General features: G+C 36.2%; 1 long non-coding RNA gene across 1 annotated transcript; it reads right to left on the bottom strand.

Moving 5' to 3' along the window:
- Positions 1-406: 406 nt before the first annotated feature.
- On the bottom strand, positions 407-119,395 carry LOC116787724. Its single transcript, XR_004357407.1, has 3 exons — positions 119,257-119,395; positions 114,057-114,192; positions 407-1,427 (listed from the first exon to the last, which is right to left on the bottom strand). It is a non-coding gene; the product is annotated as an uncharacterized LOC116787724 (long non-coding RNA).
- Positions 119,396-144,179: the final 24,784 nt, after the last annotated feature.

The following is a 144,179-nucleotide window of genomic DNA, read 5'->3' on the forward strand; positions in this document are numbered from 1 at the left end:
TGAAAACCTCGTTTAGGACCTGATCCTGTGAAACACAGAATGAGCCTTGTAAGTGGCTATCCTCTGTTTGTAATTCTCTCACAGTTAAAAGGCTTTGTTTATCACCAAATATACTCAGCATCTTGCAGGGTCAGATATTAATGAACAATGATTGTGGGAAATAAGAATGTCTGATATTAAAATGTCATTAAAACTAGCTTTCTCCATACTTCCTAAACTGTTTTTCTGTGAAATTCAGTCTAAAAACATGAGAAAAATAACTTAGGGTCTTCTGAAGTTAACTCTTATCTATCAAAACTCCACTATTCATTTTCAGTGTCACTATAGATACACATTCAAGATGTTACTATGATTTGTTGCTTCTTCACTGACTGGTTTATTGTCTATATTTTAATTAATGATGGGAATTAAAAGCAACTATAGCAGCACAATACAAAGACAGACTATTAGATGCATCAATCATGCATATTTTATTTCATTAGTATAACCAATTTTCTAATTTGCAAATTTAGATTTGCATACAGAGGATCATATTGAAGAAGAAGAATTGTGAAAGGAAACTTAATTTTGAAAGCTCATCTCATCAATAAATGAGGACTAGGAACCAGACGCAAAGCATTCTTGGTTACAGTATTATTGAAAACAACAAACAAAGAAAAATATTTGTCATCCATAGTTTTGTCATACATAGTTTGTCATACATATTTGTCATACATAGTTTTATAAGATCCGTGAGACTGCATGTATGGTACTATCGATTTAATTAGTACACCCTTATAGAAAAAGAAACATGATAATTAATGGAACATTGCATTTACCAAGACCTCTTTGAAATGCATTTTTATAGTTTCTATTAAATTTTATGTTATTCAGGTTTTAGTCAATAGATGATTCATTAGATGGATACATGCAAGAAGAATGTCTGCATTTTATGGAAAGTGGAATACCAAATAAATAAGTGAATGTACATGTAACTGTTCCATTTTGGTTATAAATTAAATAAATAATCTAGAATCCACTTTTAATAATATTCTCAGTCAAGTGTTAACTAAGTTAACTGTGCCTGCATAGTAGCTAAAAAATACCTAAAGATAGATAAAACAAGGGGGGGGAACATAGTAATTACAGCTGAATATTTAGTATAGTGAAAGCAAATTAGATTTTATCATGATCTTGGATACATATGGCAGATTCACAGGCAAAACCAGTTTGTTGAAAATTTGGTATATCAAATTGAAATTATTTTTGATTTATCATTTAATGTTAAAAAATATTCTAAATATATATATATATTGAGTTTCTTTTCTCATCTTGACTTCAAAAATTTCTGTAGATTCTTCTTTTGTTAATTAGATCATATTTCCATTGAAGTTAGGTTTTCCTTCTCTGCTTCTGTGTTGTCATTTAATCTCAGCCAGGAGCTAAGCCTAGGGATGGGGAGAGAACCAGAAGAGTAAAAGTGAGAAAACTTATGAGTTCAGATAAAGAGAGTTTAAGAGGTAAAACAAAAGCTATACAAATCAGCAAAGCAAGACAAGGAATTAATTCACCACCTCCCGTGGGCAGAAATGTGTTGAGCCATCCCCAAGAAAGCAGGGCTCTATCATGTGTGATAGAGACTTCAGAAAACAAAAGGCCGTAACTCCAAATGTCCTCATCCCACCCCTTTTCAGCTTTTTCCCTGCCACTTTTATTGCTGATTACAACATTATATGGTATGGGATACCCCTCCAGTCAGTTGGGGTCAGCTGCCCTGGCTGTGTCCCCTCCCAATGGCTCGTGCACCCCCAACCTCCTTGCTGGTGGCGTGGGGTGAAGTGTAGAAAAATCACTGACCCTGTGAAAGCACTGCTCAGTAATAGCAAAAACATCCCTGTGGCATCAACACCATTCCCAGCTCAGATCCAAAACAGCCCCATACTAACAACTATTAAGAAAATTATCTCTATCCCAGCCTAATCCAGCACATTCTGCATTGTTTATTTCCTACAAAATATTTTTATTTTTAATTTCTTTTTCGTTTATTATCTATGTATTCTTGGAGTGTGCTGCCTCATATTCTTTCATTGGAGAAGTATGAACTGGTTCTGATTGGTTCTGTGAAGTCACTTGAAGTCTGTTTTTACTTATGAATCAGTGGCTGTTTGTTGCTTATTCATTTGAAGCTGCTTTTGTGGGAGCATTCCACAGACTGTGTCTCTGTTGAAAGACAATCAAGGACCAGCATCCTTTGAAGAGGAGCCTTCCGGCCCAACAACAAATTGGGTGCACTTTTTCACTGATGAGCTCCCTCTGATGGTTTTTTAGTTGACAGCTTTACTCTTGTTCGAGGTAGTAGTTATTCACTAATTTAATGTCAGAAATCTTGCCAGCATCCTTTCCTATTCTGCTTCAGGAAGGATCGGTGTTCTGAAATATAAACAAAAAAGTGTTCCACTTTATCCTTATCTTCCCAGGGCCCCAAGGAGAGAGCTGTCAGTGGGTCTGGGTAAGCTGCCTCAGAGTTACATCCTTCTTTGGAGGTCTGTAGAGCCAGAACAAGTGAGGAAAAACGGTTCCTCTGGAAATCCTTCTCCACAAATCCCTCTGAATGAAGGCAGGGGAAGCAGCAGACTTTGCAGATCCCTGAAAAGTGTTTGTAGCAAAAAGCATACGGCAAGATGCAGAAATGGGGAGATGGTGCTGTTCAGGAAAACTGATTGTATCTGTTCAGACAAGCATGGTAGAGACCATTTCTCATAAGTCACCACAGTGACTATTGTTGAAAAGAGCCAATCACAGCATTTTGTTCAAAATTTTTAGTTTTAGAGTGATAACAGCCCTCCTACTCTTGAGCTTTCCCTCCACATTAAGACAGTAAGCTAATGATTCAAAACTCTTTTGCTTATTCATTTTTACTCATACAATTTACATAACACTTTCTGTCACCTCCTGGGAACACACAAAATACCCCTTTCCTTTATCACAGCTCTTGGTCTTACACAGGATTTAGTACTGTACATTAATAGGGAACTTTTTAATTTTCTTATTCTTCCTCAGTATCTCACTTTTCTGGAAAAAACCATTGAAGATTTTGGCTGTTTATCAGTTTTCCAGGTCAAAAAGGCTAAAACATTTACTCTAAGTAGTTTATTTTAAAAAAAATTTTAGTATTTTAAATCTGTTTCATATGAAAGTTTGTGTTGAAATTTAAATTATGATTAAATATTTTGAAACTATTAGACATTTCCAATTTGCTAGCTATATTTTTTTACACTGAGAATAGATTCGTCTCACATTTGATCTCAGTAAATATGGTTTTTTTTCCTATCTATAGCTAATTTTATGTGTTTTCAAACTCTGTATTTAGAATGAATTCAAGTATTCTTCAAGAATTCTTAGAAAAATAGAAATGGGAAAAATGCTTCACAGACTCTGCAAAGTACTGAAAAATGGAATAAGATTTTAAAAATATTTTCCTCAGCTGAGGGGAAGCCAAGGTAATTCTGATAGCTTCCATTAGCTGTCTTTTACATTATTTTTCTTTTTGATGATTTTGTCTTCACTGTTAACTTCTGTATAAAGGAGTATTTAGAAAAGAAAGGAAAAGTATAAAAAAGTATGTAAAATTTTGGCTTGTCAGTGTGACACATCAGTCTCAGGATGATGTTCTGAAATTCACTTCACTGCTGTGCACAGAGATGTCTGAGCTGAGAAAACACCAAGAAGAAATAACGAGAAAGGTTACAACAATCATGAGAAACTGATAGATAATAATAATGAAACATCTCTATGTTTCCTCTCAGATACATTTCCCAGTGATTGTAAATCTGACTTAGCTAACAAATCTTCATTGAAAAGAAAGACAAAGCAAACAAGAAGTAAAAAGAATATCACTGCAGGCAACAAATTAAGTTTCCTAATTTGTGGGCACAAGTGACCTTGTAATAAAAACAAATGTACTAATGTGAGTTTCCTGGGCAGTTTCATCTATATTTCTGAGTAAGGGAAATTTCTGTGTGTGTTTGTGTGTGTGTTACTAAACAGCATATTTTACATAAAGAAACAATGGAATTTAATAAAAACTTTATAGTTGCTGACATTAATTACAACTAACCAGAAGTATATTAAAGAAAAAAAGATTAAACAAAATAGGTGGCACTATTAGCATTTTCTAATTTTTTAAACTAGGTGAGCAGAAATGTGTGATTCTTTACCTGGGCAAAAACTCGCATCTGGTTAGAACATGATGTTGCCACATACAAGCAGGCTACTCCAAACTCCAATTCATTTCCACCATAACAGATAATAAATAATTGGTAGTAGTAATAATTACAGTAATAAGTATGGGTGATATGACTTTTTAGATAGATTTTGGATTACTATAATATTTTAAAAGACTGAGAGATGGAATGTCACTAAACACAGTAGCTATCTGCAATAGTTTAAATATCTAAAAAAGGGACTGCAATGTTCATGGCCATTTAAATAAACATGGAAAATGACTAAGCTGAGGCTATTGCCTGGCCAGTCAATTTTACAATCACCTGGTGTGTCACCACAGCCATTTGTCTAACTAGACCACCTAGCCTGTCTAGTTGCCATGAGATCTTTAGAGCAGGGGCTACCATTTACAGTTACTATTTTTTTTTACAGTGCAGATAAACCTAAATCACTGATTACTAAACTTGTCAATAGGATGAAACACATTGAAAATCCAACAGAGAATTCAAGTATTATCTCTATTTCAAATTAATAAAATTATTTAATTTAATAAGTTCTATAAATCAACAATAATAAAGAGTTCTAAATATTGTGCTTTTTAAACCCATAGATGTTGTTATAGTAACTGAAGGTGGATATTCTAAACTTTTCCAAGAAAAAGGACCTTCTTAGTAGCAGTAGACAGTAGTTTTTCAGGGTTTCTTATTTGCAGAGTTCTCAGGTCTTTGTAACATAGCTAGGCTAAGGGAGAATTCTAATGTTATCAGCTTTTACTTTTTAAGCCTATTGTTTTTGCCATCTTTCTTGACATCACTATGTCATCTGCAGCTGTGCCGATGCTGACGTGACAATTCCAAATAAATGTACTGTAAACAAAAGAAAGTGGTTTCCTAATAACAGGATCCATGTGAATTCTTTCTGAAGATCTTCCTCCCCCAGTCAAGCTTCCTTCGACATGGCAAGCTGACTGTGAGAGGGAAATCAAAATTAAAGAGATTCAAATACCACTGAAAAAGGAAGATTGAATGGATTAGATGGAATGCAGCAGGGAGGTCAAGCGTTTATATTCACATCACTTCAAGGTACCTAATTCTGAACTCCAAAATAGTAAATTTACAAGACTGCAAGTGAATACCAGACACATTAATATTATCATGATGTATAACAGAAATGTTCAATTGTAAAACAAAAGAGAAGATAAAGATGAGAGAACAAATATTTAATTTTCTGATTTAACCTACCATTTCAAATTTCCTGCTTCTTTACCTGGCCCCATTAACTAATAGTTAAGACTTATTCAAATCAATCCTTTCATGAGTGTACTCATGAACATACTTATAAAGCTATGAAATATGCCTTTTTTACTAATTCATTATTTATTTCAGGTAAGATATTATTATTATTAAGATTATTATTTTTATTATGTTATTTACTGAGCATTTTTAATATTTTCTCATCTCTTAAATGAAAGACGTCTTAGAGATCATTTTTTGTTTTCTGGATTTTGGTCAAGAAGAAATAGATTGCAATAAGTTCTCTGAATATCCATTAATAATAAATTAAAAGCCGTGATTTTAAAATAAGCTTGTTTGGGAAAAAAGGAGTAAGGAATGCAAAGGCTTCTACTTTTCCTATTTTTCCTATGTAAAAAATGTATTAATTTTCCTCATGCAAATGATAGTCACTAAATGTAAGTTCAAAGCAGTAGTTCCTGATGTTTCACATTTTTAAAAATGGAAGATGAACGTTAGGTTTCAAGTCAAATATTTACATGTAAACTTACATGAGTATTTGTTATCATTAAGCACCTCTACAATGATAAGATTATACATGGTTATTTCTCTCTCAAGCCCAATTTGACTGCAGAATCAAGTGTTTAAAATACCAAAATAAAGTCAAAGAGTTTCTACTGTAGTTTGGGTTACATTTACAGGAGAAATCCCATCCTAAAACTTGACAGTGTAGAACTCCACATGTAGTTCAGGTAGGGTTGATCAGCTTCTCCAGACTTGAGAGAATTACCTGATCCAGAATAGTCACACCATCTGCCTCAATGCGTGACCACACAGACACTCACAAACGCCAGGCTAGGTATAGGTAGTGGGAAAAGCTGGAAAATTCATTTGAGGGCTGACAGACAACATGCTCTAGAACTCAGATATCTTTTGCTTAATTTGCTCTGGAGGAATAACCACAGGCTGCTGTTAGACATAATCTTAATAAATGAAATATATTTTAGAGGATTTTTTGTTGAAAAGAATATTATTTTTTTCTGTCTTATTCTTACTAACTGGATTCAGCTACTGGTACAGATTCACTTTTGAGAACTAGATATTGTGTGGATTAAAGAAAGAGACGTTTTTCGTTCTACTTCTTTTCACCACCTCTATTAATGAAATAGAAGCACAGAGTAAAACTTAATTAACTGTTAAAATACACCACATCCGTGAAATTTATTTCCCTGACAATGGGAAACAGTTCTGCAAGGCTTTGAAACATCTTTGGCAAGTTTGGCAAGGCACTGTGCATAATGAACCTGTAATAATGATTATTCTTCATGATTTCCAGTGTTGCAATGTAAGAGACAGCAATGAGAAACATTTGGGAAAAATAAAAAAGGAATCTCACCCAGGTAAGAACTAAGGGTACCTTGAGCAATAGAATCCTGTTAGGCCAAGTGAGAAACATCCATCTACCCTTTTAACCCTTTCCTGTGAAATTTCTTTCACAGAGAGACATATATGACTATTTGGATATTCTCTTTGGGCAATATCTCACTATCATTAGAGAAAGAACTCCAAATCTCCCCTAGATCAGGACCCCGTATGGTGAGAGTGGCGGGTTTGTTCTTCCGCGGTGATCAGGCACAGGGATGCTCAGCAAGAACCTGCACAACATTGATAACAGTTTTCTTCCACCTGTGTTGCCTTTTACATATTTTTCCTTATCCCAGGTCCTTTTCCTTTGCCATTTTCATCCCCACCAAAAAAAGAAAAACCCTCCTGTATTTATTCTTTCTCCATTGAATCTGGGGTTTTTTTCTGACTTTGTAAACTTCTTTGTCATTTATAATATGATAATATCGTAATTTCTACCTTAGTCAGCAAATCTGCTGACTGCTCTTTCTTTCTGTTATCTTCTTTCACTACTACTTTTAACATCTTTTAACAATATTCTTTTGCTACTACTTTTAATATCTTTTAAAAATCTGTGGCCTTATCTTGTTAGCATAGCTACAAGTCAGCATTGACTATCTGAACACACACCGTAAAGAGCAATCTATTTGCAGTCTTCTTGCAAGCAAGCACCACAGCGCCTTTTGTGCCACACTTGTCAAAGAGTGGACTGCAGTTCACTTGGATAGATAGAAGATAAAAATGGTTAGAGGCAGGATTTAGCAGTTTATTTGAGTTGACAGCAGTGCAGAGCCTCCAATACAGTGAAAGAAGGCTGTAATTTCTGGTTGTGTGTATTTATGCTAATCAGGGGATTACTAACTACATTTAACTGATATAAACAACTCCACTCCTTCACTGTAGGGAGTGATAGAAACACTGCCATTCAGGAATTACAGGTAGTAACTTCTTACCACAATGGAAATGAAACTGTTACTAATTTAGGAAATCATGTGACAAAAAGCAAAATTAGGGTGAAGAAAAAAACAACAAAGAAAGCAAAGCAAAGCAAACCAAACCAAACCAAAAAAAGACTGTAGCCCCCCCAGAAAACAACAACCAAACAAACCGAAAAGTATTACTTTATGTGTCCTAAAGTAGATAGTCTTTCTTGTAATCACTTGCTTTTATTTTTCTCATTAAGGCCAGGGCTGAAAAAAGCAATTCAGCCTTTCTATGATTATATGATCCACATTTTTTTTTTTTTTTTACAATTCACATACAAGTTCTTATATATTTTACTAAATATTTTTTAAACTTTTATACTCTTATTTGGAGTTCATAGTGGTGACTGAATTAAGAAGTCTCTCTGAATGAAGACAAATATTTTTAAAAGTTCTGTTACTTCTAGTGTCTTGTCAAAATTCAAATGCTTCTCTTCTTTAGAGAAGAATTGATTTTATCACATCTGATTCAGCCAGCCAAACTACTTGAGCAGCAACTTTCCATCAAATTGTAGGCAAATTTCAATGAAGACACTCGTGATCCAGATAATTTCCTTCTCTGAATAGCTCTAAGTGCCCAGTATGCCCTTATTATTCCACAAGAAAAATGTATTCTAGTGCTACTCAAAGTTATGTTTTGCTCCTTTTCCCAATTTTTTTTTCTGATTATTCAAGAAAAAAATTAAGCAGATAAATGATTGAAAAAATAAATAAAGGTTTCATTGACTCCAATCAGATTTGTTTTATCTTTATCTTTTAATGCATAGTTCAGATAAAAATTAGGATACTTAAACTTTTGTCTTTTATTCATCTGTATTTCAAACCATCCTGCAATTCTCAGCAGGATGAGAATTTTCTACAATCTCTTTAATTTAGTTTTTACTTATTCCCAAAATTCTGTTTATAAACCACAGGAATATATGTTATTTGGAAAAGGAAATGTAGCAGAAGGTATTATAGTTTGCTCAAACATATTTTCGTAATTATGTTCTACATATGTTCTACAACATCAGAGAAGAGTGAGTCTGTGTAGCACAGATGTAGTTTGTCATTTTGTTCATAGGAAGCATTACTTCTCTACGTACTTTGTATAATCATCATATATTATGATGGTATATCTAAATGTTATGATTTCTATAACAAACCCCGACTTCCCCGTAAGAGCAGAAAAAGAGAGGAAGCACTCACTGATGTAGCAACCGCTTGTCTGAAGATGTGCAGGCATATCTGCAAGGATGGACTGAATTCTTTTCAACAGTAATTTCTTCTAAAAGTAAACAGAGACTAAATCAGTCAGGTATTTCATCTCCAGTTTTAATTTTTTTCTCATCTTTTCATGGTTTCATCTTGACCAGTCCATGGCACTATATGGTGAGTAAACCCCAAGGCAGCAGTCATTCTGAACAATGCTGTGAAAAGTTCATTTGTCTTCTTTATGGGTCTTGCATTTGTGAAGAATCACAGCAGAGTTCTGAGAGTTTGCTATTTGACTTGAACACAAAGTTCTTGGCTTACTAAGAAGACAGTAGAACCCAGGGGCATGAAGAAACAAAAAAAAAGATTCTTCCCCGGCCCAACTTTTCAAGTAGCATTGAAAGGCAGCATTGTCTAAGTCTTTTGCCTTCTTAAGAAACTAATGAAATGGTGATATATGTCTGTACATTTACACTTACAGAGGAACTGTTCTCTGCATTTCTGACAGCAACTCTTTCTCTGCTTGTTGTAGCTAGGAGAGCTGCATCTGAAAGAAATTATCATTTTGAGGTTGTTGATAAAGATACTTCTGATATTTTCTTGATAATGGTACTTTATTACTTTATAGTAAAATCATGAAAGCCTGATTCTAGAGGCATATCATTTGCAATTGGTTTCTTTTTTTTTTTACTGATGCTTTAGCTTGTAAAATAGGGTTCAAGGATTTCCATGTAACAAGATAAGAAAAACCTGCCTTAGTTAACAAAGACAGAAGTACTGATGCAGAAAAGACTAAATCACCAGTTTTATCATGTCACCAGAAGCGGGAAGGAAGTCATAAGAAAGAAGATGCGAATCCAAAACACCCATAAGTATCTCAAGGTAGTGGAAAAAGAATTTAGGGAATCTGAAAGAGAAATAAATTGTTTGTCTTTTCTTTCTTCTTATTTTAATTGAATTGTCAATAGTATGTTTGCCAATGGAAGAAAAAAAGGGTAAAAATGAAATCAGGTTTCATATTTTCTCACCAAAATCCTCTGTTTTCATCCTAGATATATTTACAGTTATGCTGTCCTACATGATCTTCATTGCTCTGTTTTGCAATTCATAACAAACTGGTGAAAATATCTTTAGCAAAAGACTGATTTTTGCAAGTAAGGAAACCAGTTATTGCTTTAATTTTAGTGGGTTTTTACCCATGATTGGGTCCATAAAATTTAAGATATAAAAGAAATTTAAAATGTTGATATGTTTATCACATGTAATCACTAACTTAAGGTTAGATTTGTAGTTTTTTTAAAAATAATTTAACTTTATGCACTAGGCACCTTAAGCTCAGCAAAGTGTCAGCCCATAAGATATGATCAGTGTTTTTTCATAACTGGAATAATTTGAATAGTACAACAGAAAAGAGAAAAGTTGAAAATAAAACACAAAAGGTCTTGGAAGACTCCAGGTGAAAGAAAGGAACTGCAGAAAACTATTAAAATGCCTGATAAAGTATCTCTATTAAGGAGTATAAAAAAGAAAGAAATATATACATAAATATGAAGATAAAAATACAGGTACATTGATATGATACAATAATAATAGCGCTGAAAAAAATAACTAATCAACGTAACACTGGAATAATTGTCCTTCATTTTCAGTCCAAAACAAAATCCCTTACAAATGCAATAATTAAAACCAAAAAAAACCCCAAACCAACAAAACCTCTCCAAAATACATTTGTCTGAAAACAAGGAAATGCTGCAATCTTGCCCTTTGTAATCCTTAATAGTTTTCTATACAGATATAACAACACATATATATATATATATGTAACTCACTGAGGAAAAATAACAATTTTATAAATGCATGAAGGTAATTCAGAAAAATAAGTGATAAATGCTCATTCTTCAGAATTTTTGTCTATTCTGAAAAGCTAAATGATTCCTTAGTTTTTTAAACAAAGTATTTTTTTCACTAAAAGAATTTATCATCAGTGAATTAAATTTCACTGCTCATTTTTAAATCTAGATTCAAAACCTGAACATACTTATTCTGGAGACTGAAATTTATACAGTTCTCTTCTCTAGCTGACTCTAGCTGATTTTATCTTTTTTTCCTTAAAGAGTGCTTTAAACAATGTGTAAGAGGTAACTGTGAATGCTTCTGTTTTGCATTAAAATGATTAATCTGGAAATTCTAAGAGTCTCTGAAGGAAAGTCTAACAACAAAGGCTGCATGTCTGATCTCTCTCCAGCTTAGAAAAAAAGGTAAAGTACCAAAACTGTCTTTAAAGGCATTACTACTGGAAAAAAAAAAATATATTTTTCTTGTTAAATACAAAACCCTTGAAAAAATGGAAAAAATATCTTTTATTTTAGGTCAAACTCAGAATTCAAGTTTTTCTGATATGTGTAAGGACCACTGGTTTAGACTCATTCTCTCAAGATCACTAAATAGTATTTTAAATTATATAAAAACTGGTGACTGACATTAGTACATTTCGGCCTGGGGTCTGAGACATTGTGGTGAGATGTTTTAAGTGCTGGGCAACTAGGCAGCAGGGCAATATCCCAGATGAAGGAATATGATGTATTTTAATTTTCATTACCTTATTTTTCCCTAAATTATTGAAAGAAAGATATTTCATTCATTCCATGTGATTCCTTTTAGGATCATTGTTTCTATAAGAATAAAAAAGAAAACCAAAAAAAGTTATGTTAAAATAAAATACTGGGGTTTGTGGTTTTGGTTTTGCGGGGTTTTTTTGTTTGTTTGTTGTTTTTGTTTGTTTGTTTGTTTTCGTTTGTTTGTTTGTTTTCCTACTTCCATGCTCTCTAATCTTGCCTTCAGCAACTGAACTGGAAAATTAATTCTCCTTATGTTCTTTTTTTTATGCATTTTAAATCCTTGCTCCAGCCACTTTGTTTTGCCTCTGTGACATATACTGTGAAGCTTTGAGACCTGTGTTTAAGTGTAAACATAATTGGTGAAAAACATAGGCAAAGAAGGTCTTCAGTATGGTCACTGGACATGTGAATGGAGATATCTTAGAGTATTACTGCTAAGGACAACCTAAACATAGCTTTATCTGCAGGATTTCATGCTATTTCATAGCATTCTTAAGAAAAGAATCATAAGTGTCCCATAATAAGGAGGAAAAAATAGAGACTGTTGTGACCACTGCTATGGGATATGTAATCAGTAGAATTTTGAGTATCAAATGCTTTTCAGGACCTACTACTCCTGTGCTCAGTATGGCTGAGATGTCAGTCAGCTTTCCTCTTAGCAGCCCGTACGGTGCTGTGGTTTAGATTTGTTACCAGAATAGTGTTGGTAACATATCAGTGTTTTGGCTACTGCTGCAAGATGCTTGAAGAGCATTTAAGGCTTTTGCTGTTCTGTGGTCTGTCTCTAGTCCTCACTGGTGGTGGGCAAAATCTTGGGAGGGGGCATAGTCTGAACAGTTGAACCAAACTGACTGAGAAGATAGCCTGCACCATATGACATCGTGCTACGCAATAAAAACTGGAGTTTGATCCTTCAGAAGTAACTGTTGATTGGAGGAAACTAGCAGTGTATCGATTTGCCTGTAGGAGATAGTGAGTGGTTGCCTGTGCATTGCTTATTGGTTTGAATTTTTTTCATTCCTTCTTTTTCCTTCATTTAATAACTCATCTTTTACTTCACACATCAGTTTTCCTGCTCTTCTCATTCTCTTCCCCATCCTGCTGCAGGGTGAGTGAGCAAGTAGATGTGTGAGTCCTTTGTTCCTGGGCAGCACCAATCTATTACAGCTCACAACAGAGAAGCAATATAAGGAGATAAAAATGAGAAAATAGTGAACATTTTTATTATATGTTTCAGATGTAACAATATTTTGGCAATACACCAAACATACTGTAACACTGACATCTGTACACTGTTCAGAGGGAAAAAAAAACCCAACAAAATAAGAGCTATTTCAAGATATCAAGTATAGTTTACAATTCAGAAAATATTGGGAGATGTACTGATTTTGGTTGGGATAGCACTACATTTCTTCATAGCAGCTTGTATGGGGCTGTATTTTGTATTTGTGTTGGAAACAATCTTGATAACACAGGGATGTTTTTGCTATTGCTGAACAACACTTACACAGGGTCAAGGACTTTTCTGCTTCTCACATCCCAGTCCACTAGCGAGGAGGTTGGGGGTGCACATGGAGTTGGGAGGGGATACAGTCAGGACTGCTGACTCCAGCTGACCCAAAGGATATTCCATACCATGCGTCATCATGGTCTGTATATAAAGGTGGGGGAAGAAGGAATGTGGGGACATTTGAAGTGATGGCATTTGTCTTTCCACATAACTGTCATGCATGATGGAGTCCTGCTATCCTGGGGATGGTTGAGCACCTGCCAGCCCATGGGAAGTGGTGAACAAATTCTATGTTTTGCTTTGCTTTCATGTGGCTTTTGCTTTACCTATTAAATTGTCTTTATCTCAACCCACAAGTTTTCTCACTTTTACCCTTCCAATTCTACCCCCCTTTTTATCGGGGAGGAGGTTTAGTGAGTGATTGTGTGGTGCTTAACTGCCCACCAGGATTATTCCATTACTGGAGATTTGACTGAATTTCCTGTATTTCTCTTTATGGCTTGAGGTCAAATTTTTAAAAATACAAATTCATGAATTGAGTCCTGGACACTGAAGTCTGGTAAAAGAAACTCCACCTGCTCATAACTTGTAATACTTTATGGCTGATGAAATAGAATATCCAACCAAATAGTTTAATCATGGAATAATACAATATGGATCTAGTTAATTAGCACAACACAGTGATACAGGAGAGTGGAAGGCTTAGACAAAGTTTTAAAAAGCAAAGCCTTGCCAGTGAGTCTCGAGGTGCAGGAAGGACTCTCTTGCTTTCTAAACTCCTTCTCAGGGAAGGGTTTAGGTGCAGCTGAATCCTATCTTATCCTCAGACTGTGTTAAAAGTTTAAATTTAAAGGAATTATAGAGGTATTAAACCACTCTGTCCCACAGATTTTAATGATGGTAAAATGAGAATATTTATATAAAATGAATATTTATTTTATACAAATGATCAGACAAAAACCTTAATCAAACTATTTACTATGCAACATAAACATTAAAACAATACAAACACTGAAAAGCTACTGGTAGAGTATAATATAGTATAAAGTAGTATAGTGCACTGTAACAAAGCAATTATTGAAGCAGTTATACTAAAGCTAGCAAAAAGAAATAATTATTAAGTAGAGATCTGTTGCAACTCACCCATACCAATGCTCATGGGGAGGTCTCTTTCTCTCAAACTTGAGGAGTAGCCTTGGGGGCGTCCCCAGCCAAGGGAGGAATCTCCACACGGACGCCCCAAGAAGGGTTATGTCGAAGAACCTGACTGCATGAGAGGGGACTGGACTTTTTATAGTATAAAGTGATTGACTGCTAGTCACACATTTACAGGCCAGCTATCAGCTTATACATCAAATCAGACTTCAAAAAGCAGGGTGTGTATTCAAAGTTTGATGAACCAGGATCTTTTTAGCATAGTTAACACCAAGACAACACCCGGGCTCCAGCAGTTGATCTTACATGCTAGTTTGATTAATAGTTTGATTGGATCTTGGGTCTGGTCAGGGTGGGACTATCCCGCCACACAGGGACTTGAGCTAGTCCTAGACAAGATAGATTGGTACTGGTAACACTCTTGGTCTTTTAGGATGGCTAACTAGGAAACTATTAATTAGTCTTCCTGTAAACAGGCACATTGTCACATCTTCATGTAATAGATTTTCTATTATTGCATAAGTAACGTCAAGTGTTAGAAGATCAGTTCTGCAAATCACTGTTTTCTATAATTAAGCTAAAACACGTTATAGTAGACAAGACAGTCAATTTTGATTTTGGTTTATATTTAAACATCAGAGGGTAGAAGAAGAGAAGAAAAATCTTACTAAATTACTTGAAGTGTAGTACAATCCTGTGTAATAACCCCATTGATGCTGTAAAGTACTACCATGTATGAATACATAACTAGACCTGCAGTGAGGCTTTTTACCAGTTTTCTGACAGAAACCCTTCAGATCATTTTGAGGACCATGAAAACACAGTTCGCATATGAATAAACCTTTGAATTCATATTCCTACTAATAATTATATTAAAATTGCCAGCATAAAGAAGACAGAAACATATTCAGAATAATGTTGGGGGGGTTATTGTTTGGGGAGGGTGGTCATAATTAGGGCTGGGAAAAGAATTAATTTTCTGTTTTGAACTTGGAACTTGAAAAATTACATAAAGGTTACTGCAATCTAAAAAAAGAATTAACTGTTTCCATCTATTTTGTTTTGATGAGGAAAGCTTCTCTCTACATACAGAGGTCTGTTTATGCATAGATGTATTTGTAACAAAAGATTAAGGTGCATTTTTTGACTCAAAATAAAGTGTTCAGTATTTTTATAAAGAAAATATAGTGATAGAAATGAAAATGTAAGAATTAACTCTAAGAACAAGAGTCAGAATATAATTTTTTTTACCAAACAATTTACTAATTTGCAGTCTTTTATTTCCACCAATGAAAAAAGAGAAAAATTAATCAAATGAGTTCATGTGAAGCAGGTGCTTTAACCTTAGAATAGCAAGATAATTTTCTTGAGAATGTCTCCTATTTTTACTCTTTATTGTTTTCTACTTTTAATTTTGATGTTTGATCATTGATTAAAGACCAGAGTCCATATCTACTAATTCCTGTGTGAATTTTCTAACCAGAAGGTAAATATCAATATTTTTACAATGCCTCTAAAACTGCAGTCCCATGAACAGTATTGTTGCCCTACCACTGGAGGAATTTCAGCTTTCCTATCTGTGGTCACTTTGATGTCTGAGAGCTCAGTAGTGGAGATCACAGGCTTAGGTACAGAGTTTCTCTGTTAATAAGAATTCTGAAGATGGGCCTATGATATCCTCAGCATGTATACTGATCAATGAGTTGGTGAAAAAAATGTATAACAAAGTTATAAATTCATTTTTTCAAAGCCAGAATTATTCAGATAACAACCTAAATCCAGAAGCAGAGTGGCTAATACTTGTATGAAGCACTTAGGGAAATCTAACTTTCTTAAAGAGTTAAAAAAAGTTCTCAAACACTGAACTGATCAGACAAATTAATTATAGCAGAGAATTAAATCTTTTATTTTTGTTAATAGGGAAATCCTTACAGTTCTATCCAACTAATTGCCCTTCCCTAGAGTTTAGTACCTGTGCTGTAGCTGTTCAAGAGCTCTATTTTGAAGGTAGGATGGCTGCACAGTTTACAGTTCTAAACTTCATACCAGCTCAGGGGTGCATTTGCTGCAGTGAATAGCTTTAATGGGGGAGGAAGGCAATGGGAGTATCACAGGTCACTCATCTCTCCCAAAAACTGCCATAGACCTCTAAATCTCAAACCGTTTATAAGCTATTGACACAAAATTTATTTTTTTAAAAATAAAACTTTCCCTAATAATTTCTTTGTTTTTAAAAAATGGCGATGCACAGGAGAAATGAAGTCTAAAATTATTGATTACTTATTCTATGGACATGGCAAAATATTGTCACAATGGTAAATAGGCTTCCCTTTCTAATACAAAACCTATTTAATCTTTTTACTCTCATTTTATATATTGGTATAAAATCACTTACATTCCTAAATGACTGTTTGAGAATAGTCTTTACCATAGGGCACTGGCTCATCCTGTAGCCAATAAATAGATTTCCCTTATTTTCCTTACACGTATATATGTATTTGTATATATATATATTTATACTTATACTAAGAATATTACTCTCACATTGTCATCTTAAGCGCATTCTTTCAAGACAGTCCATCTGTTTGCATCTTCTATGAGGCCTACTTTAATTAACTATTTACAAAAGTCTTTATATCATTATATTTACTAATCAGCTGCCCAATAAAATCAAGAATCCCTATACATTGATATAATTTTAAACAAAATAGTATTGGTATTCGTGAAAGTCCTCTGAGCAAGAGTTTCATCTGTACGCAGCAACAGCACCAAAAGAATAAGACTGGCATAAAGTCTAATGTTTCTGCCTGGAAGCATTATTGAGGGTCACAGCAGATTCCTTTTTCTAAATACCTAGTGCTCATTATCTTTCCATTGAGGGCTGCCAGTGAAGTTTTAGTACCTTTTTCTGCAACAGGAAATCCTGCCTAGAAGCAACTAAAATAGACCATTTATTCATTTCTCATAGGTCAACAAAAACTCATCAGAAAGTATTGACTGTGAGGCATCACTGAGCTTCGTTAGATTAAGACTGGCAAATTAAAGATGAAAGGCTCTGCACCACAGATGAATTGGGTTTAGTCTTCTTTCATACTGTTTAGTTCGAAAATCATTGACAGCATTATTTTCTGAATGCATGCTTTTCTCCTGGGCTTAAAACTGAGTGAAGGCAGAGACTGGGACCGATTCTGATTCATAATGTAGATATGCAGAGAAATGGCGGAACACAAACTCTATAAGAAGAAGCCTGAAAGTTTGCATAAATGTTTCTCAGCACACGGACTTTGTTTCTGACCTTTGCTCCCGAAAATCATTACAGAGATAGAACATGTCCAGAAATTAGGGCAAGATAATGGGGATCATTTGAGGGCATTATATCATTGAAATAAAATTTGGAATTTAGAAAGAGCACTATAAAGCTCAACATATATTTTAGTATATTTTAAAAAGCCTTTTTCTGCATGGAATGTAACTAAACCGTGTTTAAATTCATGGTAAGTATTGTTCTTTAAAAGATAAATGCCATGTAACTGAGTTCTCCATTATATACCACACACTTCTACGATTTACTATGGTGTTGCTTCATATATTTTGGTTGAGCAGACCTGTTGAAATGGACTTGCAATTGAATACTACATTCTCAATAATTAGTTTTTTTACTTTAAAAATTACATATTTCACTTTTGAATATATTTTTGTTGTGATATAGGGATAGGAAAATGAGTCTAGGAGAAGTGTCATATTAAAATATTTTTTAATTCTATTTTTAATTGATAGTGAAGTTCAAAACTTCAAATTTGACATAATGTTTTATGGTGAGCCATATTATATGTAATGCTGTCATAAAACTTCATAGGAAAATCAAAGCATCTTACAAATTATTTAGTGAAACACAGTTTCCATCTTGATTCAAAAGATTTAAAGTACACCACTGACATGTAATTAGGATTCAAGGTGAAATATTTCTATAAAGAACTTTCTATCTGCAGTTGCACGTATACACAAAACTAACTAATGGAATTAAATTATTCTTAATTATCCATAATTTATCAAAGTTAATATCTTAATAAGAATCACTATTATTATAATTAATTACAATATAGTCATAATATTGAAGTATTACAATATTGCAGTAATCCATTTAAATTATTATAGCTAATGCATTGTTGTATTGGGTGGACATCTCACAAAATTTTTTTGTTTGTATATAAGCATAACAGAAGTTGTTTTGTACTATTATGTTCAGTGTTGAGGAGAATAAAGTAAAAAAAGTTAAATTTTTGTTTTAAAAAATTCTAACTAGATTTATGCACATTTTTGAGATAAGAAATTGCTCTCCCGGGCTAAACTGTATCTTGTTCTCAAAGTGACCTGTAGCAGACTCTTAGGGAAAAGAAAAAAATAAATATGTAAAGATTTCATTATATGTTTTAAGTTTATTATCTCTAAGTTCTTTTAAAATTGGAAAATTTATCTCCAATAAATGGCAAAGAAAATTTACTTTTCCAGTTCAGTCATCACTTTGTGTGTTTAAATTGAATTCTTCTTTTGTGTCTTTGAAGAATCTTAAACTATTTGCTTTATTTAGACATAAAGTACTTCAGATTCAACTAAAGGATGAGACCTCATGCCCTGGAAAAGACAGATAGTAGGGCAACATATTACAACAAAACTACTGCAAATAATTGCAGTCTACAACTAAAGGAAGAATTTAAGTATTTCACAGTGATATATTCTAAAATGCCTGTAATAACTTGACCTAAGAATTATTTTTGATTATTAAGGAATAACTTTTTCTCACTGCAATTAGGTTTAAAATATGCAAATAGAAATTAAAAATGCAAATAAACTATTTCCATATTGGAAAAGTATTCAGATTACTATTGATAAGATTTAATAAAATGATAGTGCAGCATCATTTTATTGAGAGGAAGTTAAAAACTACACAAACCTCAAAGTAGGATATAGCACTAAAAGTAGAAATTATTAGTGTGATAGGACAACTCTGGTATTCTATTTACAAAGACAAGTAAGTGGTTAATGAATATTGCTAAGAATATACTGAAGGTTCAAAATGAGATTTGAGGCCTCGTATCTCCTCCATGAGTAAAGAGAAGAGAAAGGTAAATCACAGAGACACAAAATGTTTTGAAGGACAGGAAAAAAAAAATTTTGCCTCTGACTAATAAGGTTAAAGATATTACTATATTCAGGAAATGTGAAATGTCTGCCTCTTGACATGTTTCCCCACAGACATACCTTGACAGGTGTAAGACAACAAATAACTTTCTGGTTTTGCAGCTGCTGTTCAAAAATTTCCCAGTACACATATTTTGGCAGAAAATTGCTCATTTTCTGTTTTTAAATATGAAGTCATTTTTCTGTTAAGAAGTGACAATTTTTATGTTACTGAAAACAAAATCATTTCCAAATCAAGGCAGAAAGATACCCTCATCTGTGACAAGCATCATTGAAGAAGAATATAAACTAAGAAAGTTGAGGTAGACTGTAAAATTTATATATACCTATACATCAAGTATTATAAATAAACAAAAATTAATATCAGTTCAAATAAATAAAACCACATTTTTTTGAAAATAATGGAGATGGAGTTGATAAGGTCTAAATTCTCATAAAGCAAAATAGAAATATTGGTTTTGAGGTTTTTCACATAAAACACAATTGATTTACCTAAACCTCTTTAAAAGTGATAGATTTTTTAAAAAACGAAGAAACTAAGGGAGAAATACCTGTACTAGAGCGATTGTCAAAACACCTTGCTTTAAGAGGAGCTTCATGAAACTTTGTACTTAATTCTGTGGGAATTGTTCTGACAATAGTTAGCAAAGAGGTTTCTTTGTGACATCAGTGGTGTCAGTTCACAGTTTTCAAGTCTGTGAGCCTTGGTTCTCTGAAGTTGTAAGCGTCATGGAAGTGGTCATTACTTATAGACATGGTGCAGACAAGTTGAAAAAATCTTGAGCTGACTTACATTCTCCTAACTTCAAATTGATCATCTGCTTCGAATATGAAATTAGTGCAGTGTTGGCTCAAACTACTGTTTCTACTTAAGGAAAAAGTAACATATTTTCATGCTTATATTTTTGGCAAGTATTTCATGGATATTAAGACGGTGCAAAGAAATATTTTATTTGCTCAGAATTTAACTAGGTGTAATAACTCTGGTTAGACCACTCAAACCAGAATTTCAAAATATCAAACTGTGATAGTAGAAGTGTTGTACGAACACTGGTGAGATCACACCACAGCTCTGAGACCCCTCATCTGTCTGTTGGCACGGCCCACTGAATAAACAGTCATACAGGGAAGCACTTCAGAAAAATGTGCAAAGATGTGCAAAACCATGCATTGCCGCTTGTGCTACCCTCCTATGCCACATTGATTCTTTCAGTTCTGGATGTTTCACTCGGGTTTGTTGCTCTGTGTAGTTCCCTGTGTTTTGAACTTAATTCAAATGAACTACAGCTTCTACATTTGCAGGAAGTGTTAACCTCTGCATCTGAATTGTCATCAAAAACACAGGTTGTGACTATGAACTTTGCCTCCATGTGGGCTGCAGATGGTGGTGTTTGTGTGTTCATTCTTGCTGCCACCACTCTACCAGTGCCTACTCAGAGCCACATACACAGAGAAGGGAGAGTGGAGAAGAAGTATTTTCAGATATTGGTCAACTCCTTTGGCTCTCTTTACAGACAATAGGAAGAATGTTGTTCCACCATCAATTTGATTGAGGTCACCTAAAGCTCAGTTGCTATTTTGTCTTGCCTTGGATGAACATATATATCTCTAATGAATGAAAGAAGTCCAGGGAGAAATTAGTTTTGGTTAAAGTTAATGATAATGAATGCCAAACCTAATAACCATTTTTTAAATTGAAATCACAAAATCTACAAAGATGTCATTTCTTGAATGTTCTGTTTTGTCACTGAAGTGGTGGTTTTTTGTGTGTATGGAGTGAGTTCACCAAAAGACCTGACTATTTTCTTGCTATCATAGCAGGGTTTGGGCTGGAAGGGACCTTAGGTCATCTAGTTTCAACCGTGCTGCCTTGGGTGGGGATGTCATGCCCTAGATCAGTTTGATCAGGGAAATGCTATGTTTAAACGTTTCTTTGAAATTGCTGATGTATTTGTGTAAAACAAGGATTTGGAATTCACCACAGTTTTAATTTCTTTTTTTCTTTTTTTTGTAAAAATAAAATTCATAGTGCATGTTATAGATTAATAAAAAAGCATTTTAAGATCAATATGTCAATTACAATGATATGTTGCTTACAAAAAAAATATGCTTATATTTGTGATTAATTAATGATCTGAGAGGTCATAGCTTTGAATTCCTAAAGGTCACTCTATTTGACAAAATGCTAAGCTTATGCTGGAAAGTTACTTCATTACAAGTAAATTCATTGATCTGCTACAGCTGGTTACAGAACAGCCTAGGGAAGGTTTGTAGGTTGAACTCCCAGGTTCCATCCTCTGATCACAGATTTTTCTGCAGTCTGTCTTTCAACATGCTGTCACACAGCCAGTAACATATTATGCCAGCTTTTAGGCTATGATAACTTGTGTGCATGGCCACAGATGGGTGATGAATGTTTGCTGGCACAAACTCCAGATGATTATCTATTAAAAAAGATAATGATAATTAGAAATGCATTCTCCTCCACTTGCCAGAGGGTTAAAGACAGTTTCTGATCACTGTAACCGTAAGGTGCCATGCGGAGAATTCTTTCTTCCATAATTGACAGTTATTTCTTACGGGTTTTCTTAACTCTAATTTAACATATTATTTCATTACTTGTGTTCTTATGTGTATTGCATCATAACATTTTCCTGTAGAAAGCAAAGAATCACTGGTTGAACCACAATGAAGCCTGAACAGCATATCTTGAACAGCATATCAATGTTAACAGGTCTAAAACCCTTGAGTAGTAGTACTCAACAATCTCAGATTTTCTTTTCTGAAAAGTAACTGTGGGATGGTTTTATCAAAACAAAATATCACTGCCTTTTGTACGTGTCCAGTGGCTACTTCAGTTATAACTGTTACAAATATGTTCCTGTTGAAGTTATATTTCCCTTTGGTATAAATAGTCAAAATCTCTAACTGCTTATAAGACATTCCTTTTAACAAGGAAGAAGAAGATTTCAGATTCTAAAATAACCTGTTTCTTAGGTTAAATTTCACCTTATTGAGAACACCAAGGGTAGAATTTTTCTAACTGTTTTATGTGGAAGTGAGACATCAAATTTGCCTTGGCCATCAGTCTTGTCTCCCTAGATGGCAATATAAGGAAGCTTCAACAAGACAATTCATGTCTGTTTCAGTGTGAGGCAAATCAACCCATATATTCACTGATTGAACAGTTAGATTGTATTACCAGTTTCTAATTTCAGTAAAGAATCTTATCCCTACGAGTAAGAAATTTGAAAAGGAATAGACTCCCTGAAAGTTTTACTAGTGAATGATAGATTCAGGATTTTGACCTTTTCTTTTGCCTATCGAGCTCCTTTCTTCAGTGTTTCGGAAGTGAAAATATCTTTCTGGATTTTTATTTAGCAATTTTTTACCTCTTATTTTAAAGGCAGTGTGAACCAAAAGCTGCACATATGTCTGATTTCCTTCTTTAAGGATTACTAGTTCTAGAGACTCACAATGAGCAGTATAATGCTGTTTTTACACAGGAATCTAGGTCCCTTTGGGTAACATTAAAGCAATGGTTTAAAAACAAAATCTCCTTTGGATAACAATGGAACTGAGTGATGGTCTCACAAATCTGTCAAAAACTACAAGGCAGTTCAATGAAAATATTGAATTAATTAGAATTCAGACACCATATTTATCTTTTTCTTTGATTCACAGATAAAGGAGTGGGAATTTTGCCACTAATTCTTTGGAACAGAAACAGTATACCATTGACCCTTTCTTTGGTGCACTTTTTAAAATTTTCTGTTCAAGATTCATTTAAATGGAAAGTCATAATCGTAATTTTATCTCCTCCACACTTCTTACTCATAATTCCCTAACAGATTAAAGTTTCCACTCATTCATTAAAAAAAAAAAAAGAAAAGAAAGAAGAAACAAAAATTGGCAGATTTGCAAATCTGACACACCTGTTTACAGGTAAATGTATCTACTGGATATTGTTTTTCTCCATGAACTCCCTATCAGCATGGAATCTTTTTGTAACACAAGGAATTTAAAAAATAAATAAATAAATACATAAACTTAGATCTTAACTAGCTAAATATGGTTACTAGATAAGGTATTTAAGCATTACTTTAGCCAGCAGTTTGAATTATGTTTTCCACTTTCTTATTCACTAGGGTATACTGAGGTATCAATTTTTTTTTACTGAAAGTTGTTAATACAATAGAAAAAATTCAAATGTATCAAGAGCTTAATTTTTTGACTACAAATCTATGTTTTGATTGATGATAGCTCTTGGAGAAATGTGTAAAAATTTATTTTTGACTTGCTGTAAGACATCAAGTTATTTTTCAATATGTCACACACATAAATAGAAGAAGTGACAGCAACTTTAAACCCTTGTGTGCCTTTTTAGTTCAGGGTTTTTATCTCACTTGTAGATGGTCTTGAAAAAAAGAGAAAAGTGAATTTTGTCAGCAATGCTCTTAAATAATTATTCCAACAGTACTTGAATTAAGCTATTAAATCAGTAGGTACAGAATACTTTTGAGACCACCCAGGCTGCCCAGCAATTACCACACCAGCTAGACTGTGTATTGCGCTTTCTAAAATTCACTTGATGGCACTTTTGCCATTCAATGTGATGAAAAATGTCTTTCCAGTGAATTATGGCGGGAGGACTGTAATAAAATGTTAGCCATTGGCATTTAGAGGTGTGTTTGAGGACTCTAGAACAAAGTTAGGCCCTGAATATATTTATCTGTTGTCATATCTCTGTACAGACTTCTTCAAGCTCCATTCCGATTTCAGTTCTTAGATGACGTTTGAAAGCACCAAACAACTAACTGAATGTCAACACAATCTTTCAGATGGGAGTCAGTTTACATACTTTTCTTATTCTTTGTATATTCCTTTGTGAGTCCATCATCATCATTATGATCAGGTTTCATGTTTGACATATGTTATGACAACACTAATGTACATTATGAACATGATGCACATTAACCTTAATGGCACTGGGCCTAGTATGCTAACTGATGACATTAGGCAGATGAAGTGCCAAGATAACACCATTGAAAAGACAACAGGATAACATTTTCTTTTAATAGCATTTTAATTGATGCTTAATTATGTAATGGTGTTGTGTATAGTGCCCAGTGGAAGTGTAATGCACCCTCTCAACAAAGGCTATTCAAAATCACTATCACAGAGTATGTGTTGAGCTGCATTTTCAGCCTCCTGCTGCTGCCACTGGTAGAAAAGTGTTATTGTGGAGAAGAATCACAGGTATAATGGCACTAAGTGAGCATTATATCCTTTGACTGAAGAGTTAAAAGCTAAAGTCAAACCTGTCCCAGAGCTCAGCATGCAAACATTGAATCGACATAATCATTTTTCTTGAATATGTCAGCTTAAATGCACACTTTAAGGTATCATAGAATGAATGGGATGTTGTGTACACCAAATATTAGTGAATTATACACGTTTGTCTACAACATGTTAAAACAAACAAACAAACAGAACCAAACCATGAGCAGCTGTGTAGGTAAATATTATATAATTGTTCAATTCACCCACTCTGTATAAGTAAAATACTCATCATCATCATGGCTAGGCTTCGCGAACGAAGATTTGGGAAGGCACTATCCACATTTGCTGCAGGTACGCTGGTGGCTTATGAGGCCAATACATGACAGACATATCCGATTGCAAAAGGCGCAGCAGAAAGACTCCTTAGATGGTGTATTTTGCAAGATACGGTTCTTTCTGCGTTGCCTTTTTTCCTCTAGAGCGATCCTCCGTGAGTTCTCAAAGGAGACAGCTGCGTTATAGATGGTGTGCCTCCAGGCCTCCCGATTGGAGGCCAGAGTAGACCAGTTATGGTGATCAATATGGCCAAGGCTGAGATGTTGTTTCAGGGAGTCCTTGAATCTTTTCTTCGGGGCTCCTCTCATGCTGCAGCCAGTGGCAAGTTCACCATAGAGCAGGATCTTAGGGAGGCGGTGGTCCTTCATCCTTGAGACGTGCCCTGCCCATCGCAGCTGCGTTCTCAGTAACATGGCCTCAATGCTAGTGACTACTGCTTGCTCTAGTACAGATGTATTGGTCACATAATCTGACCAGTGGATGTTAAGGATTGTACGGAGGCAGCGCTGATGGAAGCGTTCTAGGAGACGCAGGTGGTGGCGGTAGATGACCCATGATTCGGAGCCGTATAGGAGAGTAGACAACACTATGGCTTTGTAAACGCTGATCTTGGTGCTTTTCTTTAAGTGTTTATTACGCCATACTCTTTTGTGGAGTTTTCCAAAAGCATTATATGCCTTAGCTAACCTGTTGTCTATCTCTCCGTCGATCTTACCATCTGAGGAGATGAGGCTACCAAGGTAATTAAACTGTTGGACTGATTTGAGCTCTGATTGGTCAATGGTGATGTGGGGATGATGGGGGACTTCCTGAGGTGCAGGTTGATGGAGGACCTCTGTCTTCTTTAAGCTGACTTCCAGCCCAAAGAGCTCAGCAGCATCTGCAAAGCAGGATGTTAAACGCTGCAGGGCTGCTTCTGTGTGGGCAACAAGGGCAGCGTCATCAGCATAAAGCAGCTCCCGGACAAGATGGTTTAAGGTCTTGGTGTGGGCCTTCAGTCGCCTTAGATTGAATAGACTTCCATCAGTACGATATCAAATGTAGATACCGTCCTGGTCATCGAGGTCTGCTGTGGCCCTTTGGAGCATCATGCTAAAGAAGACGGTGAATAGGGTAGGAGCGAGAACGCAACCTTGTTTCACACCATTCTTAATTAAAAAAGGGTCAGAAAGTGCGTTGCCATATCTGACTTGGCCACGCTGATCCTCATGGAGTGAGATGATCATTTTAAGGAACTTGGGGGGACAACCTAAACGTTCCAAAATCTGCCAGAGACCTTCTCTGCTCACAGTATCAAAAGCCTTGGTGAGGTCGACAAAGGTTACATAGAGACCTTTGTTCTGTTCCCTACACTTGTCTTGTAGTTGGACAAATACCATGTCTGTGGTGCTCCTGTTTGCTCTGAAACCACATTGACTTTCAGGTAGAATTCCTTCTGCTATAGTGGGTATTAGTCTGTTCAAGAGTATTCTTGCCAGGATTTTACCAGCAATGGAGAGCAGAGTAATACCACGATAGTTTGAGCAATCTGATTTAGTACCTTTCTTCTTATATAAAGTGATGATGACTGCATCACGAAGGTCTGATGGTAGTTCATCGAGCTCCCAGCAGCGCACCACAAACTCGTGAAATTTGGTGTGGAGTGCAAGGCCCCCGTGTTTCCAGACTTCAGGTGGAAAGTAAAATACTACTTTGAGAATAAATTCCACTTACAGTGCTATATGTACTGTATGACTTCTACCAATGTCAACTGGATTTTTTTACTGGGCAAAAAAGAAAGAATGAACAAAAATTGATGAATAGAGACAAGGTCTATTAGAGTAGTCTAATATATTATAAACTATCATAAAATATATCTGTATCGTGCTCAATGTTCATTTGATTATATTAAGCACTGGAGTCTGCCAAAAAATTCTGGTGTCACCTGTCAGGCAACTTTAATGGGCCTCAACATTAATAGATTCTATGTCCAGAAAAGACCAGAAATTTCTTTATTCTGATCTCCTTGTTGTAGACCATGCTGCTGGTATATTCCCCACGTTGTTCTCACACTGAGTTCCCAAAGTTGTGTTTTTAAATATTTCAGGCTGGTAACTATTTTTTCATTAAAGAAATTGAATGATAGATCATTCAATCTCCTAGACTGATGACCCCATAACTCTAAAAAGTTTGTATTTTGCTTTTAATATAAATTTGCTTGCCTTTGGGCTCTAGTCAGAGATTATGGCTATGGCTTCACCTGTTATGTCATGCTGGGGTGCCTAATCAAGTAGCTCTAAAAGACTTACCATTCACTTTATAGAATCAACATTATTATTTTTGTTATAATATCATGCAGAAATAAATACTTTAACTTAGGTTGTTAAATACAGTCTTCAAAATTTGGTCTTAAACAATTTTCAGCTACTGGCATAGTAATACAAAAATATTTTTTCCTACCGTGGTACAGAAAATTGTTTGATTTGTATGTCAAACTCTGTGTGACCTTTTCTGTATCTGTTGTATAAGTCATACACTGCTACTAACTATTTATTATTAAAATATTTATGTGAATAGTGCAAAAAGTCATAATCCCTCACCTGGGCGTGAGGGAGCGACGGGTAGAGTTGAACTAAAGTTCTATTGACATTTGTTTCGGCTTTTAAAAAGATTGGGTCAAGCAGACAAACACAACTACCTGTGTAGCTTCTGTACTCTTTTCTAGTACATTATCATTCTCTCTACTATGGAATTTCAACACATTAAGTTAGTCTCTAAATAAAAGCTCATTACTGCATTAAATTCATGAAAAACAAATCGATATAATAGTGCTTATAATGACTGTGCTTTTTTTGTAAATCAACAAATCTTCTATTAATTAACCAGTGATTAAAGTCAGCTTGTGAAAATTAATCACAGCCTGGAAAAGTCATTTGTCCTTGTGTGCTTCATTAAGATAGTGTTTGCCCTTCAGGTAAGACAGCAGCAAGTAAATGCCAAAGAATGAGCTGATTAAACTAGAGCTGCAGTGAGTTGTTTGCCAGAGACTCAAGCTCCTACAAACACACCCACATCTAACTTAAAAGCTTTCTGTGGCTTGCGTGTTGCACAGGGCATAAAATAGTAAATGAAAATTCCTCTAGATCCTCTAAACATTTCAATGCAATCCGTAGAATAAACACTTTGTACTGCTCAAGAAACAATAGTCAGGTACATCCTGAAATGTTGTGAAACTGCAAACTTGTAAAGCATTTCAAAGGTGTGCAGACCACTCATCAAAGTAAAATTTCACATGAAAGTAAGCATTGTTTTTATTTCAATCTAATTGCATAATAGCAGAACCTTGATTAAAGTACAAAACATTAATTTCTGATTCTTGCTTACAGTACGCTAGCCGAGAATATAAATACTATGGAATATATTTAATTGAGGGAGGTGATCTTAGAGTTATTATGTTTAACAGAGAGTAGGAAGGCTAAGGCCCTACGACCATGAAATACTGCTTCTTGGACAGAAAGCAATCCACAATAACTCCTTCATAAGAAACAGAGATTAAAAAAAGTGCAAGGAGTAACTAGAAATAACGAAGAAAACATACATCATATAAAATAGAAATTGTCTTTATTAAAGGCAATTCTACTTTGCCTGTTAAGAATCACAAAGGTATGATTCTGAACAATGAATGAGGGACGTAACTCTAAATGGTTTGAGCCTCCTGAAAATGATTCAGGAAAATATTTTCCCTTTCCAGAGTACTGCCAGAGACTCTTCCCTGTCCACCACCTGTCCCCCTATCCTTTCTCTTAATAAAGAATGAAATTAGTTATACTGTCAAAAGTTGCATTAGTGAGTCCTAGTTCAGCCTATACAGAATTGTATTCTTTCTCCCTATACCCACTGTGACTCTACTCCTACAGATACTTGGGGGTCATGTTAAGTATCTCTTAGAGCCATCATTGCAACAACCTGATTCCTTTTATCCCCTATGCCCTTCACAGTGTGGCCATGTCATTCCCATGTCCTCAGCAGCTCCTTTACCTTAACAGGGGTTTATTTTCCTCTCCTTGAACTCCAGTTGCTCTTATCCACTCTCATAATGTGTTTCCAGTTCCTCTCCCATGATCCATGGTAGGTTCAGACATGAGGTTTGGTCTGACCTGTCCTGACTGCCGATGCTGGTTCGGATTTATTTGTGATGCTTGATTGACACAAATAAAACAAAACAAGACCTGAGCTCTTTGATTTTCTCTCAAGAGGATTACAAGCAAAATGTGTCCCCTAAGTACACTGTAAAATCTCACCAAACCTGTAAAAATTTATTATTTTTGAGATTTCAATCCTGCATTCAAATTCGGTTTTAATTTGCTTGAAAGATTAAAAAGATACTCTCTCTCTCTCTCTCTCTATATATATATATATATATATTTCTGCATAAGCTTCATTTCCACAGGGAGTAAGCTGAAATGACTACAACAAAAGTCTTATGAGGAGGGGTTGAGGAAGCTGAGGTTGTTTAGACTGAAGAAAAGGAGACTCCGACCTTATTGTTCTCTACAACTACCTGAAAGGATATAGCAAGGTGGGGATCAATCCTTTTTAGGTAATTAGTGACAAGACAAGGAAAATCCCCTCAAGTTTCACCAGGGGAGGTTTATATTGGATATGAGGAAAAATTTCTCCACTGAAAGGGTGGTCAAGCACTGGAACAGGCTGCCCAGGAAAGTGGTGAACTCACCATCCCAGGAAATATTCAAAAAATGTGTGGATGTGGCACCTATGGACATGGTTTAGTGGTGATCATGGTGCTGGCTTAATGGTTGTACTCAATCTAAGAGATCTTTTTCCTAAGCCATCTATGATTCTATGATTCTATTTTAAAATGAGAGGAAAGGAATAATGCTTTGTAATTTTATTGTTATTAGAACTGGGATGAACAGTGCAGGCTCCAGGAAACGAGGCAGCTTAAGACAGACCCTGTATGTAAAAGCAGAGTTAGAATATATGCAATAAAATAAGCAAGTACATTCTATGACGTCCAATAAATTCTATCTGCATAGGATTGTGATATAGGTCCTCTACTCTGTTGAAAATAATATTGTAAATACCCAAAGATTTTAATCAGATTCTGAATACTAGTTCCTATTCTGTTTAGAAACAAATCTGGATATCAAAGTCTCAAAGCAATATTAATCATAATTTGAGAAGTAGTCCTAGAAGCTAATTTGAAAAAATATATTTACTTGAAATCAAGACACTGCAAGTCTTCCAAAAAGTCTTAACACACTAAGGCTAACGAACAACAAAAACGGTCTCCTAATTCCCAACTCCAAATGTTCAAAGTCTAAATATATAACTTGCTCTTACAGATCTTTATTCTTTGCTGACCACTTTATAGACTCTTTTATATGTACTTTTAATTCCAATATACCTGACTTGTTTAAATGTTAATTTCTCTGTGTATGCATATGATCCAAATGACCCAAAGACTATGAAGTGGTGTCAGATACAGTAAACTAGAAACAATAAACTCCATTGAGTATGGTATGATTTGAGGGTGAGAGCAAGGATACTGGATGATTTAGGATTAAATACTCAACTGTAGGCAATAATTTTTCTGCAGTCCATATTTTGGTATGATAGCCATAATGGCAACATGAGGAATTGTGATAGCATAATCCTGTTTTTTTTCCCACTTTCTAGAGCTTTCTATAAATCTCCTGCATGCTATCCTTCAGTACAGAACCTAAGATTGAAGTAACCAATTGATTGTTTAATCCCAAATACTATATATTTACTCCAAGAAGAAGACGAGGAACTTCCACAGAACAACATAATTTAAAATAATTTTGGAATTTCAAAAATAGCAACAAAAAATAATGCAATGTGATGAATTTCAAAAAAAATCACACATACCAAAGGTATCTGAATGCTCAGCTATTAAATTTATAAATCCGAAGAAATTGAAGGAAAAATAAATAGCAACAACCTAGCTTGAAGTTTTTCCATTGCAGAGATGAACCTTCCTCTAAGCTCTTTAGAAGTTAATCAAAATTAACAGAAACCGAGGGTGTTATTTACCTCTTAGGAAAAAGTAGCACCCTGTATTCTCATTTAGTGAAACTAATAGCTGTAAATTCTCTATTTAAGTCTTGAAGGAAAATAAAAAGCTTTTTCTAATTGAATAATTAAATGTGTAATGAAGTTCCTTCTTAAATAAAATGACTTCTGCACTTTTCCAGTACACCCGCTCAAAGAAAACAAGAGAACAAAAGGGCCTGAATAACAATTTCTTGTTATGCTATGATGTATTATTTATTATGCTTACCAATGTGTGTTTATGTAATTTAGATGTATTTAATGTTTATATCAAATATTATTTAAATTTTTGTTTTAATTTATTGGATCTTAAAAAATCTTTTATCAAGATTTCAAGTTTGCAGTAGTACTACCAGGGCTGCTAAATCCCACCGAAACTCAAAGAACTCCCCCAAGGAGTAGGAGTTAACTGCACAAATGCATTGAGTGATTAGGACTGGGACATTATCTGAGACTTAAATCACTGGGAAACATTACTTGCTTGCTTCTAGAATTACCAATCAATTCAGAAACAGTTTAAATCACAAACAAACATGAATATTACTGTGGGAAGCACAGGGAAAATGCACCCCCTCCTCCCTTTGCATGGAAATAAAAGCATGAGAGATGACAGAAAAAAGGCCTAATAAAAAAGGCCAGGAGATATGTCTTCTCTTCTTCCCTCTTTACACTTTTACTGTGTTTTTTCTGATTGATGGATTCAATCTCTGGTGGGTTAGTAGGGTCCAGCACTGTCCTTGTTGCTGTCTTTCCCATCAGTCACCTTTTACAAGAACACTGTTACACTAGTAATTTTCTGTGCCTGTGGAGTTGCTCTGGCTCCAGTTAAGCAGTGCTTATTTAATAATAGATCATGAATTGTAGATAATTTAATAATGAAAATGTTCCAAAGATGCACAGACATGACTATGGAACCAGCGGAGTACTTATATAGATAAATGATTTCAAGAGGATAAAAGGTAACAGGGATAGCCAGAAATCACCTAGATCATAGTGTAGTGAATGAAACAATCATTTAAAACCTTCAGGACAATGACTAACACTTGACAGATCAAAAGGACTTCTGCATGCTGGAAATTTTAATCTTTATTTCCTCTGTTCATGACCTTGAGTTTTTCACCTTTTTTTTGTTTGTTGAAATATAAAGAATTTATTTTATATTGAGAGATAAAAAGCCCAACAAACCAAACCAAAAAGCTGTTTTCAGCTACATCAGGAAAAAAAGAAATCAAAAACTAACTCAGGCATACATTGCCTAATGCGCTGATAGTAATAGAGATCCTGCAAGAGATATGACATATATCAAACTGTGCTATTCACAGTTTGATTTTAACCTGTAAACCGAAAACTCTGAAATAATAATGATTTCCCAAATGATATATTAAATGAAGTACTTCATTCTAAGAGAAAGAGCCATAGAGAACAATAAAGCCATAGGTTCAGAGAATAGGGTAGACTTTCAGATTGCAGATGAACAACACCTACTTCTAAAGCAAACACACAAATAAGCCAAGACAAGACAGACACAGGCAGGAAACAAGAGGAGAGAAAGAGAAGGTCTTGGAGTCCATAAAAATTCCATGCATTTATCCTGCTGTACCATGATTCCAGCCTTCTTTAGGAGTTTCTACATCAACAAAGCTTTTGTTCAATGAAGACACAGTGTCTAAAATATTAACCAAATATGAACAAAGATGAGCAATGGGGTAAAAAATTACCTCCAAATTATTCAATTTTTTACAGAAATCAATCACAAAGTTTTAGTTGAAATTCTGACAGTATTAAAAAACTTTTACCAAAACTTCAGAGGATCTAGAAAGAAAACAAAGTAACTGCCAGTGTACCAGAAAAAAAAAATAATTGCATGAAATTTCAAAAGCTAATATTGTTTAGCCAAGAATTACTGTAATTAGTAAAAATAGATATGGTAGAGTGCAACAGATTAAATGAACTTGAGAAAGCAGAAGATAAGTATCCACCCATCTTCTTTTTCTCATTTTACCAATATACAAACCTGCAAGTGCAGAATATTTTTAGTGCCCTTGTGACAGGTCAGAAGGAGAAAATCATGTCTGAGAAAGCATCAGTCATCAGAACCTACAACACACATCTGCACCATGAGAAAGTGGTGGGTCCACTCTATACTCCCGTAGGTACAGAAGGAACCCATCTGCCAACCCGATTTACTGTCCTGGGTGTTTTGTTGCTTGCTAGGGGCTCAGGTCAGGGATCACAGAATAATAGAACCTCTTGTGCTGGAAGGGACAGTTCCAACCCCCCTGCCATGGGCAGTAGACCAGGTTACTCAGAGACCCATCCCATCTGGCCTTGAACACTTCCAGGGATAGGGCAGCTACAGCAGCTCTGGGCAATATGTTCCAGTGCCTTGTCACCCTCACAGTAAAGAATTTCTTCCTAATAACTAATCTAAACCTACTCTCAGTCTGAAGACATTTCTCCTTGTCCTGTCAATACACACTTTAAATAGTGTCTCTCTGTCTTTCTTGTAGGCTCCCTTCAGGTACTGGAAGGCCACACTAAGGCTCCCCAGAGCCTTCTTTCCTCCAGGCTGAACAACCCTAACTTTCTCAGCCTGTCTTCACAGAAGAGATGCTTCAGTCCTCTGATCTTCTTCCTGGTTTTTCTCTGGACTTTCCCCAACAGATCCACATCTTTCTTATGCTAGAGACTTCAGACCTGGATGCAGTACTCCAGGCATGGTCTCATGAGAGTAAAGTAGAGGGAGAGAATCACCTCTCTAGACCTGTTGTCCATCCCTCTTTTGATACAGCCCAAGTTATGCTTGGCTTTTTGGGCTGCAAGTGCACATTGCAGGGTTGTGTTGAGCTTCTCATCAAGCAACATCTCCAAATCTTTCTCCTCAGAGCTGCTCTCAATCCACTCAGTGACCAACGTGTATCTGTGATTGGGATTGCACCAACCCACTCGCAGGACTTTGCACTTGACTTTGTTCAACTTCATGAAGTTTGCACAGACTCACCTCTCAAGCCTGTCAAGGTCCCTCTGAAGGCCATCCCTTCCCTCCAATGTGTCAACCACACCCTACACTTGTTTGCGAACTTGCTGAGTGGGCACTCAGCCCCACTGTCCACGTTGCTAACAAAGATGTTTAACAGTGCCAGTCCCAATACCAGCCTGAGAAATGACACTCATCACTGGTCTCACTTGGACATCAAGCCATTGACCACAACATTTTGAGTGTGACTGTCAAACCAATTCCTTTTTTACTTGATTGTTCTCTGCTGCTCTGAACCAGGAAATAATATTTGCTTTCTTTTGCAACTAAAGGGTAAGGAAAGGGGATAAAGGCAACTTTCTGATCATCTCAATAGGGACTTCATTGCAGTATAAAGCAAGAGTTTACTATGTAGGTACCTGAAAATTGCACTTTCTTTTGTATCAAATCTTACAGCTTATTCAGGACAACTACAACTACTTCTTGTAGTATGGCATAAATCCTGTCATGCAGTCTTATATGTCAAACAAGAAAGACTTAATCAAAGAGAATGGGTTTGACATCTGGAAAAAAGCTGTGAAAGTGGGATAAAAGCTCTAACATGCAATGGGATGAGATTCCTAGTACAACCTGCATATTGGATAAGCTTGAATCTTCCCATTGGCAAGAACTGCCCCTCAATGAAAGAGTTTATCAGGAAGCATTTCTAACCAGAGTAGAGAAATTATTTCAAAGAAGAAAGGGTGGAGTCTGGTTTTCCTTCATATGAAAAGCGATAATGTGGCTCTGACAGTAACTACTGTATAAATCATTCCATAATCTTGAAATGTTTAAAGTGATTTGATGGATTGACCCTGACTAGATGCCAGATGCCCACCAAAGCCATTCTATCCCTCCCCATTTTCAACTGGACAGTGGAGAGAAAATATAATTAAAGGTTTGTGGGTCAAGATAAGGACAGGGAGAGATCACTCACCAATTACCATCATGGGGCAAAACAGACTCAACTTGGGGAAAATTAACTGCATATATTGCCAATCAAATCAGAGTAGAATATCGAGAAATAAAACCAAATTTAAAAGCACCTTCTCTCCATCCCTCCATTCTGCTCTGGCTTAACTTTGCTCCCAAATTCTGTATGTCCTCACCACCAGCAGTGCAGAGGGCCAGGAAATGAGGGTTGCTGTCAGTTCATCACATTGTCTCCGCCTCACCCTCCTTCTCAGGGGGAGGACTCCTCACACTCTTCCTCTGCTCCAGTATGGTATCCCTCCCATGGTAGACAGCCCTTCGCAGACTCCTCCAATGTGAGTCCTTCCCACAGGCTGCAGTTCTTCATAAACTGCTCCAGGTTGGTCCTTTCCATGGGGTGCAGTCCTTCAGGAACAGACTGCTCCACCATGGGTCCCCCATGAGGTCACAAGTCCTGCCAGCAAACCTGCTTCCAGTGTGGGCTCCTTTTTCCCTGGGTCCATAGTTCCTGCCAGGAGCAAGCCATGGACTTCCTAGAGGGTCACAACCTCCTTTGGATGCATATACTTGCTCTGGTGTGGGATCCTCCACAGGCTGCAGGTGGACTTCTGCTCCACTGTCGACCTCTAAAGGCTAAAGTGGCATAACCTGCCTCACTGTGGTCTTCACCATGGGCTGCAAGGGGAATCTCTGCTCCAGCAACTGGAGCACCTTCTTCACTCACTGCAGGGTGACTGCAGGGCTGTTTCACATATTCTCACTCCTCTCTTGTTCAGCTGCAATTTGCTTCTGCACAGTAACTTTTTCCCGTTCCTATGTTATCCCAGAGGCACTACAACTGTCACAGATGGATTTGGCATTGGCTAGGAGTGGTTTCTTCATGGAGCCAGTTGTCATTGGCTCCATCGGACGTAGGGGAAGCTTCTAGAAGCTTCTCAGGTAAGCCACCACTGTAAACTCCTGCTCTAACCAAAACTTTGCCATGAAAACCCAATAGAAATGCATTCCTTTTCAAAAGCTTCATATAGTGAATGTGGTGAAAAGGAGACAAAGATCTGGCAGAGAATGCTGAGAGTTGTGCAAGTGACTGTGAATGTCCTTAAAAGCATCGACAGAAGAGCCTTTGTGCTGAGCGACAACCTTTGTTGCCCGGATTTTTGCCTGTCTGGATGGCTCCTTTCCTCTTATCTGTTTTATCTTCTCAGAGATTCAGCAATTCAGGAAAGGAGCAGAGAGGAAAGAATACTAAAGCTCAACAGAATAAAGGGCAGGGATTTAGAGGAAAAGAAACAAGTAAAACATATACTTAAAAGAGAAATTCAAAGAAAAAAGTATATACACCGGGACTGTGGAGCAGGAAGTAAGTACTACAAAATTTTCAAATAGAAATATAGAGAGATCTCTCTATTAAAAATAAAATGTTATTAGGCTGAATGCCAGGAGAACAAAATTTGAGATTGTCATGCAATCTGAACTGGTTCTATATGCACAAATACAAATGCAATTCATACCTTCATATATCAATTTTTAAATACAATTTTTGCTTATATGTTTGATGTTTTGGTTTTGGGCTTTTTTTTCTTCCTGTATCACTTGTCATGGTGGAGGAGATTTAAAAAGGCAAAATTTGTAGGTCTTCAATATCATGTATACAGAAGGAGGAAGAGAATTGACGTAAAACTTCTGTACATTTGGCTCATACTAATTACCTTGCACTGGATCCTCATACTACTTGCTGCTTCTCCTTCTGCAAACCAAAATCACCTCTGTCAGTCCCTTCAGCTTTGCTCTTTATCCTGAAAAAGAGCATAGGTAATTTTTCTCTTTTTCTCCTTACTACCTGTGGGCAGATCATCAGTTTAGAAGAGATACTTTTCCTATTCTCAATCCTTGTTCCTGACACTCATGTTCCCCTAGCTGCTGTAAAAAGAACTGCAAAGACAGACCTGTCTAGTTTCTTTGGGTTTGTGATTCATTTGGGCTCAGCTTCTTTATAAGAGGAGGATGTGTGCACAGTGGCTATAATAAAGCCATTTGGGTCTGGAGCATCCCAAGTACAGATGGATTCTGAATAATTAATACTCGAAATCTCAACATGAATCATTTGAAATTTTCATAGGCTGTAATCTTGCCTAAGTTTTGGTTGAGTTTTACAGCAAAAGCAGAAAATGGTTATTCAAATAATCATTTATAACAATTTCACAAATTCTGTTATCTTAGAAGCAAAGATATCATGAAGTCTCAGGCTATTCTCTCAGTGGCTTAAAGTCTCAGGCCATTCCTTCTAGTTATTTGCTTCCTTTCTAGTATGCTCTTGTTTATTACCTTACTATTACACTGGGCACCTCACATAATTGTCCTGTGCTTGAAAAAGGAAAGCCAATGTTGTTGTGCAAAGGCATTTATTCTACTGAAATGAGATTTAAAACAAATTAACTTTTAAGAAAGAGGTATCAGTGAAATAATTATGTACCTTTTCCATCCATGTTTGGTTGTTGCTTGGCACCGAAATTATGCAGTACTCTCTGGTATTAGTAGACTCTTAAACCCAGACAGCTTCTATGACAATTTACTGGAACTGAAAACTAATCAAAAGGATGTGTCTGCATTAGTTTCAATAGTAGTTCTGATCAGGGGTTTGTTTTTCAGGCAAATTCCCTAGTTTATTTACTATACTTCCTCTTGCACCACTACCTCACACCACAGAAACTCAAAGCAGTAGATGCAATCCAGAAACATGCTATAAGGGAATTATTTCCATCCTTATGATTAAGTTAAATTACAATTCATTTGATTTGAAAACATTTTATTAAGTCTGAAATGGACCCCATTAAATGGAATACTGCTAGAGAAAGTAATTATGCACATATTAGAAGTCAGAAGATATTTCCAATTAATAGAACATGGTCTGATAAAAGGTGTCAAAGCTCAGTGAAGACTTGTCACTTAAAAGAATTAGTCCAAAGAGAAGCAAGAAGAGAGGGATATTCTGAACTTTTCTCAGAGTCTGGATATTTTCATGTTCATGGAATGTAACAGTCTATAGGCACTGAGAGAATTACATGGTATAAGATCAGCAATTCTATGGCAAACTTCTCTACTGCTTTGCTGTTAGTTTTAATTTTCACATTTGGTCACCAAAAACTCCATGGTGAGTGATTATTTTCTTAGGTATTTACATACCAACAGTTGGAGCAAAAAAAAAAAAAGCATCATCCTGGTCAATCCGCAAAAGTCCAGTCTCCCAGTGAATTAAAAAATGTTCCGGTTCTTGCTTCTACACTAGCAAAAAGTACCACAATTCGTAAAATACCCTATTGAAAGAAAAGTTCAGTAATACTCTTTAAAAAAAAAAAAAAAAGAAGAAGAAAGAAATGTACTACTTTTCTTTAAGAAAGCTTTTGGGAACTCCTCCTGTGTCACAACGAACAATAAGAAAGGTCTGGAAGTAGGAAAACCTCTATCAGAAATACTTTCTATTTTGTACAAGGGAACTAGAACAGGCTTTTTAGCTCATTCTCTGCAAAGAGAGGGATGAAGTGATTGAGAAGCTTAGTCAGAAGTCAGACTTTCAGACTGTCTTCATGGACTTTAAAGTAGAGAGAGGTTGATTTCAGCCTGAAGTCACTGGTACAAAGACCTCTTTTACAGTTTTCTGGGTAGCTAAATTAGTAACATGGGATTCAGGTTTCCTGAATCAAATGTTGAGATTCTCTTTAAATATGCAGCCAAACAAACATTCATGTAAAAACGCCAATGTTTGGCCACACTAGCATATTTCCAGAGAACAAAATTTGTCTCTTTGTTAGTTTTCTATCAGATGTTGCATCTCTTACTGTCTTCCAAGTGTCCTGTTTGATTAGTCCAAATAAATTTCACTTAAGGTGGAATTCAGCTTCCTGCATTCCAGCTGCTGCTCTTGCAACTGTTCAGTCCTCATATGTGCTGACCTTGCCTTATACTGATAGTGATAAAATTGCTTTGCACTTTCCTGTTTGCCTTGCAAATATCCTGATTATATAAAAAAGCATAATTTCAAAACCATGTAGATATGCCCAGTGGTGGGGAGATAGGCATCTATCCCAAGATCCTATGTATTTCTGGCTTTGATGAAAGCATTCACAGATGAAACAAAATCAGTAAAAGCCAAAGAAAAAAAACCAGATTTTTCACTTTCTGTGGAAATATTTTGATCATTTAGTTTTAAAAAAGAAAGTGTGTGTATATATATATGCATGCTTGTGTGTCTGTGTGTATACGTGTGTGTGTGTGTGTATGCGTATGCATATGCATATGCAGGGCTATTCCCCTTTGCCTCAGGAGAAGAACTGCCAGTCTGGATGCCAAATAATGGAAGATTTTCATTGCCTAATTTTTTTCTAAACAGTTAGTACAGACAGACATATAATGTCTGTGATTTGGCTTGGAACATTAGAAAATGTATTTGTCTGGTTTGTTTTTATTACCTAGTCCTCTGGTTTTGACAGTGAATATTAAAGTCTCCTAGGGTTTTTTTGGTTAACGGGTTTAGGGTTTTGTTTCTCTTGTTTTGTTTTGTTTGTTTTAATTAAATGAATAAATTTATTCTCTTTCCAGTAAAAAAGGGAATTTTTTTGAGAAAAAGTCTTTATAGTCAGTAGGAAAAGATTCTATCAGACTTGCCTCCCTTTACTCTGCACTCTTTTTCTTCAACATTTTCGGAGAGTTTGTACCCCCAAATACTATTTGAAAATGCTTCAAACACTCTTGTAAGTCATGCAGTCTAACAGAACATTGTAATACTGCAAAACACCAATTTGACACCACATGGAATATTAGTTTAGCTGCTTGGAACTTTAAACAAAACCAGATAATAAAACAACACACCTACAGAAATTCCATGTGGGGCTCAGAGGAAACCTGGACCAAATACTACTCCAGGTTGATGTCACTAGTTCTTTCTATCAAGGATGTATAAGAATAAGTGATATGACACATAACTGTAGGCAAGTACAGGAGGGAGAATTTTGAACAGTGCTGACACTGCTAAGGAATCTTAAGCAAATAAATCAAAGAAATTTATCAAATACAACTTGTCAGCTCCTTTCATAATGAAAAGATTGAAGAACCCAAATGATGCTATTCTAAACTAGGTGGCTGAGATGTAAATTGTTTTATGGACCTACCTAGGTATCTTTTTTCGTCCACTAACAATAGAGGAGTCTAAGTCAGTCTAACTCACTCTTTCCTTTAACTATTAAGGATCCTTGGTAACCTCCCTATCAGCCATGTTACCAAGAGACCTTCCCTATATTTTAGTCTTACAATCAGCAGATAAATATTTATTTTACTTGTCCAAGGAATGAATACTTGCTTCTTCTTTATTAATGCCAAGTTCCACAAAAACTCCACAGTTTGTTAGCTGTCACAGGAGGTCATTCTCCTCTTTGCTATTATTTTTAATTAGTAATATTATATATATCACTTGTCTCCCAGTATGCATTATCTTTCAAATGTTCTTGTTATTGTTATTATTATCATTAACATGTCATATACAAAGAAAGTAAACAGCTCTACCAAACAACAACAGAAATATGAAATGAGGCAAAGTCAGCTTTAGTATCATGCAAGGAAAACAAACCAATTGTATGGGGTCTGGCTAAGCTGGAGTTCATTTCCCCACATTAGCCCTCACAGTGCTGTGCTTTGCATTGGCAGCTAGAAGGGTGTTGATAACACACCAGTGTTTTGTCTGTTGCTGAGCACAGCATCAGCACTGTAACATTCCTTCCTCAGCTGAGGGCAAGATCCTGGGAGGGGACCCAGGGAGGCCAGCTGACCCAAACTGACCAAAGGGATATTCCATGCCATATGACGTCAGCTCAGATATAAAAGCTGAGGCAAGGAGCAGGAAGGCAGGTATTCCTTGTCTCCAATGGCTGCCTGCTGAGAAACCATCATAGGTACTGAAACCCTGCTTCTCGGGAGTGGCCGACCATCACTGCTGATGGGAAGTAGAAAATAAACCCTGCTATCTTTCACCTCTGCATGCACAAGCTTCGCTTTACTCTCTACTTGAAATAAACTGCCTTATCCCAACCCACGAGTTGGTTTTTTTTCACCTTACTCTCTCCCCTGTCCCGCTGGGGAGTGAAAGAGCAGGTGGGTGGGTACCTGGCATCCAGCCAAGGTCAACCCACCACACCAACTAACAGCAGAATTCCTTTGTCTGCATTGTCATTAGCTTCCTGTTTTGATAGTTGCAAACTCCCATTTTGGAATTTACTTTATTACAGTCATCGAGGTGCAATAAGTGGAACATAATAGAGAGGGTGCCAGTGTCATCACAGAATAGAGAAAATGCCTTTGATTTAGCAGTAGTTCAATAACTGAAACCAAATCCATAAATTTTTTAACAGCTGGAACCCCAGAAGATTTTCTAAATAGACAGAGATATATATTCCTATATAGCAGTATATTTTGTTTCTCACATTGAACTGAAATCCTGTTTATATGTATTGTGCACAAACCAAAGAAAACACAAGGGTACAAAAACAAAGACAGAAAGGATCTCACACAAAAAAATTCCTCTCGGTGCAGTAACCACTACAATTGATAGATATGCTTTTTTTCCTGATAATGAGCCCACTGCAAATATGAAAATAGTACGAGTATGAGAAAAGTTTTTTTAGCAAAGGAACAAAGAAAACTTTGAAAATTAACATCTCATCTTGCTTAGAAATTCACGTTTTAATATTTTTGCTAGAACCTTTTCCTATCTTCCTATTGAAAGACAGTTTATTTCCTTCCCCCCCCCAGCCCCCAAGGTTCTGGTTTTTTTCAGCTTAAATAACGATCTAAAAGAAGCCAAAATAATCACACCCGGGAAAATGTGTTGTTATTATGCTACCTTATGTTTTCTTATGTTCTTCGTGTTCCCTTTTTGTAGTATCTTTAATTTCTTTTATTTGCCTACTGTTTAAGACCTTAGATCTCTTTAGACTTGGACAACTGTATATAGCATAAAAAAAAGTCAGTCACCATATCTTCTGTTTAGACTAAGTAAAAAACAAAAAGAAGTAATGTTTCTAAAAAAGGCCATCATAATCTCAGAATGTTCCCCAGACAGGTGAGATGAGTCATCTGCTGGACATACAGCTCCCACTGATTATGAACTGACATCAGGTTTACTAGCTCACTGATGTAAGTACAAGTAACTTATATTTAAGACTAACTTTCAGCCACCATTCATTGGTTTGAAGACCTCTCTTTCAATTCATCATGTAGGTAAATGAGCATGAAAGCCTACCACTAAGTGAGAAATGCCATAGCCTAGGAAATAAAAAAGGGATGAGCATGGTCATAGGAAACCAAGGAAAAGTATTTGAAAACAGTTTTTTCTACCTACCACTTTCAGAAATGGTAAATACAAATAAACTGAAAAAAAACAGAGTAAGTTGGTGTTCTTGGAAAAGGAGTATTATAATTATATAATAACTATATAGTTATTCTTCAGGTAATCATCACGTCAACACTGGAGAATACTGTGGACTTGAAGAGACTTAGATGATAGAAGCAAAAAGAAAAGGGGGAAAGATCATCCAGAATGCATGTAGCTTTGAAATCTACATAGCTTCATAAAAGTTCCCTCATCACCCCAAGCTATCATGAACAGCCAGGGAAACTGACTCATGCAGAACCTTGCACAGACATCCAATATAGCAGAAACCCATTAATTTTCTAGGATTTCTCTGAAGATGTATGCTAATATCTATGGACCTATACATTCTTGTTAGATCTTTACTGTACTTGTGTTATTTCGCAGTCAGCTGGACTGAGAACTGTTGATTGACACAACAGAATAGACAGCTGTGTTTATACTGTTCATCTATAGACTAAAGAGGTAGATAGAATTTCTATCTTCCCTGCTACTCTGCCTTCTGCTACTCAGACATCTCAGGTTCCATCTCCTAGCAGTAGATATGACTCCTAGTATAAGCAATAAATTTAGGATGCTACTCAGGAAAATACTTTTTTTTAATTTCTGCAATATGTTTGTACTTACCATTGAAAATAACCAGTGGAAAAAGTCAACCACCTTCATGTGCAATCACTATATAGATCAAATCACAAATTCCTTACTACTCTAACAAACTATCCTGCTTTTTATTAGTGATGAAGAATTTCTAGTTTTGCTATTTCCTCCACAGCTCTGTCAGCACACTAAAACAGTTGGAATTGAAGGCTGGATAGTCTGTCCTAGAGAGCTTGTGAAATACTCATCAGATATATGAAAACTTGTGCTTATATTTCATTTTGTCTTTTCCTTTTCTTTCATTTCTTTTTTTTTTTTTTGTCATTAAGCACCTGATTGATAATGACAAATTTTTGACTTACTGTCTTGGGAGTCCTCTGAGCAGATGCTTGGCCTTTGTTAGGAGGCATCTATGTGAAATATTTCAGTTTTAAAGTTGTGACATTTTTATCCTCAGAAACAATTCTCTGCACTTGGTCAGGCTAATTAAAATACTTTTTCAGGGTCTAAAGAAGATAATTAGAATTCTATTCTATGCTGTTCTATTCTATTCTATTCTATTCTATTCTATTCTATTCTATTCTAATCAACTCTTTTAACTTAGAACAGCCTCAAGAAAAACCTGTTTGGTCCAATATATCTGTGTGATCAGAAAATCGTCTATACTATATAAAGCTACTAAATAGGTACAGACTGTGCCTTCTGCAATCTTTACCCATTCTTCTCTCAGAAAAAAATAACAATTAAAAAATCATAATAACAAAATTAAAATAAAAATTGAGGTCTCCATTTCAAAGTTTGGACAATATTTAATTCTCTAGTCAACACAGAGGTCTCAGCTAACACTTTCATCTGTCATTTGAGAAATGGACATTATTTTATCCCTTACAAAGTGAGCATATAATGTTCCATAAAAGAAAGTGACATTTAACCAAATTTATACTACTCTATAAAATCAACAAAACTTTTCACAGACTTGAGTTTAAATGAATGTATTTTTGTTATTTTTTTTAAGGACCATTTTGCAAACTTTTTTCGAATGCAAATCACGATTGTCATTTAAGGTTTGTTTATTAATTATTTTAACCTCTCAATTGCCCATGAATTGTTATGAATTGTTCAAAGAGACCAAGCCAACAGTAAAGGAAGCTTTTCACTTACAAAAACATAGCAAATTATAAGAAATTATACTGAAAAGATTTGAGTTGTTACTAATTTATTACCTTGATTGGAACTGTTCATTTATTAAATGATAGGAGTCTAAGAGGATTTTCACTGCTTTCACACTGAAAAATGTTGACCTTTGTAGGCTTTTGAGTAAGATTTTCCTTCTTAATGAAATTTAGTTTCAGGATCCAAACAGAAGAACCTAAACAACTCTAGTAGTTCTTCAACAGATAGTCAGAAGCTGTCTGGATTTTGTCCTTGGACAACCTGCTATGGATGACACTGCTAGAGCAGGGTGATTGGAACAGATGATTTCTAAAGGTCTCTTCCAACCTCAATCATTCTGTGATTTAGTGAAATTCTATGTGGTGATGTGTGTACACGTATACATACACACAAATAATATATTAAAAAATTGCATAATTTAAAAAAAATTATTAGATGACTAATAAATGAAAAATTACAGAAGTAACTTGGAGAGGATGGGGAATGGTGGAAGCTCAGACCATCTGTATGTGCAAAGTTAAAATATTATTATATCAGAAAGAAATTCCTTTAAAACTAACAAGTTTATTCTGAAAATAGCCTTGTACAGAAATATTTACTAATGTCAGGTTAATGCTTCAATAGAAAACAAAGATAAAATTTGTGTTTACATCTTAAAATTCAGAAAACCTCTCTTGTGTTATGTATATGAGTTTAATCACAAATGTACAATATACATCCCAGTTTCTTGGGGTCTATATAATGGCACTGGAGCTTGGGTTTTTATTTGGAGATATTAAGCTAGCGAGAAAAAGAAGAGGATGACTAGAAAAAATGTGTAAGATTAACCTCCACCCACCATCACTGTCATGAGGAAGGGGAGGAGAATTGAAGGTAGAAGTGAAAAATGTAAGAAAAAATTAGAAAATTTTCTATCTTCTGTTTTCCAAAGGTCATTTATAAAGAAAAAGTTTCACTAATAGCTGGTGTAGTTTCCTGGCTATTTTATGCTTTCTAGTAGTTTCTCCATAGGCAGTAGCTTTATCATTTATATTGTTGAGAAACAATCTGGAAAGGCTGTACTGGAAAGAAGTAAAATGCACTGGGGTATGAGGTAATGCTCTCAGTACAGCATTAACAGCCATAATAAGAAAACTATTAAACAATGCAGGTACTTGGAGTTTTTCCTATCTTCTATTAAAATGATTTTTAAAGATCGTAATTTTTGGGAAAAGAAGTCTGATCAGAATAATTTCACAATCTACACTTTATTAGATTCAACACAGGTTAATCTAGTATAGAAAAATTCTCTCACCCATGTTCATAAACCTGTCATTTCCGTATGTTTACCACTGATTGTGATGTTATTGCTTTGCACTTCTTCAGTACTTATCATCTTTGGATCTCAAAACACTTTGTGAACATTAATGAAAGAATAAAAGATGATATGTAAGTTGTTTCAAATTATTTTTTCTTTCATGTTACCATCTGTACCTGCTCAGAGAAGGTACATCTCCACACTTTGATATTTTCCAAAACAGACTTTTGGTAATAGTACATCTAGTATTATGTTAATTATTGTTTTAATTTTGCTTAATGCTTGTATGATTCCACTGAACAATTTAGAAGATTTAGATAGCGTTTTTCTCCGGAAAGTGATGTGCCTAATTCAGAACTTTAAAGAGACAGTTTCTTCTTGTTTTGGGCTCATATAAACCTCAGATTCCTCCTGGTTTCAACAGTGTGATACAATCTTCTATCAGTGAGAAGACAAAGACACACAGAGATAACCATATGAAGAGAAAGGTATTTCAGAACTATTACAGTCACCCATTTTCATTAGAAGTCTCACTGGATATAAAGAAGGATATAAAGAATTAATAGTTCTGGATCCGATGAGGTTTGGATTCATGCCTTCCATATTACAATAAAATGACATAAACAACTTTTTCTATAAAAGTATCCTTAGAATTTGGTCTTTGCCTATTTTATTGAGATACATCTCTACTTAAACGTTCATTTGAGCAGTGACAAGGGACTTCCCACATGCAAGGTGCTATGATGGCTAATGTATTAGGCTGAATATTAAAGGAAATTAAAAGCACTGTATTCATGTCTACAGGGGAAAAAATCATGATTTCTATTATACTTGTGTCAGAAAATATTTTGGCTCGTGTTTAGAAAGTACAGGTCAACGTTTCAGTGTATTCATTGAAAATGATGCAAATGTGCTGAGCTCAGTAGGGTGGCACAGCCTTGCTGGGAACAAAATTAGATCTTGTGGCTACTGTGTCTCATAAAAGACAAAATATACAATTCATAACAAAGTGCTATTGTACTTGGTTGACAATGTCTAAGTCATAAGAATTAAGATTAGGATCTTTAAAACAGCAAAGGCAGCAATATTTTAATGTAAAATTAATGGATATGGGATAATAATTCCTATATCGGCTTTCATGCAACAATTTTTTGCTTGCATTTGGTGGTACCTTCTTACCTTGCATATTTAATTATCTCATTCAAAATAAAAGAAAATAGACACATCTATGTGACTTCTGACTTCTATTTATATGCTTAGGATGATAGCATCTGAAAATGTAGTTAACAGTCCATCAGTAAACATAATGATTATTTTGACAGATTCTGCTTAACAATAAAACATCATAATATTGAAAAGTCAGTTCTTGACACAATAATAAGATGATAAAAGAAGAGTTATTCTGGGTATTTGAAGGGTATTTTGATAATACCCTTCATCTAAACACCCAAATTTGTACATAATTATAGAAACATACAATATCCTGAGTTGGAAGGGACCCACAGGGATCATTGAGTTCAGCTCCTGGCCCTGCACAGCCCCAAAAATCACACCACGTGCCTGAAACCATTGTTCCATTGCTTGTTGAACTTCAGCAGTCTTGGTTCTGTGACCACTTTCCTAATATTCAAGATGAACCTCTCCTGATAGAGCTTCATAATGCAACATACAACCCAAAACCCCCAATATTACACAAGTTGTAAAAATTAATAGTGGCAGCTTTGAGTTACATTGGTTGCAAAGACTTAATTTACAAATATTCATCAAGAGAATTAGATATTTGACTTGCTTTAATAATTAATAAGTTCTGTTTTACACTCTGTAATGCATTTGATTTCTTTAAATGCCCTTGTATAAATTTTAGCTTAGAAACAATTGCACCTTATTATATCTCCTGTTAAAATCATTATTTCCTTCTTTTCCCTCTGCCCTTTTGTTTCTTATTGATTTTATGTTACATTTAAAACAAATATTTTGCATTCAACCTCTAAAACAAACTGAGTTGGGACAATTGCATTAAGTTTCCACTTGAAAACAACACAGGTTTCAATAAGACAATTTGTACTTAGGAAATTTTGAACTAAATGCCTAGTTACAGGAATTAAATGTGTGCTCATTAAATTAAGTATAGCTAGCTTCACAGAATTACAGAATGATTGAGGCTGAAAGGGACCAGGAATTATCATCTAGTATAGTCACACTGTGGAAAGGATTGCTCAGAAAGGTTATAGAATCTCCACTTTTGGAGGTATTTGAAATTCAACCCGACAAAGCCCAGACGAACCTCACCTAAAATGGTCCTGCTTTGGTCCTGCCAGTTTAACCAGGTGACCTGGCCATCTGGAAGTCACTCTCAGGTTATATTATTTCAAGATTCTATGTTTAACTAGTAGCTATTTCAGCATCCGTGGACTTTTCAGTCCCTAAATTTAAATATAATTTTTCAATTTAGTTTCACTATTACACTTTAAAATATTTTCATAAGATGGACCAGTTTTAAAGAGTGTATATGCTTTAGAATGGCTAAATAATTGCAGTGTGAAAATTATTACAGCATTTTTGGTACTTCCCCTAATTATCACTTCTGGACTATATTTGTAAAAAATGACTCTCATACATTATTAATATACCTCCTCTAATTGCATTCATACATAAGTAATTATAAATGTTAACTTTATTCATTAAATTGAAAAGGTTGAGAGAATTGCTGACATTCAAAGAAGTTTCACAAGGCAATTTCGGCAGCAGCTTAGGTAAAAAATGTAAATAAAAATCTACAAAAATTACTGGTATTTAATTTTGAGGTTTATTTCTTGAGATACCTTCAGCATAAAATATGTATAAAGCTTTCTGGTTTTATTAGGAAATCTTCTCTTAGAAAACTCCCTACTGCATTCCTGGAATTGTTGATATGTATTCCTTTTATGGGCTGACAATTTTTATATTTTTTGGCAGTATTTTTTTCCACTGATTAGTTATATACAGTCTTAGAAATCAGAGCCACAAAATCAGAGGTTGAAATTGAAGAGAAAAAAAATTATAGTCAAGGACAAAGATAAAGGCAGAACAGGACCATTTCAGTTCTCTAGACTCATCCATAAAGACAAGGAAAATAATCTCAGCTAGAGCTGTGACTCAGAAAACTGTTTAATACAGAATTAATTTACTTGGGTTTTGTTCAAAGGTGCAAACAAAGAAGACATCTACTTAGTCCAGTAGACTTCTTCTTTTGTCAGTGGCAGAGGAGGTGGTGATATAAAATAACATTCCTTGTTGTCCTTTCATCTCTGACATCAGCAAGAGCTGTCAAGAATCCATCATTTTGACTGGCTCTGTTTATTCCCTCTTTCCTGTGCATGCCATATGACTTCTGTTTCTCTCTTCCAGGAGAAGAAAGGAGGATTTTAAAAAAAGGGATGTGGGTATTGGTGTGAGAGCTGGATTACAGAATAGAACCCTGCAACACAAGTTTAGAGCAAACAAGAACAAGGCCCAGTCTCAGGCAAAGTCTGACTTTAGCTTGCTAGAATGTACATTGGCCTACTGTTCAAGTCCTATTTCTAGCTCAGCCTTCCCTTTCCTAACAAGCTCGGTGGATGCTCTAATGTTTTCAACTCACAGACTTTGGAACTTGCTCTGATAGTGCCATCAAACAAAAGTTTACTCCCTCTGTTGGGAAGAAAGGGTTAAAAGCAGAAGAATGGCAAGGAGGGTGGTAAATTCACTAAAGTGACCTTGCAGCTGGGATTGCCAAGGACTGGAGAATAGCAGTGTGGGAAACCCCATACATTATGCCTACTGCTGTTTATCCTCTATCTGTTTTGAGAAGTAGCATCTCTGTATAGAGACATCATAGGTGTTTGTAGAGACTTGGAGGCACTCTCATGACATGTTTGAGCTCCCTGTTTTGGAGAGAGAAAATCAAAGCCCAGAGATCATAAAAAGCACAGGGGAGGTCACAGCATGGTGGTAAATGATGCGTGCACAGGACCTTGATAAACTGGTGCAGAGAGCAGGCCCACCGCCTGTCAGGGTGGACTGAAACTAATGGTATCTGTGTTCCCACTTGTGTGTCTCTGCCCAGGTGTTGCTTCGGGAACCTCTGGCTACCAAAGTAATGAAATAAATTTACTCTTTGCATTTCAGCCATGGTTTCGTGGTTGGCCTTTCTACCTGCCTGTGTTGACTCACAGACCCTCCAAATATTCGGATTCTTACTTCTAGTATTTATAGACCTAATTCAGCAGAGGACTTCCATTTCATTGTACATTTTAGAATATATTTAAATTTAAGAATACTAAATACTTACATAGCAATTAGCCTAAAATGGTGCTTTAACTAAATACCTGCTAACCTCTTTTGCTGAATATCTGCCTGAGACTGAAGTTTTGTCGGGGAAAATCTTCCGTGAACTTCAGAAGGATTTCACTGTGTTTAAAATGAAGTTAGTATTTGACTTTGATGAAAGACTGCAAAGATCGGAGAAATAAATGAAATGCCGGACTCCAAAAAAGTCAGAGAAATAAATATATAACGGATGAAATTCTGGCTTCATTGAAGTCAAAGACAAAATTGCTATAGAATGCAATAGAGTAAGGATTTCATGTCACATCTTTAGACTCACTGTCCTGGACAGAGCACCAGGTATCTGACTCCTCTCTTCTCCCTTGTGTTGAATAGTACTTTATAAATAGATCAGATGAAGTCAATAGCACCATTTGAAGAACGGCATCAGTCAGCATGAATAAAGGTAATCGAAATGCAGCTATTTTTACTAATGAGCATGTTTTTAACTGCCAGATACAGAGCTAGGAAAATTACAGCAAATAGAGGATATTTTTTTTCAAGTGGAAGTATTCCTTTTTTAAAATCCATTTTTGATGAAACTAACTAAAAATAGACAAATTATATTTTTTCACCTTGCAAAACTATAAAAGAATAATATTTTGCTCCAATTTACAAAAAAAATTATTATAAAAAACTCAGTTATATAAAACTATTATAATTATTACATAAATTATATATATCACAGAATATGTGGAGTTTGAATGGACTCACAAGGTTCATCAGGTCCAACTTCCAGCCCTGCATAGGACCCTCCCCAAGAGTCACACCATCTGCCTTAGCTTCTTGAACACTGTCAGGCTTGGTGCTGTGACCACTTCCCTGGGAATCCTGTTCCAGTGTCCAACCACCCTCTGGGGGAAGAATCTTTTTCTAATATCCAACCTAAACCTCCCCGGCACAACTTCAGGTCATTTCCTTGAGTTCTGTCACTGGTCACCACAGAGAAGAGATCAGTGTCTGCCCCTCCTCTTCCCCTCATGAGGATGTTATGGCGAGTTTTGATGAAGACTGTGATGAGGTCTCCTCTCAGTCTCCTCTTTTCCAGGCTGAACAGACCAAGTGACCTCAGCCACTCATATGGCTTCCCCTCAAAGTCCTTCATCATTTTGTTGCCCTGATTATACATATGGAATATGATATATTTTATATATACATATATATATGATATGAAACTATTGTATAAACTATTAAAAAACCCAAACCAAACCAAAACAATCCTATTATACAAGGGCAAGTGTAGGGTCCTGCACCTGGGGAGCATTAACCCCAAGTATCAGTACAGGTTGGGGGCTGACCCATTAGAGAGCTGTTCTGTGGAGAAGAACCTCTGAGTTGTGGATGACAAGCTGCCCATAAGTGGGCTGTGTGCCTCTGAAGCACATATTTCAGCAATGTTAGATGTACTTAGTAAATATACTTACGTATACAATATCTCATAAAAAAGAAGTGTACTGTGAGTACAAGAGTCCATGTTGACAACACTGGAGCTACTCAACTGTTAGCAAGTTCCATGGCCTCCAACATTTTGTGCAATGTTTTATACAATTTACTTGAACTGAACATTTAAGCTATATCCATAATGTTGTTGTTAACTTGACATGGGAATGTGACATCATTATCTGAATGGCGGGGCAGAGTTCCCTCAACGAGTGTACTGGTGATGCAGAACTGGGACTGGCTGATATGCCAAAGAGTCATGCTGCTACCCAGAGAGACCTCAACAAGCTGGAGAAATGGGTGACAGGAACCTCACAAAATTCAACAAGTGTAAAGTTCTGCAACTGGGAAGGAATATGCCATGAACCAGTACAGAAGTAAAAACTGGGGGTCACCTGGCTGGAAAGCAGCTTTGGTGAGAAGGACCAGAGTGTTCTGGTGTACACCAAGTTGAACATGAGCCAGCAAAATACCACTGTGGCAAAGAAGACAAATGTATACTGGGCTACAGTAGGAAGAGTGTTGCCAGCAGTGTTCAAAAACTATCAGACACTGTGCTGGACAGCTTGCTGTAGATGGCCTAGCTTGAGCAGGGACATTTGACCAGATGACTTCCTGAGGCCCCTTCCAAACACAATTATTCTGTGATTCTATGATTCTGTGATACCACTTCTGAAAATATACAAAATTAGTATTTATATCTCTTACATATTACATTCTATATTATATAGCACACACTATAATACTCTGTACATTCTATAAAATCTATTATGTATATTATTCTAGTTATGTACTACTAAAATAATTATATATTATTATCTTGTTGCAGGAATTAAAATCCTCATCAGTTCTTTGTTGGTTTTGTTCCTGTTCTGGAAAGTCTGTACCACACTTTCTTCAACAAAGAAATTCATACATGCTAAAGCTATTTTTTCCCCTTAAATTCACACAGCAACAAAGAAACAAACTGGTGATTTTGATCTCAGGATTAAAAAAAGCAAAAGCTTTAAAGGAAGCATGAATAGGAGTCAAAGAGAGTCATGAAGATAATAGAAACAAAGAAAATGCTTTGCTATATTCTCTAAGAGTTCTAAAATTGATAGTGAGTTCCAAAGAGTAGGAACAATATTCCCTTCTTAGTACTCCATTAAAGTCCTAAGAGTTATTTTCTGTTAATACTCAAGTATTTTAGTTAGCATTGTGAAAAATAAAAGAGATGTTTCCTTAATGAGAAACCTGTGTACCATTATACAAGGAAGAATATTAACAGAATGTGAAAATATTAAGTGATGGGAAAAATAAAAATAAAACTCTCTTACGAGATGAGTCGCTATCATTTTGAAGGTACTTTCTGGAGCTCCCTGTCAAAAAGCCAGTGCTGCTTGTATTAAGTGTTTGGCAGAGAGTGTAGCAAAAAAAATGAAATGGGGTTTCCTGTCTGTCTTCACGACTGTTTTCTGTCTCAACTTTTATCACCTCTGTAGCCCAGGACTTTTGCCTCCCAGCTTCTTGGACCGTGGTGGAGTTGCACTTTCCATAGCCTGAATATGTTTCTGAGGAAGACATAATGAGTTAAAAGACAAAACAGTTGATATTATTTTTAAGAACTGATAGGTATTCACCAGCTTGTTTTGAAAATAAAGCAATGTTCCACATCTACTTCCGATGTTAGAAATTATAGTGGTACCAGCTCAAAATAGGAATAACTTTGAGAGAACATAATGAGCAAGATGTTAGTTATTTGTTGTTTGTTTGTTTGTTTTTCATAAAGAAACTTTGTATTCACATCTTTTTTGCACTTCCAGAAAAGTTCTGTGATCTGCCTCCAAGGGCATGCTTTGCAATAGTAAAATGTTGTGGTAAAAAAAAATATCCCTCTGCCTGTCCTTCAAGTGATACGGTCCACAGATCTGTTACAATGAATACTTCAGCTTGCTTGCAGTCTTTGGGCAGAACTAGAACTGCCAATCACCTGTCACAAAATACTTCCTAAAGCACAGAATAATTCATATCTACTTTCCTAAATTACAGAGGTTGTTTTAGTATATGCTCTGGAAAACACACAGTTACTGCTTCTACTCTAAAACATGGTAACTTCCACCTAAATATGTTCATAAATATAAATATTTCAAGAATATTTTCTAAATTTATGTTGCATTAACTATTTATATGGAAAATATGATGTATCTGTAGTTATTCTTACTTAAAAAGAAAAAAGTGTTTACACCTATATTATCCTGCATTTTATTATAAAATCCACAGACACGTTGCAGTGGAATTTTTATGACAATGATGTCATACCTTTATGTGGACTACTAATCTTTAAATATAGGCATCTAAATGCCTTAGGTAACGTAAATCTTTCTTCTACTTTCTCATGGGCACTAATGTTCATGGAAGAATTCCGTTAAAGGACAATAAACAGAATAGGTTAAGATCAGAAGATCAATATACACATACTGCTGAATTAATAGATATTTGCTAGCTCTCAAAAGAGGGCACATAATTACTCTTCTTTAAAGAATGACTTTAAAGTTCAATTGAAGGAGAAACTAAATGTGCTTATGTAATCAATGTTATAATACTTGCTGAGGATCACTTGTCTGAATTAAAAGTACAATATCAGATCTCACTAAAAAAGATTTCCTAGTCTCAATTTAAATACATAGACAAAAGTTTCATCTATACTGTGCACAGAGTGAATAAGATGCCATTCTGCATTCCTAAAACCATCTGGTACGGTATGACTCACACTCCTGCAGCCAAATTCTCTTACCTCACTGAGACACGCCTGTATAGCACATTCAGTCTACCTAGTAGGAATGATCTTGGATCTGCACTAAATTCCAAACTTTTCCTGTGGGATTTTTGGGACATAACTAGTTGGTCAAGGTCAAACTAATAACAGAGACCAAGCTAAGAATTAAACAGTGTGAACAATCCACACCAGCTCTTCTTTCTGTTTAGCTGAAAGGTATAAATGCTCACATACAAGTCTATTAGGATGCCTGTCATAGATAAGTACACAAATATATTTTGTAGAGATTTCATAAGGTGCAGAATGACTGCCCAAGGACATACTCCTTAAGCTTAGAGGTTTGAAAAGTACATGTTCCAAAAATACATATGTTTGTAAGGATTGTGTATAACTTCTTTACTAGGCTGTAAACTTTATCTCACAGAGACAAGATTTTTTGCTTTGACACTTTGGTGTTATCACAATGATGTCCTTCTGGAGAAACCTGAGTTCATTTCTTTACTAATTTAACAAGGTACTGCTTCAGCCAGTGGGATATGTTCTTATTGACTTAGTTTTTGGAATCATCAAAGGCAATAAGTACCTCATACACTCATGAAGGAACAGTATAACCCTTTTGAGGTGCTTGGACATATAAGGCTGTAATGCTGAGTGAATAAAGCTTGAAAACAATAGCATTTAGTGTTAGAAAGACAAGCAGTAACAGTCTGACTTTCTATTTCAATCTGTCATATTGTCCACCTGCTCTGGTACAGTCTGATGCTACCCTGAAGGATAAACAAATCTTTTATAGACAGTGCTATGTCTTAATGAAATTGGGAGGTAAGATGTTGTATCTCCACAGCCTGGTTCCAGGTTCATGTTTCTTGAACCCGAGCTGTACCTCTCTGGGAAGTCTATGCAGAGGAGATATCATCTGTAAGTATCTCTAATCACTGAAATCTCAGAGCAGCAAACTGAGGCTTTTTAAAGAAGTATACACTAAACATGTCTGAAAGGGAACAGAGAATTCTAACAGACAAATTCTGCAAAAATGAAGAATGTGGTCCAAAAAAGAAAGGAATCTTAATAAAGAAGAAATCTACAAAGTACTTTCCTCTATCACCATCGTTCTATGTTCTTTTTACTCCAAAATCACATAATTCTCAAATATGAGTTCTATATATTCAAGCCCAACCTACAATATCATCACATAATCAAAAAAATTACAGAAGTTCTGGAATTTACATGTACATTTAGTTGACATCACCAACACACGTACAGGAATGAGAGTCTGCAGGAACTATCTATCTGAGACTGTTTTCATTAACCATGCCCCCTAGGCAAACTGCCTGTATTGGGTGACAAAGTACAGACCTTCCTCTCCAGCACTCTTTGGAGATGCAACCATGGATCCTGGAACAGCCACTCTCCAACTTCTCTGAATGATTTTCCCACAGTCACTAACCACGGTAGTTGGAAGATCAAATGAATATGGCATTTTTAAGTGGTTCCTATTTAGGAGTTACACACACATACAGAATTCAGGGAAGAGGTTTTTTCCCTCAAAATGTATTATTTATTTTACCAGGAAGTGCACAGTAGTCAAAAACTACTTTAAAATAACGAGGAACAGATCAGTCGGGATACAAGGTACACCATCTTCTGCAGTTGGTTTACAGCAAGATTGCTACATTCACTGCACTGACTAGTTTAGATGTCCTTCTGGGTCCCTCACTTTAAATGTAGTCAAGAAGACATATCACACCTGTAAATGAATGTGAAGGAAAATCTCATTTAGCTTTATTTTTAAAGTACTGCAACTTGCTTTTCATAGCTTGCGTCATCCTACAGTGACTGATCATAGTCTTCTCTACCTCTCTTTACTACTGAACTTTCTACATACCCACATTCCTCAGATTCCTTCTTAGTTGCTCTTGCCAATACAACTGTTTACAGTTATGATTTTTACTTGTCGTGTTTGTGTCTAGGTGCTGTAGGAATGTTATGTGAGCTCCAGACTTATCCTTCCTGCCACATTTCTGTATTTGTTTTTGATCTGATAGTCCACATTTCTGCACAACAATATCAGAATAATACTAAAGGACATAAAAAAATAATAATGCCAATATATTTTCAGTTGTTTACATGAATTCAAAGTATTCTCTGAAGTTTTACCTTCTTACAGGTTAGGACTTAGAACAATCCAATTCTTTGTCTTCGCAGAATTATTTTGTTTTCAGTTCTTATCAGAAAGCCAATGACCTTTTAAAAGAAAATAACATTTTATGGAATTATGATAATGCTGAAAGAGTCTTAACAATAGTAATTATTCATAATTTCTACTGCTATGTGTAAACTCGTCTGCTCATATGATAGAGCAGAATCTAGAGAAATAGCTTTAAAATGTATGAATTCACTGAAAAACTTCTACTTTTCTTTGGATCAGTAAGAAAATGGTTTCTTTTTTTTTTTTTTTAAATCCAAAACAGTTAATTAAAATTTAACACTAAGTAGTGGCACTTACAAGATATCAGAGTTCGTGTGCAACAGCATTTCTTTTAAAAAGAGACTTTTATATCAAGATTATCTTTAAAATGCATCAGAAAGTATATATTCATTAAAGTTATGTAGATATTTCACCTTCTTTCCACAGTGTTTCCTGACGGCTCAGCTCTAACTGTTACTTGTTTAGCCTGGCAAGGTTAGTCACGTCTGAAGTTGGTATAAATGAAATAAGGAGATCCATTCCACTGCTGATCTGATCTACTGATCTGATTGAAAACCTGTTCCACCATCCCTCCTTGCAAGGCAGATCAAATAATTAAAGTTAATATAAAGAGTTGGCTAATATCATCTGGTCAAGAATATCACTATTTCTAGAAGAGAGAAGAACGAGGAAAGAAGAACTCTTTGAAGCTCTTCCCTTTCCCCTCCCATTTTTATCTATCTTTCCCTTTCTGTCTTTCTCTTCATCCTTTTTTCTTCTTTTAAGCCAGAGTAGGACTGTATTTCTCTCTCCTCTGTTGCCACCTAGAGGAGAGCAGAGTGAAGAACTGGTGCCAAAACATGAAAATAAACCAGAACAGGGTTCAAAAGGGCTGGAACTGACAGGAGTTGGGTGGACCCAGCTGACTGGAAGCTGGCTAATGTTGTCCCGATTTTCAAGAATGGCAAGAAGTAAGACCCTGGAAAACACAGGCCTGTCAGTCTCACTTCCGTGCCTGGTAAAGTTATGGAGACGATTATTCTGGGAAGTATTGAAAAACAGCTGAAATACAACACAGTCATTGGTCACAGCCAGCACGGCTTCATGAGAGGTGCTTATCAAACCTGACTTCCTTTTATGACAAGGTAACCCACCTAAGTTGATCAAGGGAAGCCAGTTGATGCAAGTTTTTTGGATTTCAGTAAAGCTTTCAATGCTTTCTCTCACAGTATCCTTCTAGACAAAATGTCCAGTATAGAGTTGGATAAACACATCACGTGATGGGTAAGTACTTGGGTCAAGCACAGAGGGTAATAGTGAATGGGGTAACATCAGACTGGAGACCTGTGACTAGTGCTCTGTCTTGGGCCCTGTGCTCTTCAACATCTTCATAAATGACTTCAGTGCAGGACTGGAAGGGATACTAAGCAAGTTTGCAAACAACACAAAACTGTGAGGAGATTTTGACTGTCTGGAAGGCAGGGAGGCCCTGCAGGGAGACCTCAACAAATTAGAGGACTGGGCAGTCACCAACCATATGAAGTTCAACATGGGGTAGTGCTGGATTCTGCACCTGGGATGGGGCAACCCTTGATGTTCGTGCAGACTGGGGAATGAGATGCTGGAAAGCAGTGCCATGGAAAGGGACCTGGCTGTCCTGGTCAATGACAAGTTGAATATGAGTCAGCAGTGTCCTGGAAGCCAGAAGGGGCAACTATGTCTTGGGGGACATCAGGCAAAGCATCACCAGCCGGTCGAGGAAGGGGATTGTCCCGCTCTGCTCTGCACTGGTGCAGCCTCACCTTGAATATTGTGAGCAGTTTTGGACACTGCAATATAAGAAAGATATTAAGCTATTAGAGAGTATCCAAAGGAGGGTAATGAGGATGGTGAAGGGCCTTGAGGGGAAGCCATATGAGCAGCAGCTGAGGTCACTTGGTCTGTTCAGCCTGGAGAAGAAGAGACCTGATCGCAGTTTACAACTTCCTTGTAAGGGGAAGAGGAAGGGCAGGCATTCATCTCTTCTCTGTGGTGACCAGTGACAGGACCCAAGGGAATGGCCTCAGGGGAGGTTTAGTTTGGATATTAGAAAAAGATTCTTCCCCCAGAGGGTGGTTGGACACTGGAACAGGATTCCCAGGGAAGTGGTCACAGCACCAAGCCTGACAGTTTTCAAGAAGCTCAGGCAGATGGTGTGACTCTTGGGGAGGGTCCTGTGCAGGGCTAGGAGTTGGACTTGATGAACCTTGTGAGTCCATTCAAACTCTGCATATTCTGTGGTTCTGTGAAGGGCTGTGGGAGTACATGCTCTGGTGGACACACAGATGGGAAACAGCCCCTTGCAGTAAAGGCTTTGCCTGTAGAAATTCTACTAAAAGTCCAGGCAAGAAGAGGTCAAATATTAATTCATTGTTCATTAATAATGATATTGTTCCTGAGAAAAGTGTAATCCATACACTTACAAACCAAGGGATTTATATATATTATGTACTGCAGCTTTAATCTAAGATATAGACTTACATGCTAATATATCTGAGTTCAAAGAAGCTGTGCAACAAAGAATTCTGTTGCTAGTGGTCTGTGTTACAATTTAATACTGCTAAATGAAGGGGTTTAATTTATAATGAAAAAGAATCAGGACAACAAAGTAAGTCAGGAATCATATCAGAAATAAACAATCCTATCCAATTTATACAGCAACTGGAAAAGAAATCTTCTTAATTAATCAGTTTCCTACCACAAGACAATTTAAAATACCTTACAAATTGGAAGTATAAGAAAGCCTTCCACTTCTGTCCAGATTTCAAAGGCAGAAAAATCAATGAATGCAGATAGCAACAAGAGTTGGTAAGATGCTTTTACAATACCAAAACTAGTAGAAACAACAACAACAAAAAATGAATGTTGAGCAACTGTGGAAATGCTGCTTTCTGTCCAATGCATATCAGAAATATCTCATTCTGTCAATGTGTGAAACTGAAGCACGTGCTCATATATAAATTCAAAAAAACACAAGGTGTTGCAATCACTGATTTGAATATTGAAAAATAAACTTCTGCTTGATTTCACATCTCAACACTTTCCAGTTTTGTAATAGTAGAGAAAGTTTTAGTGTATCTGCTCTTATTGTTATTGTTGCTGATGTAATTTCAACTATTGTGATTTACTGAAATACAATTGTAAACTGTAAGCTTTAAAATTTAAATATTCTTTACTTTCACAAATATTTTTAAAAATGGATTTGCTACTTTCAAGTCCAATTTATACTCATTTAATCTTGCATTGAAAACAAAGCAAAAATTAGACATAAGCTTAAGTAAATTTAACATCCTTTAAAGATTTTGGATATGCTTTTCAAATTAAAAAAGAACATTAATTACTGGGAAACAAATTTTTCTCTTTCTTACAGGAAATATAATATTGATCATTTTTTGAAGACAAAAAGTAGCTTAAAAAATCCAGAAAACAAAAGCATGCAAGTCAGTCAGATACATGTCCTGTCTGCATCCAGTCTTCCCTTATCTATATATTCATACAAAATCTCAGAATCAATCAGGTTGGAAAAGACCTCTGAGATCATCGAGTCCAACCCATGGCCCAATACCATCCTATCAACTAGACCATGGTACTAAGTGCCACATCCAGTCTCTTCTTAAATACCTCCAGGGACGGAGAATCCACTACCTCCCTGGGCATTCCAATGTCTGATTACTCTCTCTGTAAAGAATTTCTTCCTAATGTCTAACCTAAACCTCGCTGGGCACAACTTAAGACTGTGCCCTCTTACGCAACTGCTGGCTGCCTGGGAGAAGAAACCAACACCCACCTGGCTACAACCTCCTCTCAGGGAGTTGTAGAGAGTGATGAGGTCTCCCCTGAGCCTCCTCTTCTCCAGGCTGAACAACTCCAGCTCCCTCAGCCTCTCCTCACAGGGTTTGTGTTCCAATCCCTTCACCAGCCTCACTACCCTTCTTTGGACACGCTCCAGGATCTTGCTGTCCTTCCTAAACTGAGGGGCCCAGAACTGGACACAGTACTTGAGGTGCGGCCTAACTAGTGCCGAGTACAGGGGCAGAATCACCGTCCTGGTCCTGTTGGCCACACTATTCCCGATACAGGCCACGCTGCCATTGGCTTGGCCACTTGGGCACACTGCTGGCTCATGTTCAGCTTCCTGTTGATGCCTATGGATTTTTTTGATTTTTAGCTTTTTGTAGATTTTAGAAGTAGCTGTATTATATCCCTTACCCTTAGCACAGTAGTTTACACATTTACCCAACACTGTGACCCCACTCCATATCGCTCAAAATTCCGTTAGCTTATTTAGAATTCCCTCAAGGTAGGTCTTTATTCTGTTTAAGAACATTTGCACCCTGGCTTGAACAACAAGATACCACATAGGCAAAATGACCTTCAAGCCCAGAACTTTGGAAGAACTCCAAGGACTGAACATGCTGTGAAAAAGAAGAAGATGGGGAAGAGGGGATCCCAAAGTCCCCTGTCTCAATTTTCAGAGGGGTGTGCTGGGAGGAGGATCTGGGAGGTGGATAAATCTGGGATTGGCTGGGATAATACCTTAAATTGTGGAACACCGTGAACACGAGAGATGCATCAATATGTATTCCTGTGGGCCTCAGGTTTGACATTAAAGGACCTACCCTCTTTATCTTATCTCCTACACTAATTTGGCCACAGTCTCCTACCTCCTAAGGTAACACTGTCAATCCAAACTCCCAGGTCCCTTTCTGCCTGGCTGCTCTCCAGCCACTCTGTGCCCAGCCAGTAGCACTGCAGAAGGTTGTTGTGGCCAAAGTACAGGACCCAGCACTTGGTCTTATTAAATATCATACCACCAGATTCAACCCATTTATGCAGCCTGTCCAGGTCCCTCTGCAGAGCTCTCCTACCTTCCAGTAGACTGACAGTCCCCTCTAATTTGGTGTCATCTGCAAACTTGCTGATGGTGAACTCAATCCCCATGTCCAGACCAACAATAAAGATATTAAACAGGACTGGGCCCAACACTGATCTCTGGGGGACACCACTAGTGACCAGCGGGCAGCACCGCTCACCAGCACTCCCTGGGCCCAGCCCTCCAGCCAATTCTTAACCCAGCAGAGAGTGCCCCTGTCCAAGCCATGGGCTGCCAGCTTTTCCAGGAGTATGCTGTGGGAGACGGTGTTAAAGGCTTTGCTGAAGTCCAGGCAGACCACATCCACAGCCTTCCCCACATCCACCAGGACGGTCATCTGATCATAAAAGGAGATCAGGTTGGTCTGACAGGACCTGCCCTTCCTAAACCTGTACTGGCTGGATCTGATCCCTTCTCCATCCTGTAGGCGTTGTGTGATCGCACTTCGGATGATCTGTTCCACAACCTTGCCAGGCACTGAGGTCAGGTTGACAGGTCTGTAGTTTCCTGGGTCTTCCTTCTGGCCCTTCTTGTGGATGGGTGTCACATTAGCCAGCTTCCAATCATCTAGGACCTCCCCAGTGAGCCAGGACTGGTGATAAATGATAGACAGTGGCTTGGCGAGCTCTTCTGCCAGCTCCCTCATCACCCTAGGATGGATCCCATCTAGTCCCACAGACTTGTGAGGATCCAAGTGTCTCAGCAGGTCACTAACTTCTTCCATTTGGATAATGGGGGCTATTTCACTTCCCATTGCTGTCTATCAGCCCAGGAAGCCAGTTGTCCTGAGGACAACCTGTCCTACTGTTGAAAACTGAGGCAAGAAGGTGTTAAGTACTTCAGCCTTATCCTCGTCTTTGGCAACTATGTTCCCCTCCGAGTCCAATAAAGAATGAAGGTTTTCCTCACCCCTCCTTTTGCTACTGATGTATTTACAAAAACACTTTCTGTTGTCTTTAACAGAAGTGGTCAGATTAAGTTCAAAATGTGGTTTTGCCTCTGTAATTTGCTTTCTACATGACCTAACGACATTCATAAACATTTAATGAGTTGCCTGGGTTTTTTTCCAAGGGTGGTAGACTCTCTTTTTTTCCCTAATTTCCTACAAAATCTCCCTCTTAAGCCAGGCTGGCTGTCTTCCCGACTGGCTCACCTTTCAGCACAAAGGGACAGCCCGCTCCCATGCCTTCAAGATTTCTTTCTTGAAATATGTCCATCCTTCCTGGAGCCCTTTGTTTTTAAGGGCTGTTTCCCAAGGTACTCTCTGAACCAGCCTCCTAAACAGGACAAAGTATGTCCTGCAGAAGTCCAGGGTAGTGGTTTTGTTGACACACTTCCTTACTTCACTGAGCACTGAAAACTATCATTTCATGGTCACTGTGCCCCAGATGGTCTCTGACCACCACATCTCCCACCAGCACTTCTCTGTTTGTAAACAGCATGTCTAATGGGGTCCCACCCCTAGTAGGTTCATTTATCAGCTGCGACAGGAAATTATCCTCCGTACACTTTAGGAATCTCCTAGATTGCCTTTTTTCTGTTGTGTTGAGTTCCCAGTAGACATCCAGCAGGTTAAAGTCACCCACAAGAACAAGGACCGGTGATTTTGAAACCTCTACCAGCTGCTTGTAGAATAATTAATCATCCTCTTCATCTTGGTTGGGTGGTCTATAACAGACTCCCACCAGGATGTCAGCCTTGTTGGTCTTCCCCCTGATTCTGACCCATAAGCACTCAACCTTATTGTCAATGACCTCAAGTTGTAGAGAGTCAAGAGACTGGTCTGGAGGCTATGTCATAGCTTCCTGCTGCACGATGGCTTCCAGCTCCTCTTGCTTGTTTCCCAAACTGCGTGCATTAGTGTACATGCACTTCAGCTGGGCTGCTGATATCACTCCTAATCCTGGCTTTCCACCCTCAGGCTCTTCTCTGGAGAGCCTGTTTTCAACCCCTTATCCCTTCAAACCTAGTTTAAAGCCCTCCTGATCAGCCTTGCCAACTTATATGCTAGGGTTCTTTTGCCCTTGCTAGATGGATGAAGTCCATCTGAATCTAGCAGGCTTGGTGCCATAAATTTTGCCCCATGAACAAGAAAGCCAAAGTTCCTCTGGTGGCACCAATCCTTTAGCCACCTATTGATGAGATGGGTTTTCCTACTCCTCTCCTCATTCATCCCTGCTACTGCAGGAACTGAGGCGAACACCACCTGTGCTTCTATCCCATCAACTAATTGACCCAAAGCCTTAAAGAAGTCCTTTTTAATTGCCCTGGTACCTCTTTTTTCAGTCTCATCACTGACAGCCTGTACTACCAACACTGGGTAATAATCAGAGGGCTGAATTAGCTCAGGGAATCTCTTGCTAATATCCCTCACCCTGGTCCCAAGAAGGCAGCACACTTCCCTGTGGATCGGGTCCAGTCGGCATACAGGGCCCTCAGTTCCCCTCAGAAGGGAATCACTGACTACAACTAACCTTCTTTTCTTCTTAATAGTTGTGGTTGTGATCCGTCTAATAGATGGGGTGAAACTGGGAGACCCTCCAGACAGATTTTTTTCTTCAGTGTCATCTGCCTGACTCTCTGGGTCCAGGGCCTCATAGCTATTCTTTAAGGGCACCTGGGGAGGTGATGGGAGTCCAGAGGGGATTCTTTTACCTCTCTGACCAGGGGCCTGTTTCCATTCCCCTTCATCTACTTGGTCTGTTCCATCTGCCTGACGGCAAGAGGGGCAGGGTTTCTCTGACTCCTGCTAAACTTCTTTTGGGGGTGAAAGGGTGTGACTCCACCAGTCTATTTCCCTTTCACTTTCCCTAATGCTCCTAGCCTGTCTACTTCCTTAAGCTCTGTCACTAAACAGGGCAAATCATTCACCTGATCGAACTGTTATGCAGGTGTGTTTCTCATTGTCCTCTGGTACTGACACCAGGCTCAGACACTCAGTGACCTCAGCCAGTGACCTAGACAGCTGCATCCTTCTTGGGGGCTTCCATCTGGGTTAGCATGCTCCTGCTGGCAGTAGCAGCAATGGCTTTTGATCATTAGAAAACCATTGTTGGATCTAATTGAGTTGGAGAGGGAAAAAAAACCCCCAAAAACAAAATCGAAAAACAACCACCAAAAAAACCCATGCATACCTCCCACACAATCCACCAGCAAGAGCCAACAGAGTGGCTGTGCCCTTCCTGATCGCCTTTCCTGCACGAACTGCCATGCCATGCCCTCACTGATGTGCCACGCCCCTGTTTGCCGGCTTCTGCTGCGCTCTCTAGAGATTCTTTAAATCACCCGCAAATGGGCCTGGCAACACCTCTTGTGCACCTTGTTGGGCCCCAAGAGTAGCAAGCAATCCTAAGGGCCTAATTCAAAACTTACTGCAGTCAGTAGAAAACCTTCGCTGGCCTTGAAACTGGCCTCAAATCATAGAATCTGGATACCTAAACAAGGATTTCTAAGCTTCTGTGTATGGAATTAACTACCTATCAGAAAAAAAAAAAAAAAAGGAGGAAAAACCATTTGCAAAGTAATCTATATTTAATAAAAGTGTGTTGTGCTTTTTGGGGGTGTCAAGCACTTAAAATTCAAATGTCTGACAGGAGTGTTAATGGGTTGAATGCCATCAGATTTGCAGTTTATGGCAGAGGAGCAAGTTTGACTTCTTTTTTTAAACAAATTGATATTTAACCTTTACAGCTATTCAAGGCCTCCTATTGCTGACAGGTGCACTTGTTCCACGTTGCCTGAATTTTAAGTAAGTCAGTAATACTTCAGGTTTTATCGCAGCTATTTACTAGAGTGCAAACAGTGACCTCCACATGACAGCAGCAGAAAGATGCCTTTTTGTGCCATTGATGCTATATTGCACACACTGTGCACAGCTCCTTAAAAGTACTTTAGCAGTTCAATATCTCACATTTTCTATGCTTCTTCTTCAGTGCAATTATCAGACTCAGATTAGAAGCTCAAACTCCTTATGAGATTCGGATGTTTCATACAAGATTTGTAAACAACCGATGGTTTATGTATATTATCAAGGACAAATAAAAAAAATAATGAAAAAAAAAGTTCAGTTTATGGAACAACCAAGTTGATCGGTGCTTAAACTTAAGTACTGTTGACTTTGTTCCAATAACTCAGATAACTCTAAGAAAGCTACAATTTTTGCACAACGTGATGTAATACATGCCACCTTGGTCCTGCACTTATGAAGAAATGGTTTCAGGCTTGTTAGACCTTCCTCAGATGAAGTTTCTTTCTGAAATAACCTTCTGAAAGGTCAAGGAGAGTAAGTTATGTTTTAGAATGGAAGCTACTATATTTATGAAAGGAATTTTATGTAGTTGTGTCTGATAATGAGAAGGGATAGTATTCAGTGGTCTATCTTCCTTTTGAGAACATCTGCCCCATGACAGTGAATGCTCATATCACTTATTTAGTCCAAATTAAGGCTTTTAGTTTTGGGGGTTTCTTTGGAGATGTTTTCAATGAGTCTGAAAATGCCTTAGAATTAGGACCTGCTAGCATGCTAGAAGAGTAAGAATCCTGTTCCTATTTGAGCTTTCTAGTTGAACAGAAGTTCTGGTGTATGCTTTGCCTAAATATACCACTTGAAACTTACCTTCTGACTAGATTGTAGCAGCTAAATAGTAGTATGAGTACATAACTTGTGACAGATTATTTCATAAGAGTATTTGATAAGCTACTCTACAAATAAACAAATGCCCAATTTCTCTATCTACTGAAAGAGACAGGTCTCCAAAGAGTTACTCGTGGCTTCTACATGCTGAACAAGGGATTATCCATGGCTAATAGCACATACATGGTGGAAAAGTATATTTACAGCTATGCTGAAGGCTTAGAAGTCTATTATTTTTTCAGTTGTGAATAACTTTGCAAGCTGATGGGAAGGACAGCTATTCTAAATAAATGATTAGCCTTTTTTTAAGCTTATGAACTTGCCTCAGACATTTTTAGCAGTAATATCTAGCCAAGTGTGATCTGGAGTCCTTTCCCAAAAGTAAGGACTTAACTAAACTTAGTACACTTTTTAATCCATCACTACTTCTACAGAGCTACCCCTGTTTTGAAGAGTAGAATAGTTGAAACACTTGCCCAGGAAATAGGAGATGCGTTCAAAATCCTTTTCAGCTTCATCTCCTACTTCACAAGGTCATGTTCACTCTGGTGGATTATAGAATAAAACAGACTGAAAAAGGAAAAGAGAAAATGGAATGCTCCCCTTGTGTTAGCTCACTGCCCAGGTAGAAATGCAGGATTTATAAGGATAAGAGAAGACCAAATTAGTGGAAGCCTCAGCATTTGGGGATTATAGTTCTGAAACCTCTCAGGGTGAACTTTGGTCTCTCTTAGCAAATGAGTGCTTTAATAACCAGGCTGACATATAAAAAGTGTGTGTGACCCTTGTCAAACATTATTCATTGCTACTAATATGAGTAGACTTCTACAACTTGGGATATAACTAGAATTAGACCTGAGTGGCTCTACGGAGTTTTAGTTCATGATGGAAATCACTTCTACTATTTGCAAGTGAGCCTGAGCAATAGATTAACCCTACAGAAAAGATACACATCAGAGGTGGCGACCAGTTCTTAAGGTGCTTGCTATAATGCACGCACTTTGTAGTTTTATCTATTGCTTTCAATTCTGTATTCAGCAGGATTTTGAATGCCAATGCAGATTGATGTCATCACTAACAGGATAAGCATTTTGAGTGGCACTCAGTGAGTGATTGACATTGGGTACACAGCAAGTTCTTATTCTGTCAGAATTTGGCATGTTTCTAGGTGTCAAAGTTAATCCACTGCCAGCTATTTGACAGGATTCTACTTAGTGCCAGATGCCAATCTCCAAAATGTTCATGATTAAGGCTGCATACAAATGCTACTTATTCAATTGAATAAACAACAGTTCCACTCATACAAGAAAAGGTGGACTCTCCATACAAATATATTATTTCCACACAGGGCAGTAAATTATGGGATAGCATGGGTTACCAAGGTGTTTGTGCTGAGAATGTGAATTGGCAATCACCTTATCAGGGTTGACAGTTGTCAGCCTACCGACCTGGAGTGTAATGTCACCAACAAAGCTCTTCAAACATTGCATCAGTAACTGCCCTGGCTGTACAAAAGGGTGTACAATGTGGAATTCTCAAAATTTTAGCCAGCAGACAGAAGGTTAGGACCCTAGAAGTTCTCGCTGGGATTTGTAGTGCTCTCAGGAGTTCAACAGCTGAAATCGGATCTTCCTTCCAACTAGCTCTTGGGCACATGCAGTGTAAGAAATCTTCTGAAGAGATGCATGCAAGGGAGAGATAAAGATGGCATCCTGCCTTCCCTTCCCGGGGTTCAGGCTGCCTGGATCAGTGCATTGTCCTGCACAAATATTTCTTTCATACTTCCATAGTGTACCTACAGCTGGCATGACTAAAACAAGCCAGTGTAAGCAGAGCAGAGCTGCAAGTTAAGGAAAGCATGAAATACTTATAACCTGCTTTCTATATAAGCACATACTGCTTATTTATGGTAAGAGAAGTAGAAATTTTTGTCAATTATTTCCAAGACAGCAAAAAAGAGAAGTCAAACTACAACAGACACAAGGAGACCAACTGAAAAAATGGGAACATAAAAGGACAAGAAAGAAAGTATTGGGGCATGTAAAACGATCATCAGAGAGGAGGAAATGGAAAGGATCAGAGGACGAAAGAAAAGGCAATGATGATACAAATGGAAAATTTCTAACAGAGAAGATGACACTTTCTAGCTGGACATTTTTTACCTTACAAACAGATATTTTATATATTCCTTTTACCTCAAACCATGGAAAATAAACATTACATTATCCTTTGACTTTTTATTTCCTTACAGAGTAATGCAGTCTCATTTGTCACAGGTTATTGGTTTAGTACTTCCTAACCTACAATTTTACCTCACTAGGTAAAATTGCAAGAGTGAAGATCTAGATCTATTTACTGATGGTCTCCGATGGCAGCTATACTTTTACCCTTTAGGAAGCTACACTTGATCTTCTTAGTCACTACACACAGTCATTTTTTATATATTCTGGTCAGAAATAGCATACCTATAAAGTATTGAAAAACCACATCCAGAACATGTCCATTGATTATCATTGTTTGCTTTTTTTCCTTTTTCTTGTTTGTTCCTCGTCTGGGTGATTTTTCACTTGTTCAATATATCTTAAAAATGTAGTATAATTTCCTGGAGGAAAAGTATGAGTTTTAAGGTCAGGTTAGTCAAATATTTTATATACATATCAATGGCCCAAGTGCTGTTCTGAATGGAAGTCTTTTTGATATATGTATATTTAATATACTAGCCCAGTGCAAAAGAGAATAGACCACACATATATATGCAGCCAAAAATGTATTGTTGATCTAATGTTTTAACAGCATAACAGTCAAAATTAACATAGAAAATTCTCACTAAAATAGAGCCAAAATCATTATACATAAACTTCCTGGTACCTCTGCATTTTAATCAGTGTTGTTTCTACTCTTCTAATGTCCCTCCAGATTGATAGTCTCCATCTTCCTGAAGAATAAGAAGAGATGGTTACCATAAACCATCAACATGCTGAGGAATTCAGCATGAGGAGTTTAATGTTTGGAGTGGGAGGTGATTCCTCCTAGTCTTGAGTTGTTTATTTTTATGATTTCTCTACTAGGTGATCCCCCCTGGTTGCTTGCAGCTGAGCACAAGGGTGGTCCCACAGCCAGATTCAGCCTCCCCATGGGGTCTTTTTTATTAGGCAGCAACTAAGAAACTGTGTTTCCAGCCCTTCCCACAGAGGCACTGGAAGAGCTCAAGGTCAGGCAGGGGAGGCAGCAGTCCTAAGGGAGGAGCTGAATCCATCTCAGCTCAGCCCAGCTCCAGCAACAGCGAGCCCTCAGCGCAGGGGCTTTCTACGGTTGTTCTAGATAGCTGATTTGTTGGGTTTCATGACACTGATGGATTTATCCTTTCCCCTGCCTGACAGATGTGACTGCAGCAGGTCAATGTGGGGCCGTGCACCGACTGGCAATAGATGTGTGCATGCCCACACACACATGCGTAATGCACAAGACATACACAGATTGGCTGCGCAGCTTAATATAGAGCATTTTCTTTTCAAGCACCCACATAATCACAGAGAGTACTCACACACATGAAGAAATCTTTATACATAGGAGAAAGTCTTCTATTTCCATCCAATATAATTCCTAACTGCCTTTAGGAAATAACTCCATTCATTTCTCAATGCATTCTGAAGAGAGTTCCCTTAGTTGACCCACCTTAGTGTAAAACCTTAAAAATAGTCATTTTAGGCGTGTTTCATTTTTACTGATAAGATAACCAGGGTTTGACCATCTGTTTTACTACCTTTGATTCTTAGTGCTTGTTGTATTTATTGCAATTATATTTTAATCAGATAATCTAACACTTGCAATGGCAAAATCATATTTATTGAGCTACTGCAGAAACAAGAATCACAAACTGAAGTATGGGGTATTTCATTTAGACATAAGAAGAAAAAGGAAAAAAAAATAGTGTAGGAATGTTCAAACATGGTTGGCCAGAGAGGTTGTGGAGTCCCTCACCTTGGAGATATGAAAAATCTGATTGGGCACTGTCCTGAGGAACCTGCTGTAGAGGACACCACTTTGAGCAGAGAGATTGTACTAGATGAGTTCTGATAGTCCCCTCTAACTGCAACCGCTGTGTGAGGATGGAGAGATGCCATAGGGAACTGAAAATTTAAAATCTCTGTACCCACCTTTTCATCTGAAGGAAGACATTGATATCATCATTGAATCTTTTGCTACCAGGAAATTAGTTTTGAAATTTAAATTAAGAATGCCTTATTTCCTTTATCATTCTTTCTGCAAGACTGTATTCTTTTGTATTTTCTACAGATCTGACTCTCCTTCAGCTTGTGATGAGCACGTGGCTCTTTTATGACATCACATTTGTATTTTTAATTTTCTTTACTTTCTTACACAGTCAGGGGATCCATTTATCATCTACTGATTTAGAAAAGAATATATGGATCTCAACATTTGACTCTAAGTACTCATTCCAGCTTGCAGAGACATCCTCTGTATTTAAAGCAAAGAACTGCTGTATTCAGCACATTCATTAAATACAACAAAGAAACAACCCCTCTTCTGAGAGCTTACTGCTTAGCTGGACAGCTGAGTGATACTGACAAGAAGCATACCTAACAGATGTGCCAGAAATGGTTATATAAAGTTGCAAACTCTGTGTTTTTTGCTAAAAATGCCCAAACTTGCCTAAGGACAGTTGTAATGATGGGGAGGAATTTTTCTGCTAGGAAAGATGTTTTGTAGGTCATGTAAGGTCTTTGATTTAGATGTCATCAAGAGGTCAGTCTGGGGCAATTTGACTTGTCCTACTTCTCAGAAGACTAATTTTCTAAATACAGGTTTGTTGGAATGTGGTTTGTTTGAAAGAGTGACCAGAGCATAACAGTTTGAGTGCATGTTAGCGTGACCATAGCTGAGAAGGTTTTTTATGGAACTATTTTAGATACTACTGAAGAAAAAGGTTCTGTTATTTGCATTAAATTAATGGACAAATCTACCTGAAAGGAAATTCTGGTAAATCATAGATTTTAAGGGAAATTAAATCACTTAAGAAGATACTAAAACTTGCTTTTGAAGAATTCTATACAATTCAAGTGTTTACTCAGCTGAGTATATCTTTCTCATTTATAAATTAATTGCCTTTGGGCCAACCATTTATGTAAGCAATAAGATTACCATAACTAAGTGACTGGAGAGATGGAGGAACTGCTTCTTTTTTTTTTTTTTTTTTGGTATGCAAAGATGAATGGGTAACAAACTTGAACCTGTAAAGAGGTTCAGATCAAAGTTTTGATCTAAGAGATCTAGATAATGGAGCTAGAATTGAATAAATCCTTAAAGGCTGTCAGTTGACATGAAACCAAGACTACTTACTTGTTGAATCCACTTGTACTTAATTCACTATCACTCCCTGAGGTCCAAACAGTTTTATGTTGGAAGACTTGGGTATCTACCACATATAAAACTACTTTTAAAAGAAATTATATTCAATGGTGACCATGTGTGGAACTTCCTATATCTGTTTCTTATGAAATTTAAAATTAAAAAGCTATTTATTTTTTCTAATATATTTATTTTTCTGTAGGCTTCTTCTTCAGTCCTTACTATGGTCTCAAATCTAAGAAAATTATAAGTGGTATAGATGATGCTTGATACTCATAGTTTTCTTCATTTTTTTTTAATTTTCCTGCTCTGTTTTCCAAGTGTTTTCCCACCTTTCACTCCTACATATACTCCTGCAAGAACAAGGGATTTCTGACAAACAAACATCTTATGAAGTACCTTGCTTTTATTATACAATCCAAAAATCAAAGCACTAATCTACCTTGTATGAATCAGACGTGCTATGAGATAAAGTCTTAAGGAAATTCTTCCTCATTTTATTTTGGTGTCCTGAAGTCATCCAGTGTTAAAATGAAATGCACAGACTTTATGATGTGCATCTGTTCACTGGTAAACTTGTCTCACTTCCACACCGTGGTAAGAACAGGAGAAAAGGGAAATGAAATAAAGAGGGAGTACACTGTAGTTTGGTTATTCTTTGTAGTGTATTGTCAGATACAGTAATATCATCTTTTGCTGTTAAAGCTTTGTTCAGAAGCAAGATAAGTTCCCAAAAAAATATGGAAATAGGGGAGGTACACTAATAAGGTGAAGTAAGATGTGAATATTTCATGAAACCAAGAGTGAAAAGTCAAATTGCTGAGCATTGCTTGCTTTCACACACTAAAGTTTCAAGGATTCTGCATAGGAAAACAGACTTGCTCTCCTCATGAATCCTTTTTCATAGACAATTCAACCTTGCTGGAAGCAAAAGCAAGAAGACTGGTGTTAAAGGCTGCACTTGAAAGAACTCTGACATCTCCTCTCTGAAGTTATGCTTTTCCTGAACTTAATGCAGACCTCTTGATCCCATCTTCTAATTCTGCCCCCATCTTCCAAAAGGATTAAGTCTCTCCTTGCACCTTCTTTTTTTGAGGAAAGAAACAGGAAAAAAGATAACTACTATGTAGGATCGGACAAGAGGCAGAGAAATAAGGTTCATTGTCAGTACTAACATATCCTCATCACTGGACAAAAGAAAGCATGAAATAGATGGCAATGGCATGGTAAAGTGTAGAAGACTTTAGAATCATAGAACAAGTTAGGTTGGAAGACGCCTCTGGAGGTTACCTGATCTAACTCCCCACTTAGAGCAGGACTAGTCTGAAAAAAAAACTTCGAAGTAATTTTTTTCAGGGCCTTGTTCATTTAAATTTTGACTTTCTTCATTACTGGAGATTATTTAGCCTCTCTTGGAAATTTCTCTACGGTGTTTGATGACTTCACAGAAAATTTTGTCTTCCTGATGTCTAACTCAAATTTCCTTTCCAGAAACTGGTGTCCGTTACCTTTAACCTTTTCACTCTTCATCTCCAGGAAGACTCTGGTTTCATCTCTTTTATAATTTTCCATTAGGAAATCAAAGACAACAAAGAAAAGCATATAGCTTTACCTTCTCCAGACTGAACAAACTTTCCAAGTTTCCTTTTATATGTGCTCCAAACCCCTAAACATCTCAGTGACTTTTTGCTGGACTTGCTCCAATATATAAGTTCCCTTCATGTACTGCAGAGCCTAAAATTATGTACATTCTCCAGATACAATCTCAGAAGTGCCAAATTGAAATAAATACCTTGAGAGAAATCCTTCAAATTCTTGGCTACAATCTTAACAATGCAACCCTGTAGGGTTCAAAAATATAATATCTACAGAGAGGGAATTGAGCAGTCTCTGGAAAAAGCCATGAACTACGAAAGCTGGAGAAAAACTCTTTTCACTGACCACCATCACTGTGGATTTTTCCTGCCTTCTCCAGCAGAATGGAAGAGACTCCTTGCCTGATGTTATCCCGTGTCCTACCCAAGCCAGAGAATCCACATCCTAATCTCATCAGGCCTCTGCATAAAACCCATTGTGCTCACCCTTTTGCATATGTATACTCTGTATCCCTTGCCTAATACCTAATCCCCCCTGTAAAATCTCCCAAAGTAGGGTTTTTCTCATGAGGTAATTCCTAAAACCCCAAGATGTGTTAACCTGGGTTTTCCGCTTACCTCATCTTTGTGACACCCACCCCCCCAGTTTTAATACCATGAATATGTAAATACCCTGTTAAATATGTAAACCTTGAATGCTTTAAAAATGAACTTGTGAGTCCGAATAAACTATTCCAGTTTCTCCCCTCTACTGTGATCATCTTAGTTTATTGACTCGCTACACAACCCTGTATGTGTTTTGTTCTCATCTCTCCAAAGACAAACCATTGACTCAACCTCATGTAACATTTTTTTTGAAAATTACTTGCAAATGTGTTTCAACCAGTAATAAAACATAATAAACTATGAAATTTAAATTCTGTGATATTCCTCCTTATCTTCCCACTCCAGAAAAGGTTTGCAAAATAAATGTCTGTGAATTTTTAGAAATCTCAAGCATAATACAGTAGAAGAGAAATAAAATACATCTGTTTTTTTTTTTAAATTTGTTTACAAAGTGACAAATATGTTAGGAAAGGTTTGTCTGCTCCCTTTCAGATTTATTCAAATTGAAGAAAAAAATCTTTTATGCAAAAAACCCTCCAGTCTTCATATCAGATACACTTTTTGAGGTATTCTTCTGAGTGTTAGCTAAAGTATATAACATTAAAACACTTAGATGAAGATTAATGCACTTCAACCTTTAAACAGCATCATGGGATTTTGATCGTTACCTCTCTAACAGTTAACATCCATTTTTTAATTTGTAGTTTTAAATTAAACTTTTAGTTTAAATTCACTAGAAAAAAAGAGAAATAATATAATTAAAACCTTTTAACATCACTTTTTGCTTATCTTTAGCATTATATTAATAGGTATGTAAATTTCTAACTAGCAATTCTTTAATGCTGGTAAGGGGGAAAAATGATTTGGCCTTATTCTGTTTGGGATTTCTTTGTTTGTCTGAAAATTTGAACAGGTGCTGATGAAATCTGTAGGCCAAGTTATTTGCATAGCTAATAGTTTTAAATTTGATGCTGTGACATTGACATATGATCATTTTCAAATATCTATCATGTATGTAATGGTAAATGTCAAGCAGTACTTATTAAGAAAGGATCTTTCTCCTGAAAACTGTTATGAATTTGAGAACAAAGAAAGCAAAATAAAATATAGCAGATGTGTCAACAATGAAAAATAACCCTGTTTCTGAAGATACATGTAAAAGAAGGCCACATTTTCCATTTTTTTCTATGTTGTCTAGGAGAGACATTTAAATTTCTTCCAGTGGCTATGTGAATTTATTGACAGTCACATTTTGTATATAAAATGGAACTTCACATAGTTTATAAATAATTAATACATGAATAAAACATCGATAATAAACATTCGGTTCATAATTTTTTGTAGTCTGACAAGAAAATAGGTGCTCATTATATGTTTTACAATGATGCAGCTTTGACATTATAAGTAAACCTATGCTACTTCTGTTTGCAACACCTTTTTTGCTTCTGTTAATAAATAGAATACAAAACAAAATAATGTCTAATTATATGTACTATAGATTCATTTCAATGTTTTCAAGATTAATATTCCACTGTGTGAGGTATTGTACAAACCCAAGCAGACATCCATTCTCCACCCAGACCATTGTTATATTTCCTCACCATGTTTAATAGCTATCTATTGTTCCTGAGAAGTCACATAATGAAATCCTATGTTTATTAAATCCATTAAACTTCAGAAGCACTATTTGTGTATAAAGATTTGCATAAACCTTGACAAGAAAGGTGTATAAAATGAGACTGAACAGAAGCAGAAGCTAAGTGTTGATATAGTTGGAAGTGTATGACCTTAGAGCAGATACTGGAATTCCCCAGCTGTTGTTTTATGCTCAATACCACTCAGATTCTGGTATAATGATGGTATTTTGATTCCCGTATTGAGTTTTCATGGCAAGGTTCTGATAGTGGGTCAGCTATAGGAGTGGTTTCTGTGAGAAGCTACTAGAAGCTTCCCATGTCTGATGGAGTCAATACCAGCCAGCTCAAAGATGGACCCATTGTTGGCCAAGGGTGAGACAATCAGCTCTGCTGGTAGTGCCTCTGGGATAGCATAGTTAAGGTAGGGAGAGGATAACTTTATCCAGGGAGAGAAGTAAGAATAAGTCAAGAGAAACAGCCCTGCAGGCATCCATGTCGGTGGAGAAGGAGGGGAAGGAGATGCTTCAGGCACCACAGTAGAGATTTCCTTGCAACCCGTGACAAAGACCATGGTGAGGCAGCTGTGGCCCTGCAGCCCATGGAGGTCCACAGCAGAGCAGAGATCCACCTGATAAAGCATTTTTGGTGGGCACCTGGCATCCAGACAAGGTCAACCCAGTGCCTATTGGCTAAATCAGATAGGTTCTGAATCCCATAGAATTATTTGTACCAATAAGCCTATTTATGAGATATTAAAAGTTACTGCAATGGGTCTAAAGACATGATGAAGAAAATGAGTAAACTCACATTTGAGCAGATAGTAGTTGATCACACTAACTTCAGAGGAACAAAATTGATTAAAAAAAGGTATAACTCCTTTTAAGAAAGGTGAAAAAAACCTCTAAAATGTGGCTAATTTCCAACTGATTGTCCAGGACCTTAAAATTAAGCAGCAGTGGATGTTATTCATTATTGTAATTGTGGTGTATAAATGAGATTGCTATTGTAACTGGATGGGTACCACCATCCCTGGACAGTGCCTTGGGTAGACATGGGATGAGTTCTAATCCAGTGCATTTTACCTTGAATGAAATGGAGAAAATTCTTGAAAGTTATTTTGTAAGCACAAATTACTGATTTAGTATTGTGGCAATTACAAAGGAAAAGGACGAACATTAAAAATTTACAACATGTTGAAAAGATATGTCAAGGATCACTCTTTATACCTGATGTATTGCCTGCATCTCAAGACAGTCTTAGGAACTTAGGATGGCATTTATTCCTCATGGGGTATAATTTCCTTCAAGATTGAAACTCCCTTGTTTCCTTAATCCAGACATTCCCTCGCAGTGATAACTGGACTATAAGAAGGACCCAAAGAGGTGGCTAAACATCCTGAATCTTCCAGTCAGACAAGGTTTGATAAAAAACAGGCAACAAGGGAAACTTGTAAAACAGTTTGACCTTAGTTTATACTGGCTCAGAGAGAAGGTGGTTGAAAACAAAATATCAGAGCAATTATACATTCTTTGAAACAGAAATTGAGATGCATAAAATTGCTATAATTATCTTCACTGACTCAACTTATTTTCATTTCATTACTTTTTACTGTTTATCGTACAAGTTCAAATGTGTCATGGCATTATCACTAATTGAGTATCGTTGAGGTTAGATGATAGAAATTTATTCTTTTCTTTAATCTAACTTTTCTTGGTCAGTTATTAAAGGCACTTCTCTCTCAAAGTATGTATAAATGATTTGCAATCAAAGAACTTATTAAAAAAGAAGAAAGAAAGAAAATAAAAAAATTAAAATAGAATTGTGTCCATCAGTTTCTGAATTCAAAGTAGCAATAGACATAAACATACAGTACACATGCACACTTGCTTAATATTCAGAGTCCAATTCTATTCTTACTGTAAAATCTCTTATGCTGCCCTTGCAAAAAAGCATCACCAAAATAATGCAAACAGAAATCAGACCATTATGCTTTAAAATACACAAGACTTGTTATACCTCATAACCCATATAAAAGATTCACTTTATTATTCAGAATGTGTTATTCTTCCTTTACTTGCTACATATTATCTCACAAATGATTTTTTTTGTGGAAGAGACAGGTAAAGAGAGAAGGATGATCATGAAAGGTGAGAAAGGGGGGAATTTACTTGGTAGTATAAAAGCAAACTGTTAGCTTTTTTCTTACATAAGAGTAGGGACAAAAGAAACCAATAAAAAACAACAAAACCCCCAACATGCCCCAAAACCCAAGCAAACAAATCCTATTAGACCCCAAAGACATAATTGCAGCGACTACCCCTAGGGTTATTATTTACTATCTTTTTGTAGTACTCACTTTACTGAAGTGCACTTTTTTATTGCTTTTTAAATTTATAATGAAAACCTATGCAATGCTACTATGTGGGACATTAGCTGCGATTTTGTATCTGGGAAATGCATGACTTAATCTTTTGTATTTTTGTAAATAAGGTATTCTCATACTGTTGGCTTCCCAGTGGTGAATATGTTCTTGCCAGTTTTGTGGTTACATATGCCTTTGTTACTGTGATCTGGCAGTAATGAGAGGTTGTTATTTATAAAGGCAATTAGAAATGACCAAGAGACCTATTCAGTTGCAATGTTGCATTGAGTAAATTACTCAAGTTGGCCTAACAGGAACACAAGTCTGTAAGAAACATTTGCACATAATGTTTTTATTTCTTGACCCCCATAAATATAATTTAAGGCTGTTTTATCAGCCTTACAGGTCTAATGGTTAGGAGACGCTTAGTTCTAGAAATGTGGACTATTGCTATGGAGGGATTCACGTGAACAAATATGACATATGTATAAAACCATCCCAAACTTTTATTATGGTTGAAGGATACAGACCCTCTTAAATCATGATTTCTGTCTTGAAAAGGCCACTCTTTTCAAAACTGAAATTCTGAAGCCTGGAAACTGAATTAGCTTCCTGGTACAATGGCTTCTGCCAAAGTCAAAAATGAGAAAAATGCGTTATATGAGTGACTTTGGTATTCAGATCATGCTATACATAACTGAACAGTTGAAAATTAATATTAAATGCATTAATGAGGTGGTGGTGCACTGATGTGCTCTAACCCTGGATTTGAGCTAAAATACAGTAGCAAGCCAAAGGAAGTGATATCCTGCTCAGCACTGGTGAGACACACCTGGACTACCATTTCCAGTCCTGGGCTCCCTGGTATGACAGAGATCAGTAACAGAGACTTCGAAATTTTAGGTGAAACATTAAACTTATATTAAAGAACAAAATAAAATTTAAGATAATTAGCTTTTAACTTTTCTAAACACAACTGTAGCTATTTGTTTCAACACTGCCATAAAATACAAAATTTTCATTATTTGTAGAAATAAGAAGGAGGAGAATCAGATTGAATCAGTAAATTCATATGTAAAAGGAAATTTACTTTAGAAATTAAATATATTTAAGTAAAATATAATTTTAAATTGTCAAAAACTTGTTATACATATTGCTAAACAGACATTTTGTCGTTTGTTTAGCACAGACAAGGATATCATTTGTACAACATAAACAGAAACCTGCGCTGACGTTTCACCAAACTTAACTGAAACATGTGTTCTATATGGCATAGCTTTCTCCAAATGTCATCTAATTTTCTCTTCCGATACACTTCCCTAAACATACTATAAAAAATACATTTGACTGTACTTTTTTAATTTTTGTTTTTAGGACAGTATAGATAACAGCTTAATGAATTACATTTCTAAGAGTAATTGGGAATTTCTAATCTGGCTGCTTAGATGTTTTTGCTTTTTCCTAAACTAGTTTAGAACTGTGGAGGAAAAAAATAAATCAAAAGACTCAAAAGATAGAAGTAAGTTAAGGCAATCATGAACTTTCTGATGAAGAAAGAAAATATGATTTTATGATAAAGAGCAGGGAAAATTAATCAAAACCTGGAAATGTTTTCCATCATATTTTCCAGCATAGGTGAAAGATTAATCTCTGTAAAATACAATCCTTTACAATACGACACTGTACACCAACTACTGCCTTTGAAAAGTATGTATAAATGGGAAATAATGAATTTTAAGACTGTCATGTCTGCAGGTGACTTCGATTCTGAAAGCAGAATGAAAACTTTTACATTACTAGATTATTCTATGACAAGATAACTGAGTTACTTCATAGTCCTTTCTTAAAAATTTATCTTTAGTACTCAAAAAGAGAATTATTTCCAGAAATAACTATGTAATTAAATAGTCATTGAATTAATTAGTTATTTAGCCAAACGCGTCTTGGCTAGTTACAATGTAGGGATACCCTCCCACCAACCTCTTCCCACCTCTGAAAGCAAGATAAGGGATAATGGTTCCTAAAAAAAAAAAAGAAATTATGTTGTGCTGGGATTTTATCTGGTAAATCCTGAAGCTGTGGTACTACTACCACCACCAGACATAGTAGTAATAGTAGCAGTAGTAGTAGTAGTAGTAGTAGTAGTAGTAGTAGTAGTAGTAGTGATATTTTCATTCATGATTACAAAATGGAAAATAGTAATACAAATATAACTAGTTCCAATGGAAATCACATTAAATTTTATAGAAGTATGAAATAATTCACTTGATGACACATTACCCTCAGTCTTCTACTCTGGCAATAAACACAGCTTTGAAAATTTTTCTCTCTGTGCAGCAGTACTTTGTTTCTACTTTCCCTACAGTCTTTGTGAGAATAATCCAAAAGGTGTAGCCCTTAAGTGATATTCTGTAGGACAATACCTGCTAACAATTTTTTGTTCTCTGTAACATGTTTGAAACGGAAATCCAACTTTAAACAAAGTCTTTCTGAGTAACTACAACTTTTGGTCTCGCAAACAACAATGCTAAAATGTTATTTACTATTAAAAAGAAATATCACATTGCTGGATAACTACTAATATTATAATAAGAAGAGGATAAGAAAAAAAGGTAGTACCACTGGCGTGAGAAAATGTTGTATCTTTAGGTATGATTTTCCATCTAGTTTGGCCTTCACACACAACCAACCATTTTATATAAAATTTGCATGTACTCCATGGCAATATAAAACGAAAGATGAAAGAATGACCAACTAATGCATTTTAAGTCACTTTTGTGCAGGAAATGTTGTGGAACAGCACCATCTGCAGGTGTTTTACCATAAATCTAATGTTCTTAGTGTAGTTACACTGCGTTAATGTTATCTGTCCTTTTTTAACAAACATTTAGTTTGAAAGAACTCTTCTGTCATGCGACTCTTTTTGTTTTTAAGAACTGAACACACCTATCTGTTTAGTTACATGTTTTATATAATTATGTCATATGTCGTTCGCCACTCTTCTTTTACCCATCTTTTCTCTTATTTTTATCTTTGTAAAGTATTATATGTGGTTCTGAGACAAATCAGAAAACAAAAAGGAAAAGTGAATATAATGCTGTCTAACATGCTTAGGAATTGCATCAAACTGCTCTATAATGTATCAATTAAAAGTATCACTGCTGCTTAAAAGAAAATAAGATCATGATACTCCCATCGGAAAGCTGGATGTTCCTAAAGACCATATTTTTGCTTCACTTTCTTCAACCTTCACACCCTTCAACTTGTTGTGGGTGTCTGGAGTTGACACTATGTACTTTTAAAAAATGACCAAAACGGGAAAAATTTCAAAGACAAAGGGTTTGGAAAGTGTGCCATCCATTTGTGTGAAGATTTATTTTTATTTACATTTTTTAGGAACTCTGAGAACTAATTTGATCCAAGATAATATATTTAGCAGTAATAAACCCTGAATACTCTCACAGATATTCAAAGGATGGGAATAATCATTTCTTTAATTGTTATAGCGCAGAGCTTTCCATGACAATCCAAAGCCATTCAGAAAAAATTATAATGATGTCCTCAGATCCTAGATCTGTGTACTTATACATAGATTCAAAGCTGTAACTACTTAATTTATACATTTATATCAGAGAATATTCTTCTAACTATTCTTTATTGAATACTTGTTAAAAAAAAAAAAAAAAGAAAAAAAAGAAAGGTCAAGCCTCCTACCTAGTTACTCTAGATTGTGTATCACAGTGTTTGGAAACGGAACTCTTTTCCAACATATTTGTCTAAGACTTTCAGGAAGAAAAAAGCAATTCCATGAACAGGTGTAAGAAAACATGCTGCTGGGGCATTTTTCAGGGGAGTTAATATTTTCTTTTTGGAAAATATTAACCCATTAAAATGAAAACCATGGCTATAAATACATTGGGTGGGAGACATTTCAACTGGGGAAGCTCATTACTGATGTCATCTCTAATACGTATTGCTGTAGTTCTGAAGCATAAAATGTCTCTTTCTTCCTCTATCAGCATTCTATTTCTCCAGCTGTCTCCTCTCCATTTCTTCCTCTTAATCACTTTGTTGGCAGGATTTCCTGTGATCTACTATTCTACCTACCACAATGCCTGTTGTAATATTTAAAATAAAACCCTCACACCAAAACCCCAAAATGTCTCATTTCAAAAACAGAAGTAGGCAGGCAGACAGACAAAAAGTGAAAGACAATAATAACCTGGTAGTTTGGGTATTCTGTAATTATTCAAAAAGAAATGGTTCCAGAAAGTGAGGGAAAAAGGAAATGTAGGTTCCTTCAATTCAGTAAATTCAATTCTCTTCCATGACTAATTCAGCAAAGGAATGTGAAAATTTTATCTCAATATCCTGTGTATACATAGAGCTGATCAGGGTTAAAGTGTACCTGTGCAATGTGCAACACTTGAAATCAGGAGAAGATTCATGGGAAGGGCAAAACTTCTTCCCTCTCAGCTCTGCTGAGAAAACATTTAATTTTTATTTTATTGGGTTTTTTTGTTAAAACTGCTAAAACATGGTCAATATGATCAGTTTAGTTTTAGGGTTTCAAAATTCAAATAACCATAAAACTTGAAAGTAGTTTGCAATTTTTTGAGTTATTACATTATAGTAGGTCATGTGCCCCCTCCCTCTTTTTTTCCCTGATTTTTAACCTTTTCTCCTACATGAAGCTATTTGTCTGAAAGATATAAATCCAAAGTTGTTATTGTATGGTGCTTTCAGAGGCCCCTGGTAGAGACTCTAAAAATATGTCTCAGCTGTTTATTAAGATGAGAAGCAATTTGAATAAAACAGTTAATTTCAGAAATATTCTTTTACATCATACACTTTAGTTCTTACCTTCAAAATGAGAATAAATCCTTGTGATCTTGAGTTATATTTTATTAAAAACCAAAGTGAGGCACTACAAATAACCCAGACTAGTAGAGAGAAAATAGATAAAAATTATTTCAGGAATAAGCTGAAATCACTGCTTGGGGATTTATTTTCATTCACTTTTTTTGCTGATTTAAAGAACATTAGCAAATTTCAATACTTTTGAGTTTTTAATTTAATTCATTTTGTAATTCCATTTTTATCCTTTTAATTTTAAAACCATCCTTTCCAGTGCATATAATACACTCACAACCCCTTGCCTTCATAGGTGCTTTGCTGGCTCGGGAAGGAGGGTAATGCAGTTGTGTCCCTCACACTAGTTGTCAGAAGCCAGGGTAAATCCTTATGTATGAGTGTTCCACCAGTCCTTTGACCTGTTTTCTGTCTCACTGAACCCACAGAAAGCAGAAGATAGAAGGACAAAGCACAGAGTTTAAGTCATGAGAGTTAATGGCTGTCAAAGTGCATATAAATAATCATTCCCAGTATGGAGGGAGTATTTGATTTATATGTTTGGTTTTGGTTATTGTATTACAACAGGGTGGGGGAGATTGGGATGATAAAAGAGATAAGGTAATGCTACCAACAAAGAAGGAAATGGAGAAGACACTGAGGGAAGCAGAAGGATGGTGGAGAAAAATAGGACATTTTATGCTTCAGAACTACAGTAGTGTTTCAGAGATTGTATCAGTGATGAGTTTACAACATCTTGCTGAGGCAACTAAATTTTGTAGGCTAAAATATAAATTAGAAATTATTCTTGCAGACATGTTTATTGCATCATGAATCTCCAGCAAACAACTTTATGAGGTCTTCCCCTCCATTGACATCTAATGAAATTATTTGTATCAATCCTCATGCAGCATTGCACTGGTGTCTTCACAAATTTGAATGTTCAGTGCTTGACTAGTTTGACACCTTAACAAGATCCTCTGGTTTAGATGATGGAGCTTTGATAATTTTATACCCATAATTAAATCAAAAACAATTTTGCTCTAAGCCTGACAAGAGAAAATGTCAACTGTTTAGTTAAAATTACTGGAATAAGGGCTAGAGAAAAGTATTTAATTGTTTGAAGGTTAAAAACAAAAAAGTATATTGGAGAAGGATGGAAAAATAGTGAAGAAAGATAAGAATATCGTACACATATCTGTGTGTATAGATAAAAAATAGAAAATCTCTTCCGCAAAAATGCACGTATATAGACATGCTAACACACATATATTTTTGCATACTTGTCGGTGGTTTCTTTCATACCTTAGCCTTGGCAAAAATCCTGTTACAAAAACATTCTTCATGATAAGAATATAGGTGTAGACACTGAATGTATCAAATACACCAGGCTGTCTGGAAGGGCATCTGCCCCCAAATTGGTCAGATTAAAGACAAAGGTGACTATCAGCTCGATTAAGCAGTTATCAGCAGATGTTCAAGAGACTCTGAGACAAAAAATGGTCTCCTGAGAAAGTGCTATAGGGGAAGCATAAAGATCTGTCACAGGGAGGGAAATAGGGCAGGCAAGGCAGGTGGGTGCTCCATCTCTGTGCAGGCTGGGCAGTGCTGTCCTTCCCCGGGATTCCCTGGGGTGCTGTCCTCACCTGCAGGGATGAGGTAGTGGTTGTGGGTAGCCCTGGAGCTATAGTCCCCTGCATCTGCCACCTGGGAAGCAAAGGGGCACCCACATGGCTTGGAGGGGATGGGAAGACTGAAGCTTGTGTGGCCAGAAAGAGCAAGGAGGGAAGGGTGTGTGTGATTAGAGATACTGGAAGTTAGTTAAATAAGGATATTTTAAAAAATTAAAATGTTTAATATTTTTTAGCTGTCTAGTATCGTGGTTTATCTGTTGACACATATTGTGATTGTGTAGGTCAGTGATTGGTCATTACAGAGATGACATTAAGAAATCAATAAACCACTTTGATCCTGACTTGGTTTAAATTACATGGAATGGACAATGCAGAACTTTTTGGATTTGCAAACCTTCAAAAAAACAAACCCCAAATCAAACAAATCACCCAATACTCGACTGTAAGTTTCATCTCTGTGGCATTCTTTTTCGGAAAGGTAATAAACCTAGAAAATTATTATATACAATAGAAAAGTCAAGATTATAGCATTATGGCTGTCAGAAAGCTGCTTTCTTGTGATGGAAACTCAAACTTTAATTCTGAATCACAGGTTGCTTCCTTTTTTGCTACAACTAGTCCTACAGGTAATCCTGCACGCAGCCTATACAGACTGTGCCCCTGGATGTGCTATGAAGAGGAATGCACTTCCAGTGATACTGATAGAATGATACCTGTTAATAGACATCAAGGACAAGATTATAAACAGTCTCAGTTTAATGAGTACTCTTGAAACTCCAGTCTCTGACACTCACCATTTACATAAAAAATTATTTTTAAAATTGAGGGATGTGCTAAACACTGAAAAATATGCTATATCCAGAATTTCTTTCTTTGGGAGAACGCACTCAAGGGAACATCTCTCAATACATTTGCATACAGGGAAAATTTACAACTTTCACAAATAAGTAAACTCTGGATAAAATATGGATAGAACCACTTTGACATTGGCAATAAGCCATTTTAATTTTCTATAGAGATCTTTATTCATTTGCAGAATCAAATTTACAATTAAAAATTATTTTCAATAAATTGCAAGTACACTTAAATATTTTTATTACCTTTCAACTGGGAAACTAATGTTGTAATATATCTGACTATAAGCAAAACTAGAACAGATGATAATCTTATGTTTTCATAAGATTCCAAATCCATTTTCAGAGCTTTCAAATATTCATATTTGGAAACAGACCAATGAAGAAAAATCTAAAAAGCAGATTTGGTGCTCTGGGAAGGCGAATAGAATTAAGTACATTTCCATAATATTCATAATAGTTGATTTTTATAATTGCGATAATTTCTACTAAAGTATTTGAAGTCTGGGATTTTATCTACACAGGCATTTTGGTAATTTTTTATATGTCAGAAAAATTCTTACCCTGTCTGGTCCAGACAACTGAAGCACTATAATCCACTGGAAATTCAGTGAATGAACAACCCAGACAAACATTCATAAACCAGAACATAATTCAGTCATTTCACTGTGCCTAATTGCTAGGGAATGCTTCCTCTGACATCAGAGAATTTTCATTAGGCCTGTAAAATCTCTTTTGCAGTTTTTAGTTTTTCTTGGTTTTTTTGCAAATAGACCTGGATTTCTGAGGGTACTTTGATATTAAGAACCATGCTATGCCTTTTACTGTATATTTTAGGCAATGTTCAGGGTAGCTGAAGAGGCTGTTACAAGCTTCTTTATTTTCTATTAAATATGTGTATGTGTGTGTGAGTCTATGTATAGATTTATGTATTTTTGTTTTATAAAATAATTCTTACTATAGTGACAATTATATCTGGTATTATCAGAAGTTAATTACTGAATTCAGTTACAGCTAATTATTTTTAATATAATATTTCCTACTTAATTATCCAATCATTATATTTCAGTGAGTATTTAATGCTTACCTAAGTTATTATATTTTTTCTTCTGCTTTAATTCCCTGTAAGGTTTTTTGTCTCCCTTTTATAGACAAACCTAGTTTTTGGCCTTAAAATACTAAAGGCAATGTGAGTATTGACACTAACTTCAGTAAGTGCATGACTGATGCCATCAGAATCATAGAATCACAGAATGGTTTGGATTGGAAGGGACATCTTAAAGATCACCTGGTTCCAAACTCCTGACATGGGCAGGGACCCTAGACCGGGTTGCTCAAAGCCCTGTTGAACCTGACCTTGAACACTTCCAAGGATGAGGCAGTCGCAACTTCTTTGGGCAATCTGTTCTAGTACCTCACCACCCTCAGAGTAAAGAATTTCTGCCTAATATCTAATCTAATCTAATCCTTCAGTTTGAAGACATTCCCCCTTATGCTGGCACTACATACCCTCTCTACCCTTCTCGCATGTATCCTTCTTGCATATACTGGAAGGCTGCTTTAAAGTCTCCACTGAGTCTTCTCTTCTCCAGGCTGAGCAATACAAATTCCCTCAGCCTTTCCTCACAGGAAAGTCTCTGATTATCTTCCACCCTCCTCTAGACTCCCTCTGTTTTACTGACCTGGAGCAAAAAAGATGTTAAACATTATTGTGCTTTGATAACAGTAAATAGATTTTAAGAATAATCACAATAAAAGGGTAATTTCCTATTTCCAGAAGACAGAGGGGAAAACAGAAGCCTGTTGGAAAACATTACTACCTCATGTAGTAATAAGACAGTTACTGGGTTGTGGGGTTTTTGGGGTTTTTTTTGGGTTTTTTTGTTGTTTTTTGTTTGTTTGTTTGTTTTTTTTTCGTTTGGTTGATTGGTTAGTTTGGTTTTTGGTTTTTTTGGGGGGGTTTTGGTTGGTTGGTTTTGGGGGTTTTTTTGGTTGGTTGGTTGGGTTGGTTTTTTGTTTGGTTTGGGGGTGAGGTTTTTTTGTTTGGTTTTGTTGTTGTTGTTTGCTTTGTTTGTTTATTTGTTTTTAATGTCTTGTAGTGGTGAATATGAACCAGGAAAGCATTCTTCATCAAATCAATTTCTTCTGACTACTTTACTCTGGATTCAAATGCTTACTCCCTTTCAACGTTTCGTCAATTGATTTTGCTACAAGACAACTCTTGAAATCCCTATCCAATGGTCTTCGCATTTAGGTCTCTGCCTTTTGTTTCTGTCAGAGCAACATTGTTGTTTCATAGAAGGATTTAATTTTTTCCTTATATCTCTCTTTTTTTCTTGTTCTGGTTTTCTATTTTTCCTGAAGTTCTTTTAGTGTACATCAAATATAAAAAGGAAATATTTAGAATTAAAATGCTTTTAATAGACATCTTTTTCTCAGAAGAGGCCTGGTTTCCCTCATGAATAGGCTATGAGTAGCTGTCATGTGGCTGGCTGGAGAGAAACAGATAGTAGCTAACCAGAGAGCTGTGTACAGATACTTTAAATTTGGAAAGCAAGCATGTGTTTTCACCTGGCCTGATAGGATGCTACAGAAGGTTGTTTTAGTAGCCTGTGTAAGTAAGACCGCACTGTGAAGTTCTAAGCAAGTACTGGTACTCTTTGGTACTTGTCATCAGAAGGGAGTGACAAACTTTTGGCTGATATTCTTGCAAAGGTGGCAAAAGAAAAACAACTATGTTTTTAAAAAAATTGTTTTCATGTAACAATAGTAACAACATTCGGTACATCTTTAGCACTGAAAATTTCAAATGGGGGACCACTGAAAGATGGAATTGAAAGAGCCTCATTGCTGGGAAACCTGCAATCATATCATCAGAGTACTAGAGGGACCAAAGATTGACAAAGTGGTGGCTGCTTAAGGTGTACCACATTTTAGTCACTGAAGCATTTTTCTTTGGATTTACAGGAAAAATGAGAGAACACAGCAAGGGGAGAGTGTCAAGGAAGCAGAAAACCTTAACTAGTGCCTTATTTTTATCCTGTGCTACTACAGTCTTCTCCAATGCACACAGTTAGCATATGGGTTATTTTATGGAAGCTTATATACACAGCTGTGCATAACTCACACAAAAGTGTGGCAGATTGTATTTGCTATCAAACCAACCAGCAACCAAATTTGCAGAGGGATTGTATAAAAACGTTCAGGCAGAGAGAGTGAATATGTTAGCACATCACATCCATTGGGAATATATTTTTAATATGCTTTGCCTTGGGGCTTATAGGTACATTTTCCAAGAAAGACTGTTTTATTTCTCTGAATAATTTTGAAATGTTTGTTTTATAAATATTTGGCTTAATTGGAAAGGCCTATTGATTTACTTGAAGCTGAACTGAGACCAGTGGTCTGATTTAAGTTAGGTATTAATAAATATCTTCTTTTTTTTTCTGTTTTGTTTTTAATCAAAGTCAGAGACAACTGTAACCCATTTTTCAACATGTACTATACACTCAGGTATGGTCAAAATATGCTTAAGGCTTAAAACTTCCTGTAAGTGGAACAAAACACAAGAACTATGTATCCCATGTTTGGGATGAAATAGTGAGTTTTTGCTTAAAACTATAGGCAAAGAGCCAATGTTGATTCAGTCAGATTTATCAGCCCTTCACGCAGACTGGTCTGCTGGGTCAGTCATACAGAACAGCAGGGAATCATACTGCATGAGTTGCCCAACTTGGACTTCATGGTTTAATAAGCTCATATTGATGCAAACAGCAATTTTTATTTACGCAATGCTTACTAAGATTCAACTGTATTTTTAGAGAATTTCACTGCAATATACAGTGTATTGAGCATCTCCAAGGGTATCTATTTAGCTTGTCATCTTCGAGGCCAAGTTGCAACAGAAAGCAGGTCTTGGGGAAGCATATCACGACACCTGCCTTATTTATTGTTTCTATAAGAACTTTCGTGCAGTTCTTTAAAAGATCTAAAGCCTCTTGAATGAGACACTTAAGATTTCCATCTGAATTTCAAGTAATTTAGGCCAAGGAACATTTTAGGCCAAGTTAGATCTGAGAGATGATGAGGTAATGTACGGGTAGTTGGTTATCAGAGTGTAGAAAGGAGAAAATAGTAAGATACAACCAAAGTTATCCTCCTGGAAGACATGTATTTGTGACTTACAGCATGAACTGGAAAGTCTGATTAAGAATCCAGTTTCAGGCTGAAAGTCAAGAAGAACAAGGCAGTACATACCAAGTAAATCTTTTACTGGTGCTACCCAAGCTGGGTACTGGCAGGCAGTTAAACCCTTGGTTTGGGATAAGTCTTGTGGTTGTCACCTGTGCTTTTACTTGCACAGCTTCTAATCCAGTGCTATCACAGAATATATTTCAGAGATGTTCAGGGCTTTAATAACTTCTGTACCTAGTAAGGATAAATATAATGTCTCTCCATGCCACACCTTCAGTCATTAAAATTAAGAATATTTTTTCTCTACTTCAGAAAACTTGAAAATAACTTGTGACAGGGTAAGATTCACTGGTTCAGCCAAGTTGAGAGTCCAGCATTCTAACTGTATTTTGCTTAATGATGCATTATCTACAGGCTTTAGTTTCCTCTTGTGGTTAGTTTTACTGTAGCAGTATTTATACTTTGGCATACAGACTGCCTTAGAGGATTCTTGCCATCTGTTGGGTTATTCACATGTGGAACTCTACTTTGAATGCTATTTCATATTATTATAATACCCAAATGTGTATATTCTAAGTATCTCATAGAAATTGGATACATATATGAAGAAAATTGATTTCATTTTATATATGAAATGTGCACACACATTTCATTTATATATATGTGTGTATATAATATATATTTTTGTATATATAACATATATAAATGTATAAATGAAGTTGATTTTATATATAAAAGTGTTCTGTTTATTCTGAGTCCAATTGATTTATTACCTATTAAAAATTACTTAATCCTGGGAGTAGTTCACACTTAGTGGAAGAGATAAGACTCTTTGATCTTGAATATCTTCTGATGTGGGCTTCCATTTATGCTATAGTGGTTTACAAATATAATTTATATAAGATAATATAGTCATCACCACATTAAAAATGGTATGGTTAATGTAGGTATGAATACATTCCTTAGATGTGAAATCACAGTGCTTCCCAATAAAAACAAATCTTGCTAAGTGAGCTTCTGGCTTTATTTACTCAACTCTGGACTCATACAATTCTGTTTCCAAGGTGCAGTATGTACGTAAGCATTTGCAAAATTTCTCACTGACATCAGGTTTTTCCATTGCAACATTAGTAGGTAAATGTTTTTGTGAAGCTCTTTCCTGACTATTATGCTCAAAGCATCCTTCAGTTCTCTGGATTTTGGTCTGGGACTGAATGTGAGCATGTTTTTCTTCATTTCCTCAATTGTAGCTTTCCAATAGGTTGTTCACTTGATGGGACCTGCCTTTCTTTTTGCAGTGTCACAACACAGGACACAAGCTGTGCATCTCCTCCCTCCAACAAAACAAAATCCAGACCATAGATTTTAGCTACTTTTTAAAACCCATCCCAGGTCTCATTCAGGTAAATATCTAAATTTAAAATAATATTCACGTATGCAACTTTGTATTGAAAAGAAAAATTTTCTCAGAAGTGTGCAGACAGGGCAACAGAAACAAAAAAAAATCTTCAGAAACAGAAAAATTAGATATTCTTGCTGTCCTGCTTCAAACATCCTGTTCATTCTAAAAAGAAAGCTTAAGTTCGAATTCAGATCTTCAGTGCTATTTAGGTATTTAAATTACACTGATTTTCAGGTAGTTGGAAACCAATTTGAGTATCGTAACTGGTTTTTAGACATTCTGGACTCTTTTAGGCCATTATGAAAATTTAGTCATATAGGCTTTTTGAGATCTGTGCAATATTTACAGACCTTTGTGTTCTGTGCCTAACCCTAAACACTGAAATTCTAGGTAACATGTAACAATCACTCTCTACTGGTCTGAATGATCCAGCTTATGTCTAGAAGACAGAATTGTTGGTACCAGACTGAAATTCATAAGACATTCTCACAGAATTTCACTCCCTTGAATAAACTGACTAACTTTAGCTCTTCAGACTCAGGGGTATCTGCACAGGACTTTGTTCTTCAGTGTAGACACTCCATCATTAATAATATTAGGCATCTAGACATTGTTGGTTTGAACCTCATCCACCATCTCCCACATGGCATACCTTCTAACATAGGCTTTACTAGATACTTCCCAAGAAAAAAACTCAGAGAAACTCAGGAGTCAGACTGTTTCAGGAGGCATACCACAGGCTCCAGGTCCTGCCTCCTCTCCCTAGCCTAGTCCCATGACAATGCTTCAGCAAATGTCGTGATTCTGCTGTCTATTACTTTATTATTCCTCATCAGACAGTGCCCTCTCACAATTTGTCAAATGCCCTTGACACCACAATTTGAAGGCCCAGATATGGTAATTATCTCATTATTTTGCTCATATTATAAAGCGATATAGATTCTTAAAGAACTTTAGCAAATGGTGAAAAAGCCTAAACTGGAAAGACATGATCACAAGGAGTACTAGGAAAGACTGACACAATATCTGGGTACCATGACATAAATAATTAGGTAGGAAACTGGAAAAAAAGGAGAAGCTCCTGATCACAAGAATATTCCTGTATATCTACAGACAAACATGAGCTTGGCTTGTCGTTGAGTTTATGTACGATGCTCACAAGACTCTGAAGAGGCTCATGCAGAAATGATCCCATGAAAAACAGAACTACACTGATGAGCAAAATCATTTGGTATGGGAAACAAAGATTTTCCAAGATACTTTGGTGAGGGTTGATAATTTGGGAAGAGGGTGAGAATCTGTTGCGTTATGTCTGTTATAATTTATAAAAGAAACTGTGTTGCTAGGGAGGACTTTTTTAAGTCATTCCTCTTTCAGCTTAGAGAAACTATGAGGAGAAAACTACTGTCTGGTGCAGAAATAATCCCTAAAATTAAAACAGTCTCTAGCCCGAATAAAAAACAGACTCTGAGAATAAGATTTAAAAGCGATATTTGAAACAGAAATCAAATTATATTTACAAAAATTCAAAGTGGAGAGGAGAGCAAAAACACACCTTTATTCTGTGTCAAGCAAACACTTATATAGGTATGACTGAGCTGAAAGTACACCACTTATTGTTCATTACAGAGAACTTCAAGTGATTTAATTATACATAGACAATTAAAAGTTAAAAAAACCTCATAGTGGCCATGAATTTCCCCTTGCAAATAGCTATTAATCAGTATATGAACAAATTTAATACTTCTAACTAAAGTCTTGTATAGCCAAGAACAAAGGAAGGATTAATGATATCATTACTCTCAAGTGTGTGTAATTTGATGTAGGTGATATCTAAGCACTGAAGGTGTTTGGGGGTAAAGAATAGCCATGCAACTCACCCTGATGGTCTCTTTTCATTCACTGTTCTCCTTTTTTCACAGTTCTCTCTAATGATTTGATTCACTTAAATGATTTAATGTAATTTCTGTAATGAAATTGAATAAGAGAAATGGTAATATGGGAGCAAGTATTGTACTATATGCACAAAACAATGTTTGTTAAAGTAATTTTTACTCTTTTGTGTATTCTTGAGTAGCAGCTACATTCTCTTGTTGAATACAGTACTTCAGGTTTTCCTCTAGAAATGAAGGGGTGGGTGGAAGGCACCATAATTTAAGGTCTTTTTTGTTATCTAAATTTTATGAAGCCTTGCGTGCTCTGTTCAGTCCTCTTCGCGAGTATTGATGTCTGTTCTGCAGTGCTGCTAAATGTCTGTAAGCCAGTCAAATTCGGACAGAGAAGTGGTGGTGTTAACCCGGTGTCCTGTCTGCCACAAGTGGAAGTTGAAGATATAGACAGAACATCATAAGAAGTAGGTAAGAAAAAAACCATATATCCCCAGCATGCTATCACAACCTCTGAAAATTAATAGCTTTGAGATTTTCAGATTAAAAAATGGTGTTTTAGTTGACGTCTCTCATGGCTAATGATGTAGCATCAGTATTCATCCCTAGGCCCTAGACAACAAAACTGCTCATTCCCAGGGCTTTTGATTGAAATGACTGCTTTTCTTTCAGACAAATCCAGGTTGATATTATGAGGATAGTTCACTCAATAAACTACCCCATAGAGTCCTTATAGACAAAATTACATCTCTATTAAACTGCAACTCTCCCTCCTCTGGTATATATTGGTATTGTCCGAGTGCATGCTGTGCCCTCACACAATCCGTTTTATTTTCATGTCACATCCTCAACCCATACACTCAACATTGCTTTATGATTTCCGATACTTGAACCATGAGGAATGGGAGAGGATCGAAAAAAATGTGTAAAAATTAATAGTTATCTTGAAGCCTATTGAGTACTGAATGTGTCCTTGCACAGACCTGGGCCCAAGCATATTCCATATGGGTTTATCAGTCCGCTTGAGTGATGTCTCATCCTGAGCTGTGTGAATGTACATTACTCTGCATTACTTGTTCAGAGGGCCACAGCTCATTTCCTGAACAGAATTCCTTTACCCCTATAGATATAGCTTCCAGGTTTAATAGTCCCAGAAGACTTTTCTTCCACAAATTAGCCTAATACATCTGCTAAATGCTAGCTGGAGACATAAGAAAAAGATAGAAAAAGAAGTAAAGTTTATTGAAAGTATGTGGTGGGATACACTAAGAGTATAAGTTAACAAGTGAAGAGCAAAACGCTGAGTTGAGAACTAGATAGAAGTCCATATAAGCAATGTGTTACCTTTTGTTAACATCAGAAACTTTGAAATTACTGCCTGAAAGTTTTCTACTTATCAAGTTTTTATGAGTCAGCTGGGATTTCTGTTTCAGATTTATTATGATATTTTTGGTTTTCTTCTGATTTCTCTTTGAGTTGAAGAAGTAGAAAGCAGTAACACAACCTGTCCTCAAACCTCCTTGCTCTGAGTTTCAGGTTGTGAAATGCTACATAGTTAGAGTGAACAATTTAAATTCTCACTTCTATTTAAAAACGACCCCAGAGATGGTTTTAACTGTAATTACTTTTAGGCTTCACTGTAATTTAAAACAGATCAACTTTGAATATATGTAAGATGATTCTTTAATCCAAAAAAAGAATATTATAGGAACAGGCATTATTAAAACAGGATGCAGAAACATATTTGGCATAAACTTCAAGAAAATTAATTCTGTACCATGTTGCAAATATTTTACCATTTAATGGGCAGCTGCAAAATATGGATATTTGGGGAATAATTCATCAATACTGTCTTTTTATAAAACTGCATCTTTTCAATCTGGAGAATTTTGCATGATATGTAAGTGGGTTTTACAGTAGCTGAGAGATGAACAGGATTGCCATCACTTTGCTCTTTGTTTTGGTTGCTCAGTGTAGACAGTAAATAATTGGTAACTGATATCTCTGCTTCACAGACCGGAAAATTTCAGCATTGAAATTTCTGTCACTAGGGAGTGCACCAAGACAGATCATTTAGGCTGCATAGTAGAACCACAGATTTAAAAGATTAAGAAGAATAGCTAATCTAGGTATTCAGTTTAGAAAATGCGTATATTCTAGGAAAAGTAGGAGATTGCAACATACATAAAAAACCCCACATAACAGTATCTTTCAAGCATATTACATGTGTATGTACTCCTATATTTTCTTTATCTTTCAGCAAACTTCAGCATGTTCTTTATGTTTTACTCTTTCACACTTCATTTTGCCATGATGAAAACCAACTTTGCATTTCAAGTAGATAAGAATACAGGTTTTCCATCTAAGGGCAAAAAGAAGTGATTTCTGATCACCACATTGCCTGTGAGAACTTTTAGCATTCCGTGAGAAATGAGTGGCAGTAGAAACTGTCACTTTTAAGATTATTGAGGCAGCAAAATATAAGGCTGTTCCCTCCCTCAAATGAAGAACTATTATAAACTTATGTCAAACAAAAATTGCAATATGTTGTACATTTTTTTCTTTATTTAGCATTGGATATGGAAATAGGCAGAAAAATGTCTTTTTGGAGAAGAATTTAAGAGTTAACAGAATCGTCCCCAGATCAGTCTGTTCGTATTGTTATTGTTAGAGGCAAGTGGACATGCTTTGTTCTGATTTCTGTAATAGTTGTTGAGCAGTTTGACAGAAATTATCTAATTTAGTACATATTGTAGGTAAGTACATTTACTAGTGTGGAGGAAGACTAGTAATAATTATGGATTCCATTGTGATTATGTATTTTTGATTTAAATTTTGTGAAAGTTTCATGGAGTATGTATGACTTTCTGAAAACAAAGCACAAGAAAAGTGTTGTGGTTTAGGTTTGCTAAATTTTTCTTTCATGATTTAGACTTTATAGATGTCATAATGCTTTTGCACACCTTGTACCTTTTTCTAAACCTCTTGCCAGGAGTTTGGCATCAAGGGCTGAACAAAAATAATATTTTACAAGGTTTCTGATGTCTCTGAAGCTGTGGCTAGTAGTAGTCTATATAAGGAGGATGTTGTGTTTCCAGGGATTGGGGTTTTTTTGTTTCTTTTCTTTTTTCTTTTCCCATATACTAATCTCCTTATTGCTTGATAGCTACTCTCGCACTAAAACTACCATAAAGCTTTCTGTCCCCTGGCCTGCTGGCCCAAAACATATGGTACAAGACAAAATGTAGTGTTTAATTATAAATTCAGGTGTTTGAACAGAAATGGTGTTACTATGAAATCAATGAAAGTTTCCTTTCTAGAACTGCTGAGCTTTTTAGCTCATGGCTTTCAACTGGGGAACTAGAAACCCTCTGACTGGATCTTTTTTAATGACTTTGGATAACTGAAGAGTGTGTGCATGCGTATACACAAATATATATATGAAAACCACAATTTGAATGGAATACTAACCATCTTTTATGCTTCAAATGCAGTTAGCAGTACAGCATCATCATAAAGATACATGGGACTGTTAAATTTTAATGAGTATTTATTTTTATTAAGGTGAACATATGTGAACATCTGTGTGGGCATGTGAATCAAAACAGAGGTTGCTAGTTACACTCTATTCATTTTATATTATAAAGTAGTGATCTTAGTATTTCTCTCTATTGAGTATATTCACTTTTACATTTGTGAGGTGACCATTTTGATAGCATTACTGATTTATGATAATTTTTTTCAGTTTTTGAATTGGCATGTAGACCCAAGGAGGAGTAAACAATCCCAACTATTTTAAACTACATTTAAGGTTTGTTCCCTAAGATTGGATTGCTTAAATGCCCTTTGTGCCAATATTGGAATAGTAGGTTAAAAATGTAAGGTAAAAAAAAAAGTGAGCTAGAATTCACTATTTGAGGTATGTTCATGCTTATTACCTTAGTCAACTTTTTACTGTAAATGGAGAAATACTTTTATAACAGCTTCATAAAGAAAACATACAATAAGGCTTTTAATATATCTATTTCCATAGAAAGGCCACCTTTTTGTTCTGCATAGAATTTTATTCAAGTGTTGCATTAGTTTGAGTTCTCCTTAAGTGTCAATTTACTCAGGTTGTCTTTGTGAAAATGAACAATAATGTATAAGTAAAAAGAAAAAAACTATAAATGCTTCACCCAAAGGCTTTTTCCTCTCTCATTACCAGTCACCTCTGGTGAAGTATAGCTGCTTTCTCTAAGTGATGTAAATTACAATATACTTTATGAAAATGACTTTGCCATTCGTAGGAAACCACTGCAAACTGTCTCACGCTGGTATTTTTCTGGCATAAACAGTATATATGCAACCAGTATAACCTTAAAAAAGCAGGTTTCAATTCTGTTCCCTGCCCAGGGACTTCATCTAGAATAAAAAATATGTGGGGTGGTTGAGTTATCATAATGATAACTGCAGATTGAACAATAAAAATAGAGTATGATTTTGCTTGTATGAACCCTTCTGAATCAAAGTAAATGTTTTTCAGAAGCAGATTTACAAAACATCTCACATTAAAATAATTATTATTAACACAGATGGTAAAATTAATCTTGGGCAAATAAGTCTGTCATCTCCACAAAAATTAACAATGAAATTGTAAGATCAAACCCATAACAAGTATAAATAAATGGAGAGACTTAAGTGTGGTTTAAATAGCTGTAGCGGGAATGTTGATATTTTTTGGTCTGTGTTGGGCCCCAGCCACCTGTAGTAGTTTATATTCTCCCTGTCAGCTTCACTGATAAAACAGTGAATTCGTCCTTGGAGGGAGAACTTCTGTATAAACCATTTTAATTGGTGTTCTACTATTGGTTCATTGTCTGCCAAGGGCATTTGAAGGAGAAATAGAAGAGGAGGGGAGGAAGGCTCGACCGACTCAATTAGGAAAGACCCCCAAAGCATACTGCGCATGCGTTAGGGGATTTCCGAAGTTCTCACGCATACACTGAAGGGGTGAACTTACATAACCAAGAGGGTGGGATTGGGAACCTCTGGCCGGGTGGTACTGGCCACACCCTCCTGGGCAGAGGTGCTCACTGATTGTATAAAAACAGACAGGTTTTCCGTGTGTGGTTAGCTTGCTCTACACGAAGGATCAAGTTGCCTTCAGCAGGGATGCCTGCTATCGTGGGAGCCTGCTAACCCTCCGGAAAACCCAGCTGCTGCAGAGGATTTTATAGTGTCTGGAGTGGGTAAGATCATCCCATAAATGGCACCTGAGTGAGTAGGGTGGTGTATTTCCTCTTTGGTTTTCTCTTTCTCCCGGGTGCCCATTTATTTCAACCACTTCTTTGTAAAAGATATCTGTTTTATTGAGCTTTCAACGGTGTCTTGGTTTGCAAGCTTCAGTATGTTCCGAACCCTCCCTAATACAATAACTAATAAAAACTCAAATTTTTGTCAGGAAACCCACAAAAGCTGTGCTCTCTGAAGTCAGCAGATGATATTGAAACAATGTTACAGGGAAATTTGAGGTGGGTTATTCATATAGACAGCTCCCTATTTAAGCCACATTGTCTGTCATGGTGCCTTAAAATGTATAACTGAGCCTATCACAACCTGTATCACAAGAAGATACAAATAGCATGTGACCTATTTGTGTGCAGTGTTATTTACTTTGAGGACTAGCTTAATACATATTTTTTTTTTTTTTTTGGTAGCAATAATTACAGGAACATGAATATACAAATATTTGTGTTCCTTATTCTTCATGATTAATGCAGAATCACCTCTGGAAGCAGACAAACTGCTGACTGCCACAGATGAGAACACATACATATCCCTAATTACTACAAACCTGTTGTATTCCAGTGAAATTATGAGTGTGCTCGCTGGTCTTTCTATTAGTCCTACAGCTATAATTTTTCAGCAGGATAAACTGATGTACAGGCATTATGCACGTTTTTGAAAACAAAACCAATAACCACAAAAAGAACAAAATCTGTCCCACTGAACTCCCAGATAGTGATATGGCATCAGAAACAGAATTCACTATTCCTTCTCCTCTCCCTATGCTATTCAGGTGAGTTTTCTCCCTCAAATTATCAGCTTCCTTATTGTCAGAGATAGGTTTTACTTGTGTACTCTCTTCTTTCCTAAATTAAAAACTAAACAGTTCCAAATTTTTAATTAATTTAGTTCACTGTATGTAAACTGACCATAAAAGTTTGCAACTTAATAAGAATATAATTAATTTTCCCATACAGAACATCAAAATAAAAACATAAGAAGACTAAAATTATTTAATAGACAGATAAAAATAAATACTTATCAGGTTTTTATTTCACAATTAACAATTTTGCAAAAGGAACAAGCCGACGAAATATTATCCTCTTAAATGAAACCGTAGCATAGACATTTGACTTTTACATTGTATTTTTTTTTCCCTCTTGATTTTAACCCTGACCTCTGCACAGCACATTTATGCTACCTGTCTATAAGTCTAACAGGACAATACAAATCAGGCAAATGAAGATCTCTCTGTAAAATATTTCATAGCTGAATTTGGCACAAAACTTAAAAATGTCATTTGACAAGAAACTGGATTGACCCATTTTGACCTATGCAAAGAAATATGTTACAACCTCATCTAAATTGTTAAAATCCTAATTAAAAATAGCATTTTTCATTTTAGCATGTATTACTTAATACATTCTATCTACAATAGAAATATATCTATTTTTCTTAGAGAGTACCTAAAGAAACACCAGAAGATAAGGTACAGAAATAAAATCACTAAGGTTAAAAAAAAGTGCAAGTTGTTTGATATTCTACTCTAATAATTTCCTTTCATAAAGAATTAGCAAAGGAGATGTCTTTTTTATGTGGGTCATACCTGGTTTAGTGTAAAAATCCATAAAATTGGATTTTGTATGGTAATAACGAATATGATAAAAGCAGGAAGGACTTAAGACCTCTCAGTCATCCCTTATCTCTGAGCAGAGCATAGGATCATATGTAGCAACTGCAAGATTTCATTAGCCTTTACCCAAAAGCTTTTGTTATACCATTACTTTTTAGTTTTAAGACACTTTTTTATTTTTTTTATTTTTTATCTATCCAATATTTGTTCATCCCATATTGCTTGTACATGGTGCTATGTAATATCCCAAAGAGAAGCTGATTTTGACTTCTTCTGAATTCCTCCTATTCCTCCACCAGATTCACTGAATAAAACAGGAAAAAAGGGAGAGAGAGGAAGACTGACACTCTAAGCATTGCAAAAAAATCAAAACAATTAGATAGACTGAGGTCTTTAAAACAGATAGCTATCAAAATTTTGTCTGATATCTGTCTTGAAGACTTAGGTCAGGAATAAAAAGTTAAAAGTTCTTTTGCTCTTATTGATCAAACTGATGAAATTACACCAAATCAACAAAAGAAGTCACTGTGTCCATTATCCTGAATAAAACTGGATATAAGACTGCTACCTGAGAAGGAACTTCTGTGTTATTTTCTATTCAATAAAATAAAAGATCAGTTGGTGAATAAATTGTAATCAGAACTTAAAAATATACGTTCTTAAATTTTGTGCCAGACTTAGAAAAGTATTCCAATATTTTGGTCCACAACACTACATTAATCCACTCACTACCCATCAGAAACTCTTAAAAGCATTTTCAAAATCAATTTTCTGATGAAAGTATTCTTCATAGAGTAATTATAGATTAATTCATCTGTATCTTAATAAAATATTTTTGCCACTCCTAGTTATGAGACCTTGGACTCTGCCCTCAGCTCCAAGCACTTGTCTCAGGGTTGGCCTGGGCTCACCTTGGCAGAGCTGGACTGGGCTGTTTTCACATCCTGCTTTGGAGCCAAGTGCCTGTTGCATCCCTTACATGAACCTGAGCTCTGACAATGCTGTGGGAGGGGTATACAAGAGCACTGTACACTTTCCAGGATTTAATTTAGGACTCTAATAACTTTTGATAAACTGTCCTTCTCTGTGCATGCAATTCTTCTTGATGAGGCTCCCACTGCCCACAAAGGACTCACAGAGATATTAGAAAGGAGAGTACAACAATAAAGAAAAGAACTATTAATAAATTTTGTGTAACAGTTTTAATTGTGTTCTTAAAGAGGCTCTCCTGTACTATTTTGATGTAAATATTGCAACTGAACTAAAAATAATTGCTAATTTTGATTTCACTGCTATTTGTTTTATTTAGACTAACAATAAATTCTTGACTCTAGGTGTATAGTGTGTTCCCTTTCTCCCATAACACTTTTGTGCTGGTTTTGGCTGGGGTAGAGTTAATTTTACTCACAGTCCTAGTATGGGCCTGTGTTTTGGATTTATGCTGAACACTGATTTGATAACATAAAGGTGTTTTTGTTATTGCTGAGCAGTGCTTACACAGAGCCAAGGCCTTTACTGCTTTTCATACTACCATACTGGCAGGGAAGCTGGGGATGTATGAGAGGTTGTGAGGAGGCACAGCCAGGACAGATGACTCAAACTGAGCCAAGGGATACTCCATACTATATGGGATCAGTATATAAAACTGAGGGGAAGAAGAAGGAGGGGGGGGAAGTTTGGAGTGATGACATTTGTCTTCCCAAGTATACATGATGGGGCCCTGCTCTCATGGTGATGTCTGAACATCTGCCTGCCCATGGGAAGCAGTGAAAGAATTCCTTGTTTTGCTTTGCTTGTGTTCACGGCTTTTTCTTTTCCTATCAAGCTGCTTTTATCTCAACCCATGAGTTTTCCAGCTATTACACTTGCAATTCTCTTTCCGATCGCACTGGTGAGGGAGTGAGCAACAGGCTGCCTGGTGCTTGATTGCCAGCTGGGGTTAAACCACAACAACTTTAAACTACTTGAAAGTGTTTCTTGGTTTAAAGTTTTGTCTTTCTTTTTATTTAGTATTTATTTATTTATTTATCCGAGCCCTTGAGTCATTGCAAACTGTATCAGTCACAGTTCTTGTAAGTCTAGTTCATTGTTAAAATGTTAAGCAAAACAAAATGTTATATGCATTTCCCTGTTTGATAAATTCATTGAGACATATTAATTTTATAGTTTTTATTTAATTTATACTATGTCTTGCTGATTTTGTATTGGTTTTATGTCTTAATGTAAAATGCTCTCCCAATTCTAACAATGTCATTTCTCATACATTTATCTTTCAAATTTGTAGTGCAATTTCACAAACCTATTTTAGCTTGAATTTCGCTAGTTTTACGTGCAGAAAATGTACATGAATAATGATTACTCAGATCTGAGCTATCATTATTGTTTTCTTCTGTGAGTAATTTAAAGGAAGATCAAATACCAAATTCCCTCCTCATATTGAATACAACTAGTTGTGAGCTAATAAATTGCCATTTAAGATTGTGAGCATGACAAGGAACAGACAGAAGGAGCTTTCAGTTTTGCACAACCATTCAGACATCAAAGATACTGCACCTTTTCTTTCTCCTACATACATAGGGAGTCTTAAATGCCCTGTGCAACAGCAGCTCAAAATTCATGAGTTTTCTTTCTCTAAGACATTTGTACTGATCTGCTCTCTGCTTTATCTTTAGAACATTTAGCCCTAAATACTCAGAAGTCATTACTTGTAAACAGATGATTCCATTATTATGATAAGTCCCTCCCCTTTTTCCTCACACATGGTGTTAACATTTCTGCCACACCAATGGCTCTAATGGATACCAGTAAGATGTACTTCTAAACTGATAATTTCAACTCTTATTTATCACAAGGGCCACTAGTTTTAGCTAAGAACATTTTGGAGCACACGTAGTCTCTGTCTTGGGCTGATGGATACAGCAACTGCTTTCCTGTATCCCCACAGCTGCTCACTTATTCCTAGGAGAAACTAAGATGACAAAAAATTAGTCAAACTAAAGACAAGGAAATTGCAATTGAAACTCTTCATAGACATCTTTTTACAGGTATTACCTATTTGTTATGGATTATATGCTGCATTTTTGGAACTGTTAAATGTCTTGTTCTGACCATTGTCAGGACTTACAGTGACCTTACTTTACATTAACTTGGAGTTATGCTTATTCATTTTTTCTTTTTTTTTTTCTTTTCAATTACTAAGAGTCCATTTTTCTTTGCCTGTCTCCAGTTGGGTAGAAGACAATATCATAGTTTTAATTTTGATTTCTTACAAAATTTTCAGTTAATGCTTTTATTGTTTAGTCTTGATATGTGGTTCCTTTCTTCATAGAATCAGAACTATCAGCATTTACTGAAGCCTGGTTATCTAGGTCTTGTTTTCATCTAAAATGTTCTACAATGTCTAAATGTATTCCTTCTACCTGAAAAATCTTTCCTATGACTAAAAGCATGTATAGCCTTCATAAGAAAATGTGTGTTAGAGCTTCAAGCATGGAAAAATTAATTTTGTACCAACTAAAATTGGAAGAAACCTGTTTGATAGTGTGGTTCAAATCCCTGCTTGAAATAAGTCTGACTTCTAATACTAATTTGACTCCACTTAGAAGGTTTTGTCTAAGGATGGAAATTTCACAACCTCTGTGAGCAACCTTAAACCTGTCAAGTTTTTCTTTGTATCTTCTTTGTAATAATCCTCCAGACTGCTGAAAACAGGGCTCTCCCTTAGCCCTCTCTTCTTAAACCTGAATTAATCGAGTTCTCATTTGCTCTCAATACAATAGTGCTTCAGACCCCTTCTCTTCCGAGGGACCCTCTCCCGGCCTTGCTTCTGTTTTGCAACAATTTTCCAGTAGAAGAGAGCCCAAAACTGACTGAATAACATATCTTTAAACAGCTATAAATATTGTTCTATTGCTAATCATCACAAAACCACATGCAGAGTTGTACCAAAGAAGCAAGCATCTCATTTTCCCTCTTTTGAATTTTTTTCAGAATTTCCATCTCTACCATTGCTGTTCGCCTTCTCAAACTGCTAAATTAAATACAGTGTCTCTTTGCTTATGTTCACCACCAACTTATTAATAAGGAAAAATTAACCAGTATGCTCTAGAACAATTTACTCAGAGCTTCATGACCTTTGTATCCATAACACCAACATACTTGTCTCACCTGCTTGAGAAGAGACCATTACAGCAATAAAATCTCCATTGGAAACCAAATAATTGGACATTAAATAAGAATAAAAATATAATGTCCTTCTTTTCGAGGGTAAAAATCCTCACTTCTGCCCTGAAAATCTCTCATATTGTCATTCACTGACAATATTTTTAATATTTTTAATATTTTTAATTTCTCTGTGTATGTGTATGACTGTTAATGTATTTAAGATCTTCTATTGTAGATCCTCTGAATACTCGTGCTGACAGTATAGAATCTGCCATGTTACTAGACCATGGCACTAAGTGCCACATCCAGTCTCATCTGAAAAAGCTCCAGGGATGGAGAATCCACCACTTCCCTGGGCAGCCCATTCCAGTGTCTGAATACTCTCTCTGTAAAGAATTTCTTCCTAATATCTAACCTAAACTTCCCCTGGCACAGCTTAAGACCGTACCCTCTTGTCTTACTGAGAGCTACCTGGGAGAAGAGACCAACCCCCACCTGGCTACAGCCTCCTCTCAGGTAGTTGTAGAGTGATGAGGTCTCCCCTGAGCCTCCTCTTCTCCAGGCTGAACAACCCCAGCTCCCTCAACCTCTCCTCATAGGACTTGTGCTCCAGTCCCTTCACCAGCCTCATTGCTCTGCTCTGGACCTGCTCCAGCGCCTCAATATCCTTCCTGAACTGAGGGCCCCAGAACTGGACACAGGACTCCAGGTGTGGCCTCAACAGAGCTGAGTACAGGAGAAGAATCACTTCCCTGGTCCTGCTGGCCATACTGTTCCTGATCCAGGCCAGGATGCCATTGGCCTTCTTGGCCACCTGGGCACACTGCTGGCTCATGTTCAGCTTCCTGTCAATCCAAACTCCCAGGTCCCTTTCTGCCTGGCTGCTCTCCAACCACTCTGTCCCCAACCTGTAGTGCTGCAGGAGATTGTTGTGGCCAAAGTGCAGGACCCACTTGCAATTACCTGGCTTTTCTATAGACTTTTTTTCAGCAGAGATATAGGGAGGTTTTGTTTGTTTGTTTGTTTGTTTGTTTGAAATGAAAGCGGTAAGTGATGGAACATAAAGTGGTGACCACAGAAAAAAAGAACTCTAGTTTGATAAGCTGCCATAGGACAATCTATCAAACTTTGTGTGGATCAATCAATATCTGCAAACTAAAATTATTGCAAATACATTTATATTTCAATTACTTTTTTTAATGTAGGAACACAAAATACTGTAAAAGTACAAAGAATGAAGCTGATTGAAAGATGAGTCTATGATTAATGACAAGTTCAGTCTCAACCAGTGTTATAACTGACTGAGTCTTAATATTACACAGCAGATGTAAACTTCATGTAAACCACTAAGAAGGCTGATAGAAAAAACAAAATGTAATGATTCCTACTCTTATGACCTCATACACAAATCACAGAATCACAGAATATACTGAGTTGGAAGGGACCCACAAGTATCATTGAGTCCAACTCTTAGCCCTGCACAGGACTTTAATTTGTTGCTGAACAGTCTATGAACATGAGCACAATGGATAAATCATAATTTTCATGAAAAAAGTTGATCTAAATTTAAAAACATGATAATGAGCATAATTATTATTTCGAGTTATTTGACCTAGAAGAAAATTAAACTTTGTCTAGAGTATCTCTGTAAGTCTCAAGAAATATTAATGATCCATGAATTCTGGTGAGCTAGGTGAGAGGTTTTTCACTCAATTTCGAGAAAGTTGCTATTTTCCCCCTAGAAACAGATTATGTCACACATATAACTCAGAATATGAATTTTATTTAAAATACAGACATTACTTAAACACAGGGTTTTCACAATCTGTGCACATAATCTTTCAAAAATGATCCTCTGCTTCCAAAAGGAGTAGGAACTGTGGCAAATCTCATAGTCGTGATTGTCTCACTGTTTTCATGTAGGAATTACTGAATTAAACTCTATGACCTGCCTTACAAAGGCAATCTGCCTAGGTGATTTTATAGCTATATTTTCCAGATAAAAAGGTCAACATACCAAGTGAACTATCCTTAATTTTTTCTTCCTCTGCTAATTAGGGTTCTCTGCACACATTTTCCTACAGTTGGTTATTACTCCAGGATCGACCAACAAAGATAAACTGATTTCTTAAAACCTCTTTCTTGGCAGAGACCTCCTAAATGAAATGTGCATAACTCAACTAATATCAGCCAAAATGTTTAAGGAGTGGAGGTCAGAGGACTAATAATCTCAACCAGGAGGTCATGAGCAGGTGAAGTCAAAATGGTAGCAGTAATGTGTTACTTTGCCTGTGGGAAAAAACATGTGAAAATGGAATAACACAAGTATACCTGTTCAGCTACTAATACAATTTACTTAGAGTAAATTGTGTGAAAAGAGATACTGAGGTACAACTTCAAAATTGTTCTCTGCCATTTTAATCTTTAAATTCATGTTTGAGTCATATATAATTATGAAGTTTCCTGGGGATGTCCTGAGCTGGCTTACTTGCATCTGTGACAAGACTGTGACATAATGCATCTTTCTGCAGAGGAAGATCTGATGTACAAGATTCTTCACGTTTCATTCATAATAGATGTTATTGTTTGAAGCAAGAGTTAGGGTCAATATAATCTTGCTTCACTTGCATACCAAGAAACAAGTTAGCTTTAAGGTTATTGTTATATGCAAACTGCATTTAACAACAAACTGAATTATACAATACAGTTGGGGACAGAAGGGGAAAGTAATTTCCTCTTAAACTCCTGTTCATTTCCTGTGCAAGTAACAACACAAAATTAAAACCTGACAGTGTACACTGTAGAAATAAAGGAGGACATCTGCAGATTTGAGGCTCTGACTGATCACATTAGAATCTGATTAGCTATTCATAGGTATGTTATTTTCAATTTTTAACACAACAGTAATTGCACCATTAGTATATTCACTGAAAGTATGAAAGATGAAAGTTGTAACAGCAGAACTTTGCCTGGTTTATTATTTTACACAATTGTTGCTAAATATAAATTTCAGTTGTTCATTTTTGAGCTCTGGATCATGAGATTTTAAATGAAAATGATAAAGATTGTAATTAGAAACCAGTAGAGGCAAATTAATAAAAAACAAGAATGTTTTTTCCTACTAAAGACACGCTTGGGAATATTATAGAGACAGATGGAAAATTTATCTGTCTCTGATGTACTGATGATAAAAGTAATAATATACAATACAAAGTCAATTACTTGCTTATACAATTATGAATGTACCAAAACCATCATCAGAATCACAATTAGCTAGTTAGCACCTTCTCTCACATCCCATATTATTGTATTTGTGTTTGAGTGATCACTGAACAAACAAATGCACCTTTTTGCATCTGTTCCTAATTTAACTGTTCTGATCTGAAAATTCTAGCTCAAAAAGGAAACTACATCTAGAGCCAATAGTTATGTTTAGCACAGTCGTGTGAGAACTAGAATTTTAGATGCCTAATTGAAAATTCACTGTTCTTCTAACTTCAGTGTATCACTTCTAATTGTGTGTCAAACAGACTGGATTCCTTGGGCATTACAACTTTTTAAGCATAATATTCAAGTTCTTAAAATTTTTTCTTTGATTCATCAGAAGTTCTTTGATTCTTATCGCAGAAGATATTTACCTACCTTATAGTTTAACACAGTGAGAATCCAGGAGATCACATTACCCTAGGCTTCAGTTCCTCTATGGATTAAGCCCAGTTAAGCCAGTGCTGCTGGACTCCTGGTAGAGTTTGAGCTCTGCCAGTGCCTCTATGGGAAATATTTGGCAAACTCAGGGGGTCCCTGTCAAACAAACAAGACCCCCTGGGGTATCTCAGCCTGAGGAGGTTGCAGGGACATGCTCATGCTCAACTGGGAGCAACCAGAAGACTGTGCCCCAGGGTGAGGAAATATTTAGAAATAAGCCAAAGCAGTCTGGTGAGAAGTTAAACAAACTTCACATTATTTCAGTTCATTTGAACTGAAAAGCTACACAAGACAGATCAGCTTAGGACCACAGGACTGTAACACAGATTCGGTGGAAACCTGGTTCAAACTCTGTATTAGGTAGGTATGAGCAATCCATTCCAGGAATTTCTAAGGTCTGTTTCTACCCTAGGGTGTTTTTACATACAAGCTCTGCAGAATACTGTACAGATGGTCTTGGGCCTCAAAAAGAGATGAAGTCATCTGCTGAGTTTAGGTGTAAGCCAGGTGTTCTTCAGAACAAGAGCAACAGGTCTTGGGATTCGGACTTTGATGATCTTTATGGATCCCTTCCAAACCAGAACACTCTGTGAACGTCATGGGAACAGGGGAATATATGGAGAGGACCTTCATTAGTTTTCCTTGAAACTGAAATCTTGCAATACATGTTTTTAATTATTTTTCTCTTAAAGTGCAACTAAAAATAATTTGAAGCTGATCAAAATACTCATATTTACCCTTTTCTACAAAATTTCACATGCAACACATGCAGCAAAATCAACACATCATCCATTTAATTTATAAGGCAAAATTAGTTATGGATTTTAGTGAAAATATATATCTGTACTACAAGATTTAGAGTGGCACTGTATGTTGGCTTTTAATATTATGTTTTCAGGTGCTAAATGGAAAATAAAATATAAATAAATTTATTTAACCTATCCTTATGGCAATTAAGAACAAATAGAATGCCCAGAAGCTGATAAAGGTTGTATTAAAAAAAAGGAATAAAATGTTTAGAGATTAATATGCTGATTATTATTCTCTGAATTAGAAATCAAAAATACAAATAAGAATAGCAGCAAGAATAAATGCAGTAAATGTTTTTACAGCACAGAGAGGAGCATGAACTCCAGTGAAGAGGACTAGAAATTTCATATAAATAACCTGTATTGTGGCTGTCATTCGTATTGCCTGGTTTAGTACATCAAAGCCAAGAGATAAGCAACTCCAGGGAGGAATCTATTGTGTCACAACATAGGGTGAACCTTAATTAGTTATCTAGGCTACCTCTTGAGACTAGATATTCAACTCCTTTATGTTAAAGGTTAAGTGAGAGAATGTCAATCCTATGTCTGCTCCTTTAAGGAATAGCAAAATGGGCACAACAGATACTGCTACTAATAAAGAAGGAATTGTGTCATTTTTTTGCCAACTTTTGTGTGTAAAGATTTCACTTGCTTTCACTCATGCAAGACACTAGCAGTGGATTTCTCCTACATCCTTACAAGATACCAACATTTTGTCCAAAAGAATTTTATTTTATTTGAGTGTCATATTAGATATTCACTGTCAGTGTACTTTTTAAAAAACTCACACTTGCAGATGTCCAATGAAATATTGAAAGTTCTCTTTTAGAGGTCTGTTGTAAGTCGAAATAATTTGAAAAAGAATTAATTGTAAGAAAGCTAGGAAACATTGCACCTCATCTCTTTTGTGATAATATGCAATGCATTTGATAATGGACCCCACTTATCCCCATGTATTATCATTTTCAACACAGCACAGTAATATTTTTGCAGAGTATTTCAACAGAATAACTAGAATGCTTGAAATCCTTTTGTCCTGGAGGTCACTAGTATGAGATACAAAAATAGTGATGAATAAAAGCATTTATTCTGAAAGCCTGAAAAAGTCTATATTTAGATATACAGACTAATATTCCTTAAATATTTATTTTTAAATTACAAACTAGTATAATTACAACTAAAATTTCTGTGAAAGAAAATGCAATGTGTTCCATTGTAAACAACAATGTAAACAATTAAAACTATTGTAAACAATAGTTTTAAAATTCTAACCAAAGCATCTTTCATTTAAGAACAGTCTCAGTTTGAGGTAATGTATTGCAGAAGGAGTGAGTCTTAGAAACATCATATATACAGAGACTACTTCTAGTGACAGACATTAAAGACAAAATTCATTAATTTTGTGGACAAAAATTAAAATAGATTTGTTTTTATCTCTTTCCCCTCCCCCAAGGCAGTGGTGACACGGGAAAACATTTTTCTTATTTTTGATCTCCACAGAAGTTAGGTGAGGTCCCTATGAGGAAAATGCTGATTCACTTCAAGCTTTTTGCTACTCCCAATTCATAACTGAAGTCAATGAGAAAAAAAATTACCATTATGTAATAAATCAAAGCCTTCCATAATGTTTCCAAACAAACACTGAAGGCAAACTTTTCCCTTGGTATTAACATTTCTACTATATCCAACGTCCATCTCCTGAGACATGAGTTTTAGGCATATCATATCACAGAATGCATGAGGTTGGAAGGGTCTACAGTGGGTCATCTGGTCCAACCTCTCTGCTCAAACAGGGTCATCCTAGAGCACGTTGCACAGCATTGCATCCAGGTGGTTCTTGAATACCTCCAGTGCGGAAGGCTCCTCAGCTTCTCTGGACAGCATGTGCTGGTGCTCAGCCACCTGCACAGTAAAAAGTTCTTCCTTATATTCAGGTGGAAATTCCTGTGCATCAGATTCTGCCCATTGCCTCTTGTCCTGCTGCTTGGCACCACCAAGAGCCTGGCTCCATCCTCTTGATACCCTCCCTTCAGACATTTATATATATTGATGAGGGCCTCTCTCAGTCATCTCTTCTCAAGGTTGAACAGGTACAGCTCCCTCAGCGTTACCTTATAAGTGAGATGCTCCAGTCCCTTAATCATCTTTGTTGCCCTCCACTGGACCTGCTCCAGGAACTCCTTATCCTTCATTTTCTTGTACAGATTTTAGAGTAGAGAAGAAAGAAAAATAACATTGGTTTTCTATTGCTGTAGAGTTATGTAGAGCCTATTTGCTTCCGTTGAGGAACTTTGAGAGTGTATAAGAAATTTTTAATTGTTAATTTTGGTTATAACCCTATAACTTTAAAAGATGTGGAAAGTCTCTGATCTCTGTAAAGAATGAATCATTAAAAAGGAGCCAGTGGCAAATCTGGAGATAATGATTTAAATTACAGTTTCTGAGGGGAGGTCTCAGTGGAGAAAATGACTCCACACCTTTCTAGGGAATGTTATTTGAATTTGATTCCATTCCGCAGAAGTAACATTTTGAACTTACAAATCCAGCAGAATTTAGAGTAAACAGTAAGGTTTATTGGTGAATTTTAAAGACAAAGCCAGAGATTATGAAATTGAGTCTATATCATTTTACTGGTAAACAGTGAAAAGTACTGGAGGTTGTTTTCGTCATTCAAAACTAGATGAAAACCCGATGCTATGCAAATGGAAGGTATCATAAAAGTCAAAATCAAAGATTGGAACATGGAATAAAAACTTGAAATACAAAACAAGCCAGACACACACTGACCTGTGGAAATCCATCAGTAATTTTGTATCTGCTCCTATAGTGTATACAGAATTAAGGAATGTTATATAGATCTGAAGAATATGAAGGGCAATTATGTTAGCTGTGTAGCTAAGGTAATTTCGATTTGTGATTTACAGGCAGCTAGATAACAGACAGTTGAGCCAAAGATCCGTACTGCATCAAAAGAAATAGTCAAAGTATACATCCTAGACCTCTGATATTGTGCAATAACAACATATAAAATATTATATCTATAAATGTATTTTTATTTATATACATAATACTCTTTCATACAAATATAAGAGATAAATATCATGAACTGAACACACAGGATGTATAACTGTGAAAAGACATTTCAAGTTCTTAGAAGATCTAGCTAACTACTTAAAAACTGTATATTTGTATAGAACGGGTAAGAAGCAATATATGTTCTGACATTGCTTAAACTGCTAACTGCTGTAAAGCAACATATATTCTGCCATGGCTCGAACAGTAGAAGGCAAGTTGCTTTGCTGTTACAGAAATTTGCAATCAGGAGACCATTGCAATAACAGGATGTTCAGTTAACCACAGCCTACAGACTGTGCATTTACCTTTTACCTGAATAAGGTAACATTGTGTGATTCAACTTGTAGTTTTAAGGGTAGCACGCAACCATTGCGTAGACACCCGTGCCTATATCAAGTGGTCAAAATTGATACTATGGGGTGAATGTGCCCAGGCTTGGGCAAGATTGCTGAAGTGTTATTGCAAAGCACACCGTTTAGCCAATGTAAAAAAAGGCTCACTTGGTAAGCTCATATAGAGCTCTCCCCACTGATCCACGGAAGATAAGTGGACTTTTGGGGCGCTGTGGGATCCACAGAGTGGTGACTATTTACTTTTTGTAGTCATCCTTCCCCTTTTTCCTACTTTCCTGTTTTCCTCCTTTCTTGTTTTTCCTTAATAGAGAACAAGAGAGAATTATCATTTTGGTTACCAGTATCTGACCTCGATTGTGTCTTAATCTTGCTCCAGGTAGACTCAAACCTTTTCCCCTCTCCGCTTTTGTGGACCGAGGTATAAAACTGGAATTTCTTGAAATTAGTGGATTGTAACAACATTAACGAGTGTTACCGTTGCTCTTCTCTGGACCTGCTCCAGCGCCTCAATATCCTTCCTGAACTGAGGGGTCCAGAACTGAATACAGGACTCCAGATGTGGCCTCACCAGCACTGAGTACAGGGGAAGAATCACTTCCCTGGATCTGTTGGCCACACTGTTCCTGATACAGGATGCCATTGGCCTTCTTGGCCCCCTGGGCACACTACTGGGTCATGTTCAGCTTCCTGTCAATCCAAACTCCCAGGTCCCTTTCTACCTGACTGTTCTCCAGCCACTCTTTGCACAGCCTGTAGTGCTGTGTGGGGTTGTTGTGGCCAAAGTGCAGGACCCGGCACTTGACCTTGTTGAACCTCATCTCATTGGAATCAGCCCAACTCTCCAGCCTGTTCAGGTCCCTCTGCAGAGCCCTCCTGCCTTCCAGCAGATCGACACTCCCCCTCAACTTGGTGTCATTTGCAGATTTGTTGATGGTGGACTCAATTCCCTCATCTAAATCATCGATCAAGATATTAAATAGAACTGGGCCCAACACTGATCCCTGGGGGACACCACTAGTGACCACTAGTCCATGATAAGCACATATGTTTATGGCTATTTCTGTGCAGAGGGCATCAATGAACCTCCTGGAGCAGCAACCAACATCAACCAATTATTCCTTTTAAAATATAAATATGGCTTTCTTCTTTCTTCCTGATTTTTGCCTTAGAAGATTGTGAGATTTTTGACATTTTGGAATTTTGTTTTTGTTGTTTTCCAGATAAATGATGTTGAATACTGCCTCTTTAAATAAGGTATTCTAACCATTAACTTTGAAGCTGAAATTAGGATTTTTTTCCACATCACCAGCGATAATCAAAACAGGATCAAAGTATTGGATTCCATATCACCTAATTTTAGAAGTTATTTTAGGCATAGACAGCTAGATGTGATGTGCCTAGTCATCTAGAATTCCATTTTAATAAATGGAATTTAGCAGTAGGAGTACCTGCTTCTTTCCATTGACCAGAGGTGGTAACTTGGTTAGCAGTAGAATTGCAATAAGTATTTCTACTTTCACGCATATCATGGAAACATTCTGACCTAAATATCAGAAAAAGCAAAGTTGAGAAAAGGACCTTTATCACTCCAAGTACCTGCAAAAGCCAGACCACACCAATTGTGTGTAGTCCATTTTGATATGATACTTCAAGATATCATCAAATGACTGTGTGCAAGTTTGTCACTGAATGCTTTGACTTGCTGGATGAATCAGGAACATTTAAATCACCTAGACAAGTTGTTTATACATGAATCCTAATAATAAACTTTTTAAACCACCAAAAATGCTATCTGAATTTCTGTGTAACGTGGACACACAGTACAGGAGCACAGTATTCACAAGAGAAACTGAAATGACAGAATTATCTAATCTGATCACATTTATTTGTTTCTTTGTGAGACCAGTCTATACATTATCAGGTTAGACAGAAATTAATTGTGAAGGATGACTAATGTAATGAACATTTAATTCAATACATGTTTTTATAATGGGGCCTCCAAGATGAACTCATTCACTCATAAAGCACTTATGTTTAAATTAAACTTATGTTTAATTAAACTTAGGTTTAATTCTGTTAATCAGAATTTGTTATTTTTATTCAACCAAGAAGAACTTCAGAATTGTTGTCATTGATCTGAAGATTTAAAAATTGGAGTGGTTAGAAGTGAAAAGATAAACTGATCAGCTCAAGTTTAATCTGAGCTCAAATAAAACTGTTTCCTGCAGCATTTTTTTTAAAGTTTTGATCAATCAAGGTTCTTTTCCTTCCAACACCAGAGTTCCTCAAGAATCTAAAAAACCATTAGAGATCCAGTCTATCTGCCAGGAAGATCTTTTTAAACAGTTTTTAGTTGCCTGTTTTAAAGATGGAATAATATCTTGTCTTCCGTGGGAACAGATACAGACAGTTTATCCTTTGGTTTGTCTGCCACATCAGATTTCTTCTGGGCTTTAGAACACCAACATGACAACCAAGCAAATGATCTCTTGTAGGCAGCCAAAAACTAATACATATTAAAAATTTGTTTACTATCTCTGACCTCCAACACTTTATCCACAGTCTCCTACTGTTCCTCATTTAATAAAGGTTCACAATTGCTTTGGTTTCTCCTTAATTTACAGATTCATCTCTTCTTGCTCTTCACCTGCCACAGCTGATATAGGAGTACAACAGCTATTCTGGTTGGAGAATGGGTTTACACTCTCTGGCTCAACTAATTTCGAGACCAACATGACATGAAGTCAGGTATGCTTACCTGTTTCCTTCAGCATTCTATATCTAAGAGAGTATCTCACATTTCAAGGTCAGCGAACAGTTGCATCTGTTATGGTACTGAAATGTCAATACTCCATGTGACAATGCAGACAGAAGCTTCTTTTAGCTCATCTGCCCTGTGCAGAGAGAAGACATGACTGCTTTCTTCACATGGATGCTGAAATGTCTGTAACGTCACCAAATAAATTTATGTCAGCGATCTCATGTTTGTTTTCTTTCAATATTTTGTTCAGTGATTTACCAGAGACATAACTTCAGCATTACAAGATATTGCTTGTTCAGCTCATTTATATTTTCTTTTTTTTTTAAATCAATAGTTTTTAATTTTAGTTCATTAAAAAAAAAATTGTCTCTTAAAATAGGCAATACTATAGAAGATTTATTGCCTCATTCTGTAACTAGATAGCAATTCAGTAATTCCATAAGGGTTTATTTTTTATACCTTTCTGGATGTTTTCTGTCTTGAAATTTGCTAATGAGTCTTATTCCCAATGACTGTTAAAATTGCTCACCGGTGCCAAATTAGACCCTTGTCTCACCTTCCTTTCTCTTCTCTACCGCTAAGTTCTTTCCACTCCAAATACAAGGGTTAATCCTGCAACAAGCCATGAGCAGCTGCATCTCTAAAATTAGATGGAAACCACATTACAGATATATGAGTTTTCAGAGAGGCAGAAAAGCCAGCATCTATGCAGCTCATTGTAGGTCATGGTTATAAATCTCAACTGTTGGCTGCTGTTTTCCCATTATCAGCATGATCCTTCTTTCTCCATATACCCTCTGATAGCTCTTTCATGCAATGTGATGGATGACTGTCTTTCAATTCTCTGTTTTTTAAATGCTGTAGGAAGTATTGAAAAGAAAATAATATCCACCTTCTTCTTATATCTCATGTATCCATCTCATATATTTGCTGCTACTGCTGCCTTTGTGAATTTTTTTCCCACAGCTGGCAATGCTTCAATTCTGTGTTTGGCAAAAAAGTTAAATGTGCAGTATACAGATTTGGTGAAGTATAGAAGGTACCTTTCCTTGCAAAGCAACAGTATCAATAAAATATACTTCTCTTACGGTAGTGAAGAGTCATAATGAAAAACATTGTAAAGAGAAAATTGCTGGATAATTTGGGAGCAAAATAAAGCACTGATAGAATTTGGGATTTTTTTTTTCTGGTTGAATAATATCCAGAAGAAAACTAGTAGACAGGTGTGCTGATTTTGGCTGGGGTAGAGTTAATTTTATTCACAGTGGCTAGTACGGGGCTGTGTTTTGAATTTGTGCTGAACACTAATTTGATAATACAGAGATGTGTTTGTTATTGCTGAGCGGTGCTTACACAGGGCCAAGGTCTTTTCTGCCTTTCATACTGCCACACTGGTAAGGAAGTTGGAGGTGCATGGGAGGTTGTGAGGAGACACAGTCAGGACACCAAACTGACCCAAGGGATATTCCACACCGTATGGGATAATGATCAGTATATAAAGCTGGGGGAAGAAGGAGAAAAGGGCGAAACGTTCTGAGAGATGATGTTTGCCTTCCATAGTCACTGTTACACACAATAGGACCCTGCTCTCGTGGTGATGTCTGAACATCTGCCTGCCCATGGGAAGCAGTGAATGAATTCCTTATGTTGCTTTGCTTGAGTTCATGACTTTTCCCTTCCCTATTAAACTGTTTGTCTCAACCCATGAGTTTTCCAACTTTTACCCTTCTGATTCTCTCCGCAGTCCCACTGGTAGGGGAGAGAGACAGTGGCTGTGTGGGGCTTGGTTGCTGGCTGGGGTTAAACCACAACAATAGCATAAAATACATAAGAGAGTAGGAGAGAAAAAGATGACAAAATGCCTATATTAATAATGCCTGGTTAGGTAACTAATAAAGAATCCAATGAAATCCAGATAGGATTTTCTGTAGTAGTCAAGCAAAGTTTAGTATCATTGAGAATCTGTATAATTAAAAGAGACAGTAAAAAGGGAAGAGAAGGGGAAAGGGACAAAATAGAAATTAGGAACAGATAGGTGGATCCCTAGGCTGATGGTTTTGCCTCCTCTCAAAAGTAAGCTGTCTAAAGAAAAGCGAATCTGTGCTTAGATTTTCTTCATCCAAATTTTAATACTACTTTAGAATTCATTATTAGTTTTCACTTTCCATCTCAACCATTCTTATAGAATAGTAAATTTTTGACATTTAAATTTAAGTGGAAACTTTAAAAATATTGTGAATTCTGATAAATAATTTTCTATGGATTTTCTTCAATAACATTTTAATTATAAATGAACTAGAAAAGTGAGCCATGCAACATGGAGTTTTTGCAGAAGTTTGTATCACAGATATCACCCACACCAGAAAAGTCTGAAGAGATTTTGAATATCAAAGGGAAATACAGATATAAACTGGATGTCCAGAATAAATATTTTCTTTCTTTGTTTTTGCTACATGGAGTAAATAATTATTCCAATATCTTTCACTGGATTTGGTGAAAACTGTTAGCTTGCTGCTGACTTGCTGATAATATTTCAGTTTCTTTTAACAATTTTTCTTTAGTAATTACTGTGAAAGCAGATGGCATACTATCCAAGCTAGTTTATATCCAAATAGCGTTAAGTGACCATTTCTTGGCATGACAAACAAAAACAATCATGTTATTCTGAATTTCAATGTATATGAATATCTAACATCAGAAAAGAAATTTAAACAGAAGAGAGGTGCAACAAAAGCAAATAAAATTTCTACAATAGTGACAATTTATATAATAATTCACTGAAAAAAATAGTTCATCTCAAAAAATAAAACATTCTAGAGAAAAAGGTAAAGGAATATCCAGGTTTAGCATTAATTCTGAAATTAAAAAAAAAAAATCTTACAGGAAGTTTGTTTTGATCACTGAATATTTTTATTGCTGAAATTATAAATGAAAACAAAGGAAATAGTGACAAAAGTTTCCTGGACTTAGAACCTTTGTTTATGCAAAATAAGAAAATACATATATTACTTCAAACTTGGACATAGACAAATAAATCACACACTGTATGATCTGTGGAACCCAGACATCCAAAATAGTTTTCTATTTTATTTTTTTTTTGTTGATCAAAACCTGATAACTGATGCTAATCCTTGCATCACATTTGGTCATGAGAAGACAAGTTTAAATTCAAAATACGATGTTGCTACTGATCTAAAAGGAAACAATCACTGAAGGTTATATAGGCTAGGCAATAATTTCAGCTTTCATGAAAAGAAGCTTAGAAACAACTGCCAGGGTTGTTGAAACAAATGAGCATGCTTGTTTCATCTGATTGTAGAAGTATGACCTTTTAATGGAAAGGTTGTGAAGAAAGACTCAGGTGAAATGCTGCTTTCCCTGACACATTACTGTGCTTACTGATACCCATTTCCAATTATACTGTCAAGATGTCTGATAAGGGGATGGTGGCAGTCAGACTGTGGAAAGCAGAAGCTGGATATTGATGGACAGAGAACAAGGCAATGTTCACATTTCCTTAAAATGAAAGGAACTGTCTATGTCTTACATAATTACATAACTTCCAAAGTGAGTGAGGTTTCAGGAAGGGTTGGTAGTATAATCATAGCTCATCACAAAAACTTACCAATCTCTTAAATTTCAGTGCTCTGAAAAAAATATTAAAAATATTAAAACATAGTAATTAAGAAGCCTGTTATCATTACAAGTTCTATGAAAAAGTAAATGAATAACTTACCTAAAGAATGGAGGATTTGTAATACATAAAACTAGAAAATATGAAAAAGTATTAAATTAAACTAAATGGAAGAACATGTTACCCAATAACTGATGGCATTATGTATTTTAGCAGTTTTCATTGACAATTTGCTTTGGTATGATACTTTGGCTTTTTTTGTCAAGAGTAATCTAAGGGTGCATTATTAGTCATTCTGGTATCAACCAAGCTTTTTTCTATTTCATTTCCTTTTTAAAAAATTATGTCAATTAGTTTAATTGAGCTTTGATTTTGAGTCTTCAATGTATCTAATTTATTGTTTGATCATGCTGCCACCTGAGCTGTTTAAATCTATGGTAAGATCATGTAAAATGCCCTCACACAGTTTCAAGGTTTTAGGATTTGAAATCTGAGAAGAGTCACTACTTGTGGAAGGAATTTAATTGTGCCAAGAAAAAAAAATACAATTATGAAATTTGGGAATAGTGCAAAAACTTTATAAGACTGCTTCGTAGAGGTGTAGCAGAACCAAGAAAAAAATAAAATAGAAAGATATTACATAAAACTCAATAGAAGTAGACACTTTTTTTTTCTTAAACCTCCTTTCACTGAAAAAATGTAAGTAAAGCCAGAGATCAAAAATTGGTGTCAAAATCTTTGCTTGTTTTGAGACAGAATAAACTGGTTTACATTTCAGTCGCAAAAAGTAACAGATAGCAAAACCCTCACAAATATTCAAGCTTCATTTCATTCATGGAACAGGTAAAGAGAGACAAACTATTACTATATGGGAAAAAAATAAGTTCCTTAAATTTAATACAATAATTTCTGACAAAGTTTCTCAAAGGTTTGGGTTTTTGGTTTGTTGTTTTCTGTTTTTTCCTTGTTTGTTTGTTGGTTTGTTTTTGTTTTTTTTCCACCAGATGTGGATATGTTTGGACACAAGTTAAAACACCATCAGCTGGCTACTATGCACATGCAGAGATGCCAAACAGGTAGCTGCTAAAAGATTTAGGTCTTGGATGAACCTAAAGTAAGAGAAGAGTCATCCATCTCAGGCAAGTTAAATCTCTCCTGTGTACTCAATATTTATGATATAATGAATGGGAAGACAGGTGGAAACTGACTGTAACAGAAGGAAATGAACAGAAAAGAAGATTTAAGAGAGAGATGTTATAATATCTTTAAGCAGTGCTTGACCAGGAAAGCATTGTGTTTTCTTCATTCCAATGCAGTTAATCCATTGCTTAGCCACCTATGGTGAAACTTCAATGTGTACCAAGAGGAGAATCCCAACCACCAAAGCATTATATCAGCTAGGAAGAGTAGACTTTCTAACACTGATTCCTGAGCAAGACTCACGTCTGAGACCTTTAATGGCTCTCTGTCCTTTACAGGATGCAGGTGAACAGGTTGTGCTATTGACTAGCACTGACACAGCAGCTGCAGCTAGAAGGCAAAAAATATAGTGTAGTATCTTACCTCATGCACCAGTTGCTGACTCCCAGATTCACACAGCCTGAGCATTTCCTTAATTTGACACACTAGGAGAAAGTTTTATCTAACAGATAAGTTTATCACCCAAGCTTTTGTGACAAATGCCAGAAAATTCCTTTATCCTTGCAATACCCTGCAGTACCACTTCATTCCCTTAAAAAAAAACAAAACAAAACAAAACAAAAAAAACCCCTTTTTTCCTTTTTTGGCTCTAAAAATGGAGGTAAGTTATTTTTATCTGTCTATTTGGAACTTCTGGAGAAAAGGCACCCAGAATATACAAGCCTGTAACAGATTTCAATTCTTAGCAAAGCAGTACAAAGTAGGACAGCCATTGCTATGCTGCCCACATTCCTTTATAGTCATTGCTGTTCTTGCCCAGTTCTTCAGAACTGCAGACTTTTACTAATACACATGGCAAAGAAGCATGGAATTTGTTTTTTTCATTATTTTATATTTTCCAGATTCTGACATACATCTATCTGTGTTTCCATGTACACAATTTGGTCCTGAAAAAACTTCTACTTTTTGCCTTTTTCTGTTTTTTGCTAATCCAAGACAAGTAAATTTAAATAGTTTTCAGTTGAATACTTGTCAGTGTATCAGGTTCCATGATGCATTTCAGTGAGATAGTTCTTTAAATTCTGATATATTTTAGGGAAAATGGGTTAATTTCTTAATCCTTCTCATAACGCTCCATTCTTGGACAAGATGGCATTTTTGTTCCCTCAAGCTTTGTATCAATTTTTTTAAATATCTAGGGAAGGAGTTTTTTCTGTGTATGATACTTTTCCATCTATCACGCTATTACACTAAGAAGATTTAATAATTATAATGCTCCCTAGAGAGATCTCCTATGCTGTCTCACCTTCACAGTAGATCTACAAAAGGACAGATACTAGTCACTATTTTCAAATGTATCACAGTTGTGTAGAGACCTATAATTCCATTTTCAGACACTAAAAAGGAGCCTAAAATTTGTTTCTTTACAAAATATTAAACGAATGTTTAAATGAGCACAAAAAAAATATCTAGACTCCATAATTATTTTGAACATAAAGGAAAATAATACACTGATATCACTCCAAAAACAGGAATAAAGGAAAGTTGGTGAATGGATGGTAAAGCCAAAGGTAAAGAATATTAAAAAATTTTGGCAGCTATCTGAGAGCAAGCAGCATCTGGCCTTTTATGACAGTAGTGAATGCTTACCATCTGAAACTTCTTTAGCAAGCTTATGCTTATAACTAACACCACCCAGTTTATTTCTTAAACAAAGCTTTGTCTTCAGGAAAAAATGATAATTGATAATGTAGTGTAGTATTTGACATTGGTTTAACTATAATATAAAGGCTTATAATAAGGAGATGGATTGATTCAAGTTCATTTACAGATTGGTGTGTTTTTCACAACAGAGCTTTGTGCTTCATGTTCTTATATTAAGTGAAGGATAAGCAAAAGATAAACATATGGTGGAAACTTATTACACCAAGCATGGAGTAAGGAGAATTAATTTTAACCCTAGGTATTTTTAAAATGGGATTTTGTATCCTGTAATTAAATATATTTATTCTTATGAGCAATTCTGAAATCAAAAATTTAGTTCTTCCACTGACTTCAATAAAACCAGTACTTATTGTAAAATATCAAACTTAGGGTTTACCTATGGCTTCCTGATAAACTCTGAAGTTGTTTTCCCTTTTTTTTTTTGAACCAAGTTGAAGAAATCAACTGCATTATTTATTAAATAGATATTCAGCTTAAAAGAAGAACAAATAATCTGAGAGCTTTATTTTTACCTTTGATCTAATTCATTACTTAAATATATACACATGCATGCACACACACACTATTTGCAGTTAGGTTTTAATTCATCTCATGGTTTCTGCACAGTAAGACACCACTCATTATTTTGCATTACATTCAATAAAATAGGATATCAGATTATGTTTACATTAGATATTTTTTTAAATTTGAAAATATATATGGTGCTCTGGAAATAAAGGGAAGGAGAGATGGTTAGAAACTGAAAATTTAAGGATATGACATCCCTCTCCTCAAGCCATGGCAGTTACACAAATGGCACACGCTGATGCTGGTTGTGTGCTGTTGAATACCTTTATTCCTTTGTGGCACAGAAGCATGGGGGAATGTAAGAGAAACCATGAAGAGGAATCAAACCATGATAATTCCATTAAGCACACAGATCTTAAGAAACAGAATTCCAAACATACTTCATAATGCAAAAGGTAATCAACCATTGCATCATACCTGAGGGGTATGAAATGTGATGGACACACCATATAACAAGGTTGTACACTTAGATCATTTCTAATACTTAGGAACATGTGGGATGACTGACTTATAAATGCCATTGCCTACAGCTGTTAAATACATAGCACAGTGAGTGAATATGCACAGGGAAACAGTTTGTATGGAGGACATTTAATCCCCACTGTTTGTTTGTTTTCTTTCAGTTTTTTATTTCAAATTATCCCTGATCTTGTTCTGTGATGGCACAAAACAAACAAACAAACAAATAAATCAAAACAAAGGAACCAAAGCAACCAACCAAATAAACGGAGCTCACAAATATTGGTTGGAGAACATCAAGTGCTTTTCCCAACCTTATCTGCTGATTTGGTTTCATCTGGAAGGAACCAGCTTGCACACTCCAAGACTTGTCTGGGACCCAAACAATTTCAGTAAGTAGGGTCACTCAATTTAAAGGTGCAGTCTGTGCAAAAAATGCTAAACACTCTTGCTTTTCCTATGCTGAGGAAACAGTCACTCTCTCACTTTTATATGCCATTGAAAAGTCATAATTTAGCACAGAGTTATAATAATATTCAACACCATGTAACATAGTAAATGGCATCTCCAAAGATTCAGATTCCTTCACTTTAAATAAATATTATTATTATGAAACAGTTTCGTTTTGTAAGTCGGTTCAGGCAGATACTCAAGTACTAACTAGAGCATACACCTTGACCTGAATCCATAAAGTCCTTCCAGCAGTTCTGAATGTAGACAACCCTAGAATGGCTAAATGGAAACTATTATCCATTTTGGGGAGGTTTGGTTTTTTATATAAAAAAACCCAAACAATTGCTAAATCAAAAAAAATTCAAAGTGTCAAGAGGCCTCTACAGTGTTTCCCAAAGTTCTTTTTTTTTTTTTAATCCAGTCTGTATGCATGTAATTTTTAACATATAGGATAAAAGTTGAGTGTTCTATTTTCTGCCACAGTTTTAGCAATTTGTTTGCACCAGATTCTCAGCAAATGAAGATAGCCAGAAACAATAATCTCTTTCTAATTCATTAAATGGTTTTCTTAATTTACCATTATAAAGGAACATCTCCTGAAGTTTACAAATATACTTTCCAGAATATAGACAAGACTCAGACAATTTGGTGATTTATTTCTTGTTCCTAGAAGTCTAGGAGTAGAGAAGGTTTGTTAATTAGAGTGCTATGATACTAATAAACCTTCTGAATAGTAGCATAGTAAGAACTATGGCAATGCAGCTATTATAAAGTTAAGTAAGAAGAAAAGCATCTGTTCCTTCAATAGACGTTCCCAATATTAAAAATAATCTGAAATTTTCTCAATTTAATACTTCTATTGTTTATTCAATGTTTTATTTGTATATCAAAAAAAGCTTCAAAAGAAACACAGAATCACAACTGATTGAAATAATAATATATCCAATACATCTCTTCTATCCTATTCAATAATTGAACTGATGTTTTCAGAAATGGGCACCCTGTTTGATGCAGAAACTGAGGATAACGTTACCAACCCTGTTGAGTCTTATAGACACTTTTATTTCTTGTGACACTAAGATTCAGTGCTTACACTTAATGTGTTTTTATCAATGTAATTATTTTGGTGGAAGGAAGTTTTCATTGCACTAGTTTTCGAAAGCACTATATACCCTTGTTCCAGTGTCACGGTATAATACATAGAAGCTACCTGCATAAAGATAGAGGGATTTTTTTAGCTACTAGATATTTCTTACAGTTTCCATAACAAGATTAGTAATGAATACCAGTAAGCTTTTTGAAAAAATTATATATATATAAACTCTTCAGTATAACAGGAATGAAAAAAAAACCCTAAGAAACCAATTCATTCACTGCTGTCAAGTCAAATGAGCAAACATATTTTAAAGTTCACTACTAGCAATGGCAGGGAGCTTGATTCAAACTGTAATTATTACTGGCTTGAAAAGAAACACTCTATTGCTTTGTGCAGTTAAGCAAATATGGTGATATGGTGCATGTCTATGCTACAAAGAGTGCAAACATTCTTTCTTTGTCTTTATATATCTTTTCCCCTGATATAGAACTGACATAAGCTAATTCCCAGCAGAAAATGACAGGAGCAATACCTCAATTAGCTGTTGTGTTTATTTGTTACTCATTTACCTAACTATGTTTTCTCACTTAAGGATCATGTACTGTGATTCCTAGGGGCAGGTTTGTTTCTCCAAGCTCCAGAACTGTCACAAAAGAAATAGTAATTATTAGGAGATATCACTTAGTCTCAATCCCAGTGCTTTCAAGATTTGTATCTAGTGTTTATTTATACTTGAATAGAATCATAGAAGTGTTTACGTTGGAAAAGACCTTTAAGACCATCGAGTTGAACAATTAACCTACCACTGTCAAGTTCATCACCAACACATCCCTAAGTCCACATCTACACCTCTGTTAAATACTTCCAGGGATAGTGATTCCACCACTCCCCTGGACAGCCTCTTCCAATGCTTGACAACCCTTTCCCTGAAGAAATTTTTTCTAATATCCAATCTAAACCTCCTCTGGTGCAACTTGTGACCACTTACTCTTGTCCTGTTGCTTGTTATTTGGGGGAAGAGACTGACCTTTCAGGTGTGTAGAGAGTGATTAGGTCTCCCCTAAGCCTTTTTTCCCCAGGCTAAACAACTCCAGCTCCCTCAGACACTCCTCATATGACTTGCTCTCTAGACCCTTCAACAGCTCTGTTACCCTTCTCTGGACATGCTCCAGCACCTCAATGTCTTTCTTGTAGTGAGGGGTCCAAAACTGTACACAGGACTCAAGGTGTGGCCTCACCAATGTCAAGAACAGAGGGGCAATCATTTCCCTAGTCCTACAGGTCGCAATTTCTGATCCAGTCCAGGATGCCATTGGCCTTCTTGGCCACCTGGACACGCTGCTGGTTCATGTTCATTCATATGTTGACCAGCAACCCCAGGCTGCTTTCCACTGGAATGCTTTCCAACCACTCTGTCCCAGGCCTGTAGCATTGCATGGGGCTGCTGTGACTCAAGTGTAGGACCTGTCACTTCACCTTGTTGAACCTCACGCAATTGTCTTCACCAGTCAAAGCACCTGTCCAGATCCCTCTGCAGAGCCTTCCTACCCTCCAATAGATCAACACTCCCACCCAACTTGGTGTCATCTGCAAACAGAGGGTGCACTTGATTCCCTCAGCTGATCTTTATCTTTTGATAAAGATATCAAAAGAACTGGCCCTAAAACTCAGCCCTGGGGAGCACTACTTGTGATCAGCTGCCAACTGGATTTTGTGAGTTTTAACAACAGCAGATGCAACAAGAAAAAAAGAGTTTCTTGGCACTTTTATACCAGAATTACAAGAATGACTGTATAAATATCACTTATCTAGTGGCTACACTCCATGTATTTAATTCGCTGTATTAGTAGAATATTTCTGCTGTGATTCTGTGTAAAAATTCATAATGAAAATAAACATTCACCTATGAATAATGGACAATCATATGCTGATAATTTATGTGAAGTCTATAGGACTTTTGTAAAACCCTAAAAGTAGTTCACAGCCACTGTATTTCTAAAACTAGTGAAACAATGTGTGAAGTATAATCATTTGTCTACTTACCATTGAAAAATATTATGTAATTTGTTGCAAAGACAGAAAGGAAGGTAAGAGAGGCATGCTTTGGCAGGTAGTATTAAAGTACAGAATTACAATCCATTACATTCCATTAACAGTGAACAACCTTATTCATAATAGAGTGTTAAGTGCCAATTATTATAAGCTCTCTGCTTATTAATTGACATATGTTAGCAAGCTTTTTAAAAGAAGATGAAGATTAATTTGAATTGGTATACTGATTCTTTTTGTTGACTGAATATGTGCTATGAAAACCTACTACCATTAAACAAATTTAGTTCCTAGAGATGTTTATTAAAACTCACAGTAAATTGCTGTAGTAAATACAGGCTAACATTTGGCATGGGGGTAAAAATGCACAAAAATGGATAAAGAAATATCTTCCAAAGTGTACTCACTTCCGGATGGGTCTCTTCCTCCATGTTGGTGCGCTGGATAGAATTACTAGATTTTTTTTCTTATCTTTCAGTCATGACCTCAGGCTCCCCACTTCAGTGAGGCAGATTCTATCTCAAAAAACTTCCCATCCAAGGTCAAGTTACCCCTACAGCTTTATCTATATGTTGTAGTTCTCTTTTGAAATAGAAACCTTCTTCATGCTGTTCCATTCTGTTTGCCTCTGAACACCCAATTTTCTTTTAAGTTTTTTTAAGGTTTTTTGTTTGAAATATTTGAAGAAATATTCTCAAGGATTTTTTTCTACCTGAAGTGTACTGTTTAAATTAGAGATTCACCACAAAATATCAACCAATTAAACAAATGAAATGAAAAGTTAAAGATAATATCCTGTTACCTTGCTGCCTTTAATTTTTCATTAGGCCTACAGGGAAAATACCAGCTGAAGGATCTGACATGTTATTGTTAAGCCACTCTCCATCGTCTTTGAAAAGCAATGGGGAACAGGAGAGGTGCCTGAGGACTGAGGGAAAGCCAGTGTCACTCCAGACTTCAAAAGTGGTGAGCAGAAAGACCCAGGGTCATTCAACCTCATCTAAATCCCTGGAAAGTTGATGGAACGGCTCATTCTGGATGTCTCTAAGCATGTAGACAAAAAAAGAAAGCAGGAATAGTTGGCATGGATTCACTAAGTTAGAAATCATACTTGACCAATCTGAGTGCCTTCTATGACAGCATGACAGGATGGGCAGATGAAGGCAGAGGGTGTGGTCTATCTTGACTTCAGCAAGGCTTTTAACAATAACTCCTGTAGGATCCTTACGTGTAAGATCGAGAGTGGTTTAGAAGTGGTTGAGAACTGCCTGAATGGCAGAGCTCAGAGGGTTGGAATCAATGGTGTAGAGTACAGTTGGAGGCCTGTAGCCAGTGGTATTTTTCAGGGTGAGCAGCAGGGGACAGAGCACACCCTCAGCAAGTTTGCTGATGATACAAAACTGGGAGGAGTGACTGATACAGCAGAAGGCTGTGCTACCTCAGTGAGACCTGGCAGACTGGAGAGTTGGGTGGAGAGGAACCTAAATTCAGCAAGGGCAGGTGCAGGTCCTGAACACATGGAGGAATAACCCCAAACACCAGTGCAGGCTGAGGGCTGACCTGCTGGGAAACAGCCCTGTGGAGAAGGACCTGAGAGTCCTGGTGGACACAGTTAACCGTGAGCCACAGTGTGCCCTTTTGGACAAGAATATCAGTGGTATCCTGGGGTGTGTTAGGAAAAGTGTGGCCAGCAGGCTGGGGGAGGTGATCCTGCCCTTCTACTCTGCCTTGGGGAGGCCACATCTGGAGTTCTGTGTCCAGTTCTGCGCTCCTCAATGCAAGAAAGACAAGAAACTACTGAGAGAGGCCTGTGAAGGCTATCAGGATGATTAGGGAACTACAGTATCTCTCTTATGAGGAAAGGCTGAGGGAGCTGGTACTGTTTAGCCTGGAGAACAGAGGATGGGGAGGGCATGTTATAAATGCGCACAGATATGAGGGTGGACATAAGAGGATAGGGCCAGACACTTTTCAGTAGTTCCCAGCAGCAGGACAGGGGGCAACAGGCATACATTTAAAAACAGGAATTTCCATCAGAATATAAGGAAAAACTCATTTTCTTTGAGGGTGACAAAACACTGGAAGAGGTTGCCCACAGAGATTGTGAAGTCTCCTTCTCTGGAGGTATTTAAAACGTGTCTGCACTAAGATCCTGTGCAATGTGCTCTAGGTGAACCTGTTTTAGCAGGGTAGCTTGGAGTAAATGATCTCTAGAGGTCCCTTCAGACCTGAACCATTGCCTGATTCTGGGATTCATTCATTGGAGAGAATCTACCAGATATAAATGCTGACCTGCTTACATACAAAACATTAAGATCTGGATATTTCTACAAAAATGTGTTAGATTAAATTGAAACTAATTTCTCCAGAAAAATTCTGTGAAATTTTCGTCTGAGTTGTGAAAATTATTGCTGCTTATCTAATTTTTAATAATGATGTTATTTATTAATACAGATGTCAACCATTTAGTTTGGAAAATGAGCCTATATCAGAATTTATTCAATTCTATCTAATTAACAATAGAAATTACATGCTGTTTATACCGAAAAAGAAGATCAATTAGTAGCAGAGTCAACAGAGTCACGGTTTACATGACAGTGATTTCAGTTATTTTTCTTTTCTTCTAAAAAACAGTAGCATACATACACTTTTTTTTTAGCTCTCACATACTTGTCAAGCATTCCAGGTGCATTTGCCGTTTTGTATTCACTACCTTCTGTTCTTCTGTCTCTACATTACTCAAAAAAAAAAAAGTCAAAGTATTTTTGTAGGGAGCTCAACATTCTGTGTTAAGCAGCAAAAAGATAGAAAAAACATAGGTATGGGACTTTAGAAATTATTGTTATTACTAACAATGTTTTAAGCATAAGGTATACTTACTACCACTAATCACTTTGACACAAAATGTTTCTTTTAGTGGAAAAGTGCAGATGAAAAGTTCTAGAGGGAGATCCCTCACATGTCTCTTGACATTTCATGGAGTCAGGGGCAAGTTTTGACACACAACACTGCGACCTCCCTCAGGTATATTCTTCATCTGTGTGCAAGTTGCAAAGACTGTAGTTGTGATTAATTTTACTGTATGGATACTGATTCAGTGACACAGCTTTGATCTATTTATAACAGTTTGCCTAGCCAGTGGCCAGGGTAAATTATTAAGTCACAAAAATGTAATTGGCCTCTCTTGTGCTACATAGTATAAAAATTCAGTCATTGATGCTGTTATTTTGTTCTAAACTCAAGTTCATTTTATTCCAGACCGATCATGGACACAGCTGCACAAAACACAGAGACTAAGACTTCAAGCATATACCCTGAAGCAATAACATTTAGTCCCTGAGGTTATTAGAAACTCTTTAAGTAGATGTAGAACAAAGATGAAAATTCATTCTCCAGTGTGTTACTGTACATAAAATAGAGGCAGATTGAGTGATTGACAGATAACAAAACTAAGCTCAAGTAGACCAAAATTTTCCCTGGAGAAGTTAGAAATTGTTTAATGCTTTATTTTAATGTCAAGAAATTCTAAAATAGGAAAAGTAGGAATTTTTTGTAAGGAAAGAAAAAAAAAGGAATCAAAATCTGAATTAAGAAAATATTAAAACCTTTAATGGAAAATATTACAATTTACCAAATGTTCTAAACAATCACTTCTAAACAAAAAAGACCAGGGAGTGAGCTGTCTCAGATATATCAGAAATTAATGGAGGTCTGCAAGAAAAAGAATTGAGTCCTATAGCTTAAAACTTACAGATTTAGATAATTTCTAAGAAATAAATGTGTAGGAATTTGGGAGGAGAATTTAAACTAAAGTCATAAAATTAACTCAGGCAACTAAGAAAAGTAATTGACTTTTCTGTGAGAAATCAATCATGTCTTGTAAGTTTCAACATTTTATACATGACCAGGAAAGCATAAAATCTTTCTTCCTGCTCATAAGCGTAAATCATGACAAGTAGTTCACTCGGAAAAAAATAGGTGAAAGGGAAGAATTTTCTGAAGCCTTAATTTTTTTGATATTTTGAACATATTGTACTTTATATTATAAAAATTGAACTCTTAATTTTTTCCTAGAAAAACTGCAAGGTATTTGAAATGGAATTAGGCACATGATAGCACAAGGAGCTGAGGTATTATTGTAAGGATCAAAGCAGATGAAAAATCCAATATAATTTAATTACAGAGGAATTAAAATATCAAGAAAAGGAAATGTTCAGGAATCAAGAAAAGCTAGAGAGAAGAAAGCAATGCATATCAAATCTGATGATTAATAAGATACCTGATGTGTAAATACTCATCATTACTTCTGATAAGTCCATTTTAAGATCTTCAGAGTGGAATAATGGTTATTCTGATGATAGTCCTTTAATCTTCTGTTGGTGTCAGGTTCATCAATGTCTGAATAGTACTTCTTTGCTCTATGTTTATTCCTGTGATGTAGTAGAAATATATAATTTTGAATCAAAGTGCTAAATACAATGATTTGGTTTGAAGGTGGTGGTGCAAACTGTTCCTTTGTGTTTGTGTGTGTGTACCTACAGTTTTCTGCCCAAAACCTAAGAATTAACTATTAAGCTGTAATCCTTCTGAACATCTATTCTGAAAAGTCCAGTTGCATTGTTCACATTGTATTCTCTGAAAGACCTACCGAAGACAAGAGCCCAGATGAAAATTTGCATATTAACATGCATAATATATTATTATACTTTTTTTCTTTTTCCAAACTGAGGGACCAGTCTGAGAGACCACAAGTGAATTTTTAAGATAGTCATAGAATCATTTAGGTTGGAAAAGACCTCAAAGATCATTGAGTCCAACTGTTAAATGCAAAAGTGCAACCTTTACTAAACTGGAGTGTCATAGACATAATCATCTAAGAACATTAATAACCAAGTCAATTATTCTTTTTAGACTTGATGATTCTAATAAGGCACTAGATGTGCAACTAAGGAAAATAATTCTCCCTAAAGACTTGTTGGTTTTGCTAAATTCACATAAGCATAACTGTTCACAAATGTCCTTCTTTGCTACAGTCAGTCCTTCAGACAGAATGGCAACAGGCACCTTGAGGTATGGCACAAACCAAGGGACCAGAGATGATGGATGACTCTGAGTAGGTGAGGTGGCAGAACACATTAGTGTTTCTCAGTTGCGATTATGAGTCAGCAGAAAACCTTAAACTGCCATACGGACATTTAAAAAACATCATCACAGTTACTGTTGGTAAGCCTGAAGGCTCACAACATCAGGACTCCAGATGAATGCTCGAGGCATAAAAAATTTAGGATAAGAACACTTTTTAAAGTAAATAAATAAATAAAGATTGGTGGCGCTCTAAGAGTTCTGAAGTTTCTCATTATTTTGTATGAATGATAATAGTATATTGTAAGTTTTTAAATTTAGTTTTTCAGAAAATATTCTGTTGAAAATTACAGCTGGAACTTCAGGTTTTTCTTTTAAACCCTGACTGTCAGGATAATTAATTCAAAAACTCTGAACACGAGCTTATAATTATACCAAAAGCCATCCCTGAAACTACTGCTCTTTCATTATATTTCTTATTATTTAAATGTATGTATGGGAGTAAATGGAAGAGCATAAATTACAACTCTATCCCTAGACAATACCATCTGCTACCTTCCTGTGGTTCTTTCCGTGTCTAACACTTCTATGAACATCATCAATGAGTCACACAACACAACCAGTAGTCACTCTTGTGTCTGAACAGCTGAGGTGGGAAAGGGATATTTTTTAGATAGAGGAGATATCTCTACAGGGACAGGATGATGGATTTTACTCCTGATCCTATCATCAACTCAGTTTCATTTGGGACACATCTATCCTGTAGTTTCTTTCTTGGTAAAAATAAAGATGTTAGAATATTTTTCTGGGAAAAGGGATGCATTTATTATTGACTTTTAAACATAATATTTCTTTTTCTAAGAACAGAATCTTGAATCAGAGCTCAATTCCATATGGTTTAGAAAAGAAATTAAACTTAAAACTCTTTTATACCCGAAGACATTAAAAAGAAGAAAAAGTAAAATCAAATTACAATATGTAGTTCAGCTCCATAGTTTTTTGCACAATGCTAGTTACTTGCCAGTGAGATTCAACAGATTTTCAGGAATTATTTTCCTTATATGCAGACTTTTTTTAGATGCTTTGTATCAATGTTTTAGTCCTTGTGTCTACTCAGTACAGGTATTTGTGTTCCCAATGGCAAATTCTTGATTAGTAGAAAATGTAGAACTGAGAAAAATGCCAATTCTAGTTCACTAATTTTAGTACAGATGGATAGCTGCTTTCATGAAAAGCTACAAAAATATCTTTGCTTTACATAATCTGAAAGCTCATATTATCCTAGAGAAATATGTGCATCTGTGCAATCTGAAAGAATAAGGGAATGAATAAGTTTCAGTCAGTTGATAAAGTGTAAATAGAAATACATTTGTGGTTTAGAAAACTTCAAATATGACTCATAACCTTGAAGAAAATATCATATCTATAGTTTTTACTATATTTTGTAGAGAAACAGTCTCAAATGACTTGCAAGTCTCCTCTGTTTCCCTCCCTCATCAATCATTAAATCTAATTGTATACAAATTAATTCATATATATTCATATAAGCCTATTTTTATCTCAGTGCACAAAGAATTTGTTGCAATACCATGTCTTCTATACTGAATGATCCAGTGGACCTTTGCAAAATCACTGGTTTTTCAAAAAGAAAAATGACAAACATGCAAAATACCTTTAAGTAAAATGCCAAATAACAATTTATAAGCAAAGTAAAATTACCCAAAATCCCAGAATCACAGAATATGCTGAGCTGGACCCACAAGGACCATTGAATCCAACCTTTAGCCTTGCACAGAACCATCGTCAAGAGTATTATCCAAGAGTATTATCCAAACATTTTTTTAACTCTGTCAGGTTCGGTGTTGTGACCACTTCCTGGGGAGCCTGTTCCAGTGCCAAATCACCCTCTGAGTGAAGAATCTTTTTCTAATATCCAACCTAAACCTGCCCTGGCACAACTTCAGGCTATTCCCTTGAGTCCTGTCACTGGTCATCAGACGGAAGAGATCAATGCCTGCCCCTCCTCTTCTCCTCATGAGGAAGTTCTAGAGTGCAAGGAGGTCTCTCCTCAGTCTCCTCCAGGCTGAACAGACCAAATGACCTGAGCCACTCCTCCTACGGTTTCCCCTCAAGGCCCTTCACCATCTTTGTTGCCCTCCTTTGGACAATCTCTAATAGCTTAGTATATATATATAAAGAAGCACCAATCTTTTTGAATCATCAAGGAAAGGACCAGATTTATTACTACAGTACTGCAAGTGTTTCCTAAAGGCTAATTTAGGAAGGTTCAAATGTTCAGAGCCTGTTGATGCTGAGTCATTTATGTGTCCCTGTATTGTATAAGGAAAAACATGTGTAAGGAAAACTGTATAGTTAATAAGTTGTGTTTTTTTAAATGTTCATCACATCAACAATGTATGAAGTAATATGATCTAATTCCAACTTTCTCATTGGTCAGTAAAAATGGATTTACACTTCCATAGCACAATTCCTCTCTCTTGTTTTTAACGTGCATTAGGATGAGACAAAATGCATCCTGTAAATGATTGATATAGTCTAGTGCCCATAAAGGACACTGATTAGGTCATGTAGATGTCTGTTCTGTAAATATCTGTGGTTAGGTAAGATAAATAAGAGCATTACTGATGAGGCAATGCAATAAACAGTGCCTAAGTACTTTTCTTGATCCGGACCATAGTCTCTGACAGCACTGTCCAGCGGTTTGACACAAAAATTCTGTTACCTGAAGTACCTCTTTGCATTTTCTCAACGTGATTTCATTTGTTTGATAATTCTGGACATTTGGGGTAAAACAAGCATTTAAGTAAAAAGGAAACAACTGAAATCTTCTTTCTGCAAATGCTGCATCATTTGTCTGTCTTTTCACATTCTTTTATTGAAATTAAAAGGTGACAAGCAACTATGTGCAGCTAATGACAGGTTGTTGTTTTTAGCTTCTACTCTTTATTGAAATGCAGTGGTTTAGCACTGTGGAAGTTGGGACATAGAAAAGTATATTGAAAGTGTAGAAAACTAGTACAATAATAAAGGATGCTGCACATTTTAGGAAGGTATGGATAATAGCTTGGACTCTGAAGTTTGTTTATTGATCTCCAAAGTTTTCCCCTAAGGTGGATGTGATAAATATGGGCAATTTGTTTTCTCCACCTAACCAGAACAACTAAGTTTTAGTTTTGTTTGACAGGTTGACGATCCATTCATTCTGCGTGATACAAGGCATTGTCACTGTAATGACTCAGAAGGAAGAAACCCAAAATGGAAGCAATGCAGTTGGTACATCTGGTTTTTATCCCATCTTTTGATCTTCTACAGTATGTCCAATGAGAAGGAACAAGAAAACATGGTTGAGTTGTTTATTGGCTTATGGTCTGGCAAGGTTCTTGCAGCTTCAGAAACATTTAGGGCTGATTGAGTATTCATGCATTATTTAAATGTACACTATTTCATTCCTATAAATAAAATACCGAGGGTTTTTTCATGGATATTGATTCTTGATTGATATTGGAAACTGAAATATCTGAAACGGACAACATGGGAGAACAATAGAAAACAATCTAAAACGAAGAGAGAACATGCAGAAGTTATTGTTTCTCTCCTCATATGTTCTTACTAAAGAATACACAGACAGACTATATTACCCATTATCTGCTATAGTAGCCACTCTTGCCAAGTGAGTATCCTAAATTGTTGGTTTGGGTTTGGGTTTTTTTGGAGGAGGTGTGAGGTATGGTTATAACATACAACATATTTTGTGTTGAAGTTAAAAAATAATACTTCAGTTATAAAGACTTTATATATATTAATGAAGAACATGTTTTTCCTTTGAAAGCAAAAAAAAATACTGAAATCCTTATCTCCTGAAAAGCTGGAGGACCCTTAGAATGTCTTTGAGGAAGATATGCCCTAGTTAAATGCACATAATTTTACCTGGAGTACACAGTGGGTCACATTAGATGATCCAGTATCCTTTTCTGGCATAAATGTCTATGAAAATACAAATTAATATAATATATTTTTAAAATACTAGGTAAAACCACAGAGTACATGAAGATTAAGTGACCAGTATAATGCTCACAAAATTCTAAAAGAGGGGAAGGTTACTCACAGTCTAGTCTACTATTACTGAAAAAACCTCCTTAATTACATGTCAACTGCACTGACTGAAAGATTAACAAAAATTATTTGTTTGGAGAAACATACAAGGCAAATCTTATAATTAGTGGACTTTTATTCGCCTCGAGAAACTTCCAGGTCAGACTTTTCTTTTAAAATATGATCTGAAGTGATTTCCTCGTTCTAATCAGTAAGTCTGTAGTCATAAAATCCACCCAGAAGTTCTTCATGCAAAGCAGGAAGGACAATGTTATAACTCTAAGTTGGAATTCTAACTTGGACTAAGATACTTTCCGAGCCCTTCTTACACCTCTTGAGGGGATGGACAAACACTAACTTCATCACAGATCTTTCAATATATTTAAAATTCTAGTTCTCACCAGATTTGCAAAAATGTTTGAGCAAAAATCTCTGAGGAATACCACCAAGTTACCTTTTTGGTACAAGGCAGTAAACAGCTATAAAAGTCTTGTAGAAAACAAGACATCTTGCTACAAATGTCCTAGCAAAAGTGAGAGAAAAGTGAAGGAGCAGAAAAAGAAGTGGGAAAATGAGGAAATTAAGTTATTATATGATAATAACAGGACATTGGAAGGATGAAAACCTCGAAAAGAGAAAGAATGTAAAAAAGTATGAGATAGAAAGCATAAACATAGGGAGAAAGGATGCCTGGCAGATGCTGCTATAGACTGTAACATTTACTACACAACTATGTCGTGTGATAGTTTACTTATAGTGGTATTTTGTAATGATGGGCAACAATAAGGAAGTATTCTCTCTGCTTGTCAATAGGATATTATTTCAAGTGCATGTTTATTTTCCAGTAATTATTCACAGTAAATGTGACCTATGGTTAGTAAACTGATCTTATAATAAACTTTGGTGGTTAATAACCAAACAATCTATCAGCTTAAGAAACTGACTCCTAAAGATTTCCTAGATTTTCACTGCCATACATGTTTTACAATCTTTTCTTTTTCTCCCTTCCTCCTGCCTCCACTCCTCTATGCCCACCCTTAATTTTTTTTTTTACAGAGGGATAAGGAGATAGGGGTTTTCTGTTGAAGTGTATGTGCAAAAAAATATTCATGGCACAAGAGGAAAAGGCCATCTGTTCATTTTCAGTGGGGACACGGTACGAGCATTTTGATTTAGTTCCACCACTGGACTCTAAAATCAAAGACCATAATATTCTCTTGATGCATACAGTCATTTCTTGTAAACATGTTTCTAAGTGTTCCAATTATTACTGTCTGGTTTTCCTTGGCGGGGTATTCTAGACCCTAGGGTATAAGCCACTCTGCATCCCATTTGAATTTAGAATTCAGTTTTCACATATGTTGAGGGGCTTTTTTTTCCCTGAGGCAGAGAATTTAGGTTCTTATTGAGTCAGATTATATTGATCATTGAACCCCCAAATGCCTCTTGTTCTACACTTGTTACTCCAACATGTGGGACATTATTAATTGCTTCATAGCTGTTAACAGTTTTCTGAGAGCATGTATGAATTCTAGTTAGAAGAAGTAAAAATGATGATTTCTGATAAACATTAGAAATTCTGGATTCAATATAAAACAAGACATATCACTGATTAATAGGTACATGAGAAAAATAGAACAGCACGTAAATACAGTAGTATAAAGCATAAATGAGAGTTACCACTTAAAGTAAACTTTACACTAATGGAGAATGCACAGTATTATGACTGAGTGTTTAGTTTCCAGCTGGGCTTAAACCATGACACTGAGAAAATGCGAACGAACAAGAAAACAAAACCCGGAATGAGATGCTGGAAACTGCAAAACTCCCAAAGGATTATGGAGAAGTGTCTTGACCAAACAACTCATGATTTTTTAAAAAATTTTTAATTTAAAAGGGTCATCAGCTGTCTCTGAAAAAAAGCGAGCCAAAATTCATGAGTTTAACAAAATGTATTTAAAAGTAATGTTCTAATAATATTTTATTTGTAGATAATTGTTCAAAAAATAGTTTTAATAATCTTGTTACAAACTCTCTATCAATCCTAAACATTGTCAGCTCACAAACTTCTGTCATATGAGCAACACGATTTTTTTACAGTTGTAGGAAATTTTCATCCTTTTTGTAAAGTGCAATTCAGTTGTTGCCCTGAGACTAATTCCACACAGCAATCATGAATTCCACAAGGTGGGCTAGGAGATTTTCTCATAAAAAATCCATGCTCTAGGGAACCCTGCTCAAACAAGGAGGTTGGACTAAAACACCTCCAATGATCCCTTCCAACCTTACCCTCTGATTCTGTGATTCTCCTAAACTAGTCAGTACACGCTTTTTCCTTTTGGACTCCATGCTAATATTTCCCTAGTTCCTACTGTTCCAAGTTCCTTACTGCATGTTAAGAAGAAACTCAAGAATGCCAAAAAGGCTTGAAATCTGTGTAAGGGAAGGGAGTTGCTGATCCGGAATAGTACAATAACCTCAATGTATAGTGCTGTTGGGGAAAAGGGAACTGCTGACTGAGATGCACCTTAGCATGTGGCTAGCCACTATAGCAAGGGAAAGGTGACCACAAAACTCAAGATAAGCCTTGATGTGACATTTCCTAATACATTGTTTTGTATTACCTAGATACGGACTAATTGAAATGTTGTTAAACTTAAGTTATAGATGATGGAATATCTATGGGCTACAACAATTGAACTATTGCACTGCTGAGCTAACATGGTAAGTAGAACATATTAAAAACTATGGGATAATGATGTCGTTATATCAGATGCAGAAGGAAGAAATGGTCATTTCTGATTAGTTTTGAGAACCTGACTCCCCAGAGGATCATTCTCAGGAAGAGGATGTGATGACCAAGGACACAACAATCAATTATCTCCAGACTGAGAAAAAAAATCAGCCAAGTAACAATCAGACTCCAAAACTGGGGTAATAAAGAACAGATCAGTCTTTTGAGGGGATGAAATGCAGTGTAAAGGACTGATGTGAAACTTTTGATGTTAGGAGGACCAGCACTGCAGATATCAGTGGCTGCTGATAGGCAACTGCTGTGGAGGACATTTTCCAAGTCACCTTCACAGTTCGGCAGATGCAGCTGGTTCACCTGTACCACAGATGTGAACTCTAAGGTCCAAGATAGGAGACTTGTTAACTTAAGATTATTGGGAGAACTCAGGGGTTTGAGACTGAGGGTGCCTGCCATGCCCATAACACTATTTTGCTGATATTTTAATGACAGCGTAATGTTGAGTTTGTAGCATTCATACAACAGAATTGACATAATCAAATTACTTATTTTATAAGATTAATATGATTGTATTTTCTACCACCATTCATTAATTATCTTAGTGTCATGATTGCCAGTTATTATGTGCTGTTTTGTCCTCAAGTTGAATATTATTGAATTGTTGTTGTACTTACTATGGTTATGACTGTGCTGGAATTCACATAAACTTCCAATAAACAAAAGCTATTAAATATCATACATACTTCTTCACACAATTAATCTCTTTCCATAATGGATAAAAACTACATGTTGTTGAAGACTGTCTTGCTAACGGCTTGCCCATTAAATTCCACTTCCTCTCCTCACGGTTCTTCTCTAAGACTGGCTTGCTTGTTGCCTTCTGACCTTCACTCATGTCTTTCCATTAGTGCTCAAATGCTTTCCAATAAAAGCTTCATTTCTGGGCTCTACATCTAATCTTGCTTCTTCTTTTAAAACATATTAATCCTTTATTTTGCAGAGACCACCTTAGGTCTGCGACAACACTATGGTTTCTAACCAGATTATATCCATTTGCCTGGTCTTTCCACACATCCCTATTTTCCCTTCACTTCTAATCATAGATTCCTGAACAGCTCTCCTGAAATTAGATACCAGAATTCTGCTTTTTTTTTTTAATAAGTCTCAATTAATACCATGTTTTGTGTTTTCCTTGAAACTGAACCTCCTATACCCCTTCTAATCTCTGTCTAGTCATCTAGTTGTGAAAACATCTCTTATGATGATTAAATTCAAATAGGATGGTTTGCACCCTCATCCTTTACCCAATTTCTCTTGCTTCCTGGACACAAATACAGACTTGTCAACTGGTTGTTCAAGAGGAACAATTCTTTCGCTGCTGCTTATAATTCTGAGACATAGAGACACCTTGGTACATGAATATCTGCTGGGACCCGGCCAGAACATGCTCAGTTCAGATGCAGTGCTTAGGGATGGAATTGTGAAATTCTGCTTTTCAATTGAATATGTACGCATTGCAAACTTTTTTAAAGATGTGTAATTTGATTAAACAGTGGGGTTGTTTTACGACATGGCAAAAATCCATGTTTCCTGACAAATATCATCTCTACAATTGAAAGCACAGGGAAAAAAAGTCGTTTAAGAAGTTTCTACATTTCTTTAACATGGATAAAAACTCAGCCTGTTTTGGAGAAACATCTACCATATTTCTGTTTGAATTTTTCATTTTCTTTTTCTGTATTTTGTTGTTTGTTTTTTTTTTAACAGGCATATATGTTTAGAAACTGAGTGTTCAGCTAATGACAGTTTAGCTAATTTTGGCTAAGTCATCAGACAGGTAGAAAAAGGGTATTATCCTTGGAAACATTAGGAAACCTTATAGTAAGTAATGCTATCACCCCTAATTGCTGTAATTAGTACAGTAGTTAATCATTTTAACTGTTGTTAAAATAGTTGTGTAGTTTAAAATAATCACATTTAAATGAGGTTCACAATGTCTTTCTTGGCTCTTGCAACATTTTATTATGTAGTATTCTGGTCTTAATTTAATCTGAATTTCTAAAGGATGTAGCAATATTTCCATATAATAGTTTGGCCATAAGAGCTGGTAAAGACAGGATTTTTAATCAGTATGAGTTTCTCTGCAAAGAACTGTTCTATCCTTTGTTTCACATCAGAATGATTTCTGCACATTGCAAACACAATGATTTGCTTTCCCAGAAAGCAGTAGTACCATGTTTTACCAAGCTGACAACTGTGTTTGACAGACAGAAATTACTTTAGAAATTGGTATCAGTGCCCTGGTACCTAATGTTCATTAAGAGATCCCAAGGCATTTTTGTAAGGATAAGAATAAACCCATTTTGCTGGTAAAAATCTAGTCTGGGTAAGTTGATTCTCTGTGAAACACCCTTACACTTCTCTCTGTAGAGAACTTATTTTTTTCCATCAAAAATAGAGCAAGATGGTGAAAAAAAAAACAAACAACAACCAAACCAAAACTAAAAACACCCACCTAAAAATATCTTCCCTCCCTCCCTCTCTCTTCCCAGGTTCAATTTCACTCCTTTGTTCCTGATTCTTCTGTCTCATCCCTCTGAGTGGCACAGGGAGATGGGGAATGGGGATTGCAGTCAGTTTGTAACACTTTGCCACTCCCCATCCTTGCATATCCCCCCTGCTCCATTGTGGGGCCCCTCATGAGGGTTACAGTCTTTCATGAACTCTTCCTTCCCACAGGCAGCAGTTCTTCAATAACTGCTCCAGTGCTGTTTCCTCTCCAGGGAGTACAGTACACCAGAAACATACTGCTACAGCATAGATCCCCCATGGACTGCAGCTCCTGTCAGAAATCTGCTTCTGCATTGGGTCTCCACAGTCTGTGACTTCTCTCCACCTGCTGTGACTTGGGGTCCTCCACAGGCTGCAGGGTGGATCTCTACTCTCCTGTGGACCTCCATGTTTTTTCACTCCTCACTAGTTTATCTGCTGTACAGCACTTTTCACCCTTTCTTAAATATCTTATCACAGGGACACTACTAGTTTGATGGGCTCAGCTGTGTCACTTGATGGGTGTATTGGAGCCATCTGGAAATGTCTCTCATGGGGCAGCCCTGGTTTCTCCTCACAGCCTCACAACTAAAACTTGGACACATAAAACCAACACTGTAGGATAATGTGCTCATGAACTTCAAAAAAGAATATAGTGAGCACAGCTATTGCAAAGGAAGCCCAACATAAAGGGGACCATTTACTTTAGGTAAATGACTGTATCAGTTGACTGGGTCAAGCAGTTATGTAAATGACCTTCCCTAAAATAGCTAATAGAAAGTATTATCTTCCCCAGCCAGCTAGACCTGCGTGGGAGTGTGAATATGCAGCTCTCGTAAAAATTTAAAAACCGACAAAATTATGTCTGAAGAGAACAATGGGCTTGAACTGGCTTTAATTCATGTATTCCTTCTTGGAGACTGAGGACACCTGGCATCGTCGTGGTGAGCTTACAGAGACCAGTAGTAGGAATCATGTCTGTGTAGTGATCCAACTGTACATTGTAATTGTTAGATTGTGCTTGTGTTGTGATTTCATTATATTGCTGTATTTATCTGTAAAGTCACATGTAACATTATATATTCAGAAATAAGTAAATATGATCTTAAACATTAAAATCTCTTTGAAATATCTAAAAGAACCTGACAGACAATAGTGGATTCTGATAATTAGTGATATTTTATGAATATAAAATGAGAGTCAATCTTGGAAAAAAAATCCTAGAGCTAAAACACTATCTCTAACATTGACAACAGAAAAAAAAAAAAAAGAACAAAATCAATTATTGTATTTGGAATTATTGGAAAATGGGAAAAGGGAAAAAATAGACTAGTTATAACTGCTCTGGCTTGTCCATTATAATAAACATTAGGTAACTCTTTATACTTTGAATTTTAACTAGAGTTAAGGAGAGTGAATAATGCCGTTTATGTCCAGATACAATGCGACCAGCCTATAGAGTGCTATTATTATAGAGATTCATATCTTCAAATTGTTGGACTGCATTATGCATGTGTCTGGATATGACACCTATAATTTTCAGGAATTAGTAGTAAGCAAATATTTACTGAATTAATATCTTGCAGTTTATTTCTTATAGCTAACAGTGGTGCATTTGATGAAATATTCCAATTCTTTTTAAATATTTGTGTTTCTATGAAAATGTTTAGTTTACTATTAATAATATTTAACATTCTTCTTTCCACTGTGTTTTCTGTAACTCATACTTGCAGGCTGGAATTGCAATCCCTTATTCAAAAAAAAGATGGTAATGCTTGAAACCTTTATTTTGAAAGAACATCCTGTTCATCATTTAGTGTTTAGCTTTGTTAAGCTGTGTCATATCAGATTAAAAGCAAGTATCAAAAAATGAATCATGAAAGCTCTACTCTGCCAAACAGCCAATATGATGCCAGTCACAATCAAAACAGCCTGTGAGTCTTGGGCACATCTCTCCTAATCATAAAACAATTTGGTCTGGGGTCTTATGAGAATGAGTGTGTCCTTCATCCAGTTAAAGTATCAAATCCATAGATACTTTTGGGACTATAAACAGCTGAAGAATTAACTCCCTTGCATTTGAAAAATCCTACAGAAAGGTTCCCTTGCTTCTGATGGAGCTTTCACAGATAAGCCCTCTGCTTTTTAGTTTCAAAGGAAAATCTTTACCTCATTGTACCACTGTGGTAAGACACAGTGTGTTGAGGGGAAGTCTAATTAGATTTGACAATTTAATTGAGGAATTATAAATGCCCTTCACAAAATTTTGTAGAAACTATTCACAGGTGACTGCTTACATGATAGATTTTGTCAATGGCAGTCTCATATGCTTTGAGATTCTTTTGGGTACAACTAAGAGAACTCAAAATTTTTCGTCAGTTTGCCACTTCTCACTCTGTTGTGAATGTTATATCTCTTTGGCATTATCTTCATTATTGATCAGACAGTTGTTTGTAATGCCAAAGTTATTTATTGGTATGTCTGTAAAAGTTTATAAACTTCAGATTGGAAAAAAAAAATCCAAATAGTCTATAAGAGTTAATAGGAATATAGTAGAAGACATAATGGGAAAAAATGGTAATTTAGTTTTAACTGAAGGCAAATTTCCACTGCAGATTCCTACTACAACTGTGTTATAAATAACTCTGTACCAGTTTTGCCTAAAGAATGGAGGCAAAACACTTGTCTTCCAGATCAAAATGCCTCTTAGTGACTAAGACCTGTATTCCCTAAACCTCTATGTACTCTGCAAATAGTGGCAAAATTTCCACAGTCTAGCAGATCAACTCCTGAGTGGCTTTTCTATATATTCTCCTACAGGTAACAAATAACATTTTCCAACCACAGTTGTAATTAGCATATTCTGCCTGGGCTGGAACCAGTAAGTATCTTAGAGTTGCTTCAGTCTTCCACTTTTTAAGTGTATCTCATGCTGAAATGGTAGTTCAAAAGTTATTGGGTAAGATTAATGGATTAGTGGGTTAAATTAATTAATTACTAGAATGTCTGTGCTATTAATCTAAGGAACAGGTAAGTATATCTATATACACCTAGACATGGACAATTAGGGCTATATGTAGTTTCTGATTTAATTCAGCTTGCATTAGCATGTCAATTTGAATCTCACATTACAAAATTCATCACAGGGTAAATATATATATTCTATTTGTTAAACATTAGAAGTACGACGACATTGTAAAGGAACTCTACACTCAACAAAATATTTTCCAGTTCTGTTAAATGGTTAAATAGCCCACTATTTACCAAAAAACTTTATTTGCTTGAGACTGACAATGGCAATTATCCTGTTTATCAGCAAAGTAATGTGTGAGACATATCTTTGGAGGATAAGAAGAACTTTGTATGAGAAACAACAGTCATACCAATAGCTTTCTGAAATGTAGAATATTTGGGCACAGCAAAAATGGACAGATAAAATGTTTGAGGTAAATAATTTTGCTGCAACTGACATCCTGCTTAAATTACATATAAATTATGGCAACGATGAAACTAGCTGACAAAGCCAGAAATAAACAAAATGCTCCTCAAGTGAAGTTATATTTTTAATAGTTATATCAATATGACTTAAAATTATAGTGAAAACCTTTACTCATCACTTTTTCTATATATTTTCTTTTTCATCTTTGCTAATGGAAATACAGGAGCAGAAACCTGCTCCTGTAAAAAAACTAAACTAAAAACTTCCTCCTTAGCAGCCCAGAATAGAAATGTGATAAAAAATAATCCTTAGGTTTAGGGTCACAAAAGTACTGATGAATAAAAAAATTCAACATAAAGGACAAGTGAACATCAAAGCCAGGAATACAAGGAATGAAAACCTACTATTTAGTCAGTTGAAAGTCTGGTTGTGACTGGCCTTCACCAGTAAAGCTTCTGGGTCACGCTGTATATGGTTTTAGGTTTTAAGTCCTGCCAAAGACAGCTACCTGTATTCCGCTTGCTGTTCTATGAAAATTCCAACATCTGTCTGCTTTTGCATTTCTGTGCAAACCCAAGCCAATCCATGCTTAAACTGCATCAAACCCACACTCAATAGCAGCATATCTGCCATAACTTTTCTCTCAAGACACTGTGATAGAATGTGTTACCTTAACACCGTACATCAGCCTACTCCTGAGATATTCCCAAGAAAAGAGAGATCACAGTTCTATGCTTCCTTCACCTATGAGAAATCAGAATTTTTCAACTTACTTTGTCTTACAAAGCCCTTTCATAAAGGAATATTTTCAAGAGATATAGAAGTCTTTAGGGTTCCTGTATATCAAAGAATAATGATAGAATCATAGAATGGTTTGCGTTGAAAGTGACCTGAAAGATCATCTCGTTCCAACTCCCCTGCCATGGGCAGGGACACCTTCCAATAGACCTTGCTCAAAGCCCCATCCAACCTGGCCTTGAACACTTCCAGGGATGGGGAATCCACAGCTTCCCTGGTGGTTCCAGTGCCTCACCACCATCAAGCCATTCCCCCTTGTCCTG

This window comes from Chiroxiphia lanceolata, chromosome 5, assembly GCF_009829145.1.
Source record: "Chiroxiphia lanceolata isolate bChiLan1 chromosome 5, bChiLan1.pri, whole genome shotgun sequence".
NCBI lineage: Eukaryota > Metazoa > Chordata > Aves > Passeriformes > Pipridae > Chiroxiphia > Chiroxiphia lanceolata.